Source organism: Equus przewalskii, chromosome 6, assembly GCF_037783145.1.
Source record: "Equus przewalskii isolate Varuska chromosome 6, EquPr2, whole genome shotgun sequence".
In the NCBI taxonomy this organism is placed as follows: Eukaryota; Metazoa; Chordata; class Mammalia; order Perissodactyla; family Equidae; genus Equus; species Equus przewalskii.
The window spans coordinates 27,244,486-27,356,940 of NC_091836.1; the positions used below are offsets into that span (position 1 = coordinate 27,244,486).

Here is a 112,455-nt window from a genome sequence, read left to right on the forward strand (position 1 = left end):
AGGCGGAATGAAAGATGTATGTCTGCATTACAGTCAGCATTGATAACTTTAAAGGCATGCCTGTTTTAATTAGACCAGTAATCTTAAACTAGCTTTTATTTACTAAAGTTAATTCCAGATCACATAAACTTGAAAAGCATTTGGGTTAGTTTCCATTATATTTTAATTCATATAAGCACTTCTTTATTTTTAATACAATTAAATAGAGTTCTTTTACAAGTTAATTTTAGCGATACAATCTGGAGGTAGAAAAATATAACCTCTTTATAACATACACCCATAGACATGTATAATATACAGAAAGACACAGACAAGGGTCTCACAGTTTCATTTAAAAAATGTTAGCCATGTGTCAGGTACAAAACTCAAAAGAATATTTGGATCCAAATTGTATTTATGGCAGATAGGGATAACTTGTTCAGATGGCCAAAGTTTTTTACTAAAGATTTTTATTTGTAGGGCCAGCTCCATGGCTGAGTGGTTAAGTTCACACGCTCCACTTTGGCAGCCTGGGGTTTGCCAGTTTGGATCCTGGGCACGGACCTATGCTCTAATCATCAAGCTGTGCTGAGGTGGCATCCCACATAGAAGAATCAGAATGACATACAACTAAGATATACAACTATGTACTGGGGCTTTGGGGAGAAAAAAAAACAGAGAGAGGAAGATTGGCAACATATGTTAGCTCAGGGCCAACCTTCCTCACCAAAAAAAAGCATTAAAAAAAAAGATTTTTATTTGCATGTTGTAAGGATCCTTTTAGAGCTGTTTTTGGAGTCATTTTGTCTTTTAGAAACTTCTGCATACCAATCAAAGAAAGCATTCCTATTGTTTCCCAAGAGGTTTGGAATTCTCTCTTTTAAGGGTGCCTCTTAAAGTGGACTTATTTAAAACAAAGTTTCCTCAGAATGGCCATTACAATTCCAAATTATCCAAAATTCACCCATTTCCAGAAAGACACAAGATCCTGGCCCATAAGCAAGGTGGAACCTATCTTGCCTATAGCGTCTAAAAATCTCTTAACTATGAGGGACCCTGTTTTCCAATAGTTGTTCCAAAACACTGGGAATCATGTATTTTTCCCCCTTTTGAACAGAATGGGTGACCTAACAAAAAGCTTCAATAGAGAGAAACAGAAAGCATTTTCTCCTAGGAGTTTTGGAATATATTTGTCTATTATCAAATGTCTAGGGTAGGGGCCGGCCCGTAGCCAAGTGGTTAAGTTCACATGCTCTGCTTCCATGGCCGGTTCAGATCCTGGACACGGACATGGAACCACTCATCAGGTCATGCTGAGGTGGCGTCCCACATAGCACAACCAGAAGGACCCACAACTAGAATCTACAACTATGTACTGGAGGGTTTTATGGAGAAGAAGAACAAAAAAACAAGATTGGCAACAGATGTTAGCTCAGATGCCAATCTTTAAAAAAATAAGTCTAGGGTAATTGCTATTTAAATTTTTCTTTCTAGCTGTTTATTTGCTCCAGTCAACTCAGAAGTAGTAATTAGGGGGTTAGCATTTGGGTCAAAGGGGTAGGTTTTAATATATTCTGGGAAGGAGAAAGTGGGGAGAAGTTTGAAGAGAAGAAAAATTTCTTGAGAGATTTAGAATGGGGAAACAGGGACAGAGGAGGCAGAGACTGTGCAGAGGGGCAGGAGGAAGATGGTATGGAAGGTGGCCTGAGCACAAGATGGCTGCCTTGCCTCTAGAGACAAAGAAGACAGGGGAGGGAGAGAGGCCTCAGAAGCCATTTTGTCTTTCTTCAATTGTTTGTTTGCCTCATTAACTTAAAAATTGTATTTTGCATAGAGGCAATTTGAGACTTCCGGTAACATTTAGAAGCCTCAAAATACCAATCAAAATAGGCGTCCCGTTTAGTTTTGACAATCTGAGTGCCATGGCCGTCCGACTCGGTTTTAAGTTAGTTTGGGGCATCCCACAGTGGTCGTCAGTGTTCTAAATTACTTTTGGTTAAGTGGGTCCACTTTAGAAACGCACGTGAGAGAGAACGGTGGGTTTTGAACATAGACCAGAATCTTTGAAGGGAGGATGCCCTCGCAGCATTTAGATGACTGGGATTCCATTTCTCAGGGTTTTTGTGTGTGTTTTTTTCATTTTCAGAGCAAAGGAAAAAAATCCTTACAGCACAGTTCCAACAGGAACAGCCCAGTTCCAAAGGAATCAGACCAATTCTCAACTCCATTTTACATGAGATTTCTGTTTATTAATTTTCACAGTAGAAAACCCTGAGGATGCCATCAAAAAACTCTTAGAACGGATAAAGGAATTCAGTAACATGGCAGGATACAAAATCAACGACTCAAAAAACAGTTGTGCTTCTATAAACTAGCAAAAACTATTGGAAAAAGGGTTTTTTTCCCCTGCAGAAAGTTTTATTGTTTCTATTTGGTCCATGGCTTGGGAGAGCGCTCTAAGGTGTGTAAAAAGCTGTCTAGTGGCCGCAAGGAGAGGCTCAGGCAGAAGCCGTATACCAGGAAGAGGCAGAGGGACGCCTCCAAGGCCGCTGGGCTCCAGAGGCTTCTGGTCATGCTTGCTGGCGAGCCTTTGGAAGAGATGCACTCGCCCAGCCCAGCCTGGGAGCTGGCCAGCCTGTGGAAGTTAGTCACCTCCATCTTCCTGTTGACGTTCACCTCCTCCTCTAGGAAGTGGCTCTCCAGCAAGTCACAGAGATGGGGTCTGTGCCGGCAGAACCCAGGGCACGCAAATCCAGAAGGGCCGCCTCAGGTTCTTCTCCAGGGCAATGGCGGCTTCCAGAGAGTTCAGGGTATTACCCCCACTCATCTTTGGGTGGCCTCTGCATGTCCTGGAAGAGGGTGCGACTGCCACGCTGGTTTTGCATCTTCAAGAGATGCTCGGCGCCCTCACACGTCTCTTAGCAGTGACCCTCAGCCTCCAGAGCCACATCACTGTGGTCCAAATAGAAGGTCAGAGGGAGGTAGGAGTAGGAGGCCCACAGATGCAGGCTGACCAGGTGGGCGATGGTGGGCTCCAGGTGGGTGGAGTAACTGGCGAATCTGGGAGCTCACGGTTGGTCAGCAATAAGGGGCTAACCACACAAAATGGTATTGGTTGGTCCAAGAGGCAGGGGATGGCCCAGAAGAGGGTCCTGGAAGTTGCAACTGGAGAGGAGGTTGGAGGCTGATCTGAGGCTGGAACTTGGGGAGTCCTCGGCTCTCTTCTGTCCAAATACTGTTGAGGCAAGAGACACATCTGCAGGACTGTGGAGCACCCTCTGAAAAAGAAATTAACAAAAAAGAACCCTTTACAGGAGAATCAAAAAGAACACAATACTTAGGAATAAATTTAACTAATGAGGTGAAAGATCTGTACACTGAAAACTATGAAACACTGATGAAAGACATTGAAGAAGACCTAAATAAATGAAAAAATATCCTGTGTGTATGGATTGAAAGTATTAATATTGTTATAATGCCCTTACTACCCAAAGCTATCTACAGATTCAATGCAATCTCTATCAAAATTCCAGTGGCATTTTTAACCGAAATAGAAAAATCCTAAAATTCTTATGGAAACGCAAAATACCCCAAACAGCAAAGCAATCTTGAGCAGAAAGAACAAAGCTGGAGGCATCACACTTCCTGATTTCAAACTATATTACAAAATTATAATAATTAAAACTGTATGGTATTGGCATAAAAACAGACACATAGATCAGTGAAACAGAATAGAGAGCCCAGAAATAAAACTATGCCTATAGAATTAACTACTAATTTTTGACAAAGGTGTCAAGAATACACAATGGGGAAAGTCTGTTTAATAAATAGTGTTGGGAGAATTGGATATCCACATGCAAAAGAATAAAATTGGACTCCTATCTTACAGCATAAACAAAATCAACTCAAAATGGAATGAAGACCTAAATGTAAGACCTGAAACCATAAAACTCCTAGAAGAAAACATAGGGGAAAGCTCCTGGCCAAAGACCTTTTGGATTTGATACCAAAAGCACAGGCAACAAAAACAAAAACAAACAAGTAAGACTACATCAAACTGAAAAGTTTCTGCACAGCAAAGGAAACTATCAACAAAATGAAAAAGCAACAGACAGAATGGGAGAAAACATTTGCAAATCATATATCTGATAGGGGGTTAATCTCCAAAATATATAAGGAATTCTTACAACTGAATAGCAAAACAAAAAATAACCCAATTTTAAAATGGGCAAAGGACCTGAATGGACGTTTTTCCAAAGAAGACATACAGATGGCCAGCAGGTATATAAAAAGATGCTCGACATCGTTAATCATCAGGGAAATGCAGATGAAAATCACAGTGAGCTATCACCTCACACATGTTAGGATGTCCATTATCAAGAAGAAATAACAAATGTTGGTGAGGGTGTGGGAAAAGGGAACCCTTGTACACTGTTGGTGGGAATGTAAATTGGTACAGCCATTATGGAAAACAGTGTGGAGATTCCTCAAAAAATGTAAAATAGAACTACCATAGGATCCAGCAATCCCACTTCTAGGGTATATACCCAACAGAAACAGAATTACTACCTTTAAGAGGTATATGTACTCCCACGTTCATTGCAGCATTAGTCACAATAGTCAAGGTATAGAAACAAGCTGTGTCTGCTGACAGATGAATGGATAAAGAATATGTGAGATATCTGTTTACAATAGCCAAGACGTGGAAGCAACCTAAGTGCCCAGGAACAGACGAATGGATAAAGAAGATGTGGTACATATATACAATGGAATACTACTCAGCTGCAAAACAGAACAAAATAATTCCATTTGCAATAACATGGATGGACCTTGAGAGAATTATGTTAAGTGAAATAAGCCAGCAAGAGAAAGATAATCTGTGTATGACTCCACTCATATGAGGAATTTAAAACTATGGACCAAGAACAGTTTAGTGGATACCAGGGGAAAGGTGGGGTGGGGGGTGGGCACAAAGGGTGAAGTGGTGCACCTACAACATGCCTGACAAACATTAATGTACAATTGAAATTTCACAAGATTGTAACCTATCAATAACTCAATAAAAAAAAAAGAATATGTGAGATATACATATAAAATGGAATATTGTTCAGCCATAAAAAAGAAGGAAAGCCTACCATTTGTGACAATGTAGATGAACCTGGAGGGCACTATGCTAAGTGAAATAAGTAAAACAGAGAGAGACAAATACTGTATGGTACCATGTATATGTGGAATATAAAAAAAAAAGTTGAAGTCATAGAAAGAGTAGAAGGGTGTTTGTCAGGGGCTAGGGGGTAGGGGAAATGGGGAGAGGTTGGTCAAAGAGCACAAACTTTCAGTTATAAGATGAATATAAGTTCTGAGGATCTAATCATGTACAGGATGGTGACTATAGTTAATAATATCGTATTCCATTCTTAAAATTTGCTAAGGGAGTAGATCTCAAGTGTTTGCACACAAAAAAAAAGGTAACTTTGAGGTGATAGTGTGTTAATTAACTTGATTGTGGGAATCATTTTACAATGTGTATATATATATATATCAAATCATCACTGTGTACACTTTACATATTTACAATTTTATTTGTTGTACACCTCAATAAAGCTGGAGGAAAACATTTTTTTAAAAAAGATAATCTTCCCCTACCTACCCTAACTGCCTACCATGAGCAAAAGAAATTTTTCTCTGAAAGAAGATGTCATCCAAAGCCACAAATTATCTCTGCAATTCTTTATACACAATATTTGGCACGGACAAACACACAGGCATTGAAAAAGGCAAGAATTAAGTGACCACCAGGAAAAAAGTACCAAATAGAATTATACCCACAGAGGATCCAAGTAATGGAGTTATCAAACACAGATTTGAAAATAACTGTGATTAATATGTCCAAGAAATCAAATGACTGGCAGAGAATTACACACTTGATTATGAAAGAGACTCACGTGGTTACTCTTAAACTGAAAAATATAATAACTGAAAATAAGAGCTTAACGGGGCAGACACAGATGAGGAAAAGTCAGAAAATAATCAAGTTCACTTTTGTCTAAAAAAAGAAAGAGCCAAAATAAACAAAAAAACGATATTTGTAATTGTGATAGTTCGTTTTATGTGTCAGCTTGGGGAGTGCTTTTGGGTGAGATTAACATTTAAATTGGTGAACTTTAGGTAAAGCAGATTGCCCTCCATAATGTTGGTGGGCCTCATCAAATTAGGTGAAGGCCTAAATGGAACAAAAAGACTCAAGCAAGAGGGAATTCTCTAGCGGACAGCTTTCAGACATCATTAGCACCGCTAATGATATCTGCTTGCCTTTGGACTGGAACTGCACCATTGGCTCTCCTGGGCCTCCAGTCTGCCAGCTCACACTGTAGATTTTGGACTCACCAGCATCCACATTTGTGCGAGCCAATTGTTAAAATAAATATTTATATTATATATATTTATATTTAGGAATTTAACAGAGAAAAAACAAACATAAGTATCAGTCTTAATAATGAAGGCACAACCACCAGAATAATCAAAATAGAATATGCAGCTTTGAAATAGAAAAATTTTTTAAAAATCAGTCTTGGAGCCAGCCCAGTGGTGTAGTGAGTGGTTAAGTTTGCGCACTCCGCTTTGGTGGCCCAGGTCTCACAGGTTCAGATCTTGGGCGCCGACCTAGGACTGCTCCTCAAGCCATGCTGTGGTGGCATCCCCTATAAAATAGAGGAAGATTGGCACAGATGTTAGCTCAGCAACAATCTCCCTCAAGCAAAAAAAGAGGACAATTGGCAAGAGATGTTAGCTCAGGGCCAATCTTCCTCACAGCAAAAAAATAAAATAAAAAAAAAAATCAGTCTACCCAATAGAAAGTAGGATATAGTAAAAAAAACAAAAACAAAAAAAACGACGGGCAAAACAAGTCTAACAGTCTGTAACTGTAATTATAATACAGGTAAATGTGTTAAATTCACCTATCAAAAACAGAGATCCTCAGAATGGTTAACAAAAATAACACAATTTTCTGACACTAAGCAAGACATTGCTAATACTATTAATCCAAAAAAGAGAACTGGATAGCTGGGAGTTGGAGGAGGAGGTGCAGAAGAGAGATTTTGCTCTGCACATTCTTATGTACCTTTTGAATTTTGAATGCATTACCCATTCAAAAGAAATAAAATAAAATCACACTCTTAAATAACGTGTGCATCAAAGAAGAAATCATAATGTAAATCAGATAGTATTTAGAACTGAAAAATAATAAAACACCATGTATTAAAACCTGTGGGCTACCATAACAGGATATTTGGAGGAAATTATAGACTTACATACTTATATTTGAAAACTGGCTGAAAATTAGTAGGCTAAGGTTTAACTTAAGAATTTTTTTAAAAGAGGATAAATCAAAAGAAAGTAGAAGGAATCAGAGATAAGAGCAAAAGTTAGTGAAATAGGAAACAAACTGCAATACGGTGTATCAAAGTCAGACTCTTTGAAAAACTAAAAATTGAAAATACTGGTCAAGAAAAAGTGGAAATAAATCACTACTCTGCCCTATAAAATTATATATATTGATGCCCCCTTCATAATATAACTGTAACTAAACGCAGAGCAAATTTTAAAAATGACTATGTACACATTTTGAAAATTGAGATATAATTCACACAGCATAAAATTTATAACTCAGTGGTTTTAGTATGTTCACAAGGTTGTGCAACCATCACCACTATCTAATTTCAGAACATCTTCATGGTGTCCCCCAAAAATCTGGTACCCATGGGTAGTCACTCCCTACTCCCCCGGCTCCTCTAATCTACTTTCTGTCTCTATGGATCTGCATATTCTGGGCACTTCGTATGAATGGAATCATACAATATGTGTCCCTTTTTTACTGCAGTAACACTGGATTATAACATTATATAACTTTCAGATGTACATTGTAATATATTTCAAATTCTGTGTACATTACATCATGTTCACCACCCAGAGACTAATTACAATCCATCACCACACACATGTGCCTAATCACCCCTTTTGCCCTCCCCGTCCCTCCTTCCCCTCTGGTAACCACCAATCCAATCTCCGTTTCTATGTGTGTGTTTGTCGTTGTTTTTATCTTCCACTTATGAGTGAGATCATATGGTATTTGACTTTCTCCCTCTGACTTATTTCACTTAGCATAATACCCTCAAGGTCTATCCATGTTGTCACAAATGACCGGATTTCACCATTTTTTATGGCTGAGTAGTATTCCATTGTGTATATATACCACATCTTCTTTATCCATTTGTCCATTGATGGGCACCTAGGTTGCTTCCAAGTCTTGGCTATTGTGAATAAGTCTGCAGTGAACATAGGGGTTCACCTATCTTTATGCATTTGTTTTCAAGTTCTTTGGATAAATACCCAGCAGTGGAATAGCTGGATCATATGGTAGATCTATTCTTAATTTTCTGAGGAATCTCCATACTTTTTTCCATAGTGGCTGCACCAGTTTGCACTCCCACCAGCAGTGTACAAGGGTTCCCTTCTCTCCATGTCCTCTCCAACACTTATTGTTTCCTGTCTTGTTAATTACAGCCATTCTGACTGGAGTGAAGTGATATCTCATTGTAGTTTTGATTTGCATTTCCCTGATAGTAATGTTGAACATCTTTTCATGTGCCTGTTGACCATCTGTATATCTTCTTGGGAGAAACCACTGTTCAGATTTTTTGCCCATTTTTTAATTGAGTTGTTGGGTTGTTTTTTTTTTTTTTTTTTTTTGAGGAAGATTAGCCCTGAGCTAACATCTGCTGCCAATCCTCCTCTTTTTTTCTGAAGAAGGCTGGCCCTGAGTTAACACCAATGCCCATCTTCCTCTACTTTATATACGGATGCCTACCACAGCGTGGCTTGCCAAGCGGTGCCATCTCAGCACCGGCGATCCGAACCGGCAAACCCCGGGCCGCCAAAGCGGAATGTGTCCACTTAACGGCTGCGCCACCTGGCCAGCCCCTGGGTTTTTTGTGGTAATATCTGTCCTTTTGTGCGTGGCTTCTTTCTTTCTTTTTTCTTTTTAAAGGTTTTATTTTTTATTTTTTTCTTTTTCTCCCCAAAGCTCCCCAGGTACATAGTTGTATACTTAGTTGTGGGTCCTTCTAATTGTGGCATGTGGGACGCCGCCTCAGCATGGCCTGACGAGCGGTGTCATGTCCGCGCCCGGGATCCCAGTCAATGAAACCCTGGGCCGCCGCAGCGGAGCGGGCGAACTTAACCACTGGGCCACGGGGCAGACGCTTGGCTTCTTTCAATTAGCATAATGTTTTCAAAGTTCATCTATGTTGTAGCATGTAACAGAACTTTGTTCCTTTTTATGACTAAATATTATTCCCTTGTATGGATAAACCACATTTTGTTTATCCCTTCATCTGTTGATGGATACTTGGATTTTCCATCTTTTGGCTATTGTGAATATTGCTGTTATGAACATTTGTGGATGAGTATCTGTTTGAGTTCCTGTTTTCAATTCTTTTGGATATATACCTAGGAGTGGAATTTCTGGGTCATATGGTAATTCTATGTTTAACTTTTTGAGGAACAGACTTTTCCACAGTGGCTGCTCATTTTACATTCCCACCACCAATATGTGAGGGTTCTAATTTCTCCACAGCCTCATCAACACTAGTTATTTTTCTTTAAAAAAATTATTATTATAGCCATCTTAGTAGGTGTGGTTGGTATCTCATTGTGGTTTTGATTTGTATTTCCCTGACAGGTGATGAAGTTGAGCGTGTTTTCACGTGCATATCGGCTATTTGTATATCTTTGGAGAAATGTCTATTCCACAGCTTTGCTCATTTTTTAATTGGGTTGTTTGTCATTTTGTTGTTGAGTTGTAGGTATTCTTTGTGTATTCTGGATACTAAACTCTTATCAGACATACGATTTTCAAATATTTTCTCTCATTCTGTGAGCTGCCTTTTCACTCTCTTGTGTCCTTTAATGCACAAAAGTTTTTAATTTTGATGAAGTCCAATTTATCTGTTTTCTTTTATTGCTTGTGCTTTTGGTATCATGTTTATGAAACTATTGCCAAATCCAAGTTCCACGGTGTCTTCCTCTAAGTGTTTCATAGTTTCAGCTTCTTAAATTTAGGTCTTTGATCCATTTTGGGTTAATTTTTATGTATGGCATAAGGTAAGGTTCCAATTTCACTCTCTTTCGTGTGGATATCCAGTTTCCCAGCACCATTTGCTGAAGAGACTGGTCTTGACACCCTTGTCAAAACTCAATTGATTACATACGTGAAGATTTATTTCTGGGCTCCCGATTCTATTGCATTAGTCTATATGTATATCCATGTACCAATACTGTACCCATTTTGACTACTGTAGCTTTGTAGCAAATTTTGAAATTGGGAACTGTGGGTCTTCCAACTTTGTTCTTCTTTTTCAAGAGTGCCTTGGGTATTTGGAGTTCCTTGAATTTCCATATAAATTTTAGGATCATATTATTAATTTATGCAAAGAAACCTGCTGGAATCTTGATAAGTATTGCATTGACTCTCTGGATCAATTTGGGAGTACTGTCATTTTGGCAATATAAAGTCTTCCAATCCATGAACATGGATATCTTTTCACTTATTCAGGTCTTTAATTTCCTTCAGCAATGCTTTGTAGTTTTAAGTGCATAAGGCTTGTGTTTCCTGGTTAAATTTTTTCCTAAGTATTTTGTTCTTTTTGATGCTATTGTAAATGGAATTGTTTTCTCAGTTTCCTTTTTCTGTTTGTTTATTGTCAGTGTATAGAAATACAACTGACTTTTGAATGTTGATTTTATATCCTGCAACTTTGTTAAATTTGTTTATTAATCTGAGAGATTTTCTATGGATTATTTAGAGTTTCTACATATAAAATCAAGTCATCTGCAAACAGAGTTAGTTTTACTTCTTCCTTTCAAATTTGGATGCCTTTTATTTCTTTTTCTTGCCTCATTGCTCTGGCTAGAACTTATACAACTTATGTTAAATAGACATGGTCAAAGCAAACATCCTTATCTTACTCTCAATCTTAGAGGAAAAGCCTTCAGTCTTTCATCATTGAGTATGATGTTCATTGTGAGTTTTTCATATATGGCATCATGTTGAAAAAGTTCCCTTTTATTCCTGGCTTTTTAGTGTTTTTATCATGAAAGGATGATGGAATTTGTCAAGTGCTTTTTCTGCATCGTGTGTGTTTTTCCTTCATCCTACTAATATGATGTATTACCTTGGTTGATTTTTATATATTAAGCCACCCTTGCATGTCTGAGATAAGTCTTATTTGATCCCAGTATATAATCCTTTTAATTATGCTGCTAAATTTAGTTCACTAGGTTTTTTGTTTTGAGGATTTTTTTTGCCTCTTTATTCATAAGGGATATTGATTTATAGTTTTCTTTTCTTGTAATGTCTTGTTCTGGCTCCAGTGTCAGGCTAATGCTCGCCTCACAGAGTTAGGTGGTGTTCCCTCCTGTTCAATTTTTGGGAAGAATTTGAGAAGGATTGGTGTTAATTCTTCTTTAAATGTTTGGTAGAATTCACCAGTGAAGCCATCTGGTCCTGGAGTTTTCTTTAGTGGAGGTTTTTGATTACTGATTCAATTTTCATACTCCTTATGGTCCATTCAGATTTTCTATTTCTTCTTGAGTCAGTTTTGATAGTTTGTGTGTTTCTGGGAATTTGTTCATTTCATCTAGATTATCCACTTTGTTGGCCTACAGTTATTCCTAGTATTCTCATACAACTCTTTTTGTTTTTTTTAAGTTGACAGTAATGTTGCCTCTTTCACTTTGAATTTTAGTAATTTGAGTCTTCTCTTGCTCTCCTTTCTATTTTAGTCAATTGAGCTAAAGATTTGTCGATTTTATTGATCCTTTTAAAGAACTAGCTTTTGATTTCATTGATTCTATTTTTTTTCCTGTTCTCTATTTTGTTTATCTCTGCTCTAATCTTTATTATTTCTTTCCATCTGTTACATTTCGGTTTTGTTTGCTTTTCTTTTTCTAGTTCCTTATGGTTTGGAGTTAGATTGTTGATTTGAGATATTATTCTTTTCATATGTAGGCATTTACAGCTATAAATTTCCCTCTGTGCACTGCTTTCACTGAATCCCACAATGGTTGTTATGTTGTGTGTGTGTGTGTGCATGTGTCTGTGTTTTTCATAGACTTTATTACAGCAAAATTGAACAGATAGTACAGAGAGTGCCTATATATTCCCTGGTCCCACATATGCACAGCCTCCCCCATTATCAACATCTCACACCAGAGTGGTGTAGTTGTTACAATTGAACCTACATTGACACATCATTATCACACAAAGCCTGCAGTTTACATTAGGGTTCACTCTTAGTGGTTCACATTTTGTGGGTTTTGACAAATGTGTAATGACATGTACCCACCATTAGAGTATCATACAGAATAGTTTCAACGCCCTGAAAATCCTGTTGTCCTCCTGTGCATCCTTCCCTCCCCACTGTCCCCTGGAAACCACTGATCTTCTTTTTTCGGTTTTTTTTTTTTTAAAGATTTTATTCTTTTCCTTTTTCTCTCCTAAGCCCCCCAGTACATAGTTGTATATTCTTCGTTGTGGGTCCTTCTAGTTGTGGCATGTGGGATGCTGCCTCAGCGTGGTTCAATGAGCAGTGCCATGTCCGCGCCCAGGATTCGAACTGAGGAAACACTGGGCCACCTGCAGCGGAGCGCATGAACTTAACCACTCGGCCATGGGGCCAGCCCCATCTGGAAACCACTGATCTTTTTACTGTCTCCATTTTTATTTTCATTTGTCTCCAGGTATTTTATTTCTCTTGTGATTTCTTCTTTGACCCATTGGTTATTTAAGAGTATATTGTTTAGGGCCAGCCCCGGTGGCCTAGTGGTTAAGTTTGGTGTGCTCTGCTTCAGCGGTCCAGGTTCAATTCCTGGGCGCAGACCTACACCGCTCGTCTGTCAGTGGCCATGCTGTGGCAGTAGCTCACATATGAAAACGAAAACAAAAAAAGGAAGATTGGCAGCAGATGTTAGCTCAGGGCAAATCTTCCTCAGCAAAAAAAAAGAGAGTGTATTGTTTAATTTCCACATATTTGTGAATTTTCCAGTTTTCCTTCTGTTATTGACTTCTAGGTTCATTCCATTGTGTTAGTAAAAATATTTTGTATTATTTCAGTCTTTTAAAATTTATCAAGACTTGTTCTGTGGCCCAAAAAACAGTCCATCCTGCATTATGTTTCAAGTACACTAGAGAAGAATGTGTATTCTGCTGTTGTTGGGTGGAGCATTCTATTTTTGGGTGGAGTCTGTTACATTGAATTTATAGTGATGTTTAAGTTCTCTATTTCCTTATTGATCATTCATCTAGATGTTCTATCCATTATTGAAAGTAGAGTATTGATGTCTCAACTGTTATTGTGGAACTATTTCTCTCCTCAATTCTGGCATTGTATGTGTCATATATTGTTTGGTGCTTATGTTTATAATTGTTACATCTTTATTTATTTATTCATTTATTGGTGAGGAAGTTTGGCCCTGAGCTAACATCTGTGCCAATCTTCCTCTATTTTGTGTGTGGGACACCTCCACAGCATAGCTTGATGAGTGGCGTGTAGGTCTGTGCCTGGCATCTGAAACTGTGATCCTCGGGCTGCTGAAGTGGAGTGCATGAACTTAACCACTATGCCACCAGGCTGGCCCATGTATCTTGTTGATTAAGTCTTTTATTAATATGTAATGTCTTTGTCTCTTGTAACAGCTTATGACTTAAATACTATTTTGTCTGAAATTAGTATAGCCACCCCATCTCTCTCGGTTACTGTTTGTGTGGAATACCATTGTCCATATTTTCACTTTTAACCTGTGTCTTTGATCAAAATGAGTCTCTTATAGGCAGTATATCCCTAATTATTAAGACCCATACTTATGTTTATTTTTCTCTATCAATTCCTTAAGCTTTTCAAGATTGATATCATCCCCTCAACAAAATTAATTCCTTGGTCTTAAATCCTCTACTTACCATTCCTATGTTACTATCATCTGTAATTTGTTTCAGGATTCTTAAACCCCTTAATAACAGTAGCAAACAATTATATAGTGCTTATTATGTGCCTGGCACTATCCTAAGAGCTTTTCCTACTATCTCAGTTAATTCTCACAACAATCCTAAGAGGTAAGTACAATTTTTACGAGAAACCTGAGCCACAGAGGTTAAGGGACTTGTCACGTCATAGGGCTGATAAACAGCGGTCAGGATGTAAGTCCAGGCAGTCCTGCTACCTCTCAGATATTCTAAAGTTCGTAGGAAAAACTAAGCAAGAACACTCAAGAAATCTTTTAAAAGTGTAATGAGGTTATTAAAAATTAGAAAAACCACAATAATCAAACCTGTGTGTTACTGGCAATAAGAAACATATCATTCAAACAGAATTAAAAATTCCAATATATGCTCAAATACATCTGAGAACTTGTTATATGATAAATGTGACTTTCCATATCAGTCTAGAAAAAATGGATTTCAATACATGGTATTGGAACACCTGGCTAATTAAATCACTACTTCATACCTTATACTAAAACAAAGTCTAGGTGGCTTAAAGATCTAAATACAAAAAAGTAGAACCATAAGTTTTAGACGAAAACATGGAAAAATTCTTATAATCGTGAAGTGGGGAAGGCCTAAGTACAACACACACTTAAAAGCCATACAAAAAACACTGATAAATTCTACCGAAAATAAATTTCTTTATGATGAAGATCATATACAAAGTCAAAACATATACTGGGTAAGATATATTTACAACTCATGGACTAAGGACTGATTTCCTTAATATATAAAGAATTCTTAAAAATCACTAAGATGACCAACCTAGTAGAAAAATGGACAAACGATAGGGAAAAATAGGTCACAGAGAGGGGAAATATAAGTGGCTCTTTATTTTTTTTTTTGCTGGGGAAGATTCGCCCTGAGCTGACATCTGATGCCAATCTCCATTTTGTATGTGAGCTGCTGCCACAGCATAGCCACTGACACACCAATGGTGTAGGTCCGTGCCCAAACCCCAGGCCCAAAGTGGAGCATGCTGAACTTAACCCTAGGCCACTGGGGCTAGTGGACAAGTGGCTCTTAAATAAGATGCTCAACCTCAATAATAAAAGTAATGCCACTTTTTTTTTTTTTTTGAGGAAGATTAGCCCTGAGCTAACTGCTGCCAATCCTCCTCTTTTTGCTGAGGAAAACTGGCCCTGAGCTAACATCCATGCCCATCTTCCTCTGCTGTTTATGTGGGACGCCTACTACAGCGTGGCGTGCCAAGCGGCGCCATGTCCTCACCTGGGATCCGAACTGGCAAACCCAGGGCCGCCGAAGCGGAACGTGCACACTTAACTGCTGTGCCACCGGGCCAGCCCTGTAATGCCACTTTTTATCTATCAGGTTGGTAAAATTAAAGTATTAATACTGTGTTGATTTTAAAAATCATGCAAGGTTGGGTCTCATCTTCCTTTAAAAAGATAGGAAAAATCAAAGTCTAGTGATTTGTCTCAGAACACAAGCAGGAGCAGGTTACTGCCTAGTTCCTAATTTGTTGGACTCTAACACCCGTAAACAGTACTGCTTCCCACACACATTAGCAAAGAATTAAAAAAAGACGAGACTTGAAAACCTAAATCAGAATTTCTAAATATCAGCACTATTGACATTTTTGTCTGGGTAATTCTTTGTGACGAGGGGATGTCTCGTGCATTGTAGGATATTTAGCAGCATCCTTGACATCTATCTACTAGATACCAGTAACTTCTCCTCCAGTTGTGACAGCCAAAAATGTCTCCAGACATTGCTGTATGTCCTCTGGCAAAATTGCCCCTGGTTGAGAACCACGGCCTTAAATATTCACATCTTCGAATCTAACCTAAGAGATCATGAAAACCACCTTCTGCCCAAGGGTATGCTGTAATAGAGGAAAGATCAAGTAAACCACGGAGCATCTATTCAGTGGATCGCCAAGCTGTTAACAATGCCCACCTGGTGATGGAAACTAGAGGAAGCAAAATCGATCCTTTGAAACAATGGCTATTAAAAAACTCAGTACTTTTATATTCAAGAATTGCTAATGACATGCTTATGATGTTAACTTAAAAATGTACCTAAAATTACATATCCCCATGAGTCAAAAACTTAAAGCCTGAATATGGATGTTTATAGTAGCTTTTTCCTAATTGCCAAATCTTGGAAAAGCAACCAAGATGTGCTTCAGTAGGTAAATGGATAAACCGGGGTACATCCAGACAATGGAATATTGTTCAGCGCTAAAAAGCAATGAGCTATCAAGCCAGGAAAAGACATGGAGGAATCTTAAATCTTAAATGCACATTGCTAAGTGAAAGAAGCCAACCTGAAAAAGCTGTGGACTGTATAATCCCACCGATATGACACTCCAGTAAAGGCAAACTATGGAGAAAGTAAAAAGACCTGTGGTCGCCAGGGGTTAGAGGCGACGGAGTGACGGATGAATAGGCAAGAGCACAGAGGAATGTCTGGCAGTGAAACTACCCTGTGTGACATATAGCGGTAGACACATGTCATTAGACATTTGTCCAAACCCAAAGAATGTACACCGCCAAGAGCGAAGCCTAACGTAAACTGCGGACTCTGGGTGATGACATGCAGGTTCATCGATCTTACCAAATGTCCCACTCTGGTGTGGGCTGCTGATAGCGGGGGAGGCTGTGTGTGTACAAGGCCAGGGGCTATATGGGAACTCTCTGTACTTTCCACTCAATTTTGCTGTGAACCTAAAACAGCTCTAAAAAACAAAGTCTATCAAAAAAGAAAAAAAAAAAAGTCTTTCATGTTCAAAACTTGTCTGACCTGTTCAACCTTTAAAGAAAAATATAACTCTCATGGTCATTATTTATTCAACTGCTTAGACATATAAATAATTAATGACTAGAGGATTAGAGTGATCTTCCTCTGGTAAAATATGGCTCCAACACAACTGAAGAACCCAAATCAATTGGGCTACGAATGATGAGTCTCTAGCAACACGCTCTCAGGGCAGAATAGAGAGCAAGGATCTAACCTTGCTGAGGCACTTAACACCTCTGGACCAATCAGTAAACCTCTATGAACTGTCAATGGGGTGGTTATTTGTAAAATGGGGTTGTTACCTTAAAAACAGATGTTACCTAAAAATTATTTGGACGTGGCCAAAGACCATCAGGAGCAAAATAAAACCAGTCTTGTTTTCATGAAGAAAAAATAATTGCGTATATGAATCTCGACTAAGCCCAAAACGTTAATAAGGTTTTGGTGGTAGGATTATGGGTAATTTTAAATTATTATTCAAACTTTTTTCTTCCAAATTTTCTATAATAAACATGTATTACTTATATTCAAGAAATAAACATTTTTAAAAATCACAGCACAAAAACTGTAGAAAAGAATATTTTATTGAAACAGTTTCTCAATTAACAATGGAGCAAAGTACAATTTGACTCAAACCTGTCCAACCAGCCTCAACTGCTAGCAAAAGAACTCAAACATACAGGAGTGGGTGGGACCCTTAGGCCTCATTTCTGCCAATGTGGCAAAAAAAAAAAAAATAAAAATAAAAGGAAAAAAAAGACAAAAGACAGACACAACCAGGCCCGCCCTTGCCCAGGGGGCTGGGTGGCAGCCCTGGCTCCTGCTACAGACAGAATACTGGAGGACAGGCTCCCCGACATCAGCATGGTGGGCAAAAGGCCCCATCCTAGCAGAGCAATGCATGAAAGGAAGGCCAGCACGTCCCCTCTTCCTTCACCACTAGGCCTGCCTCGAAGAGAGCGAGGTGGCATTTTTACATTCACACCATGGTCTCTCCTTCCCCCAGGGTCTTGGGATAGGGGCTCACAGTAGAAAGCACATTTTGGTCAGCCCAGGGGGCCAGGGAAAGGCTCTGTCTGGGAGGGCAGGACAGCAGGAGAGAGAAGGGGGCAGTCAAAGGGATACGGGGTACCAAGCTACTGGGAAGATGCAGATTTTGACAGTGCTTGCAGGACGCTGGCATCCCATGCCAGCCACTCTACACAGCCTTCCTGGGCCCAAGACTCCACAGACGGGAGCTACAGGGTTTTCACACGTCTCACTCCCTGGAGAGGTGGCTGGATTCCCTTCTTCACTTTCTCCTTGCCTACTCTGGCCACCAGGGGTTGTACGTGAGGGTGGGAATCAATCTAGCTTTACTTCAGCTGGTCCAGATGGAAGGGCTTTGCACAAGAGGCAGAGAACTGCCCAACTTGCAACAGGAATCTAAGGAAACCCATGAGAAGGAGTCAGACGGGGACAGGGGTTTTAGGGAAAGAGATCTGGGAGGAGGAAAGAGCAGAGATAGACACTCAGAAACCAAACCTGGTAACCAAGGCTCTGTAGACACTGGCCCCTGTGTGACACTGATTTCTTGGTGGAAGAGGAAAGGAGAGAAGGAAGGATGACCAGAGAAGACTGGAGAGTAACACCCCAGGACATCCTTCCCACCATCAGGTCTGTCAACCACTGACGGCCATTCTTTCACCTACCCACAGGCAACGAATTAAGACATAATAGTGATTTTTCCCAAGTTAGGGCCTGGATGAGTAGGGAACCAGGGGTGGGATTAGGGAACAGAACAATTTCAGTTTTAACCACAGAACTACTCCAGAAGGAACTGGTGAGCTGTCCCGTCCTTCCCCTTTCTCCACACCTCCAACCACAGGTGAGAGAAAAGGAACTTAAGCCTCTGAGGGCAGGACCAACCCCTCCCCGCAACCCTCGATGTTTAATAAATAGAGGTGGTAGGAGAAGGGGGTGGGGATGAATGGGGAACCGGGAGGTGGGGGTTATAGTTCATCATTCTTCAAAGTTGGCTTCTGTCCTGTCGGCTGCTCCTTCCGTTCAGATTCTACTGGGAGTTGGAGAGAGAAAGGAATGGCAGCAGGTGAAATGGCGGTAACTGGCCCCAGTTCTGTGCAGATATCCCCCCCAGACCCTACCAGGCTTCCCGGCACGTCCCCAGCTCCACCCTCACCTGATCCAGGACCTCCTAACTCCAGAGGTTCAGCGTCTGCTGGTTCAGATTCTGCTTTGGGGAAGAAATAGGTTAGAGTCTGCAGAAAGGAGGCAGGGACTAGTAGTGGGGTTGGCAGACTTTTTCTGTAAAGAGTCAGATAGTAAACATTTTAGGAGTTGTGGGCCACACTTGGTCTCTTTGCATTTTTTTTTTTTAAATAAGCTTCTAAAAAAGTAAAGGCCATTCATAGCTCCTGGGCCATCCAGAAACAGGCCGTGCCTGCCAGTTTGCCAAGCCCACGGCTAAGCGATGTCCACATTCCCAATCAGTTTCCCCCACTCACGAGTCTCTTTCTCAGGTTCTGAAACGGGCTTTGCATCTTCAGTCTCGCCTGGAGGGAAACCAGGAGTAAAATGTCGTCCCAGGAGGGAAAGGAGGTCTTCTTCCCGCCCAGGAGCACCCGGACCCAGGCCCCCGGCCCTCACCTGGTGGAGGGATGACCTTCTCTTCCTGGTCACTGGCACTGGCATTGAGGGGAGGCTCTGCCCGGGTCCCATTCTTGTCCTTGGGCCGGGGCCGGGGCTTGGAAAACTTGGCCTTATTGAGCAGATACTGCACCTCGCGGTCCAGGGCCATCATCTTGGCCTCAATGTCTTTTGAGAGCAACACGGGCTTCTCTGTGGCGGGAAGCTTGGCCTGCTCAGCCACAGTTGCATTCTTCCAGGCCTGTGGGCGAGGCCAGCACAGGCTCAGAGCCAGCCAGAGAGAGAGAGAGACTTCTCTGTCCCAGATGAAACATACACCCAACCTGCCTCAGGCTCTGCCCTCAGACCTCAGTCACTTGCCACCCCAGGCTGTCAGCTGCACAGGGGTAAGCAGACACTTCAGAATGGCATTCAAGACTCTCCACAAGGGAGTACCAAACTACACGTTCCTGCCTTACATCCTATTATTCTGGCCTAACTACAGCTGAACTTCTCAATTATTCCCCTCCTGTCTCTTTACTTGTGAGTTCTGGTTCCAAAACAGTCCCCACACATCCAAAACAGTTTCTGCTTCACCTGACAAGTCACTCTCGCCTGTCCAAACCCTGGCCACTTTCTGAGTCCAGCTCAAGTCCGAGCTCCTCAAAGCAGCCTTCTCTAACCTCAGGGAGGTGGGCTCTGTTGTGCCTCCAGTCTGATGACTCATGGCTATGACCCTCATTTGGGACTTTTCAGACATGGCTTCAAATGCAGACATCTTCTGCCTTCCCCATTAGCTGCTAAGCCAGGAGGCAGAGGCTGCCGAGTCTCCATTTCTCTGCATCCCTCATGCTGCCTAGCATGGCCCACCTCGCCACGTAAGTATCCAGTTAAATATCTACAGAGGGATTACCCAGGTCTCATTGATGACTTTCTCTAAGGTTGTCATTTCCACCTCAGTGAAGATCTGGTCCATCTCGGGGATGAGCCGGGCCCCCCTGGAAGCCAGAGAAGAGACAATCAGCCCAGGAGGAAGAGGGGCCCGGGTATGGGGGTGGGGAATGGGAAGCTGATGCGCACGAGAGTCATGGGGCTCGGCAGGACTGAACAAGGAAGAAAGGGCAATGGGACTCTCACTTGAGGAATATGCTGGAATGGTTGAGGAGATTATCGAGGGCAGACAGCCGTTCAGGCCACTTCTTGCGCTCTTCTACCCGAAAAAACAACCCTTGGCACAGCTTCCTCAGCTCAGTCAGCTTCTCCTTCAACATCTGATGGAGGTGAGGGTGGGAGTGAGCAGAGGGGTTGGAGGGATGACAGGACAGCCCTGGAGCCAGCCCCTCAGCCTTCTTTATGGCCTCACACCCCCTCTCTTCTCACTTTCTCTGACCCTGGGAGAGGAAGGCGAGAGATCCCAGCCCACCCGTCATGTTCCGGGAGGTCCCTCACCACTGTGGTGGCCCCAAAGCCCTCGTCCTCCAGCCAGGTGGAAGCAGCACTGAGTCTCCCAGAGATGTCCTCACGCTGTTCCTCGGTGGACACTTCCTGGTACTCAGGTTGGTACAGCTTGTCCTAGGGAGGTGCACATAAGCACAAGCATGCAGCGAGCCCCTGAGGGCGAGGCTCGCAGAGCCAGACCCTCCCCAGACATAGGTTCCAGGGCACACGGGCCTCCCAGCCCACCAACCTGGGTCTCAAAGATGAAAGCTTCCAAGCTGTTGGCAGCTTTCTCCCGCTCCTGCTTCTCTAAGTCTCGGAGTGTCAAGTCCTGAAGCCTGGAGGACAAAGGAGAGACAGGCATGAGGGAGACAGTGTGCTGAACTCAGTCAGCTCTCCCTCCCAGGGGCGCCATTCCACACCTGCCCAGCCTCCACATGCACACGCAGTCTTTACTCACTTCTGCGCCGAGCGAGCCAGCTCGTCCTCGGGCAAATCGGGCAGGTCCAGAACAACCAGCTCCACCCCAATCTCCTCCACCATCCTCTGCTTCCGCGCAGGCTTCTGTTTCTTTTCTTCCTCTGCGGCTGGAGGGACACCCTCAGACCCTACCTCTCCCTTCTCACTTGGCTTCTGAGGGGTAAGAGATGAGGATGTCAGGAAAAGCTGGGGCCTTCTATTCTCCGTGGGCAGGGCTCTTGGGGTTAAGAAACAAGGCGGGCATCTGCTCCCTCAGCCCCTAGGTCCAGCCTGGCCTTACTCTGCTTGCAGCTCACCTGGGCCTCAGACTTCTCCCCATTTTCTTTTTCTGTGGGCTTTTCTCCCTCAGGGGCTGCACCCCCCTTAGGCTCAGCGGGTGGGGGCTGAGAGGTATCCTCCGTTGGGGCCTCAGCTTCCTCCTTGAGCTCCGCTTGCTCTCCGGGCTCATCTTTGCTGCCCTCAGCAGGACTCTCCTCTTCCTCCTAGGAATCAATCACAGACACACATGCAGATAACAGTCACCAGCAGAGCCTCCGGGTCAGGACCGGCCCAGCAACGCCACTGCCCCCAGGCCCTGCTTTGAAGGGGCTCACTGCTCACAACACAGCTTGGGGGTAGACATATGACAACTGTATGGAAATGCGCAGGGGGCTGTTTGGACCACAGCAGTCTAGGTGGACAAAGGAGAAGAGTTTGGAGATGAGGAGAATGGTCCTTGGAGCTTGAGCCCAGGGACAGCTCAGAGTCCAGAGGAGGGGATGGTCGTTCCGAAAGGAAGGGGAGGTCTAGTAAATCCTAGGGAGCTGGGACGCCCACCCAACTCCCTGCCTCTGCTACCACTACCTGGCCCCACACGCCATCTCCATGCTCCCCCAGCTCCATCCTGGCCTTACCTGGACAGTGTCAGTACCATTCTCTTTAGTATCTGGTGTGGTACCACCTCCAAACAGGCTGGAGATTGTGTTGCCAAGTTCTAGAAGGAAGAAAGCCCAAAGACTCAAAAGGGACCACAGCAGTGAGTTCACCTCCTAACCCAAAGGGCGAGGCCTGCCTGCCTCCCCCAGATACACCCAAGTATATTCTCTTCCTCACACACATGCAGGCGCACAGATGTGCACACTCAGCTTACTGGTCAGAGTAGATTCCTCTTCAGGGCTGTCCTCCACCAGGGTCTCAAACACAGACTCCACCTGAAAATGGAGATTCAAGATGAAGAAACACACAAGCCAACGCACCATTTCTCCACGAACATCCTGCCATAGTGGGGGTCTGCTTATGCACATCCATGTGACTTCCAGCTGTGCTGGCCTATTCTCTCACCTGCCTTCTTCCAAGGGCTCTTGGATCAAGTCACCTCTACCCCTTTTGATTATGAGTTCTCTGAGGACAGGATCATAGCTCCTTTCTTCCCCCAGAGCCCCGCACTTCTCCACTCAACAACAGAGTGGGGCATAATTCCCCATAGTAGGTCATAATAGATATTATTACTCCCCAGAAATGTTCTTCAAAAATGGATTCCTTAGCCTTTCTATAGATCCTGAAATTTACAATGTCCATAAGCATTAACAGGCTCTGAGAAGGCTGACATCAGATCCCTGGGCAGCTTTAGAGCCAAGATTTACCCAACTCCAAACCCCCTTTCATTTATCATGTTCTAATGCCACGTGGAACCACTCTGGAAAAGTCTGGGGGACTGGGCCCCCGCCCTGTACACAGGGTCTCTGTCTGCTCTCACCCTGTCTAGGCTGAGCACACCGCTCTCATCCAGGTTGAAGTGAGCCTTGATGCCCTTGGACTCGTGGTCAGGATACTTCTTGAAGCTCTCGCCCACACCTTTTAGCTTCACTGTGGTTAGATTCTGGGAGCCAAATACCCTGGTTGGGGAGGAGAGAGCAGTTCAGGGGAACCCACCCAGCCTGCCTCCAGCTCTTGACGACACAGCCTCCTGGCACAGGATGTTGGGGCCCTCCCTGAGCACACACTCAGGAGGACAGGCATCGTCCAGAAAAGATGCTCACCCCAACCCCAACCCCACAGCCTGCTTCCCTGTGTCAGCCCTTCAGGCCCCACATCCTCCCTCCCTGGAGCTCCCATCCTGCCCCACCCCCTCACCGAAGATCCTCAGGCCCCAGGAAGCCCAGGTCACCATAGTTGATGTGGAAGTTGAAATCATGGCTGTAGCGGTTAAAGGTGATGACTTTGCGTTGAGGGTAGGGCCCCATCCGGGAGAAGAGAACACGCTTATTGTGCTTCAGGCTGCGAACCCCAGGCTCCTCTTCCACCTCTCTTGTGAACTCCACCTACACAGCAGGCAGAGAGGAGGCACACTGCAGAACCAGAACAGGTTCTGGGGTGAGGGTGGGTGGAGAACGTCAATGGCAGAAAGACAAAGGGACAGGCTAGAGCAGACAGGAGGGGAGATCACACTCGGAGAGGTAAAGGGAGCTTGGCACCTGATCAGACAGCCTTACTCACCAGGATGGGGTAGACCACCGCATCTCGGACTACAAACGGCTTCACCTTGAAGGCTTTGCTGAGTGCGGCTGCCTGGTACACAGCCCCCATAGCGGCTGCTTCGTCTGCATTGATGTTCTTTCCCAGCTCCTCCCTGTCAAAGTCCCAAGCTTCAGTACCATCTACCCTGGAGCACTCAGCCTGGCCTCCCTCCCCTCTGCCCTCCAGCGTCCCAGCCCTGGAGCCCTGGCCCCGATGCCCCAGCCCCCACACTCACTTGCCCACAGCCTTCATCAGCACCTCCTGAACTTTGGGGACCCGAGTGGCCCCGCCCACCAGGATCACCTGCTCAATCTCATCCTGTGGGGGAGAAAGAATGTGAGGCTGGACAGCAGGTAGTCAACCCTCCTCCTCAAAACTGACTCCTCCCTTAAGGTTCCTGTTCCCACCTCTGCCCCATCTAATCAGTTCGTATCCCACTTGTCTCCCACCCCATGCCCACCTCCGACTCCCCCCTCACCAAATTCATTTGAGCACTCTGCAGGGCCTGCTGCACAGGCCCAGGCACTCGCTCAAATAAATCTGCACACAACTCTTCAAACTCCACTCGAGTCACTTTTGCCTTGAAGTCCACATCGTCCATCAGGCCCTCGATCTAGGGAAGGATGGGGAGTGTCAGAGTTCTCATTCAGGTCCTGTCTCTGGGTAGATGGGACTTTGGGAGGATGGCAGAAGCCATGGGAACAAAGGAGGGGCCACACCAGGCAAAGGAGCATAGCTAAGGAGGGTGGGGTCCTCCATGCTCTTGGTAGGGAATATTTGCCCTCAACTGGCCATGTGTGGGCACCTGTGCCATGTGGTCAGCATTGGCACTCAGCACGGTTTTGAGTCGATTAGCCTCCCGTAGCAGCTTGGCCATGGCCCGGGGGTTCTCCCGCACATCCTTTGCCTTCTGGCCCTTGCGCTGCTCACTGAAAAGCCTGGCCAGGTGTTCACGCAGCCGGAGCTCCATCTCCAGACCCCCCAGGGTGCGGTCAAACCTGTGCAGCAAACGGCACAGGGAGAAGTGTGAGGAACACAGGGGGTCTGTTCATCTACACAGGAACCTGACTCTCATCCCACATAGCTGACACTTCACAGCGACAGGTCATCTACCCACATTCAACTGTATTCACTGGGCATCAACCATGTATTTGTTTCTGGGGATACAATTGAGAGAGGAAAAAAAAAGACAGGATCCATGCTGTCAAGGGGTTTACAATCTGGTAATCGAATGATAATATAGATGTGAAATTATAACCACAGCATGTGTTATAAAGGAGAGGCACACAAGGCTACTAGAACACATACATGGGAAATTTCAGCTATTTAGTGATGTCAGGTAAAGTTCTGTGAAGAAGGGATGCTTGAGCTGAAACCTGAAGGATGATCTGGAATTAACTAGGCAAAGAGGAAAGAACGTTCTAGAGAGCGAACAGTAGATGTAAAGACCCTGAGGGAGAGAGCATGGTGAGTAAGTTCCAAAGAAAGGCAAGGACGGCTGCAGCTCAAAGAGCAAGAGGCTCAGGGTTCGAGACAAGCAGGAGGAGTCAGGGCTCACACAGACACAGCCTCATAGGCCAAGACAAAGGTTGAGAGCCACTGAGGGTTTTTAAAGACACGGGTTACAGCCAGGTTGGCAAAAGAACCCTGGGGCAGCAATATGGAGAAAGAACTGGAGGGAGGCCACACTGGAAGCAGATCTTGGCTGGAGTTCTGTAGGTCAGAGGCAATGATAGCTTGAACTAGGGTAGAAGTGGTAGAGATAAACGGAAAATGACAGGTTCGGGAAATAAGACCATGTCAGGGACAAGTTACTTAAGTAAACTGGAAATGATAAGAGAGCAAAAAAAAAGATTGAATCTGACATCCTACTGATGGCCTACAGGCTCGTGAATTTCCTTAGGAGCAGCTCAGGGAGTTCCCTGACTTTCCTTCTTCCCAAACTGTACTCCCTCCTCTCCACCTTCCCTGTGCTTTGGGAGGTACCCTACAATGACTGAGGCTTTCACCAGGAGAGCACCCCTGCAGGGAGCAGCAAAGGGAGGCAGACGCCCCTCCAAGAAGAAACCCCCGACCCCAGAGTGGATCTGCAGCAGCCCTCCTCCCAGCACCCACTTACCCCACTCCCCGGATCTGCAGCTGTGGCTGCATCCCCGCCTCCTTCGTCTTCACTGTCTGGTAGGTCACGATGGTGCACACAGTGCTGCCCGAGCCCATGTCATAGAACATGATATTCTGCAGAGACATCAACGCAACTGTCACAGGAACCTTATCCAACTCCAGAGCACCTGCCTGCCTCCAAGGGGCTGCACCAACTCTCCATTCAAAGCTGAACAGCTCCAACAGGGGCTGGGAAGCTGCTGCTGCATTTTGCCCAGGGCCAGCCATGCAAACAACATGCAAAACGAGCCAAGTGGCCTCCATCCTCAGAACATGTCACTCTGCAAGTCTGCTCAGAAGTTCCTCCCCGGCTCACCTGGGCAGTGGTGTTGATATCTTTCCGGCGGAAGACCCCATAGCTGAGGGCAGTGGCAGTGTTGTCATTGATGAGCTGTAGCACTTTGAGGCCGGCCATGCGGGCAGCCTGCAACACGGCCCGGCGCTCAGCCTGATTGAAGAAGGCTGGCACGGTGATCACTGCATCCTTGATGGGCTGCTCTACAGAAGACAACAGAACAGGGTTCCCACCAGCTCCACACCTTACATGAGGGCTTCCCAGTATTAGTACTACTGACATCCTGGGCCAGATAATTCTAAAACAGAATTAAATGGGGGGTGCCCTGTGCATTGCAGGATGCTGGGAAGCATCCCTGGCCTCTACTCATTACATGGCAGTAGCGGCACCCCAGTTATGACAACCAAAAATGTCTTCACACATTGCCAAATGTTCCCTGGGAGACAAAACTGTTTCCATTTGAGATCCTAGGGAACTTGGCCACTCACCTGCAAAATCTTCAGCCAGGGAACGAGAGTAATTGAGAACCATGCCCAGTACCTCCTCGGGTGAGAACTGCAGCTGCCTGGGGGAAGGGGAGCAGTTAGAGGCAAGGAAAGGCAGGCATTCAGGCAAAGACAATCACAAGCACATGCCAGTCAGGAGCCCAGCAGGCCTGCTGAGCCCGCCTTCCCAGCAGAGCACTCACGGGCTGATTTTGAAGTGCACAGTCTGCCTTTGTGGGTCGAAGCCTAGCTCATGCTCTGGGAAACGGGCTCTGTAAAGGGCCACATGGGGGTTATCTTCCTGCTTCCCCAGGAGGTGCTGAAAGTAACGCAGCGTAGCTTTTGGATTCTTGATAGCCTGAGAGGAGGTACAGAAGGATCACAATATTAGTCTTCCCAAGCTCCATCACCTACCTCTTCCATCAGAGACTGATAAGGGGACAGACTCTGGGGTCTGTCATCTCCTCTTCTCTGCCCACTGCTTCTGGGAAGGGGTGGGTTGCTAGCTCACCATGCTTGCTGCACTGTCTCCAAAGAATCTTTCATTTTCTTTCAGGGTCACAGTCACTGGGGTTTTCCTCCGGGATTCCCTGAGGAAAAGAGACATTGGGCCCAAGTGCCTACAGCAGCAGGCTGTGGACCCAGGAGCCTCAACATCCTACATATAATCAGTCACCCAGACACCAAAGTCTATTGTGGCTACTAGGAAGAACACACACCAGTTTGGAGCCCAGACTCCCTCTTTCCCCACCCCTGACTCCGGGGCCGCCCTCACTTGTTTAAGACAATTTCCATGGGCACTCCAGGTTTGACGATGGCCACCTTCATGGATTCGCTGCCCAGGTCCACAGACATCACTGCCAACGTGTCTGGGGGTGAAACAGGTTTGTCAGTTAGTCCCACTTCCACTACCTTCCTGAGGCCCCTCTAATCAAAGCACACCACTTTCCACAGAAAAGGCAAGATAGCAAAAAAACAAAGAAAGAGGCCTGGGTCCAGCAACTCAAGAGTCTAGAGGCTTCCAACCAAAAGCCTCATTCCCCTTCCCACCACGTATCATTCATCAATCATTCATTTATTCTTTTGATCCCTATGCTGGGGTACATACCACTCAGTGCCAACAGGTCTGCCAAGAGCACAGCCATCAAGGCCCAACAGGCTAGCCTCCTTGGCCTCGACCTCTGCCTCCTGACCGTGGCTGCCATTGTGTCCCTGGGGGAGGAGTAAAACAACACTTGTAACTGGATGCCCTGAGTGAATGAGACAGAACCTCATCCAGAACAGAGAAGCTTTAAGATTCACACCTATTCCATTCTCACCCAGAGCAGAGCAGTCTACATCCCCTCCCCTCTCTCCTGATGAGGACCAACCACTGTAATTATCCCCAGAAGCGCCCACACAAAGCCCCAGGTGAAAAAGCCTGAGTCCTGGGCTCCATCCTCCACATCCCTCAACAGGGAAGGTTACAGGAAGGAGGTGGAGGACCAGCGCCTTCCACCCACTGCAGAGCTAGTAACTAGGGCATCCTAGCACTGTCCTTGCTGTCAGACACCTGGGGTGCGGCCAGGGATCCCTGCCCCGGGCTGGACTACTTCCCCACACCTGGAGCTCCCCCGCTGGTGGGGAAAGCCAAGCCAGGCCTGGTCAGGAACTGAGAGACGATGACGTTGGGGGAAGCTGGGATGGAAGGAGGGCCCTTCTCCTCCTCTGCATCCCTTTGGGTTGTCCCGCCCGCTTCCCTTCCCCACCCTACCCCCCGGCCCCAGTGCCTACGTAGATGCGCTGCACCTGGAACGGTAAGGTCCCTCGCCGGGCGGGTACCGAGTACCCCAAGTTTACCTAAGGCTCACCTGACGAAGGCGGTGGCTCCCACTCCCAGAAACGGGCACCGGCCCACCTCTAAGGCTTGGGGGCTCCCCGGGGGCCGAGCTGCGGGGCCGAGAGCACCGACCTCCGTGGGGCCCTCGTCCCACTACCGACCGGCCCCCAGAGCCAGCACGTTGCCTCCTCTAGGAGAGGTGGCCAGCCCCCATCGCCATCCCCACCCCCACTACCTCTTGCCTCCGCTCCTGTGCCCCCAGCTCTGGGACAAACGCGGCAGCAGACGTCCCCACGAGGCCGGCAGCGCGACCCCCAGCCCGCGCCCTTCGCAACTCCCCTCCGTTTCCAAACTGTTACATTAGCCACCAACCTCTCGGCGGCGTCTCGCGCATCAGCCGGCCCCGGACGCGGCGTGCGCTCATTGGAGCCTGCGCTGCCCGGCCCTGCGCCGCGCGCCCGGCCCCGCCCCCGCCGCCCCGGCGCGCGCGCCCATTGGGCCACGTCCTAGGCCCGCCCCTCGTCGCTCTCCTGCTGCTGCCGGTGAGGCGGCGGAGAGGCCGGGCCACCAGTCAGAGGAGAGCCGCTGACCCCGGCCGGGCATTGGGCCACGTCATGGGGTCCGGCGCCCGCCCGGGTGCGCTCGCGGGACCCTTCCGGCCTCGGCGCTGGATGTCTGACTGGCGGGGTCGGGAGTGACTGATGTCTGGAGCAAGTCGGTGCAGGGACAGTCCGCGCTCGCCTCTCTTCCAGTCACCTGGGGAGCCCTGGCCGAGGAGTGGGCATGACCCGCATCCCCTCCGCAGCCACGCGGAAGAGGCGCTCGCTTGCTGGTTGGAATTGACCTGCTCTAGGCTTTCGATAGAAATCAGAATGGCTGCGCTTTGACTTAGTCCACCTCCACCCCACTTTGTTTCACCGAGGAAACCGAAGCCACCGAAAGAGAAGTTCGCTGATGGGTCGAAGATAACATTTCAATTAGTGGCAGGATTTGGCCTGGACTTCTGACTCTAAGCCCCATTTTTATGAGAAAAACTATTCCAAACTGCAAAACGCTACACAAAAGACGGTTTCATTTGTGAGGCTGTCTTTTCTTGAGCATATATGCACCGCCTCATGTTTCTGTCCATTAAAGCTTGCACATCTTCCCTTCTCCTTTCCTGCTTCTGTCAGAATTGAAGCACCCTGGGCAGATATTTGGCGCTCCTCACTCCCTTCTCTGTACTTTACAGCCCCCTAGAAATGTGCACGGTCCTTGGAAAGCGCACGTTTCTTCCTTTTTCCTGGTTTTATTGAGATGAGCGCTTTTCTTAAATATGGAAATCAGCCTCCTCTTTCCTCGGTCTCCCGAAATCGCCACCCGGCCTCCCTTCACAGAAGGCTCTCTTGAAGGCCCTGGCTGTAACGGCCAGGGCTTGGTTAAGGAACTCTTATCTGTTCCTTTCCCTACGTTTTTCATGATGCTTAGGGAGAGAGAGTAGTCAGGTGTCTGTGCTTAGAAGATAAACCTACTGGCAGCATCAGGGAGAGGTCTATTTTTTTCCCTTTAAGAACAGTTGACAACAACAAACAAACCCATAGATAAAGAGATTAGATTGGTGGTTACTGGAGGGGAAGGGAGAGGTGAGGGCGCGAGGCATAAAAGGCCACTTGGGTATGGTGATGGATGGTAATTAGTCTTTGGGTGATGAACATGATATGATGTAGTCTACACAGAAACTGAAGTATAATGATGGACACCTGAAAAAAAGAGCAGTTCAGTCTTCAGGTAGTAGAGAAGTTGGTAGAAATAAAGAGGAATTCTCTTAAAATTTTAGCATAGTTTACACAAATAATACACAAATATAATCTTGAAAAAAATTGAAACATTCTAGATAAAGCTAAATGTCTTTGGTACCATCTGCAACCTCCCTCTCCGCTCTAGGTGTCTGCTGTATCTGCTGTCAGCAGTGTGGTGTGTAACCTTCTAGGCCTTTTCATCTGTATTTACATACATAGGTGTCTCTTGAAACATGTGGCTTTTGTCTTTTTTAAATGATAAAATGTTATACAATTAGATTGTTTGCAACTTGCTCTTTTTATTTTGGTAACTAATAATAAATCATGGAGCGTTTTCTGCATCAGTGTGCAAAGATTCACCTCGTTGTTGTTTACTCTTGTAGGACGTTCCACAGCATGGAGTTGTTTAGACATAATGATGAACATAGAAGTTCTCATTTCAGTTCCACAGAGAAAGGTTTCGTTTCTCAATAGCTGACTCTACTTTTGGCCAGCTGTCTGGTAGGGTCGATTTTTTCCATCCATTTCAGAGTATGCATTTTAACATTTGTTGGGTCTCTGTCATAGGCAAGCACTGTGCTAGGTGCTGGGCTTCCAGAGATGGGGATGACCTTGTCCTTGCCTTCGGGGAAGTCACAGTCTGTTGGGAAACAAATAATGTTCATGGTTTCATGCACTTATTAAACACCTATTGAATGACTGCAAATTGGGAGACAAGCCAGTCTCCCCTGCTCCTAAGTGAGCTCCCACCTCGAGAACACCCTTGATGGGAGCAGTTTTGCTGCAGCTACGGTTCTCAACTTGGGCATCTGTCCCCCTGGGAGGTGGAGCAGGTGCACGTGCTCTGGAGAGTCACTGTTTTGTTCTTTGAGCAGAGAGAAGAGTGTTTCACAAACAAGTTGTAAGACAATGGGAAAACTTAATGTAAAACACCTGATTTAGATTGACCAAGGCAGCTGAATCCATTCGTTCTTGTCCAGAATAACTTGTTAATGACATTTGAGGACAACGTCCCTTCCCCCACACTGTGCAGAAACCCAAGGGAAGAAAGTTGCTGTCTCGGAGGACGTGTGCCAACTGACAGATGGTTAAAATGAATACTTTAGCAAGGACATATGCATACATTATAAACCACGCAAATTATGTCATGGGCTGAGGGCAGTCTTGATCAGGGCGAACATCCTGGTCCAGGAGAATTTAAAAAATTAGTTCTCACCCAGCAACCCCATTCTTAGGTTTCTGTCTAACAAATGTATACATATGTTCACCAAGAGACAGTAACAGTTTTATTCACAATGTCCCCAAATTGAATACTACCCAAATGCCATCAATAGTTGGATGGATAGATAAATTACGGTAGATTCACACCATGGAATTCTATACAGCAGTGAAAATGAATGGTCTACTGTTACATTCAACAACTTAAATGAATCCCACAAACAATAGTGACTGAAAGCAGCCAGAAGTCAAAGAGTACATACTTTATGACTTCACTTATATAAAGTTTAAACTAAGCTCTAGGGATAGAAGTTGGGGTAGTGCTTACCCTTGCTGGGAGGTAGCATTTAGAAGAGGGCATAGGGCAGGCTTCTGAGGTGGGGCAGTGCTGTGTTTGCTATGCTGGTTAAAATGGCGTTGTAAAAAGTTAATGGGCTGTAGTATGTATACTTTTCTGTATGCATGTTATACATCAATAAAAGTTCTAAAAATTTTGTCTGTCACACAAAAGACTTGCAGGTTTGATTTTACTGTAACCTTACGCAGAGAGAAAGCTCATTTTTACCAGGAGAAGCTACAGCAGGATAAGTTTTTTTCTGCTTCTGTAACAGTCTTTTGTTTCGTTTTGTTTTTTTAAAGATTTAATTTTTTCCTTTTTCTCCCCAAAGCCCCCGGTACATAGTTGTATATATTTTTTTAGTTGTGGGTCCTTCTAGTTGTGGCATGTGGGATGCCACCTCAGCATGGCTTGATGAGTGGTGCCATGTCCTCACCCAGGATCCAAACCAGCAAAACCCTGGGACGCCAAAGCGGAGCACACCAACCCAACCACTCAGCCACAGGGCCAGCCCCTATAACAATGTTTTTAGAATTACAAAATATGTGGTTATTGAAGAAAACAAGAAGAACACAGAAAAAACAAAGAATAAAATAAAAACCACCCACATTCCGTTTTCTAGATTATATCACTTTTAGCATTATGATGTACATCAATCTAAATGCACACTTTAAACTTTAATGGAGATAATATTTTGTGAACATTTGTCATTTAATTTATTAGGAACATTTTCCTATGGCATATTTTTCCTCTACAGAATTTCCGGTGGCTATATTTATGGAATTGTAGCGTAGAGAAGTACAATAAGTAATTTACCAAAATTACAATTTGACAATTAGGTTGTTTCTTTTCTTTTTGCTATTATAAAATTGCAATAGACATCTTTATTGATAAATCTCTATGAAACCTATCCCTTACAATCTATTTAAGATAAATTCCTAGAAGTGGAAATGTGGGCTTAAACTTCTGTTTTTAGGCACTTGATAAATATTGCCAAATTGCCCTCCAGGGAGGTTTACCAATACGCACTCCGCAGCAGCAGTGAATGACAGCTCCTGCATCCTTTTTTATTTATTTTTTATTTTTAAATTTTTTATTGTGATAACATTGGTTTATAACATTATATACATTTTAGGTGTATGTCATTATGTATTTTGATTTCTGTGTAGATTACATCATGTTCACCACCCAAAGACTAATTACAATCCATCACCACACACATGTGCCTAATCACCCCTTTCCCCCCCATACCCCTAATAACACTAGAATATTAATACATTTTTAAGGTCTTGGTATTGCGAATTTTAATAGGATTGGAGGAGGTGGGGATGAAGAGACAAAGGATTGGGGACATTTCCCAGCTTGCATTGAGATGGGGATTATTATGTGTCCAGAAGAGAAAGCAAGACTTTTAGGGTTCTTGAGTTCTGTGACTTCATGATCACATAGAAAATCACTCAGACTTAACAAATTTATGGACTTGACTGTTCTAAAAATAATAATAAATTGAGGACCCAGAATACAGGGCTTTGGAGTTTGACAGACCTGGATTTGCCTGGGAACTCCACCACTTCCTACCTGTGTGATTCTAGGCAAGTTGTTGAGCTTTCCAGAAGCCTCAGTTTCCACATCATTAAAAGGCATGCTGGCACGTGCCTCACGGGATTGGTGTAAAAATGAAAGAAGCAGATAAAGTGCTTAGCACAGTGCTTGGGACATCCTGAGCACTAGCACGTTATATGCTAGTTAACTTTTTACTGGTTTTGTTATTAGTCTAGAGAAATAAAACTAAAAGATGGGTGCTATTGCAAAGTTAAATGCTTGGTTAAGAGCTTTGCCACATTCATGGGGAATAGCCTTTCCCTGTTGTAGGCCAGATTTTCATAATCAATAATCAGCTAATTGCTTCTTTCTCCTGTTTCACGTAGCTTTGGAGCCCTGGGCGCTCTTATACTGTAACAGTTCTGAGTTTATTTTAGGTTGACCTTGCTCCTAAAGTGGAAACTGCTGCTAGCTTTTTTAGGGGCTAAGAGAAAAACCACCAGACTTTTCAGAAGCCTAGAAAATGGTTTCTACCCAGAGAGCCAGATGAGGGGGGTGGAAAACTGATAGAAAATAAAATTTGCAGCTGGAACAAGAAGCGTTCCTGCTTGGCTTCGGTGGGTATGACTGTTGTACATCATGGGCAGCAGTTTGCTGAAGGGGAAAAGAGAGGGCATTGCTAGGCAACTCTTGATTCTGAGTTGTGATCTCTTTAATTTCAAGCTAAAGACTCAAATTGCTCCTTTATCGTTAGTCCCTTCAGAACACAAGTTCTCAGTAGGCAGACCGGTAAGTGAATCTGAACACATAATCATTTTCTGTGTGGTTCACCTGCTTATCTTCCTCACTGTACTGAAGTTCGTAGATTCAGACAAGTATAACTAAAAGACAAAGCCTGGTGTACGTTCTGACAAGTGTAGCCCAGCTTCACACCCTAGCAAATCCTCTAATTAAAGGTTAGGGAACTGAAGAACTCCTGTTTTATTTCCAAAGAACTTTGATGTTTTTGCCCAGAGAGAGTCACTTGAACCTCATTGAGACTCCATTTCTCATCAGAGATGATACTTCTGCAGATGGTTGCTGTAAAGAGTGCATGGAAAGTGAAAGCACTTTGTTAGGTATAATTCACTACACGAAATTAAGGGCTGGTTACTGTCAGTTCTTTCTATGTCTGTCTCCTGTGGTGGTGGTTTAGCTCCCCAAAGGGCAAGGACCCTATCATGTTCATATTCATATTCTGGGCTTTTAGTACAATTCCAGGAATAGTGAGTACTCGAGACATATTTGTCAAAAGGGGGAAAGGAAGGTGGTAAGTTGGAAGATGTTCCACAGGTTGCTCTGGCGTGCCATTCCCTGCCTGTGGACTCTCATCAGTAAGACCCTAAGGGCACAGGCCTTACCAGGTTCAGACATCAGAGGAAGACTCTGGGCCTCTGCCATTGGACAGTAAGGGGAGCACTCAAGTCAACGACAAAGATCCCACTTGCTCTGCTGTTCACATCTCTCTTTGCTTTCACATTGCTTCTTTCAACGTACATTATTCATAGTCTTAACATGCTATCTAAAAATTCTAATGAGTAGTACAGAGTATGCTCAGCAGGTGAAAGTGGGTCCAATCTACTCCCCATTTGTGGTTCTGCCCATGTGTTGAGATCTTGAACAGTTCCAATACCTCTGTGACAAAGATGAAATAAATCTGAGCTGAAAGTCAGGAAATCTGGGTGCCTGGTGGTGGCTAGGCAGTTTCTTCCCCTCATTTATCTCTTTAGACAAACAGAACTACCTTTCCTGTCAACCAGATTGAGGAGAGGACGGGATAAGAGGAGGGGATCAGAATCCTCACTCATTCCTTCAACCAAACATGGAGCATCTACCAGGCTCTGTTAGACCTAGTTCATGGTAAACAAGACACAGCTCCTGCTCTCTGGGAACTCAGGCTGGGGGAGTAAAGAGAAAAACATCCTGAAAATAGAAAGCTATGTGTGTGGGAGGGGTGTAAAAATAAGCTTTACAAATACTAACCACATAGCCACTTATTTTCATATGTCCATACCATCTCAAAATGACTCTATGTCACTTCTGTACATACCTCCTTGCAGCACACAAAGAGTACACCTACAGTTTTCCACGTGGACAGTTGGTTTAGCCAGACTTGGGAATGGTGGGTGGCCATGGAATATCTCAGACACTTGTTACTTCTTAAATCACTCAGCTCTCAGAGCTGCCACTCCCAGGCTTTTCGCTGTTCTGCTATGTCCCATTCCCTGCCAGTATGGAAAACGGGAGAAAGCCCAGGTTCTTGGGAGTTCCTGCCCCATCAGTATTTCCCAGCTTCCATAAGAAACATGTTTTTGGTGTCTATTACATGCCACACACTTTGACAGAGGGACACAAAAACGAGTATAAGACTGTGGTTCACGATCTGTATCTGATGGCAGATAACAAACTTCTAATTTTATTTCTCCTCTCCTACAGCTGAAAAACCAGTTTCATATACACTGTTCATTTATGCCTGAAAACAGTCGTGTGAGATCAGAACAAAATTCACTTAGTCACAGCGGGTTACAAGTCACAAAGCACGTGAGCGTGACATTCCTCATCTCGATCTCTTAATACCGTGCGTTTAATGACGGAGGAAACTGATGCTCGAAAAGGTGAAGGGTCCAGCTCTTAGGAATCATTCTAGCCAGTGCAGTCACAGAGCAGGCAAATTCGCCGAGCGAGTGACGGGCCGGGAATGCTACCTCACGTGGTCCCATCCACTCTCCCGGCAGAAGCTGTCACCAGGCTCCAGGAAGCTGCGGGGCACGTGACGCCGGCTTCTCTCACGTGACCACTCCCCCGGGGGCGGGGGCCTTCGGCCAAGATGGCGGCCTACCTGCAGTGGCGGCGCTTCGTTTTCTTCGACAAGGAGCTGGTGAAGGAGCCGCAGGGCAGTGATGGGGCTGCTCCCGGGGCCGCGCCTGCCTCTGGACCCGCTGCTTCCAAGTTCCTTTGCCTCCCTCCTGGCATCACTGTTTGCGACTCAGGCCGAGGGAGCCTAGTCTTTGGAGATATCCTTCCTCTGGAGCTGTCTCTTTCCTCCCTGGATCCCTGAGGAGATCCAGCTGGGATGGAATTTGTCCGTCAGAGGGGTTCGTGTGACGTGCCACTTTCCTTTAGATGGGCGCCCAGCGCTCCTTCTGTGGTCCGAGGGAAGAAAGAAGGAAGTCCATTCTCTAGCTTGTTGCCGACTGAGCAATCCTGGGAAGTCATTTAACCTCGATCAGCTTCAACTTCCTTATCTGTGAAAGGCGTGTAAAATACCAATTTGGCAAGGTTATTTTAGAGATCAATCAAAAGAACGGATGCAAGTTGGCTTCAAAAGATGAATATGTAAGGTGTCATCTCCCCTGCCCAATATTGTAGGCAAATGACACCAAGAGTTGGCTGCTTTGTTCTTCATATTGTTGCCACTGAACTCTGGCCTTCTTTTTCACTCTTTTTAAGAAGGGGAGTTCCAGGAGGTAATATGTGGAAAAATCCTTGAAAATTTTAAAGAGCCGTGTATATGTTAGTTGTTATCTGGGTTCTGGTCTAAATATAAGTCTCTCTCCTTGGAAAGGAGGCTCCTTGACTGCCTGCACATATGGAAGGCCAGATCTGGTTCTTGTCCCGCTCCCTACAGCTTACAGGCTTCCAGGCCTACAAACTACGGGTGACACACCTGTATCAGCTGAAGCAGCACAATATTCTGGCATCTGTTGGTGAGGATGAAGAGGGCATCAACCCGCTGGTGAGTCCTAGAGATGCAACCCATTCCCAGAAGCCTGGGAATGGCTGTTTGTTGGAGGGTGACTAGCATTCACACATCTGAGGTCTGTCCCCAGGTGAAGATCTGGAATCTGGAGAAGAGAGATGGTGGTAATCCGCTCTGCACTCGCATCTTCCCTGCCATCCCAGGAACGGAGCCGACTGTTGTGTCTTGTTTGACTGTTCATGAAAATCTCAACTTCATGGCCATTGGTAAGCAGAAAGAAGGCAAAGCTAATAATCCACGATTCTTTATAGATTTTCTTCAGAGTTGCTTCTGCAGCTCATCTTCACTGTTTTCATGAAACCACTTTGTACTGAACTGAGGCCTTGGAGATATTAAAGATTGGAATGGGAAAGCATATAGTTTGTTCTTTGAAAATGAATCAGTGAGTACCAATCTTCATGTCAACCATTGGAGAAGTTGGGTAGGAGGAGAAAGCTCGTCACTTCTAACAAGTGCCTCAGATGGTCTTTTTCCACCTCTGTCCTTCCTGAGCTTTTCAGCCTCAGCAAAGTGCTGTTTCCTGCTCTCCTACAGGTTTCACAGATGGCAGTGTTACATTGAACAAAGGAGACATCACCCGGGACCGGCATAGCAAGACCCAGATTTTGCACAAGGGCAACTATCCTGTTACCGGACTGGCCTTTCGCCAAGCGGGAAAGACCACTCACTTGTTTGTTGTGACAACTGAGAATGTTCAGGTATGACCAGGGCCTCTGCTGTCAGGGGCAGGCAGGAAAGGCTTCTCCATTGTCCAGGGGGCTAGGGTAAGGACCTGATAAGAGAGAGAGGATTCTTAAATTTTTCATCATATAGGCTTGAATCATTTGCCCAGCTTCATATTCTGTTTCTTCATTTAGGAGACTGGGAAGAGTTAGAGTTAGGAAAAGACCTCTGGGCCTGTAGGAAAAGACCTGAAGTTTTTCCCTAACCTGTTAAGTGACAGTGGACAAGTTGCTTTACTTCTCTGGTTCCTAGTGTTCCTAATTTTTAACAGCCTACTCTCAGGAATAGTCTTTTGATAAAACAGTGAAAGATTATTGCGTTTCTCTTACTTGTAGACTTCCTGTAGTAGGCAGCGATGGTATATACAGAGTAAGAAAATTTGGTCTCTGCTTGTATATTTAATAGGTGGGTGATGCTTAGTGGAGAAGGCAAGCAGCCCGGGGAAGACAGGGTGCAAAGAGTTAAAAAGAGAGAGCCAGTATGGAGATGGGAATCCCTTTGGGAAGGCTTAGATGCCACCTCCTCAAAGGGAGCCTGTTAACCCCTTTCATATCTCTCACAGTCCTATATAGTTTCTGGGAAGGACTACCCTCGTGTGGAGTTGGACACCCATGGTTGTGGCCTGCGCTGCTCAGCCCTGAGCGACCCTTCTCAGGACCTGCAGTTCATAGTGGCCGGGGATGAGTGTGTCTACTTGTACCAGCCGGATGAACGTGGGCCCTGCTTTGCCTTTGAAGGCCACAAACTCATTGCTCACTGGTTTAGAGGCTACCTTGTCATTGTCTCCCGTGACCGGAAGGTTTCTCCCAAGTAAGGACTCCAGGGAGAAGGGAAAGGGAAAGGGCTGGAATTGTTCCCCAGAATTAACCTGATTTTAAAATCCTAGTGCCTGGATCCTGTCAATCTGCCACTTTGGTTTTAAGTAGATTGCACTTAGGCCTAGACTCAGTTATAACATTTTTACTGAAAAATGTGTTTTTGCTGCAGACATTTGCTGAGCGGCCCTGGTGCCCTAGAGCTGTGTCTTACACAGCCCTAAGCACAGTGTCTTACATACAGCAGGCACTAATTATGTGTTAAATGAATGGATGTTTGAATGAACTTAATTTTTTAATCTGTTGCCTGTGTTAGTTATAGGATCCTGAAGGGTAAGGTCAGGTCTATATGTTCTCTTCCTACAACTGCCAGCACAATGCTGCATGGTAAGGGATGAGCTGCTGGAAGGGCCAAAGAGGTGATTTGTTCTGGGTGGGATGGGCAGCAGCAAAGTCGTCCTGGGAAAGAAAATAAAGGGGAGCTGAGACAGAGGTAGTACAAATATTCAGTGCTTTTTCTTCCCGACACAGGTCAGAGTTTACCAGCAGAGACTCACAGAGCTCCGACAAGCAGATTCTCAACGTCTATGACCTGTGCAACAAGTTCATAGCCTATAGCGCCGTCTTTGAGGATGTAGTGGATGTGCTTGCTGAGTGGGGCTCCCTGTACGTGCTGACGCGGGATGGGCGGGTCCACGCACTGCAGGAGAAGGACACACAGACCAAACTGGAGGCAAGGCCACCAGGTTCCCAGAGCTGGCCACAGGCACCCAGATGCAGCTATAGGAACAGGCTCCCCAAGTCACCTTGGCCCGATCCTTCCCTTGGGTCACAGCCTTACTCAGCTCCCTTAGAGTAGAATGACAAGTTAAATGGCCTGGGATGAGGCCTTAGAGGGAAGTAATGCCTGGGAGCCTGAGCCCACTCTCAGGGTCCACTGTGTCTACAGAGAACCTTGTGAGGTGAGCCGTTATTGGTCTTGCGGGTATCTGAGAGGTCTTGCCCTGTCTAGGATCTAGGAAGATTAGAACTTCAGGATTGTCTGGCTTTTGTGTTGCGGGTAAATTCTGGGAAGGTGTCTTCTCAGGGCTGTTGCTACCGATTTTCTAATCTCTCTCCCATTCCAGATGCTGTTTAAGAAGAACCTTTTTGAGATGGCAATTAACCTGGCCAAGAGCCAGCACCTGGACAGTGATGGATTGGCCCAGATCTTCATGCAGTATGGGGACCATCTCTACAGCAAGGGCAACCATGATGGAGCTGTCCAGCAGTATATCCGGTCAGTCTGGAGGCACTTTAGGCTATAGCTCTGAAGGCAGGGACAGGCGGCCAGAATGGCTAAAACCTGTGCTTGGGGGAGGGGCGCGGACTCCACCAGGAACAGTCCTTTTTTCTGCAGAAACTGTGATGCCTTGAGTGAGAAGACAGTATACCTTATTGGAAAGGGGATGTTTAGGGTCAGATATTACATGACCAGTATGCACTTGAGCTGATGAGTATCTGTGATTTGAAACTTCAGCTTGGCCTCTGTTAATATTCATTTGCCCTGATTCTTTAAAGGGAAAAAAAGTATTCATCTCTTGCTTCCACGCTTTCTTCCCTTGGTGCTAACTCTTGGAATTTTCAGCCCTAATAAGGGGTTTTAGGAATTTGTCTAGCCTCTTTCCCAACCTCTCTGGAATTCCTTTTTCAGCCAAGTGTAAGAACCAGTGCTCTGGAACTTTGCCACTCAGTGGTCCACAGTCTAGTAGCATCGATATCACCTGGAGCTCTGTTAGAAATGCAGCCTCTCAGGCCTCACCCCAGACCTGCTGAAACAGAACTGGCATTTTAAGAAGATCTGCAAGTGATTCGTAGGCACATGAAAGTTTGAGAAGTACACTCAAACATCCAGATGCTATTTGATGCGTGTGTCTCCCTAGAACCATTGGAAAGTTGGAGCCGTCCTATGTGATCCGCAAGTTTCTGGATGCCCAGCGCATCCACAACCTGACCGCCTACCTGCAGACCCTGCACCGGCAGTCCCTGGCCAATGCCGACCACACCACGCTGCTGCTCAACTGCTATACCAAGCTCAAGGACAGCTCGAAGCTAGAGGAGTTCATCAAGGTGCAGGGTGGTGGCGGTGCAGGATTCCTTGAGGGCCCCACTGAGCATGAGTTGGCTCCACCAGGGCTTGTCCTTCAGTAGGATGCAGGGAGAGGAAAGAGCTGACCTTATTTGGGGACCGGGACACTCTGGTCTATAAACTGGCAGGAGGAATAGCCTTCCCTGCTAGTTCTCTCCCGTCTCCCCTCTTGTTTTATGATGCCGGAACTTCCCGTGTATCTAAGGCGCAGGGTGTAGCACTGGGGGAGCCCTCTGTCCCCACAGGAGTCCCTCTGATAGTAGGGGCAGAGGAAGACTTTGGCTCTTAGAAACTTTCTGAGGGGCAGGGTAACATACTGTTTTAAAGGCATGGACTTTATTATCTTAAGACTCTTGTCTTAGAATCAGTGCATGTCTCCTCTCCTTTCCCCAGACACAACCTCCCTGTGAATGACTTTGGCTAATGTCTCCCTGGCAGACAAAGAGCGAGAGTGAAGTCCACTTTGATGTGGAGACAGCCATCAAGGTCCTCCGGCAGGCCGGCTACTACTCCCACGCCCTCTACTTGGCTGAGAACCATGCACATCATGAGTGGTACTTGAAGATCCAGCTCGAGGACATCAAGGTAGGTGAGACTTGACTTGGGTAGAGCTCTGTTCTTTTTCTAGGACATCCTGGAATGATGGAAGTGCTTCCTGGTGGGTGAGGCAGGACTGTGCGCTTACTCTGCCCTTTATCTCTCCACAGAATTATCAGGAAGCCCTTCAGTATATCGGCAAGCTGCCTTTTGAGCAGGCAGAGAGCAACATGAAACGCTATGGCAAGATCCTCATGCACCATATACCAGAGCAGACGACTCAGTTACTAAAGGGACTTTGTACTGACTATCGGCCCAGCCTTGAAGGCCGAGGCGATAAGGAGGCTCCAGGCTGCAGGGTGAGGCCTCAGGGAGAATGGCTTTTGGACAGCAGGGGTCACCCTAGGGGCCTCCTGGGTACCAAACCCACTCACTCAGCCTCTTCTCTCCTCCCTTGCCATCCCAGGCCAACTCAGAGGAGTTCATCCCCATCTTTGCCAACAACCCGCGAGAGTTGAAAGCTTTCCTGGAGCACATGAGTGAAGTGCAGCCTGACTCACCGCAGGGCATCTATGACACGCTCCTGGAGCTCCGACTGCAGAACTGGGCCCATGAGAAGGATCCACAGGTGAGGCTTGGCAAAAGCTGCAGGAGGAGCTGGAGAAAAGACAGTTCTTCCATCTTTTGAGGTTGCCTTTTGCTGCATTCTTAGACCAATAACACCTCACCCCTGGGGGCTGCATCGTCCTAAGTGAAGAGGAAATTGAACTGAAGGGAGGAGAGAGTTGACTTGCCTTGTCCCAAGAGACCTTGTGATTTTTCCCTTATGTCCAGCACTTCTCCCCTCCGCCTTCCCTAGGTCAAGGAAAAGCTTCATGCAGAGGCCATCTCCCTGCTGAAGAGTGGCCGCTTCTGCAACGTCTTTGACAAGGCCCTGGTCCTCTGCCAGATGCACGACTTCCAGGATGGGGTCCTTTACCTCTATGAGCAGGGAAAGCTGTAAGCGTTTGGGGAATTTCAGGGAAGGGGGAAGGATCCAAGTAATTTTCCAGGGATAACCTCTGAGGTGTGCCTTGCCCTGGCCCCAGGTTTCAGCAGATTATGCACTACCACATGCAGCACGAGCAGTACCGGCAGGTGATCGCCGTGTGCGAGCGCCACGGGGAGCAAGAGCCCTCCCTGTGGGAACAGGCGCTCAGCTACTTTGCCCGCAAGGAGGAGGACTGCAAGGAGTACATGGCAGCTGTGCTCAAGCATATTGAGAACAAGAACCTCATGCCACCCCTTTTAGGTACTTAGGAGGACAGGGTGGGTAGGTGCAGGCTGCTTACCATCAGGGGCTCTGGCATGGGCGCTGCAACTCTATCCAGAGGGTGCTGCTTGGTTTATTGTCTTATTTCCTCCTGGGCCCCTATCTTAGTGGTGCAGACCCTGGCCCACAACTCCACAGCCACCCTGTCTGTCATCCGGGACTACCTGGTCCAGAAACTGCAGAAACAGAGCCAGCAGATTGCACAGGATGAGCTCCGGGTGCGGCGGTACCGAGAGGAGACCACCCGCATCCGCCAGGAGATCCAGGAGCTCAAGGCCAGGTACTTGGCATCTGGATATGTGGCGGGGTCCAGGGATAACCTCGTTCTTCACAGGGTGCCACTAAAGTTTCATAGAAGAGTATGAGAAGTGTGATTGACATCTGATTCTTGAAGATCTGTTTTCATGGAGGAATTCCATAGGATGGTTTAGTACATAGATCATTGTTTATTGGGCTTTGGAGGATATTCTCCTGTAGCAGCTACTTTTCTTTCTGTATATGCCTATCTTTTACCCTTTCTAAACACGCATCTAGGTTGTGGTTGGAAGCCATTCAGAAGTAAAAACTGCTTTAGAAAATAGAGAAAGTGGATAATTTAGAAATACTTATAGTAGACGTTAATGCCTACTCTGAGGTCTTATCTGCCCTTAACACTGTAAAATATTTATTAGAAAACAACAGTTCTTCCATTCCACAAATATTTCCTGAGCCTGTTATGTCCCAAACACGGTTCTCAACAGCATGGACAGAAAGCCCTGCCTTCATGGAGCTTACATTGTAGAGGAGGAGACAGATGGTAAACCCGTTAGATAAGCAAAATATTATAATATGTTAGATGGTGATAAATTCTAAGGAGAAAATTGAGAAGAGGCATAGGGTAAAGAGTGTGTGTTATAATTTATAAGGTAGCCAGGACAGGCCTTCCTGAAAGGGTCACATCTGAGTAAAGACCTGAAACACAATTTAGCGGCAATTGTGAAAATTGAAAGAGAGAGAAAAATCTCCCCCGGGTTAGCTGGCCTTGCGGGGAGCATGCTGAGACTCTCTGCGGGCCCAGCGCCGTCGTCGTCCTCGTTTGACCCCGTAGGTGGTAAGAAGAGCAGGTCCCTGTAGTCCCTTAACAGGGGCCGCTCTCTCATCGACTGGGCTGCATTCTCTCCCCACTGGCTCTGGGCCCTGCCTCACTGTTGGCTGCTCCTTTCTGATCTCCCTTGCCTGTAGTCCGAAGATTTTCCAGAAGACCAAGTGCAGCATCTGTAACAGTGCCTTGGAGTTGCCCTCAGTCCACTTTCTCTGTGGCCACTCCTTCCACCAACACTGCTTTGAGAGTTACTCGGAAAGTGATGCCGACTGCCCCACTTGCCTCCCTGAAAACCGGAAGGTCATGGATATGATCCGGGCCCAGGAACAGAAGCGAGATCTCCATGATCAGTTCCAGCACCAGGTGGGGATGAGGGGTAGATGACGTCCCCTCACAGAGAGCCCCGGGGCACTGCAGGGCTTGTTTTCTTTTCTCCTCATTTAAGAAATGAGCACTTCAGTTCTGATTCTTACTTCTCTCCTTCCTTGCAGCTCAAGTGCTCCAACGACAGCTTCTCTGTGATTGCTGACTATTTTGGCCGAGGCGTTTTCAACAAATTGACTCTGCTGACCGACCCTCCCACGGCCAGGCTGACTGCAGGCCTGGAGGCGGGCCTCCAGCGGGACTTGCTCATGCACTCCAGGAGGGGCACTTAAGTAGCCTGTGGGGAGGGGTGTGATAGTGGGGCACAGCAGTAGGGACACGGGGACAGAGGCAGGGCTGTTGCACAGGAGTCAGGCAGACAGGCCCAGGACTCCACTCTGATCTGATGCCGTAGTCCTCAGGACTAAAGAGGACTTTCTTTTCCTGCCTCCTTCATTGGCCAGCCCGTCATTCTTCCTGTTGACTTTTTGAGCAGCGTAGATCATTCCAGACCAGCGGGGGAGGGCACCTCAGCAACCTCTGAATATGGACAATAGCTGCTTTATTCTCTATCCAAGAGCACCAGGCTGTGCTTGGGTCCTTGCTCCCAGAGTCTATAAATAAAAAGATATAATGATTTGGGAGTTGAAGGATTTATTCTGGCGTCTTCTTGGTGATTCTTAACTGTGCAAAATGTACTTCTTTCTCTCTGCTCTCCTAGAGCTCCACTTCCCTTTCTACAGAGTTCCTTAAAGATTATGTTGAAGGGACTTCATTGCAGTAATGGGTGGGGCCTGTGGCATCTAATAGTATTCAGTTTACTGAAGAACCTCTGCAAAAGACTTAATGCCTGAGGCCAGCCTGGTGGCACAGTGGTTAAGTTTGTGGGCTCCACTTCCGTGGCCTGCGGTTTGCATCTTGGGTGTGGATCTATGCACCGCTCATCAAGCCATGCTGTGGTGGCATCCCACATAGAAGAATTAGAATGACCTACAACTAGGATATACAACTATGTACTGGGGCTTTGGAGAGGAAAAAAAAGGAAGATTGGCAACAGATGTGAGCTCAGGGTCAATCTTCCTCACCAAAAAAACCCCAAAAAATCTTAATGCCTGAGCTCCAAGAGCAGCCTGGACTGAGGTCCCCACAGCACCTCCTGCTCTTTAGTCTGGCTGGTCTCTATGGCTCTTGTTTGAACAAAGTATTCAAGCAGGAGGCAGCTTGTGGTGGGGAGCCTTTAGCTTCAGTTTGCCGTTCGTAATGGGTAGGTGGTTGTGTTGCTGTATTCAGTACCAGATGATAAGCAGGATGAAAGGGCCTTTATTGAAACGTTTTTTTCGCTCTCTGAAGTTAGCCAAAGTTTGCATTGCTAGGTGTCTGTGTGTAATTTGGCCTGCACTGCCTGTTAGAAAATTGCTCTTACAGGGTTGTTAAATTGAAGGAAGTAACTTGGACGTTGTGGCTTAGGTAGGTAGAAGAGGCAGAGGACACTACATTTGTAGTGGCTAAGAATACAGATTTTGGATCAGCTGCCCCAAGTTTGAATCTTAGTTTGCCTTAGGGCAACTGTTACCTTCTCTGAAACTCAGGTTCTTCTTCTTCCGTGGGTTAGGAATTGTGACACCTCTGTTGTATGGCTATGAGGAAGGCCTAAGGTGTGAATGGGTGGCCAGTTCTCTGCAGAGGGCTTAGCACGTGGGTGCTCACTACATCGTTATTAGTAGGGTTAGTGGGTAAAGCACTTTTCCTAACAAGCCCGTTTTCCACTAAAGTAATATGTTGGCACTCCTACTTCACAGTTGTCTTAGGTATGACCTTCGATCTCTGAACCAGTTTCCTCATTTTGCAAATAGAAATGTTGCCTTCTTCAGGATTGTAGCAGAGCTACGAGTGAACAGAGCAAACAAAGCACCTCATAAGCTGTATTAACTGCTTGTGCCACAGCCAAGGAGAGAAAGCTGTAGAATTCCAGGCGAGTAGCTTTCTGGAGCACTCATCTAGATATTTGTGGGTGTTGGATCCAGCCTGGAAGGCATGCTAAGTTGCTTAAGGAACCTTTACTTCCAACGCAGCATTTTAGGGTTAATATCCTTTTACTCCTGGGCATGGCTAACTCCCGCGTAATTGACTATCCCTTTGGGTGGTAGTAGGCCGGGCCTGCAAAGGGTCTACTTTGTGGGTAAATCTGGGCCACGGACCATCAGTAGTGCTGGCTCAGAAGGAAGTGTCAGTGAAAGCAGAAATGAATAGCTGGTACGCCTGTGTCTTAAACCAGGAGGACTCGGGCACGCGGGAACCCCCGCACCCCGCGTCAACCTGGCAGAGTAAGGCGGTAAGAAAAAGGTAAGGTCTCTGTCGCAATCCTCATTCCCGCTCGAGGGAGGTGCCTCCCCTGGAGGGCGGGCGCCGGAAGTGACGCAGGGCCCTTTGCAGAGCCGGGAGTCAGACTGCAGGAGGAGCTCAGGCCCCGCGTGCTCCCGGTGCCAGCCGACCGGGGCCTCCGGCTGCCCCAGATCCCGAGGGAGCAGGACGGTGGCCCCGGCCTTCTACCCTAGAGCACAGCCATGTCTGGGAACGGCAACGCGGCCGCAACGGCGGTGAGTCCTGAGCCGGTGACCCTCGTAACTCCGGTCTTCCGGCTCAGCGGTGCAGCGATTGGCCCGGGGTGCCACCCTCCGTCGTCTATTGGTGGGGACGGCTACCCGTCTTTTTTTTGGGTCCAAATAGCTTTTAAAGGGCCGGTAGCGGGGTGCCCCGAGGAAGTATGGGGGAAGTCAGTGAGCGGCGAGGCTGGGGTTAAGAGTGGAGCGGTTGTCTCGAACGGGACCCCCAGCCCTGCGGGGGTCTGGGTGGGATTCCGCCTGGCTCTAGATTTAGTAACCCAGCCCAGGAAAGTTCATCTACACAAGACGGGGTACTATTCCCGGGTCCTATTTCACACGAGTCGGGGCCAAGGCGGGATTCGGCCGCCTTGGGAGTATGTTCCGCTTCGGATCCAGAGAGAACACTCCCAAGTCTCCAAACTGCACACAGACATCTCGGAAGTGCTCTTTCTCCCCTCTGCCATTTTAGCGGTCACTCAGCCCCAGGCTGCTCTCAAAGCCCCCAGCTGAGACACACCGTTGGGTTACTTACCACCTTGGGTGGGAGCCACCCTTGGACCTTCCTAATGCTAGTTTGTCCCCGGGCTCTGGGCTTGTGTAGAGGCAAACTACAGAGCCAGAGGCCAGAAAGAGATAAGAAAGAGATGGGGCCGCGGCTTATCTCCTGCTGTCCAGCCTGCTGATGAGGGAGGAATTCTTTGCCGTTGCACACATTCCTGAGCACTGGACTAGATGTAGGAAGATCTGAACCCTAGCTCCAGCTCTCTGCTCATTATTAGCTGTGACCCTTGGGCAAGTCACTCACTCCTCAGAGCCAGGCTTTTCTTCTGTAACCTGGTTCCAGAGATCCCTGCCCTGTCTGCCTGATAGATTGTTATGAAGATTAAAAGCAATAGCTTTGGCATGTATGTGCTCAATAAATTTTTTTTTAAGATTTTATTTTTTTTCCTTTTTCTCCCCAAAGCCCCCGGGTACATAGTTGTATATTCTTCGTTGTGGGTCCTTCTAGTTGTGGCACGTGGCACGCCACCTCAGCGTGGCTCGATGAGCGGTGCCATGTCCGTGCCCAGGATTCGAACTGATGAAACACTGGGCTGCCTGCAGCGGAGCGCATGAACTTAACCACTGGGCCACGGGGCCAGCCCCTCAATAAATTTTTTAATGGAACAATTTGACTTGAACATCCTGTGCAGAATCAATGAAATTAAGGGATTGCTTGAACCTAGCAGTTTCTGGGACCTTAGCTTTCTTTCCATGGGCTCCCCGTGGCCCAGAATTTTAGTGGCCATGTTTAGCATTTCAAGCCTGGCCTGATTTTCTCAGGATCCCCCAGGGTTTATTTCTTGGAGAAGTGATCTCAATGGAATAGACTAGAATGCACGAGGAGCCAGCTGTCATCTGATCCGGCAACAGAGGCCCTGGATTCCTGGCTAGAGAAGAACTCCATAGGATGAAGATTCCAGAATGGGGAAAGTTGGTGGTATCTACATTGGCTATTGTCTGATCTAGAAAGAAATAGGACCTGAGAGTGAAGAACCCAGTTCTACCTGCTTAGCACTGAACACCTTTGTCCAAGGTACCCTGGTAGGAGGAAAAGGCATGTCCCTTGAGTTCTTGGCTTGGTCTCTGATGTCCCAATGTTTCCTTGTTGGTGAAACCAGAGGCAGCACTCCAGGTGAATGGACATTAGGCAGCTCAACCTCTTGGTTTTATGGAACATCAAAGGCAGAAGACACTTGAGTCCAAACCTCTTCATTTTATAGATAAACAAATAGGTGCTGATGGGATGATGTGCTCAAGGCTACCCAGCCAAGAGGCTGAGCAGGACTCTACATCAGCTCCATTGACCCCAGTCTTTTATGGGTCATAATGGATTCTAACCAGATTAGGGGATCCATAGTGTGGCAGCTGTGGGGTAGCTCTTGGCATCTGGGTGGCACTGAAGCTTTCTCGAATGCCTTCTCTTTTGTGGATGCTGAAGTTGTCCTCAGTGACTCAGCGCAAGTTCCCCTTGTACGGCCCCAGCTGCCCTGCCCCTGCCTGCTGCAGGCCCCACCCTCCCTGTGGCCAAGCTGATGGCCTTATCTCTTCTCCCACCTGGCTATGTGCAGCACTCCCACTGCCTTGGCCAGGATGCACTTTAGGGCTCAGTGTCCTGGTTTGCAGCAATAGCAGCAGCAACAGCGGATCCTATTGCTTCCCTCTGGTCTCTGCTTCTCTGGATCTGTGGGGAGGGCAGAAGGTACTGAGGAGGGTAAAGGGACCGATCTTGGAGTTTTCTCCACACCGAAGCTCAGCTGGCCACAGGCAGGGGCTGAAGTCTCTTTCTTCCAAGCCAGTGATTCTGGTTCTTAGACAAGGTGTTGAGGAACAGAGGGAACTGTGAACTGGGGACTTTTTCTGCAGGAAGAAAACAGCCCAAAGATGAAAGTGATTCGCGTTGGTACCCGCAAGAGCCAGGTGAGTGCAGGTTTGTCGGAAATGTTCTGTGCTCATGGTATTACAAGGGAGGAGTCCCAGAGGGTTAGTTCCCAGCAGCTTGGGGATGGAGGAAATGGGGTGGCTGGGTGTTTAATTCAATGAAGAATGGCAGATTGCATTCTGTGGGGGATCGTCCCTTGGCTGGGGAAGTTGTTGAGGTGCAGAGGACTCTTGGGCCAGACCCCTTTCCTTCCCAGGTGGGCATTCAACCCCCTTCTGAATTGCAGTCCTTTCAGGATCTCCCTGACTCTGTGAGGATCTAAGCTTGGGGCAGTGGCCAGGGAAGGACAGGACTAATCTGAATTTCTGTCCCCAGCTGGCTCGCATACAGACGGACAGCGTGGTGGCAATGCTGAAAGCCTTATACCCAGGCCTGCAGTTTGAAATCAGTGAGTTTTCTGGACAGGAGTGGAAGCCGAGGCGGAGCCCTTACCCCCTGGAGAGGAGAATGCAGTGTTTCTGGCTTTACCTAGGACCAAAGCCTGGTCCTATTGCCTCTGAGAATTCTTCTTGGCTGTCCCCGGCTTGGAGGGCCCTTTCCTCCTCTGAACACCCCGAGCTCTGACTACCTGGGCTAGCCTGGCATTTAGTGTCTTCCACTTTGGGTTTTTTATGTGTGTCTGGTCTTCCTGCTAGATCATACATTCCCAGAGGATGGAGACTGGGGCTTATGTGCCTCTGTATCCACCATGAATCTTAGCACCGTGCTGGGCTCAGCAGGAGCTCAGTAAATGCTGCTCAATAGGTACCTGATTGATTGACTCTCTCCTCAGTTGCTATGTCCACCACAGGGGACAAGATTCTTGATACTGCACTCTCTAAGGTAACAACATTTCTCCCCCCAATCCCATCCCCCGTCCTCTTTCCTTCCTGCAAGAGATTCACTCTGAGGCTCTGTCTTACTTGGCAGATTGGAGAGAAGAGCCTGTTTACCAAGGAGCTGGAACATGCACTGGAAAAGAATGAGTAAGTGAAAGACGGGAGAGTGTGGCTCCTGCCCAGTCTCTTGCTAGGACCCCAGTGCACGTCAGACCTGGATGTCAGCTAGACTGTTGGGCTTAAACCCTTGGATAGGCTAGAGGGGGCTCATCTGTGGGTTTTTCAGGCCTCAGAAAAGGAGAGTGTACTGCTTCTGAACCATCTAGCTGCCTGGAGTGCAGGATTGGGTTGGGAAGGGGGTTAGGAGGGAAAGGAAGAGGGGAGCAGGGTCCCGAGGTCTTGGAAAGTCCTGCTTCCTGAACTGCTCTAGGCTCTGCTACTGAAGTAGAGGCAGGAATAGATGGAGAAGGGGGCGTCTGCTGCTTGGACCCCTTCTCCTTACCTCCGTCTCCTGTCTTTCTAGAGTGGACCTGGTTGTTCATTCCCTGAAGGACCTTCCCACTGTGCTTCCTCCAGGCTTCACCATTGGTGCCATCTGCAAGTAAGAGTCCTGCCAGTCAGGGGGCCTGGGCAGGCATCGTGCTGACTTTGGCTCTTCCCTTCGGGATTTGGCCCTCCACCTCTAGGCCTGTCTCCCCTGCCCTGAGGAGTGTCAAGCATGACAGAAAACTCGGGAAATGCCAAGTAGTTGGCTATTGAGAGAGCCTGGAAGTGACCTCATTCTGTGACCTTCTCTCCACACCCAGGCGGGAGAATCCCTATGATGCCGTTGTCTTTCACCCAAAATTTGTTGGGAAGACCCTAGAAACCTTGCCAGAGAAGAGGTGAGTGGGGCCTGGAGAGGTGTCTTGGTGGGATGTGCACAGAAGATGGAGGGTTGGCAGAAGGAGGAAAGGAACAGTACCTGCTTAGGATTAAATCTCATTTAAATCCTCTCTGAGCAGCGTAGTGGGAACTAGCTCCCTGCGGAGAGCGGCCCAGCTACAGAGGAAGTTCCCGCATCTGGAGTTCAAGAGTATTGTATCCTTTTAGAGGAGGGTGCGGGCAGCAGCCAAGGAGGAAGATGAGGTCCAGAGGACCCTGGGGGTCCTGAGAGTAGAAGGGGCTTCTATAGGAAGTGGACCATGGGGGCAGTGGGCTGTCTGTCCTCCCATCATCCATGCATCCATCCATCGATTCTTAATCCTTTCATGTTTTCCCAGCCCCAGGCAAGTGCCTGGCATTGGGGATAATAGTGAGCAAGATCAACATTGTCTCTGCTTATATAGAGTTTACATTTTTTTTTTTCTTAAAGATTGGCACCTGAGCTAACAACTGTTGCCAACTTTTTTTTTTTTTCCCTTCTTCTTCTTCTTCCCAAAGCCCCCCAGTACGTGGTTGTATATTCTAGTTGTGAGTGCCTCTGGTTGTGCTATTGGGACACTGCCTCGGCATGGCTCAATGAGTGGGTGCCATGTCCACCCCAGGATCCAAACTGGCAAAACCCTGGGCTGCTGAAGTGGAGCCTGCGAACTTAACCACTCAGCCATGGGGCCGGCCCGAGTTTCCATTTTGGTTTGGAGACAAACAGGCATTGATAATACAGAGTGATATTGAACAGTGATTACTTCTGGGTAGGGGATGGAGGTGCTTCCATTTTTATTTTATATTCTATATTGTTTTGATTTTTACAATGAGTATATAATATGTTTTGTCAAATTAAAACTGTATGTGCTAAGTGCTCCAGTGCTCAAAGTAGGGACTTCCTGGAAGCTTCTAACTGGAACATCTAAACAGACTTGGGGGTCAGAAAGGCTTCTTAGAGGTCTTATAACCTTGGGCAGGTTCTTTAACCTCTCTGTATCATTTTCTTTACCTGACATGGAGATAATAATAATGGGGAAAATAATAATAATAATACCTACCTCATGGGGTTGCTGTGAAAATTAAATGAGTTGACACACGTAAAACACTTTAGGACAGTATCTGGCATGTAGTAAGTATGAGGTAAGTGTCAGGTGTTACCATTAAGCTGAGAATTGAAAGATGAAAAGTTAGCCAGATAGAAAGGGAATGTTTCAGGCAGAGGGAACAATGCTCATGGTCCTTAGCATCTCTCCATAGCGGGGAAACCTCAACACACGGCTTCGGAAGCTGGATGAGCTGCAAGAGTTCAGTGCCATCATCCTGGCCGCAGCTGGCCTGCAGCGCATGGGCTGGCAGAACCGGATGGGGCAGGTAGGGGCTGCCCCTGTCGCCTCTCCAGTTAATCTTCGTCCCCCTCTTGCCTGTATTCTCTTCTTGAACACCTCCCCTCTAACACTAAAATCTGGAAATGAGTTCCAGGCTGGGAAGATTGGGGATCACAGGCCAGAGTCTCACTTTTGCCTATGCAGGCTTTGTATATGATAGGGAAGCCCCATCTCACTGCTGTTTGCTTTCAGGCACCCCCATCTCCACCCTTCTGACTGCCTCTTCTGCCTCCACAGATCCTGCACCCTGAGGAATGCATGTATGCTGTGGGTCAGGTATGCTTGAACAGGGAGCCATGTCTTGATGTGCCCCTTCCCTTTGTTTTCAGCTCAGAAGCTGGGCACACAGCCTTCTGCGTCTGCTCCCCCCAGCATAAACACTCCCAGGGAGGGGCAGGCTTTGGGAGACTGCTGTACCAAAAGCCCTTGGGGAACAGCTGGAGATGGGCTGGTTCTCACCCTTGGCACCATTGGTTGGGGAAAGATCGGGCCTGATGTTCTAGGCTGTTTTTCCATCAGGGGGCCCTGGGCGTGGAAGTCCGAGCCAAGGACCAGGACATCTTGGATCTGGTGGGTGTGTTGCATGATCCTGAGACTCTGCTTTGCTGCCTCGCTGAACGGGCCTTCCTAAGGCACCTGGTAGGGCCTGTGCTCCACCTGTGGTGGGGGGGGACTTGGGACGTTGGGAAGGGTATTGGGGAGATTTCTTAAATTAACACTGTTATTTAGTGGTAACTCATTGTTGAATGTTGTCTATAAAGAGTGCCCAAATCTGGGCCCCTAGCCTTCTTTTCAGTTTTATCCTCAGAGGTCTGTCTCTGAGGGCTCTGGTCACAGGGTAGTGTTAAGGGTCCTTGCAGCTCACAGGGAGAACGTCTCGTTGCAGGAAGGAGGCTGCAGCGTGCCAGTAGCAGTGCATACAGCTATGAAGGATGGGCAAGTAAGCAGGGGAAGATGGATGGAGGGCAAGGAAGGACTGTGGCATTTCTCTGTGCATCCCGAGTTGCCAGTGAGAAGAGCCCAGGTTTCTAAGCAGTTCTCTTTCAGAATATGCTGAGGCAACCACTTTCTTTCCCAGCTGTACCTGACTGGAGGAGTCTGGAGTCTGGATGGCTCAGATAGCATGCAGGAGACCATGCAGGCCACCATCCACGTCCCTGCCCAGGTGCCAAGGCTGCAGGCTGAGGGAGAGGGTAAGAAAGAAGTCTGCATGTTACTTTCCCTTTTTTTGCTCACCAAATCCACCCTCCTTCCCTCATCCAGCATGAAGATGGCCCTGAGGATAATCCACAGCTGGTGGGCATCACTGCGCGGAACATCCCACGAGAAGCCCAACTGGCTGCTGAGAACCTGGGCATCAGCTTGGCCAACTTGCTGCTCAGCAAAGGAGCCAAGAACATCTTGGACGTTGCACGGCAGCTTAATGACGCCCACTAACTGGTCTGTGGGGCACAGGTGCCTAGGTTGCTGCTGCTCTCCAGTGCCTACAACCCAGCCCTCAGTGCCCCATTCTCACTGCTAAGTGGGGAGTGATTACCCCAGTTAGGGGGCTCGACTGCAGGGTCAGAGACTTCCAGGGACTTGCCTCACCTTGGGGCCTTGGTGACTGCCTTGCCTCCTCAGTAGGTAGAGGCTCATCTCTTTAGACAAAGTCCAAGCCACAGCCTTTGAATGTTACCACCTCTACTAATAATAAACCAGCTCTGAAGGTGTTTGTTTTTGGTTTTGGTGGGGTTGCAGGAAAGATAAGGACAAACACAAAACTCTTTACTCCTTACTTTGGAGACTGAGACCTATGTCCAAAGTTCCGTAACACAATTTCTGTCTCAACAGTTCTCATTTCGAACAGAATAAACTGTCTTCCAGGGAGCGCGAACAAAGAGCCACAATCTTAAAACGATGGCTTGCTCCTCTCGAGTAAACCATAGAGCCTTATATCCATAGCCCCCCACCCCCACTACCTCACGAGAATAGTCTACAAAGTCATCAATCTTACAACTTTCACAAAATGAAAACGGAGACTCCTTCTTAAAAAACAACCCTTTAATAAACAAAATTAGTCCATCTCAAACTCCCCAATACCTAAGGTACTAGTCTTGGATGGGTTAGCTGCAAAATTCCAGTTCAAAAGCCGGAGGCTCAGTCCAGACGGGACTAACGGACTTGTGCTGGTATCTAGGAGCTTGGCTTGCCGAGCGGAGCTGCTGGAAGGGAAGCGGGGCGGAGTGGGCAGGCCCGAAGGCCTCGCTGCCGGGCGGCCGCAGCAGCGCGCACAACTCCCGCTGTCCACACGGCCGGCCGGGGACCCGGACCGGAGACCTCGCCCCTCCCCCCAGCTCCTCCTGGGAGGCAGTCGTCTCCGGAGGAGAGATGTCCCCGTTACAGTGCTCCGTCCTGGCCACACCGCACAGGCCCGCGGATGAGAATGGAGGAGGCTGATGCGAAAGCCCGGATGGGGCAGCAAAAGGGGCACCAGGACACACGAAGCGATCCATTTCTCCCCACCGGAGCCTGGAAATCCGCAGTCCTGTCTGACAGGTCCCGACCAAGCACCAAGCTGGAGAAGTCCCGGACGACCAGGCTGCAGGGGTCTGCTGGCGGCCGCCGGCCCGCCGCGCGCCTCAGCTCAGCCCTGCGTCAGAGCGGCCAGCCAAGTCTTCCAGAAGGCGCCGCGGCTCCCCGCGGCCCATCGGCGGCTCCGAGGACAGGCCGGCCGAGTCACGAGCTCCGGGGTGCCAGCCGAGCAGAGCCGGGGCCGGGCGGCCGCCCCTCTCCGGAGAACGGGAGCCGGGGCCCGCGAGGGGGAGGGGCGGGCGGCGGCGGCGGGGATGAGGAGGGGAGGCCGAGCGCCGCGGCCGCTCGTCCCGGAGCCCGGCGTGGCCCAGCTCTTTCCGTGAGGGCTGTAGTGGCCCTTAAAAGGGCCTTTGTGGTGGCATTGGGGGGCCGGGCGGCCTGGGGCGACGCGGGCGCCCCTCAGTACTCCTGGGAGGCCTGGGTGGCCTTCTTGCCGCCCGCGGGTGCCTTCGGCCCCACGGTGGCGCTGGTCTTCTTGGGCAGCAGCACGGCCTGGATGTTGGGCAGAACGCCTCCCTGAGCGATCGTCACGCCGCCCAGCAGCTTGTTGAGCTCTTCGTCGTTGCGGATGGCCAGCTGCAGGTGGCGGGGAATGATCCGCGTCTTCTTGTTGTCGCGGGCCGCGTTGCCCGCCAGCTCCAAAATCTCCGCGGTGAGATACTCGAGCACCGCCGCCAGGTACACCGGCGCGCCGGCGCCGACCCGCTCGGCGTAGTGACCCTTCCGCAACAGCCGGTGTACGCGGCCCACCGGGAACTGGAGGCCGGCCCGCGACGAGCGCGACTTGGCCTTGGCGCGGGCCTTGCCGCCGGTCTTGCCGCGGCCCGACATGGTGCGCGAGGTAGAAAAACGGAGAAGAGGTCCGCCTCGAGAACGCCAACGAGGAGCCGCCCGCCGCAGTCCAACTGCCGCCGCGCGCGCCCACAGGCCGCCCTTATAAGCCCCCAGGGCACACCTCCGCGCCCTCCTGATTGGCTCTTTTCTCTAATACCCGCCTCCGGTTGGTTGCGATTAACCCTTCAGTGACGTGCCTCGGCTGAGGGAGCGCGCCCGCCGATTGGTCAAATTTGAAAACCCTTTGCCCGGGTAAAAAGGCGAGGAGGAGTGGCGGCACGCGGACAGCCAACCACTCCCAGATGTAGCCAATCCATGTGAAGCGCGCGAGATTTAAACGCTACAGCCGGAGACCAGAACCGGAAGACAAAGGGGGTGGAGTCTGAAGTCGCCTCAAGAGCCTCTGGGAAATCTGGGCCGGCCTGGATTTTTAAAGGAAAGCGGTCAATACTACACTTATCTCTGCCTCCCCCTCAGGTCTCTCACTCCCTCCCCACTCCTCTCCCCTCCTATGCGGCAAAGGGATAGTGAAAAAGGAAAGAAATGAGACTCCGTGAAAATTCGATCCCAAAACAGAGAACAGATAACTCCAATCCTATGGCCCTCCATGCCACCTGAAGTATCAGGATTTCAATATTTATTCAACGTGTTCTGCCTGGTCTCAGCTCTTTCTGTTCACTTCTTCATAGAAGGGGCCTGGTGTACTGAAAAGAAAAAGGTTGGGGCGGAGAGAGGCATCCTCTTGGAGGAGCTGCCTCCACCAACCCTCCCAATCTACCCTAAAAAGCCCATATAGGAAATACACCTACAGGAACGACAAAAAGAAAAAACCACTTTATTGTCACCACAAGGAGCACTTGGCCCCCAGGTCAGCTCTTACTAATTAGAATACTTAATTTATAGGCAAATGTCAAGTCATCTTTCCAGCCTGTGTCCCTATCCGCAGCCAGGGTTCTAGCCCCAGGCCCAACAAATTCCTTGAGAGTCAGAGTTGTAGATAACTGCATAAAAGCTTCAGTATCCCACCTTAGGAGGCTGCAAAGATGGGATGGAGAGGGAGAGTGGCAAGTTGAAGAAAGCCATAGGCAAAGTCCAATCAATAATCACCAGAGGGCAAGAAAAGCCCAGGATGTCCATAATCACAGGGCAAAGGAAATGCTGAGGACAAAATCTGTAGGAAAATGAAGGGTGGGAGAGGCCTGGGCCAGAAGGCAGTCCTGGTCCAGAAAGAGGTTGGCCTGAGTCAGGAACCCCCGAGACTGTGAAGTAAAGGGCAATGATCACGGGACTCAGACATCATAGAAGAGTCGGACAAGCTGGTACCGAATGGAGAAGGTGACAGCACTGCCCAGGATCTGCAAGGAGAAATGGACTAGAGTAAGAACCATGGAGAAAGGGAGACAAAGAGGCGTGAACCCCATCCTCAACCGTACCTGTAGCAGCAGCAGGAACAGGGTAAGATTTCTCTCATGCATGGGCCCAAAGACTTTAAGTAGCAAGTTAATGAGGGTCATGTTGTTACACTCGGTGAAGGCACCATCCTCATTCTCACTCTGGCGCACTGTCACAAGCTGGAGGCTCTCTGCTACCTGGAGGGGCCAGGGGTGGAGAGAACTTCAGCTAATACCTATGCTTCAGGAATGCGATCTGCCTAATGCTTCCAAACTCCCCTTGGATCTGACGCAGGCCTAGGTTCCCCATTCAGGGTAGCGGCCCTACCTCCTTGTTATCCTGTTACCTTTAGAATAAAGGTGCCCAAGAAAGAGAGGCTCTTGGTCTTGAACTTGGAATAGCTCATCTCCAGTTTGCCTGTCTTGGTATTGAGTCTGCAGGGGGAAGAGAGCTTTATGTGACTGGGCAACTAGTCAAAGAACTCTCCTCATGGCGGTTAATTACTAGGAAGAGCACCGAATGTGGAGTCAAACAACCTGACATCTATTTCTGGCTCTGCTGCTTACTACTGTGTGATCAGAGCTGCTGTGAACATTAAATAAGATTATGTAAGTAAACGTGCTCTGTAATTTATAAAGGGCCAACTACATGGAAAGAGTTAGCTCTTCTTTGGGCCCACTCCCTTTGCACAGCAAATTTATAAGGCTGACTTTATGCATCCCAAGTGAAAAAGCTATGATGTCCCTTTCAAGCCCTAAGTGGCTACCTGGGTATACGGTGGCGAGGGCACGGGATGATATGCAGGAGTTGAGGCAGTGAGTAGAGGAAGTTGAACACCTGGGGCATGAAGAAGAGTAGCATGGTCTTGCTGAAGTGTCCCAAGATGCCCACCACGGCAAAGGTCATGCCAGCAAAGTAACAGAAGGTATCTCCCACAAACACCCGTGATGGGTACCTGTGCAGGGGAGAGAACCTGAGCCAGTGGCAAGAGGCATGACCAATCCTCTCACATCCCACACCTTGGTACGAGGCTAGTCTTGACCCCAGTTCTGGCTCGAAGGAGACTCTAACTCTCCCAGCAACTCTCCAGGACCCAAGGCCCTGAATTCATCTCTTCCTGGGGGTTCTACAGCACTTGTGCCCAACTACTGCTGCGTAGAGAGCAATTTAAGAATATTACCAACTGAAGACGCAGAAAACACTCAACACAGCTATGCGCAGGTATAGCTTCTCCACCAGCAGATGGTCATGATCAGGACCATACTTGCCTCATGTTCAAATAGTTGTCCCCTTATCAATAGTCCTACTTACCAGTTATGATAGAGCAATCCCAAGGTGGTGAAAAAAAAGGGTATCATGAAGTAGAGGGAAAACACATGATCATCTCGATAATCACCTTTGGAAGCAGGGGGAAAGAAAGAAGGAAAAGTTGATAGCCACTTCCCCTGCATTGCTTGGTCCTATTTTTGTCTGTGTCTAAGTTCTGTCCCAAGCTGTACTGTCCACCTCTCCCAAGTGACATTCAAGAAGTTACTACCCCTTTTATGTCATGCAGGCAATTGCCAATATTCCACCTCTTTCATGAACTCTTCCTAAACTAGTTACTGTCTTAAATTTGGTTTAGACTGTTCAGCCCTAGCTTTGAATGCCAGCTTTACTTCCTAACTGTGCAACCTTGATCACGACACATTTAACTTTTCTAAAGCTCAGTTTCCTCATCTGTAAAATACAGTTGACGACAACAGCTGCCACAAAGAGCTTGGTTACAAAGTTTAAAGGAGATCATGTTTTAAAAGTGCTCTTAGCTTTAATAAGCACTTACTGATGTCTATCAGCCAAAGACCACCAGAAACACATCTGTAGTCAAAGCTGGGTTTACTGACTTGTTGTAACAAGGGAGACTGGAAACCACACGCCACGAGGAATCACAGGATGCCTGAGTAAGGGGGAGTTAGGCAGACTTGTTATAGGATTTAAGTAATTCTGGGGAGGATGCAAGGAGGCACTGTTTTGCCCTGGACTGGGTGCTGTCAGCAGGAGTAATTCTTAATAATTTTTATTAATTATTATTTTTTTTTTCAAAGATTTTAATTTTTTCCTTTTTCTCCCCAAAGCTCCCCAGTACATAGTTGTATATTCTTTGTTGTGGGTCCTTCTAGTTGTGGCATGTGGGACGCTGCCTCAGCGTGGTTTGATGAACAGTGTCATGTCTGCGCCCAGGATTCAAACCAACGAAACACTGGGCCGCCTGCAGCAGAGTGTGCGAACTTAACCACTCGGCCACGGGGCCAGCCCCTAATTTTTATTAATTATTAATTCATCTTAATTTTTATCTAGGACGTGGGAGGAACTCTTCAGTGGTTATCTGAAGGAAGCAGCAATCACTCATATTAGCCAGAACAGGGGCAGCTTGGTCATTTTTGTGGGATGCACAGTGTTCTTGTAGTTTTATCTATGCTCACACATGGTTATGGAGGGGTCTGGTTTTTGTCTTACTTGATCATGGTCACAGAGTGACCCTGTCTGATTTTCAAGTTCTATGAAATTGTTTATGTTCAATAAGAGAAGACCACAGCCTACCAATTAGTGCCAATCCGGCTATAAATGACAGGGCTGCTATCTTCCTTTCTCACATTTAATGAATCTTAGTTATTTGCAAAGTAAATAGGTTCCCTTAGCTTCTATAATTACTGACATATTGCTTTCTTTCTGAATTCCCCAAAGCCAGATATCAGGAAAACGTAACACTCAGACTTTTCTTTACCTCCAATCCCACCTACCTTCCAGCTCCACCAGGTTGAAGACAATGATGGAAGCAGAAATGACTAACGACTGGCCAGCCTCTAGGCCGTTAATTCCTGCTAGGATATTGATGGCATTGGTACAGAATACTGCCAGCAGCCCCATGTAGACATAGTACAGGATCCCTAGAGGGGGAGAAGACAGAAAGAAAAGAAGGAGTATCACCTATAGAATGATGATTGAAGAATAGCCTTCTGAGACAAGTGGTGAGGACAGAGGATAGGATGAAGGGCCAACAGGAAGGATCTGAGAAGACACAGGGACACTTGGAGGAGAATGTGGAACACCAGGAAGGATGCTTTGCTGGATGTCTCACGGAGTAAGGGTGCCCTGAAGTAGGGGCCATAGGGGCAGTGGTGGCAGGGCTACTCACCCAAGTCCAGATGCAGGCCAAGAATTGGACGGAAAGGCTTGGGTACCACAATGGTCGTGTTGCCAAAGTTGGTAAAATAGACCATGAGAAGAGGTAGTGAGGCAGCTGTGGGCAGCAGCAGCTTATGGCGCCAGCGCAGATTCAGTACATCATCCGCGAAGCCCAGAAAAATCATGCAGCAGATGGCAAGGAGCGCACCTATCAGGGCCACAAACTGGGGGAGGCTCGCGCAGGTCACAGCTGGAGCCTACTCCCACTTCACCTTTCCTTTCAAAAACGCCTGTCTTTTCGTTCCTTCCTCAGCCCCTCCCCTAAGCCCAAACACCCCCAACTCTCTCAGGTAGCTCCCAGCCCCCAACCCCAGGCAACCGCCCCCACTAACCCACTTACTTCGTGGTGGGGGAAGGCTTTACACTGCTCCTCCACAAAGCAGTTCAGGAAAGGGAAAGGGATGAAGCAGAAGAGGATGATAAGGAAAACAGCACCGCTGATCACTCCCTGGGACTCTGGGCTGTGTCCCAGCAGAAAAGGGGTGGAGGGGGAACAGGAAAGGGGGTGTGGTTACTCACTAGTGCAGGCATTACAGTAACCTAATGCAGGGGAGGGCACCCCTGCCGCAGTCCCTGATACACCCGAGGATCACCCCCATCCTCTCCCCAGTGCTAAACAGTTCTGCCCTTCACCTCCCAGAGTCCCGGGCTGTGTGCTGGGTGAGCGCTCCGTCTTCGCGCGCAGTCCAGCACCCAGGTCCCCGCTCCTGCCCTGCCCACCCCTGTCCCCAGCCCGGGACCCGTGTGCCGCCGCTCACATCTGCTGCCGGTCGGATTTGTTGAGGTCCTGGCCACAGAGGCGCGCGGCGATGAAGTGGCCACGGAAGGCGGGGATGAGGGTGAGTGTGGCCACAAATCCCAGCAGCGAGCCGATCAAATTCACCAGCAGCGGCATCGGCAACTCCGGGAAGGCCCACATGGTGACCGGCCGGGAAGTCCGCTCCGCCAGCTCCTCAGATAACGGGCAAGTCGGGCAGAAGCCCTGAGCCCCCAGCAGTTAAGAAGTGGCCGCTCCCCACAGGCTGGGTTTTCCTACACCAGCCTGACCAAACCCCAACAACTCTGACTAGAGCCGTCCTGGGGACTCCCGCGAGCCTCTATAAGTCATCCTGCGCTCCGCCCCACCGTACTTGCGTACCCTCTGTTTCCGCCCGGATCTTGTTCGCAGAGCAACTATCACCGCGGAAGGCGGAGGCGGCCATTTTTAATATGGGCATAAGCGTAGGGACAGAAGTGTTACTTTAGACTACATCCTTTATTCCAAAGTTGAGTCATCATAGTGTTTTGAAAAAACAATTAAAGAAAAACAAATACCAGAGAAAAGGGAACCTTCGTGCACTGTTGGTAGGAATGTAAATTAGTGAACTACCATACGATCCAGCAATACCACTTCTGGGTGTTTGAAGAAAAAGAAAACACTAATTCGAAAAGATATACGCAACCCTATGTTCATTGCAGCATTATTTACAATAGCCAACATGCGAAACGTGCGAAAGCAGCCTAAGTGTCCACGGGTAGATGAATGGATAAAGAAGATGTTTTATATATATATATATAAACACACACACATATATAAATAAATTTGTTTATTTTAAAAATGGAGTATTAGCCATAAAAAAGAATGAATTCCACGTATTAGGAACAATACAGATGGATCTAAAGGATATCGTGCTGAGTGAAATAAACCAGACAGAGAAGGAAGAATACTATATGATTTCACTCATATGTGGAATCTAAAAAACAAAACAAATGAACACAAAACAAAACAGAAACAGACTCAGATACACAGAACAAATTAGTGGTTGCCAGAGGAGAGGCGGTTCGGGGGAAGAGAGAAATAGGTGAAGCGGATAACAGATACAAACTTCCAGCCATAAAATAAATGTAATGGGGATGTAATATACAGCACAGGGAATATAGTCAACAATACTGTAATAACTTTGTATAATGACAGATAGTTAACTAGTCTTATCAGGGTAATTATTTTGTAACGTGATTAACTGTTCAATCACTATGTTGTCAACCCGAAACTAACACAATATTGTATGTCAACTATACTTCAATAAAGAACAAAGGAAGGGAAAAAAGACAAAAGCGGATACTTTAACATCATATTAAAAACGTACAGCCAAAAGCGGAAAAACTCGTTGCCCGATTCCAAGATGAACGACTCCTTGTACCACGTGTCTGACGCCGCTCACACTCGATTCCACGTCAGTTTTAGCTCCGTCCGCCTCCGCAGGTCACGTTTAAAGGGGCAGTACCCCGAGTTTACCCTGGGATACCTCTGGAGCGAGAAGATGGCTATTGGAAGCAAGGAGGAGGGCAGGAGGGATGAGGATGTGGAGCAGCGCCTGCTCCTTGTAGAATACCTGTTGCCCGCGTAGTCGAAAGCCAAGGTAAACTCAACTCAGTTCCAGGAAACGCAGCTACAATTTGGAAGATGATGTAAATTCTAAAGCGTAGACGCTTGAAAAGCTCCTCCCACTCCGTGTTTTTCTTGTGCTTTTCCTTCATCGTCCCACCCACCTGCGCCCCCGCAGTAGCAGTTCGTTGCCAGGCAACCTAGCGGGTCACATCGCCATTGGAGGGGCTGGGAGTGTCCCCTTGGAGTTAACCGGTTCTTAACTTTCCTTGGTCCTGGATCGCTGCATTGTCCAAGCTCCCAATCCGAGGAGGCGAGGCTGAGGTGTTGGAAAGAGCTGAAGAAGCAGGAGAACCAGACTTAGACGTGGCTTCCTGTGAGCCTGAGAAACTCCCAGTCAGGTTTCTTCCTCCAGGTTACCGTGCTTGGCACCTGTTTCCTTGCAAATAAGAGTTCACCAGCATCTTCATTCTCTTTCATGCACACAGAGGCTCTTTGGCAACTGATTTCCATTCCTCAGGGAGGAAATCACTACCAGGGAGTTCCGGAGAGGACTCAAGTATCCTGGCACTTTGTGCGCTCTTTCAATTATAGCGTGCTCCAGGAGTCGGGTCGGGTTGACTCTTTTTAGGCCAAAGATAGTTCCTCCTGTCTCTCAAAATCAGATGTGAAATGTCTCTTCTACTTGAAGATGGCTTTAATTAACAATAAAAAGCCATATACATATAAAATATACTTTATACATATAAAGTAAACCCAGTAATTTATTGATTTTCCACCAAATTTTCAGTACCTATTATCTCACTGGTATTGTTTTTGGATGTGTGTATGGGCGTGTGTGTGCATCTGTGCCTCTTAGCCTGGGAACTCCCTAGAGGCAAGTGTTTTCTGTTCCACAGGGTGTCCCCATGGGGCTAAGGACATACAGATATCTGTATATAAGGCATCATCAAACATAATGGATCTGATCTGAAAGAGGTACAGAAGGCACTAGGAGCGCATGCAGGGAGCAATTAGTTGTGACTAGGGGAAGTGAGAGGACCTTGAGAAGGAGTAGTATCTCCAAAGATTTTAGTAGGTGGCAAGGGTGGGAGGACCTTCCAAATGGAGAAAATAAGGCGCCAGGAGCAGGTGGAAAGGAGGAGCTTGTGGGAGCCTCAGAGGAGGCAGCCTTCAGTTATCTTGTTGATCAGGAGCAGGCTGAGACTCCCTGGAGATCTGAGGGACTGTCTGTATGTGTTTCCTTTTTTATTAGGAGGCCAATCCTAATAAATCTTCCTTCCCAGCCTTTGTCTCTTTCTTCTCTAGAGATCATTAGCATCCCCACCCTCCTGCCACTGCCACTAGAAGAGGGTGGGGGCTCGTTCAAACATAAGACACTAGGGATTAATCATCCACGTATACATGTTACCATCAGAACCTGGTTACTTGGATACTTGTCATATCATCTGAATATTTTTTTTCCTGTGATGGTAAATACCCAGTTGATTATTAGACTGATTAGAAGGAGAAACAAACAAACAAACACATGACTTGGCCTCACTTGAAATTTTGTGCCTTTCCTGGTAAAAGTTCAAAACATTTGCCTGAATGCTGAAGCTGGTCCTAGGACCCACAGATCAGGCGAGCTGTCAATGGCTTTCGCTGGTTTCTTGGGCGGAGCAGACACTGTCTGCGATGCTCATCTCCTACTCGGGAGACCTTAGTGCCTCCCCGTGAGCAAGGCCAATCCACTGTTCAGTCTGATTGCTTGACAAAGCCTGTGGCAAAAATGTTTCACAGTGCCTAAAATACCACAAGACATCTTTGGATAGTCTGGGGCTATGACACTTGCAGGACTATATCTGTGGTTCTTTCCAAGCAGCTTTTCCTTTTCTTCCTGCCTCTCACCTATCAGTTTATCAGAAGTTGTGAGCCAAAAGCAAGCCCCAAGATTGCCCTTCCTATTGGGATGACATGAATGATTTTCAAAAGATGGAAACAGTATAGAAATTCTTATGGTTTACGTCTATACTGAAATATTTTCTGTTAGACTTCTTAAAGTTACAAAGAACTTGCTAATCCCTACTATGTACATAGGGGACTCAATACTGTGGGGACACCAAGTGATATAAACGCACTTGTTTCCCCCAAGGAGGCTACTTCAGCTTATTAAAGCACTTTGGTTGAATATGAGAGAAGAGAAATGAGTAAGAAGGGTCCCTACCCTTCAGCAGCTTCCTGACGAGTGGGAAAAGCAGACATATAAACAACCAGCTAGACTATAAGGCAGAATGAAATAAATGCTAGAGGTCTGAGTAACAAGTGGAAGGGAGATTGGGAGGACCGGCTAGGGAGACTCATGTAAGGCCGAATTGTGAAGCAGCATCTGGCAGCAGAGGACAAAGTGCTCAGTGGAGGGCCTGAGGAAGGAGATCCAAGAACTCAGAGAACTGAGATCCTTGGGAGGTTGGAGGGTTCCTGAAGAAGGGTTCTTGGGGGAAGAGGGTCTTCAAAGTGAAACTTTGCGCCTGGACAACTTCCTGCGCAGCCTGCTCCCCTAGCCCTAGCTGCTCTGCCCGCTGACAGCTTCCTCCTGCGTCTCTGGGTTCTGGCCCCATGTCTCTGAGTTCTCTCTTCCCTTCATTTCATTTCTTCTCCTCCCCTCAAGATTCGAAACCCACACTCTAGGAATCTTCCATGGTTTCTGGAGTCCAGTGATGATGCATGGGCAGGGCCACAGCAAGGTTACCCCATCACCTCCCCCCTCCCCATCATTTCTTACAGTGAAATCCAGGGATGCCCCAGGCTTCCTCACCACCTCTTCTGGTTCAGGCACCCTGTTGCTGACCTGCCAGGCTCTGCCTAGCTCTGCGATCCCACACTTTAGAAGGCATTGTTTACTCTCAGGTACTCATTCCTCAGACTACTGACTGGATTTGGAAGGGAGCTGTTTAACACGTTCCCTGTCTACCTCTCTAAGGAAGGCGCTGTGTGCCAAAGACCTTGCCATCTGTATGTGGAGAAGAAGGCCTCGTGGGGAATAGGGATTCCTTTAAATCCCTTTGTATGATTTTCCTCCTCCTGTCTCCGGAAAGCAATGACAAGCCCCTGTTCTATAGGAATGGAATCCACTCCCTTAAATCTAGGAAAAGGGATGGATCCTGAGGTTAGACTGTAATTATAACATTATTTTGGGGGTGCCTGTTGGGATATCGCATATTTGGATGGCAGGGTCATCTGGCTGAATCTATTGATAGTCCAGGGCTACATTGCCAGCTCCCTCCTCATTACCACCCCCTCTACACGTGCTCCACAGGCAGCAGTTGTTACTATGGAAATATATTATTTTTAAAAACAGAAGCAGCCCCAGGCTTGGGAAACATCTCCAGAACAAACCACATGAGCAAGGAGGTTAATAGGGTGTTGCTGGGTCCTAGCTCCAAGGAGAAGGAGAGTGGGGGGATGGAGGAGGTTTAATATTCCATGTTCTATTCTCAACCTCTACCAGGGTCAGGTTCTGCCCTCTCTCTGGCAGGAATCATCTGGACCTCTGTCAGGCACTTCTAGCTAAGAGGGCTGCTCTGCACCTACTTACCCAGGGCCTAGCTTTGGCCAGGAAATGGGAGCCAAGGTGCTGCTGAGCCTGGGGGTGTTTGGAGAAGGGGTCTATGCTATCCACAGAGGTCTAAACTATAGAAATCTAAGGAGCGTGGGGGAAAGCAGAGGCGGCATCTCAGGTAAGTGAAGTTATCTTTGCCTACTCTTGCCGAGAGCTCGAGCTCAGGGGAGGAGGAGTACCCCGATTCCAGGATGGGGCGGGGCGGTCAAAGATCCCTCCTGTTTTCAACCCCGGAACCTCCTCCCGTCCTGGCTAGTCCTCCCGCCCTCCTCCAGCGCCTGAGCGCCGGGCTCACCAAGCCCCGCCCGGCGCGGGTGCGGCTCCTTTAAGGGCGGGTGGGGGCGGGGCGCCGGCCGTGTTGTCAGTGTCAGCTCTGCGCACGCAACCCTCCCGGAGCCGGTGCCGGCCCGGAGCCCCCGCGTCTCTGCAGACGAGTCCCCGCCCGGGTCCGGCGGGGCCCGCGCCGTGGGAGGAGTCGGGCGCTGGCCGACGACTAGCCCAGGTCGGACTGCCGGACCTACAGAGGAGGGACCGGGACCACAGAGAGAGGGACCCCAGCGTCAAGACCCCCCAGGACCTCCTCTCATCGATCTGTGGCACCCACTAGTCCCGGGCACCCAGCCCCGGAGAGCCCCCGAGCCCGCGCGCCCAGCCCCGGGGGAGCCCGCCCCCGCCCCGCGGCCCGCCCGGGCCATGCTCCCCCGGGGCAGCGGCTGAGCCTGAGCCGGGACCGGGACCGGAGCCCGCACGGAGCATGGATCCGGGCTGGGGGCAGCGGGACGTGGGCTGGGCGGCCCTGCTGATCCTCTTCGCCGCCTCGCTGCTCACGGTGTTCGGCTGGCTGCTGCAGTATGCCCGGGGCTTGTGGCTGGCGCGGGCCCGCCGGGGCCGGGGCCGGGGACCCGCCTTAGCTGCCGAGCCCGCGGGCTCCCTGCGGGAGCTGGGCGTATGGCGCTCGTTGCTGCGGCTGCGGGCGACTCGGGCCGGCGCCGCTGAGGAGCCAGGTATCCGGGGCCTCCTGGCGTCGCTCTTCGCCTTCAAGTCTTTCCGGGAGAACTGGCAGCGGGCTTGGGTGCGAGCGCTGAACGAGCAGGCCTGCAGGGACGGGGTGAGTTGGACAGGAGCACCTACGTGGTCCGCTCACTCAGCCTTTGCTTTCAGGGGAGGGACTGCTCATGCCAGGAAGCCGGATGGGGGTGGGGATCAACTGGGGAACCCCCATGGCTTCTCTTCCCCTACGGGATCAGAGAAAAGGGTGCAGGTGAGGCTAGAGGTTGCAGAAATCCCGCTATGTCCCAAATCCTCTATTCTTGTGGTCAGGGTACTCTTTGGCTCCAAACCCATGCACAAGTTGCTGTTCTCATAGCAACGCTAATCCCTGTGCCTGAGGGCACTTCCGTCTAGCCTGGGTGCTGGTTGTGTTGGTGGGTGGGGGGGTTAGAAGAGAGACAGGTGCACCTGCAGAAGGAAATTGCCTGGTCCTCATGCCACCACACCCAGCTAGCCTTTCATGCCCCAAATCCTTGGTGTGATCAGGCAGATCCCCAAGGAGCCTGAATTACCCCCCACCTCCCACCCCTCTGTAATTTCACTGCTACAACTAAGACATCCTTCTGCATGCTGACCTACAGTGTATGTGTTGAGGAAGGGTGTTCAGGTGGAAAACAGATTGACAATCTAAGCCCTTCCCAGTAGATGAGCCTGGAGCTGCCCCTTGAGGGTCAGTCACAAACCAGCCCAGCCTACTTCCTCCCGTTGCACCATGGGCATCTGGCCTCCCAGGAAGTGGGGCAGGAAGCGTGGTCATAAGATTGAGGTGGGGTGGGAGGTAGAGGCTTCCCTCTCGCGGAGCCCTCCTCATCTTGGCCCAGTGATCTCTCCTTGCCTTCCCAGTCCATCAGCCCCTTGCTTAGAGAGTTCTTCATTTCCAGCCACCACTAGTCTGGGGGCTTTACTTTACTAGCTCTCCAGATGCCTGGAAACAGAAGTGGCCACACAAGAAGTTGCTCTGTCTCCTCTGCCCAGCAGAAAGCCAGATGGCATATGTCAGTCTATACCTTCAACTCACCCCTCCACCCAGCTCTTCCTGTACCTTGTCCCTGGGTCAGGAGCAACTCCCCAGGACAGCTGACTCAGCCGGACATTGGCCTCCCTTGCAGGGGGTGGGGAGACTGGGGTTCCAAGCATCCATCTCCCCATCTCCCTGGGCCTGGCCTTGGAATGAGACAGCTATAGGAACAGAAAATTTGGCTTCTCCTGGTTTGCCAGGCAAATGAACATTGCGGATTTGTTTCCTCCCATCCCAAGACCCAAGGAAGAGCTGCCAGCTCAGTCTGTGCCTCTTCTTCAATTCTTCTTCCCATCCTGATCTCCAGATGGGGCTGCAGTAGGTTGCTTCCACTGCTGTGGAAGAATTAGGAAGCTCTTTCAAGACCTAAGCTAAGCGGCTTTCTGCTCCCTAATACCACCCTGCTGTCTGCCCTGAGGAATTAGCCGGGCCCCTCTGAGCCCTCTGAGCTTGCTTTTCTTCCCAGTCCCTCTGGTAAAGTTCCCCAAGGCCTTGCTGAGCTAGTTTTCATCTCCAAGAATATGGATAGAGTCATATTCTTGCGCCTCCACATCCTATTTATCTGGAAGAAGGCTTAGCCTCGTTTCTCCAGCTCTTGTCTTGAATAAGTGGCCCTATTGCTTTCACCCTTAGCTCAGCCATGTCTCTTTCTGCCCAGCTATTATATATGGGTGGCAACCAACACCTTTATTATTGTTTTCTATGCACACGTTTCTTTGGGGGTAGAATGGGGGATGAAGAGGAAGGTGGAGGGAGAAGAGGGAGGCTCCAGGTATTCCAGGAGGAATCTAGGGTCTTCAGCTCAAGGTGATCTGGTCTCTGAGGTGGTCTAGCTCCCCAGTTCTCCCTAGCAGCTGCAGGCCCCTGGAGAGGCAGGGTTGGAGGGGTGCACTTCCTGTCATAAAGCCCTGAGCTAAGGAGGGACCAGAAGCCAGCCTGCAGCTGAGGCCTCCACACTGCCAGGGCCCAGCTAGCAACTGAGCAGGCCAGATCTGTGGGGGGTGGCTCCAGAGACCTGATCCTATGCCCACATTACTCCCTCAGAGCTCCATCCAAATCGCATTTGAAGAGGTGCCCCAACTCCCACCGGGAGCCAGCATTAGTCACGTGACCTGCGTAGACCAATCAGAGCGCACCATGGTAAGGGTCTGCTGGGCACTGCCTTCTTTAGGGCCTAAGGAGGGCTGGTCCCAAGAGTTCCCTTTAGTCCAAGGGTTCTTAACCTGAAGTCCGTGCATGCCTTAGGGATCCAAGGATTAGCTTTAGGAGGTCTGAGAATCCCACTGAAGTTACATGCAAAATGTGGTACATGTGTGTAGATCTATATTTTCTGGAGAGAGGAGTCTTTGGCTTGCATCTGATTCTTTTATGGGTTTGTGACCTCAAAAAGGTGATCCCAAGGACAACTGAAGTGGGGAGGGGTCTGCTGACCCATTTAGGGCAGGGCAAAGCAGGGTTGAGCTCCCTTCCTCCGTGCCTGACCCTCCTTCCCTCGCCTGTCTCAGGTGCTGCATTGCCAGCTCTCTGCTGAAGAGGTGATGTTCCCAGTCTCTGTGACCCAGCAGTCCCCCGCTGCCGTCTCCATGGAGACCTACCACGTCACTCTGACACTGCCACCAACACAGGTGGAGGGGGATGTGGGAAACTGAGTTGGGCAGGGGGTGGTTCGATTACCTCAGCCTTTTCAGTTTGGTTCCTGTCTAGGATGGAATTTGGGAAGGAAGGGTCCTGGGGAGTTGGGAGTAGTTGGAGGAGTGGGGCAAGTCAAGCCAATCCCTTTGTCCCTTGTCCCTAGTTGGAAGTCAACCTGGAGGAAATCCCTGGTGGGGGACTGCTTGTATCCTGGGCCTTCACTGATCGCCCAGATCTCAGCCTGACGGTGCTTCCCAAGCTGCAGGCCAGGGAGGTAAGGGGGTAGGGCTGGCGGGGAAGAAGCACAGCAAGGAGAGGGAGGCAGAGCTGGAGGCCCCACCTCTTTGTTCTCCTCTTCTCCTCCCTGCAGAGAGGTGAGGAGGAAGTAGAGCTCTCCACTATTGAAGAACTGATCGAGGATGCCATAGTCAGCACCCAGCCAGCCATGATGGTCAACCTCAGGGCTTGCTCTGCCCCTGGAGGCCTGGTGAGTAGGCACTCAAAGCAAATAGTTTGCATGCATACTGTCCCCAGGGTACTATGTTGGGATTCTTGCTCTTTTTACCTCCTTCTGCTCTTAGGTACCGAGTGAGAAGCCACCCATGTTGCCCCAGGCCCAGCCAGCCATCCCCAGACCTACCAGGTTATTCCTACGGCAGCTTCGAGCATCTCACCTGGGGAGTGAGTTGGAAGGTGAGAGCTAGAAGTGGCTAGGGGATGGCCTCTCTATTCCTTAGTGGCTTCCCATCTTTGATCTGAGCATCCTCTAATTTCTGGTCTTACAGGCAGTGGGGAACTGTGTTGTGTAGCTGAACTCAACAACCCCATGCAACAGAAGTGGACCAAGCCCATGAGGGCTGGCCCAGAGGTGGAGTGGACCGAGGACCTGGCACTGTAAGGAGTGACTCCCCCACCCCCACCCCTGCTCCCATGGACACACTGAGGCTCAAACCCTTCCAGCATAGCCCTGGCATGAATCAGCTCTGTTTTCAGTAAACCTTGGTGTGAGCCCCTATTGTATGCCAGGCCCAGCCTAGGTCCTGGGGATACAGACCTGGCCAAGATACACCCCCACATCCTACTGCTGAGTTGATTGCAGGCTTGAGGCAGAGACAGATGTACATAAAGAAGATGGTATAAGTGTTCCAGTCGAGGTTTACACGAAGCGCTTATGTGATCCCACATAAGGATCAGAGTAGGCTTCATGGAGGAGGTGGCATTTAAACTACATCTTAGAGCAAGAGCAGGATTTCAACAGAGTGTGAGAGAAAAGTATTCTTGGCAGAAGGAGCAGCTTGAGCAAAAGAAAGAGGGTGTTTGGACATGGAGAGACTAGGAAGGCAGGATGGGGCAGGACCAGGGAGGCCTTGAAGGCCCAGCTGAGGAGTACGGTCTCCACTCGAGCCTTGTCCCATTCTCTTGAGAAGAGAGTATTTGGAGGCAGGAATTAATCTGATTGGGGCACTTGTCCCATCTTATTTATGTGCAGCTCCCTCTGCCTCTGGTCTGTGATCAACTCAAACGTGGATTCAGTTTGCTAATCTTCCCCCTCCCTGCCCCATCTCCTCTTGGCCACAGGGATCTGGGTCCCCAGAGCCGGGAACTGACCCTCAAAGTGCTGAGGAGCAGCAGCTGTGGAGACAGTGAGTATGGGGCAGGGAGGGGTCCCTCTGGGTGGGTGCTGAGTGGGGCCTGGTCATGGGCCCAGCTCACTGTGCCACCCCCTTCCCCAGCTGAACTCTTGGGCCAGGCCACACTGTCTGTGGGCTCCCCTTCCAGACCACTATCCAGAAGACAGGTGTGCCCACTCATTCCTGGGCCAGGGAAAGCCCTGGGACCGGCAGCCACCATGGCAGTGGAGGTGAGAAGCTGACCCTTGGGAGAAGGTGGGGGCACACAGGGGAAGGGCAGTCTTTGAGGCCCTGCCTCTTTGCTCTTCCACCCCTCGGCAGCTTCAGTATGAGGAGGGCTCCCCCCGGAACCTGGGCACTTCCACCCCCTCCACTCCACGCCCCAGCATCACGCCCACCAAGAAGATTGAGCTGGACCGGACCATCATGCCCGATGGCACCATTGTCACCACGGTTACCACTGTCCAGTCCCGGCCCCGTGTAGACGGCAAATTAGGTAAAGAGGAGGAGCCCAGCTCTAGCCAGGGGCCCCGGACTGCAGATCCGTGGCAGGACAGGGAAAGGGCAGGGGAAGCCCTGCTTCCAGCTCCCCCTATTCTCCGACCACATCTTCCTCATTATCCTTGTTTCCGTCAAACTTTCCCTTACATCCCTCCATTTCCCAGCTGTCCTCTCCCCCTTCAATCCTGGATCTGCCAGCCCCTCATACAGGACTCCTGCTCTTCCAGCTCCCCAAGATCCCCCTTGTCTTTTCACAGATCTCTTCCCTTCCCCCTCTAGCCCCAACTGCCTAATTGTCCCTTCCTCTACCCTCAACATTCCAGCCCCCTGGGGGATCCTCTAACAAACCCAAAGGCCTCTGTGTATTTCTCCCACTCCCAGGGGCCCTCCATGACATTTCTCCCATCTCTAGGGGTCCTTTGGAAGTCCCCCTACCTCCAATGGACCCCTGTGCATCTCCGTATACTCACGATATTTTCATGGCATCTCTCCACACCCTCAGTGGGCCTCGTGGCATTTTGGTTCCTGTGGTGTCCTTTTGTCCCTATGGCATCTTCTTAATTACCCCTGTGATTAATCATCCCTTAGTCACCCCTGCCCTCTGAGTCAACCAAAGTCTCAACAAAGACAGTAGGGGGTGGGGGCCACTCTAAAGCACCTCGCAGCTCACTGACCCTCCCCCACCCACCAGACTCCCCCTCCCGCTCCCCGTCCAAGGTGGAGGTGACTGAGAAGACAACAACTGTGCTGAGTGAGAGTGGTGGCCCCAGCAGTACCTCCCACAGCAGCAGCCGTGAGTGGGGAATTGGGAAGTGTGAGTGTTGGTTGGCACCGGGGCCCCAGGGTCAAAAACCGCTTTGGATGGGGCACAGTTCAAGTCCAGGAAGGAGCCAGGGAAGAGACAGGTTATCTGTCCTCTGTACCTCCAGCAGGGGAGAGCCACCTTTCCAACGGCTTGGACCCTGTGGCAGAGACAGCAATTCGCCAGCTCACTGAGCCCAGCGGGCGGGCAGCCAAGAAGACACCCACCAAGCGTAGCACTCTCATCATCTCTGGTGTTTCCAAGGTAACGGGGCTCTGGGGAGAAGAGCTGGGATAGGGAGAAAGCCCTAATGGGTCACTCCTGCCCATTAAAACTTGTCCCTCTTGCCAGGTGCCCATTGCTCAGGACGAGTTGGCACTGTCCCTGGGCTATGCGGCATCCCTGGAAGCCTCAATGCAGGATGATGCAGGGACCAGCGGAGGTCCCTCTTCGCCTCCCTCAGACCCACCAGCCATGTCCCCAGGGCCCCTAGATGCCCTCTCCAGTCCCACGAGTGTCCAGGAAGCGGATGAGACAACACGTTCGGACATTTCTGAGAGGCCATCGGTGGATGATGTTGAGTCAGAAACAGGGTCCACTGGTGCCCTGGAGACCCGCAGCCTCAAGGATCATAAAGGTGAGGAGATACTGGCAGCCCCCCCTCTTCTTTTATACCCAGTATCATGACCTGGGTCCAACCGGATACTGAGGGACATGGGAGCCTCCAGCCAGTTTGCCTTCTCCTTCCTCCCCTAGGGATCACTAGAGTTCCCAGCCTGGTTCAGCCAAACTAGAGTAGAAGGGGAACTTGATGCCTTGGGGCCTGGCCTGGATCTGACAGGCTTGAGTGATAGGAAGGGATGCCAAAGTATTTCCCCTTTCATCCATTTTTCTTTCTTCCTGAGTCTAAGCACATATCTTCCTTCCCTCATTCTTTTTTTTTTTTTTTCTTCCCTTTCATTCTATACTCTCTCCCCAGTGAGTATAAGAAATTCTACCCTGGGCCAACCCTAGGAGTGTCCCTCTGGCAGTGACACAATCCGTGGATAGCTGTGGTGCTTCTAACTTCTAAGGATGTGGGGCTTGCTCCCAGACATCTTCATCCCTCTGCCAATGAGTCTGTCAACCACGAATGTATTTAACTATTTATGATTTAAGCTTGCATCACTTCTTGAGATAATGAGACTCCTAAGTCCCAAGCCTGCTGTGTAAGCACCTTCCTCAGTATGATGGTCCTGAATTCACCTCTTTGAAGTTTTCCAGACACACAGCTTCCTGCTCACATCCTGGAATTTGGTAAACAAGTCAGTGTCAACCCACCTTGTTCCTTCACGATTTCATAAGCTTCTAGGAAAAGCCTTTGCTCAGCCTTTATGTTTCCATAGTAAAGAGGCCCAGTCGTTAAGTCTGTCCTCACAGAGCAGCCGGCCCCATGACGTTCCTCCTCAGGGCCAGTAGGCAGGGGTGCACACAGTCCCATGAGCCCTACCATCTTATTCTCAGGAAGGATAAAGGGCGTGTTTTGTCTCTACTTTTTTTCCTAAGGAAGGCTGATTTCTAGGCCAAGGGACTGGTTCTGTTCTACATCTTCGACCCCTCCATGCTTGGTCCTTTCTCTGCACCCCACCTCACCCCACCCCCATTGTGCCCCTCTCTCTGTCTCAGCCTCCCCTCTTCCCCCACAGTGAGTTTCCTGCGCAGCGGCACCAAGCTCATCTTCCGCCGGAGGCCTCGACAGAAGGAAGCTGGTCTGAGCCAATCACACGATGACCTCTCCAACGCGACAGCCACACCTAGTGTCCGAAAGAAGGCTGGCAGTTTTTCTCGCCGCCTCATCAAGCGCTTTTCCTTCAAATCCAAACCCAAGGCCAATGGCAACCCCAGCCCCCAGCTCTGAGGGCCCTCCTCACCTCCTGAGCTAGGAGAGGGCAGGAGTACTCTCAGCCCCTTCCCCACATCCCCTTCCATTCCCCTTCCTGGATTCCCAGCAGCCTGGGCCGGGGAAGCCCTCTGGGTTCCAGGAAGCCCTGTCCACTCTGGGCTGTGGGGCCAGTTGGAAGGGTTCTTGCAAAGGGAAGCTTGTGAGAGCTGAGGACATAGAAGAGGGAGTGGGTGGCTGGGAGTAAGAGGAGGGCTCTGTCCTGGCATGTGTGGGCATTCCTCAGAACTGTTTGCCTGCTGTTGACTCTGGCCCCTCAGTGGAGTCCCAGGGTGCTCAGCTCCTCAGCTGATCCTTCCTTCCTTATTTATTCTCTTTTCTATTTATATGTGTGGTTCAGGATCCTCAGTGAACAGATGATAGAGGGCATCTCTCCCAGGTGACCCTTCTTTCCTGTCCCAGAAGGGTAGGCAATGCCCTTTGGGATGGGGCTCCCACACCTCCCTCAGGTCCCCACTCCGACCAGCACCAATGTCTGCCTCTGAGAACACTGGCAGCTTATAGAAAGCCGGGCCGGTGCCCGGGATGGGGGGCAGGTACTCCCCACCACCCTGCCTCCCCTTCTGCTCCTCATCCCTCCCTCCCCCTTTATTACCGTTTTTGTACTTGATGCCTTCTCTGTGAGCAGTGGCTCTGTTGGAAGGAGGGAGCCAGGAGCCTGGTGGGAAGCCTTCCCCAGAAAAAAATGGCTTTAGGGGCTTTATTTAAAGACTGTGTGATGATGGAGCAAGAGCAGGGCTGCACCTCTGTATGTGGGAGATGATGATGTCCATTGCTGTGTGATGGCTTGGAATTTAATTTATTAAATTAAAGTCAAATTGGAGTTTATAAACTGGACAACTGGTTATCCTTTGAAAGGCAAATGGGTAGTGAGGCTATGTGTTGATGGAGCAGGAGGATCAGAGACAGCGGCCCAGAGAGTGAGGTGGGGTAGGTGACACACATATTGGGTCTGCTAAGAAGTTCCTGCAGGGAGGAAGGCACATGTAGAGAGACGACTAGAAGAACAAGAGTCTTTGAAGGGTGAAGTTGTAGCAAAAACGTCAATCAGAAAAAAATGTCAATTGGCTAGTACAGGCATCTTCATTCCCCTTTCTTGAACAGGCTGCTGCTTCCAGGATATAATAGAGCCCAGAGCATGGCCTCTCGATCTAGACTGCCCGGATTTGAGTCCCAGCTCCACTAATTACCAGTGTGACCTTGGGCAAATTATGTAGCCTTAGAGTGCCTCGGTTTTCTCATCTGTAAAATGGGGACTGCGCTAATGGTAGCTATCACTCGGTTGTGGGTGAGGTGTAAATGAGTAAAGTGCTTAGAACTCTGCTGACAAATAGTCAGTGCTGAAGAAGTGGTAACTGTTGCCTCAGAAGAGACAGATTGGGAGGGGGAAGTCTTATAAGGGTTTCATCATGCTAAAAAGCCTTTCATTCCCAAATGTGGGCAAGTTTCAAGGAGTTATGGATACTAGCAAACTCTACATCCCACATTCCTGTTCTCTGGGACCTTACACAGGGCTTGAACCAGGTTAGCTGCTGCAGGATGTCAGACAGAGCACTGGACCAGGGACGGAAAACCTGAGTGTGCCACAGACACACCAAGTGACCTTGAGCAGACCAGTTCTCCTTTCTTAACTTCAACTTCCTCATCTCTAAAATGAAGAGTGGCCTTGATAATCATTCAGGTCTGAGTTATCCAGCCTTGCTATTCTGACTTACCTACATCACAGGGGGTTCCAGACACAGGCGGCGCCTTTGGGTAGGCAGCATGGAATTGTTAATATTCCCCATGCTCCTGTTCATACTAGCCACAGAATGGGATAGTTAGAAAGAGTAGCAGAGTTTGGATACTTGGTTAATTTGTATATAGTGACATGCTCAACTCTAGGTCATGAAAACTCCAAGAGATTTATCAAGCTGCTTCCCCTGATCTAAGAAATGCAACTCTTAGTGGTTCACAGAGGAGCAGTTTGTTTGTTTACCAACATGACAAGACAGCCTAACACACTGAACTTGAAATTTCACAGGAAACTTTTGTGGGTGGGAGAGCACGTCCTCTGATTCCCCCTGGACCTGTGGCCTGAGTGGACGGGACCTGGAAGTTGTACTCAGCTTCCAGTGCTAAGCTGCCCAGAGCTCAACGGAATCACATATATTTTGTAGTGAAGAAGAGCCTGGTCATCTTCCAAAAATAGGGATTTTAAAAATGAATGCAAATTACATATATATGGTAACATAAAAACTAGACTATTGGTGGTGAACATAATGCAGTCTACACAGAAATTGAAATACAATAAGGTACACCTGAAATTGACACAATGTTATAAGCCAATATGACCTCAATTAAAAAACAAAGAAAAGAAAAAATTTCAGAGCAAATATCAAATCCAGGGCTGTACTTTGGTTCCATTGTTTAGATCTCAGGAGGATGTAAGATGATGCTTCATAGAACCTTTTAAATAGACAATAACAACAAAAAACATGAACACAAAAGAAACACAAAACACTTTAATCAACCGTTTCCATTTTACACTTTCGGAAGAGATCCATAGCTTTTGATGAGCATGAATTATGCTTTTAAGTTTTTGTGGCAGTTTTTAAAGAACAAATCTGAGTTATCCAGCCAAAATTGTGGCTTGTTTTCAAAAGAAGCAGATTGAGATGGAAGTAAACTATGCTAGACAGCAAGACACTGCCTCAAATTTTGGAAACATATGTGTGGATCTCAGAGCTATCGTGAAATTTTTGCTCTGTAAAAATTGTTTGAGTCTACACAGCTCTGTGAATGAACTTTTTCTTCATGAAGTTGCTAAATTAAAGCTAAGAGCCATCTTGTCTTATAAATGTCAATTAAAATAAGGTTGGCATTTCATGAAGTATTACTATAACTATGTGCTTTTGAATGAATAAAGTTGATAAAATATAATTGTTACTTTTGAATTATATTTTAAAATTCCTATTTTAAAATAAGGACAAAACTGCAATTCAGTGCTGTTAGTAACTAACTTCATGCACAAATTTCTGATTTTATTATGACTTTGTTATTTTTAATGATGTCTTTAAGTTCTTTTTTTTATATTGGGCATTTAATATGTTTTCTGATTATACAAACTATGTAGGATTATTTTTAGGTTAGAAAATATAGAAAAATATAACAGTAAAATAGGTATCAATCCCAATGAGCTTTACTAAGGTACATGACTTATTTAACAAATATGTTTTGAACCCTTACTGAGTTTCAGCCACTAAGCTAAGTGAAGGGGTTATAAAGGTGAAGAACGCATACAATCCCTGCCCTCCCTCACTGAACTGAGTCTGAGGAATGCAGACAAGTAAACAGGCAAATACTATACAACGTGATAGAGCCCTTATGGGGAAATACAGGAAACGGATGTCAAGGAAGACTTCTTGGAAAAAGAAGCATCTTCACTGAGACCTGAAGAATGAGTAGGAATCAGTCAAATTTACGTGGGAGAGGGAGACAGGGAAGTGTTCCACGCAGAGGAAACAGCAAGTTGTACAAGGAAGGAGAGGTAAAAGGCGGCTAGGTGTGGTGGAGAAACTGAAAGAAATTTGGGGCTGAAGAGCAGGAAGTCAGGTGGAGAAGGACTCAAGACACAGTTGGAGAAGTATGCAGGGCCCAGATGCTGAAAAGTGTAGAAAGCCTCAGCACGGTTTTGGGGTTTTGGCCTAAGGGCAACGGAATGCCTTAGAGTGTTTAAGAGGGGGATGGTGGTTTGATCTGATCTGCTCTTTGAGTGCTCTTTGGAGAATGGTTTGGTGGGAACCAAGAGTGTACACAGTGGAACCAGTTGTTAGTGTAGACATCAGGGCGGGACGTCGTTAATGGACTAGGGCGGGAACGGTGAAGATTAAGAACGCAGGATGAGTTTGAGAGATCCTGTGTTTAAAGAGGTAGAATTTGCAGGACTTGGCAATGGACTGGATGTAACGGGTGACGGAGGAATCAGGGATGACTACCGGCTTTCCGACTCGGAGCGGATGGATGACATGGTCTTTCACTGAGCCTAGCCACACAGAAGGCAGAGGTGTGCGGGAAAGACAGCATGGCACAGGAAAAGCAATATTTGAGAGATAAGAAGATTAAGAGGGTGAAGGATAGAGGTAAGACCCTCAGTTTGGGTCGAGCAGGGCTGGCACGCTGAGCAGCCAACCTCCCACACCTCCTCCTCGCTGCCCACGTGGCCGGCTAACGCAGCAAGCCCGGCAAAGAGGAGAACCCCGCTCGGCGACCAACGCGAGCCTTGCGCATGCCCACTGGGTGCCGTGCGCCGAGCCTGCGCAGTTGGGGGAATTCGGGCTCTTGGGTTCCCTGCCTGCGTCCCGCCGGGAGCCCCGCGACGCCGGCAGCGCAGCCTTTCCCAGCAGCCCGCCGCCCCTCGCTCCCGCCCCTTCCGTGTTTTGGTCGCGCACGGGTTCCGTCAGTCGCAGCGACCATTGGCTGTTGGAGAAATCCAAGAGCGGCGATTGGCTGTCGCTGTCCGTCGCTCAAGCAGGAGATGGTCCGAGGTGAGAGCAGAGCTGGAAAGACCCGGGAGCTGAGGAACGGTAAAGTGGGGCTGTGCACTTGGTCTGGGTTGCAGAGTGGGTGGGCTTTGAGGCCAGGCTCTTCCCGAGTCGCCTCGTCGAGGCTTCCTCTTGCAGTTCGGCCACTCTGGTATGCCTGGCTCCTGCAGCGCCCCGGGTCCCTGACCCCGGCTCGAACCACCCCGCCTGCTCGTCAGGGGTTTCGCTGCCGCTGAGCCACGGTCACCGCCACGCCTTAGGGGGAAGGACCCCGGGAAGCCTGCGGGGCTGCGAGATCGAGCTGGTACCCGCCGGGATGGTCTCCTTTCTTCCCTCTGAATTCTACCCGTCCTTCCAGGGGCCGGGTCCCCCTCGCTTAGGGCAAGCCTTCCCTGCCTCGCCTGCCCTCTGGGGTTTTTCTGTCCTGATCTCCCTCATCTGGCGCTTTGTTTTGGTCGTTGTCTTCACACGTCAATCTTATCTCTTCTGCCAGACTGTGAGTTCTTGGGAGAGTCAGGACCTGGGCTCCTCTTTCTCTTGAATGCCATTCAGGGTTCATTGGGTGCCTTGCGTTGCAATATATACTCTGAAGTATTTGCAGATTGCTTCTTACGATGACTCCTAATGAAAAGAAGTGTTAGGAATCCCTCAGGTTGTCCTCTAGGTGAACTTTTTTGTAGAATTTGTGCTTAGATCATCTCATTCTCAGAAGCAAGGGTACAAATAACTAACACTTGTTGAGTTCTAGCGGTATGTTATGCTAAGCATTTTAATATCCATTATCCAGTTTAATCCATAAAGCAATTCAGTGAGACAGGCATAGTTATTCTCATGCTACAGGGGAAACTGAAGCTTAAGTCACTTGCTTAAGGTCGCATAGCTGGTAAATGTTGGAGCTTCTAACCAGATTTCTTGAATTCCATCACCCATTGCTCTGATAGTAATATCTCATTTTATATTTAAGGAAACAGGTTCAGAGAAGCTAGGTGATTTGTCCAAAAATAAAGTGAGAAGTTATAGATTTACTTAAACATTAAAAGAGCTCATAGTAGGTATGTGCTGGCCCTCTAGTTAGAACTGAACAGGGCACAGGCCAGGCTTTCTAGGAGCTCACAGCTAATGAGGAAATTGACAAAATAACTACTTAAAACATATTTTGAGTATTGTGTATACAGATATGATGTCTCTGGGGAGGAGGGAATCAGACAAGGAGAGGCAAGACAGGCAGATGTTGGAGGAAAATGGAACTGAACTCTCTGGCGTTGAATTCTGACTCCATCACTTCCTGGCTTTGTGACCTTGGGTAAATTATTTAACCTATCTGAGCCCATTTCCCCATCTCCAAAGTGGGATGATGATGGTACCTACTTCAACAGGGTTGTTGTATTAATGAGTTTTTATATGTATAAGACACTTAGAACAGTGCTTGTCCTACAGTAGGTGTTGTTATATTAGTGTAGGCAGAGCAAAATCGTTGAGACAGAAAACTGGAAGCCAGATCTTCTGACAGCTGATCCATTGCCCTCTCAAGTATACAAGTTGCCTCATTTGCATTCCTTGCCTGCAGAAAGAGGAGTAGTGACCAGATAGTCACTCAGTTCCACAGTTCTCCGGGGTAGAAACAAGCAGAGCACAGGGAGAGAAAGTAAAGAAGCCTGGGAGAGGGCTGGCCCGGTGGCGCAGCGGTGGTTGAGTACTCACGTTCTGCTTTGGTGGCCTGGGGTCCGCCACTTTGGATCCCGGGTGTGGACATGGCACTGATCATCAAGCCATGCTGTGGCAGGCGTCCCACATATAAAGTAGAGGAAGGTGGGCATGGATGTTAGCTCAGGGCTAGTCTTCCTCAGCAAAAAGAGGAGGATTGGCAGATGTTAGCTCAGGGCTGATTTTCCTCAAAAAAAAAAAAAAAAGAAGCCTGGGAGACAGTAAAAGAGGGATTTAGGGAGCTTTGCCTAAGTTTCAGGTCATCTTAGATATCTAGACAGCCTGCCTCTTGAGCCTTACCCACCAGCCTGGCAACAGGTATACGACAGGTATGTGTTCAGAATATTTGTGCTTGGCACTATGCTGGACACAGTATAGGGACACAGATGGGTGTGGTATGGTTTCTTCTCAGAAGCAGCTAATAGTGTCCAGTTGGGTAAATGAGACTAGAACAAATAAAACAATCGTGAGTGACCATGGCAGCATAAAGATAGGATTAAGATTTTCTGAGGTTAGTTATGTTAACCATAGAACCAAGAGGCAAGAGTAATCTGAGGGGAGGAGTAGTTTAGGAAGGCTTCCTGGGATGTGATCAGATCCTGACATTGAGTGAGTGTCTGGAGAGTACAAAGCTCTGTGCTAATGCTGGCAACGAGAAGTGAAGGATCCCTGCCCCGAGAGCTCCTGGTCTAGGGGAGACAGATGTTCCATTCCCTTGTAACAAGTGCGTAATGAAGTGTGTACAGAGTACTGTGGGGACAGGAGGCGGGATATTTTAGCTGTACCTGGCTGGGTTAGGAAAAGACTCGCCGAGGAGGGGACATTTGGCCTTGAAGGGTGAATAGATGGTGCTTAGGCAGAGAGTTTTAGGAGCATGTAGTGTCTTTAGGGACAAAGATGATTGCCTCAGAGAGGACGAGGGGATGAATGGACAGAAGAAGAAGCCAGCGGAGCAGCATGATGTGGGGGGGTGAACCTGATCTTTGGATTTAATCAGGGCGCTCTTAACATCGAATGAAATGAAGTCTGAAGAGTGCTCACCTTAGGGCTGCCACACGGTAGGCCCTTAATGTGTGTTAGTTTCCTTTCCCGGCTCCTAGAGAGGTAAGTTGAGGACAGTGTGAGAAAAGCGTTGCATGCCATTCAGTGGACTTGATCCTGTAGCTGGTAGAGAGTTAGAGGTTTGGGCTGTGATAGCTGACTGAGGAAGGCTTTCCCTACTTTTCCTGCCCCGACATTATAAAAGTAGTCCACATTTTCTCCTAATTGGGCTTCACTGTTAGTCTACAGCAGCCCAGCAACCCCTTGTACACCCCAGTGTCAAAGGGAACTGGCTGTTTCTTGGAAGAGGGGCAAAGGCTGTGGATTAAAAAGGGCTTTCTCTGGTAAGCGGTTTGGTATAGTAGGTTTGTACTTGTAGGCATGAAGGAATTTATGTACAGGCACGCGTTGCTTAACAATGGTGATATGTTGTGTCAAATGTGTCGTTAGCTGATTTTGTCGTGCACATGTCATAGAGTATACTAAAGGGGAACAAAATTTGCCACCCCAAAATATGTCTCTTTAACATGAGGATTATTTTAGGCTGATTTTTTTTTGAGGAAGATGAGCCCTGAGCTAACTACTGCCAGTCCTCTTCTTTTTGCTGAGGAAGACTGGCCCTGAGCTAACATCCCTACCCATCTTCCTCTACTTTATATGGGGGATGCCTCCCACAGCATGGTGTGCCAAGCGGTGCCATGTCCACACCTGGGATCTGAACTGGCGAACCCCTGGCTGCCGAGAAGCAGAACGTGTGAATTTAACTGCTGTGCCACCAGGCCGGCCCCTAGGCTGATTATTTTTAAGAAAAAGGGGACTCAGAAAGTTTTTCTTATCTTCCCCTTAACAGCCAAAAAAAATCCAGATAAAAAAGCCTGTCTCAGGAATTGAGCTATCACCTTGGCATAACATGAACTAGGTGGTAGACAGGGAGGAACCTAGAAGAGCCTTTCGTTGGGCTCCCCTGTGTGTTCTTCTGTTTCTCTGTGGTCAAGCAAACACTTGTTTTCCAAACGTTGCTCCTTTTCACCTACCTGTGATTTGCCGTCCTTCCTGATGAAGGAAGGATGACTCCCCACCCCCAACATCTTCTTTTGTCTTTAGCTGAGGATGGTATTTAAGGTGAAGGCTTCAGCCATTTTGGCAAGTTACTCAGTTTTCCTGGATTTCTCACATGTTTACATGTTATTAATTTTGTTTGTTTTTCTCCTGTTAATCTGTCTCATGTCAATTTAATTCTGAGACCAGTCAGAAGAACCTAGAAGGGTAGAGGAAAATTTCCTCTTCCCCTGTAGTACTTACACAAACCTAGATGGCATAGCCTACTACACACCTAGGCTATATGATACTAATCTTACCGGAGCGCCGTTGTATGTGCGATCCATTGTTGACTTGAAACGTTTTGCAGCACATGACTGTATTTTGTATTTTCTGTGTTTTTCCTCTCTGTATGTAGTAAAGGCATTTTTCAGAGGTCCCACCTGTCTGAGTTAGGCTGAGGGAGCAATGCCCCACTCCCTTTCAGAGTCCACCACTCTGGGGGCAGCAAGAATCAGTGAGAATCCTCAAGGAGGAGGGGGGACAGAGTCAAGGCCTCTTAGTGTCCCTTCTCCCCCCAGACTTTTGCTTGCAGTGTCATCCTCTATCATTCTTTAATGAGGGAAGCTGTTCTTTTATTGTTCCTCAGACTTTGCTCCTGGAACTGCCAGCATCAGAACTGGGGTGCCAAGGTCAAAGGGCAGATTTCTAGGCTTAACCCCAGCCTTCCTCTAGAAACCTCTAGGGAAGAGGCTGGAAAACTCTGCATTTGTATGCGTATTAAAGATTGAGAACCTTTAGTTTTTTATTCAGCTTTCTTCAACAACTATGTATTACATGGCTAAGCATGCCTAGCACTGTATACACCTGAGATACATATCACTAGACAGATTTGGCCTGTTATGTTCAGATGGAATCTACATCTTAGTTCAGAGGATGTTAGGGGAGTGGTGGAGTAAATTACTGGATAGGGTAGGCAATTACACGGCGCTTTAAAAGTCGGTGGGGGACTTACCACATGATGCAGTGAGAATTAAGGAGCTTCTGGGCTCCTCTGCAGGCTCTGTAGATTAGAAAGAAAATGGACTTTGGAGACAACCCAGCCTGAGCCTACCACACCACCAGTCTGTGGGCTTGAGCAAATCGGTTAACCTCTCTGAGTCCTTGTCTCAGAGAAGGCCCCAAATCCTTATCTATAACTGAAGTTAAAAATAGCACTTACCTCAAAGGGTGGTGTTGGTAATTAAATGACACAATGTAAATAAAGTGCTGAGTATGGTGCTTGGCATATAGTAAGTGTGAAATTAAAAGCAAAAGGTTTTATTATCCTCATTTCCGTGATGAGATGTTCAGGAGTAGAAGGGTTAAGTTACTTGGCCAAGGTCACACAGCTAGTAGGTGGTAGAAAGAAGAGTCTGGATTTGAACTTTCTCCTTCTCCAAAGCCATCTCTTTGAACTTGAGCATTGTTCTGCCTCCCATAGAAATAATTCCTTCTTGTGAGTTGCTCTGAAGCGTTGTGAGGAAATTTCTGTTGAAGTTCTTAGCTTAGTGCCTGGCATGTGCTCAGTAATGTTGGTTTGTGTTCTTCCTTCCTGAGCCAGCTTCCAGGGGTTTGAGGAACTGCTGCTCCATGCTCATTGAAAAGCACAGGTTTCTTACAGGATGCCTGCCCAGCTGTTGACCCCCAGCGGCACTTGGGTGGAATCCTTGCAACTGTGGATTTCTTCCTCCTCCTCTAGGGTGAAGGCCATGCCGCCCCCTGGGAAAGTTCCCCGAAAGGAGAACCTGGGGCTCCAGTGTGAGTGGGCGTCCTGCTCCTTTGTGTGCTCTGCCATGGAGGAGTTCTGCGAGCACGTCACTCAGCACCTGCAGCAGCATCTGCATGGCTCCGGGGAGGAGGAGGAGGAGGACCCGCTGGGTAAGGGAGCAGGACGGAGGACGGGGAAAGAGCTCTGGGGAAGGTGGAAAATCTGATTTGCCTTTCCTCAGGGAGAGAAGGCAGCCTGGGAGAATAGTGGTTTACATTCTTACTTGTGCTTTTTATGTTTAGAAAAACATTGTAGACTGATTATAGAAAACTCATTCAACAAGAATGTATGGAACGAATCTGCCATCCTGCCATCAAAAACCAGTTACTGACAGCATTGTAGTGAACATTCTTTTTGACTTCTCTGTGCATGTGTATACATAAATTAGATAAATCTGATCTTATTTTTTTAAAAAGGATCATGTTGTACAAGCTGTTGGCAGCCTGCTTTTTTCACTCTCTGGTAGTGTTTCTCAGTGTGTTTTATTGCAACCGCCAGTTAGGAATACATTTTACATCACAACCGCATACGCAAAAGTTAAAAAAAACTTGAAATAATACTTGTCTTTATTAAATCCTCTCTGAAATGTTCTTCTTCCCTTTTATTTAAAAAGAAAAGTGGTCTGCAATCCCCTAAATTGATTTCACCGCCTCCTCTCTGCTCCTCTTAGTGAATCACTATAAGTGCCCTCTGTGTGACATGACCTGTCCGCTGCCATCCTCCCTCCGAAACCACATGCGCTTTCGCCATAGTGAGGACCGGCCCTTTAAATGTGACTGTTGTGACTATAGGTAAGGGAAACCAGGGGCCAGGAATCAGGGAACTCATGTTCCAGGGTGATTTCACCACCCACCTTTTAAGGGGTCACAACAGAGTTTGGAAAACTCTGTGCCACAGAAGGTACGGAGGCAGCTCTGCTTCCCCCACCTCAAATTCTGTCTTAAGTCTAGTGAGTATGAATGGTAACTGATAGTTTCAAAAGTCAAATAATATTTATGTAAAAGAGACATTAGGGGATTATTATATCTTTTAAAGTATCTACTTTTTAAGACAAGTAAATCCCTGTAAAGCATTGAAAATATGGTGCTTAGAGAGAAATGCTAGAGAGATGGAAAATGGTTTGGATTAGTTGATGTGCCTTCCTGGAGAAGGGAGATCTTGGGCAGAATATGAGGGAAAGGACTTCTGGTTTGACAGGAAGGAGCAGGAGGTGTCCCAGCTTGGAAGGCAGCCTCTTCCTCAGGGAACAGCAGAAACTTAGAGCCAGTTTCTGTACATGCAGCCGTACCCGTTTCTCTGAGTTTCTGCCACTGGGATTGCACACACGTTCCCTCTGCCTAGTTTACAGATCCTCGCCCTTCAGAGCTCAACACAGGCCCACTTTCAAGACATCACTGTCTATGTCAAATTACCTCTGCTTAATTATTTTCTAGTGCCGTGGACCCCCTCCTCCCGTCAGAGTCCTTATGGCAGCTGCAGTCCTATGTTTATGCATGTGATTATTTGATTAATGTTTTTTCTTCCTGACTGAAATCTCTGTGCAGGCGAGGACTGGGACTCTTTTTACTCGTTGTTGTATCCCCGGCACCTGGCACACAATTGCTGGTTGTTAAATACTGGTATTTGGTGAATGAACTCCTGGTAATTTGGTCAGAGTCCAGCCTTGTCACTTGATACGAAGTACCACAGGTGGAAGGAGACCTGAGCTTTGGACAGTATCAGACTCTTCCTTCTAACCCCCCTTCTGCAGAGGAAGAATTCTCCTGCTTGTGGCAGGAGTGTGGCTTTTGTTCCCTGGACAGTTCTGCTGACCTCATCCGCCATGTCTACTTCCACTGCTACCACACCAAGCTGAAACAGTGGGGGCTGCAGGCCCTGCAGAGCCAGGCTGACCTCAGCCCCTGCATCCTGGACTTCCAGAGCCGCAATGTCATCCCTGACATCCCTGACCACTTCCTGTGTCTGTGGGAGCACTGTGAGGTCAGCAGGCAGTGCCGGTAATAGGGTGGAAGGAAGTTGGGGATCTTAACTCAAGATGCCTTGACCCTTTCAGGCATCCCCTATATTCCCAAGGTCCCTACTAGTATCTCTGCTTCATTTCTGGGTAGCTCCCTTGCTCAACTTTCCCATCCCCACCAAGTTAATTTGGGAGAGACCGAGAAGCCCCCTTTGGACACATAGGGGTAAGAGTCCATCTACCCACCCTCATTCCTTACCCCTTTCCTGGCACAGAGCTCCTTTGACAATCCTGAGTGGTTCTATCGGCACGTGGAAGCACACAGCCTGTGCTGTGAATACCAAGCAGTCGGCAAGGACAACCATGTGGTGCTATGTGGCTGGAAAGGTAGGGCCACTCCTTAACGTCTGGCCTCTAAAGAAGCCTAGGGTTTGCCGAGGGGCTGGAGCAGCTAGGGATGGGACCAGTCCTGCAGGGCAAGGTTGGCTGCTGGCTGGAGAGATGTGGGGATACCAGAGCCCACTCTGGGGGTTTGTGGCTGGAGCCTGACCAGGGCTTCCTTCCCAGGCTGCACCTGCACCTTCAAGGACCGCTGTAAGCTTCGAGAGCACCTCCGCAGCCATACCCAGGAGAAGGTAGTGGCCTGCCCCACCTGCGGGGGCATGTTTGCCAACAACACCAAGTTCTTAGATCACATCCGGCGCCAGACCTCATTGGATCGTAAGCAATCAGAGAAGAAGGGGAGTGCGCAGGCTGTCCTGCTTGGGGTGGGTGTTGGGGGCACGTTCCCAGGAGAGGGGGCCGCTGAAGGTATCTTGGCTACATCTACCTTTAGGGCTCAGTCAGCTGCCACGGTCCCTGCTGATTCAGTCATTAGACCTTGTTATTCAGTGCTTACTGTGTGCCAGCTCTCTTAGCTCAGTGAATCCTCACAACAGCCCCATGAGGTAGGCTTCTTATCCCCCTTTTTGCAGATGAGGAAACTGAGGCTCAGAGAGGTTAAATCACTTACCTGAGATCACACAGCTAGTAAGTGGTCAAGCCGGGATTCTAATTCAGGTTTTTGACTCCAAGTCCCATGCTCTTTCCACGATACTATGTCCATCCATAGTTCCCTAAGCTCCCCTTTTCTGCTCGGGTGGTTCCCTTCTGCCTGGGATGGTTCTCCTCTCCTCCCTGTGCCCCTCTGACATCCCTCACAGCCCTCGCTTTCTTCTGCCTGTCGCCACCAGAGCAACGCTTCCAGTGCTCTCACTGTTCCAAGAGATTTGCCACGGAGCGGCTATTGCGGGACCATATGCGTAACCACGGTGAGTAGCTGGCCACCCCCAACCTCCTTGCCCACCCTCTAAGTTTCCACTGGCCCTCAGTTCACCGCCTCCTCTCTGCTCCTCTTAGTGAATCACTATAAGTGCCCTCTGTGTGACATGACCTGTCCGCTGCCATCCTCCCTCCGAAACCACATGCGCTTTCGCCATAGTGAGGACCGGCCCTTTAAATGTGACTGTTGTGACTATAGGTAAGGGAAACCAGGGGCCAGGAATCAGGGAACTCATGTTCCAGGGTCCCCCATGTCCTCCAATCCCTCATGACCTCTCCTGGCAGCTGCAAGAATCTGATCGACCTCCGGAAGCATCTGGACACCCATAGCAAGGAGCCAGCCTACAGGTGTGACTTTGAGAACTGCAGCTTCAGTGCCCGATCCCTCTGCTCTGTCAAGTCCCATTACCGAAAAGTGCATGAAGTGAGTGGGGCTGGTGGTGGGAGAGGGCTAGCAGGAGTGTGGGGGAGCCCAGGGTGAAGAGCTGGCCTCACTCTCCCTCCCCTGCCCATCAGGGAGACTCAGAGCCAAGGTACAAATGTCACGTGTGTGACAAATGCTTCACAAGGGGCAACAACCTCACCGTGCACCTTCGCAAGAAGCACCAGTTCAAGTGGCCCTCAGGGCACCCCCGTTTTCGGTATGTCTCAACCTTCCCCCCTAGCTTCACACACTTTTTTTCATACCTTTTCAACAAGTTAAAAACTTCGAGTTGGATGGTGCTTGGATGTCCACCATCTCCATTTAGGCTCACGAAACCCTGAGAATAGTAGTGGGGCAGAGGTGGTTTTTCTGATATTTGAATCTAAGGCATGCTGAGAAACCCAATAAATGGTGCAAAAGTCCTGTAGCCAGAACCTGAGGGTCCTGATCTGTAGCTCCATGGCCTTCTCATCAATCCTTGACACCCCCCACCCTCCAACACACATAATTGGTCTCCTTCTCTCTCTCTCTTGCTTGGGTTTCTACGTAAAATTTTCCATTTTGAGTAATAACCCTTCCCTCTTGTCTTTTCTTCTACATATTCCAATAAAGACCTTTTTGTCCTCACATCCCGTCCCAGGGCTTCTTCCATCCCTCACAGTTGCCCTTTACTTTGCCAGTCCCAGGCCTTTTTTGCATCCCCTGCCTGTGTTTGCTGCCCTGTGTGCTCCTGCTTCACCAGGTACAAGGAGCACGAAGACGGCTACATGCGGCTGCAGCTGGTTCGCTATGAGAGTGTAGAGCTGACACAGCAACTGCTGCGGCAACTGCAGGAGGGCTCGGACCTGGGCGCATCCCTGAGTGAGAGCAGCCTGCAGGGCACCATTTTAGAAACAGTACCAGGGGAGCCAGGACCCCAGGAAGAGGCGGAAGAGGAAGAGGAGGGCAGGGGCCATGAGGCGACAGCCCTCTCAGCCTCTCAGGACACTCCCAGCCCCGTCATCCACGTGGTGAATCAGACCAACGCCCAAGGCGAGCGAGAGATTGTCTACTATGTGCTGTCTGAGGCCCCGGGAGAGGCCCCCCAGCCACTGAGTCCCCCTCAGGGGGCATCATGGAAAAGCTTTGGGGAATAGCTAAGGAGCAAGAAGTCCAGATGGTGTGAAGGCTGCAGAGCCTGCCCCCAGGCCCTGGGGTTTGAGCTGAGCTGGTGGCACTGCCCGTAGTGGGCAGCCCTTGCCAATGGATGCCTTTAGGAATGGTGCTGAGAACAGTACGGTCTGCTCTGGACCCAGCTTGCATCGTTCGGCAGACTCTAACGACTTCCCTTTTCTGCCAGATCACATTTTGTGGGGATCCTGAGGAGTCTAGATTCTGTGAGGGAGACACCCTGGTTGTGTGTGTTCTTATACAGGTGGCTAGTATCAGGCTTAACCATAACCCTCTAGACATGCTGGAACAGTGATTAAAATCCATAGTCAACGCGCATCTATTCCCATCTTTAGGGTCCTTAGGCCCAGGGACGACCTGTCACTGGTGCCTGCAAGGGCCCTTCCTCACAACCAGCCGAAGCATTGTGAACCAGGCGGCCGTTTCCCTGTAAAGGGTTACTCCTCCAACCCCAAGGAGTTTCATGGTTATCCTCAGGGACAGGATCGGAGGCACTGAGTGTGTGTGTAACAGTTGTTTTTGGTAATAAAAAAAAAACCACTTGGGCTGTTAACTCATTTCTTCTTCCTTATGTTTGGTAGCAGTTAACTAGGTAATGAGGAGTTACGGCTTGTTCCCCTTTTAGTGACTGGGGTTTGTTTTTGTTTTTAACTGTCTTGTTCCCTGCCTCCCCAACCCCTTTGGTGAAACTTCTCCGTTTCTCCTCAGACCATCTATCATCTCCATGGAGGTGCCAGGCATCGGCCCTGAGTGGGCAGTAGCAGCACTCTAGAATGGACGGGTGGGGCTCACCAGGGAAGACAGAGCGCCCGAGAATGGCTGCACCCTCTGAGTCCTGATTAGAACCCAGTGTCCCTCGGGGAGGAGTCTTTACCTGTGGGGCTGGGGGTGGAGGGGGGATTTGGAGGCCCTAGGGAATGGCAGGTACTTGGGGTCCAGGAACCAAGTTAGAAAATTGTGTGTCTGAATGTGCGTTTTATTGGAGAAAGGGTCTGTTTTTCATTAAATTCTCAAAGAGCTTGAACCCTCCAAACTAACCATTTCTTTAGGCCTATCCAACCACTTCCCAGCACTCTGTCCATTCTTAGGGTCTCTGCCACTCTGGAGAGCTCAAGGAAATACTCTCAGGGGTCTCAGATGGCAGGAAGCTGCCCAAAAAGAATTTCTGGGCCTTTTTTAAAGGACCAAATTTAATTCTCATTACAAAAACAGTGTGTGCCTATTGTGGAAAGACAAATCTCTTCATTAATTCCATGAGCCATTCACTGAGTTCCTCCTATATTCCAGGCACTGTGACAGGTGCTAAAGATACAAAGATGAGTAAAACCCAGGACCTGCCCTGGAGGGACTTGCACTACAGAGGCAAGCAAAGATCTAAATGAGTGGAGTGATGGAAGCCTACCGGGGTTCATTTAAGAGTCTCAGAATATAAGTGGACAGTGTTACCTGGGCAGGGATCAGGAAAGGCTTCATCAAGGAAGTGATTAGAGCTACTATCTACAAAGGAGTGGGCAGGTTTTCCATGCAGAGGAAACTAGGTCTATAAACAAGCCTAAAGAATACTTTATGGTCTGTAGCACAGAGGGCAGTAGGCTGTGGAGAGAGACAAGACTGGGAAGGAAGGCAAGGCCGCCCAAAAGGACTATGTAAAGTTGTAGAATGGTGATTGTGCTCATAATGGGGGCTATATTTAGGGAGAGAGAGACTAAGCAGAAACGAGTTAGGGGGCTGCTGCAGGAATTCAGGCAGGAAACAATGAGGACTTTAAGGTTACGTCAGTGTGGAGGTTCACTGTGTGTCTATGAGAGCCCTGTCAAGAAATGGCAATGTGAAAGAGAGGAACGTGAATTAAAAACTTCCACAAGCAAAGCCACTGTACTTCCAAGCTCACTTCTTGAGGATCCTGTGCTAATTTTGCCACCTGTGCCCTGTCCCTCCACTAAACAAATGTAATCCTGCTTCCCCCATCAGGCCTTCAGATAGTTGAAGACAACTGAGGCTTACTTACTTTACTGACTAACTTAGTTTATTTATTTATTTATTCATGCACTCATGCATGCATTCATTTGTTCATGCATTCTTTTATTCAGCCATCCATTCCTTCTTTCATCCATTAATTCCTTTTATCCATTCATTCATTCCTTCATTTATTCACTCATTTATTTATTTATTTATTGTGAAGCCGCTGCCCTCTAGAACCCCTGAGAATTTATGTGTTTTGCTATTGTCCACACCATGCTCCTTAACTTTGGATGTATGCAGTTATTACCTTGGCCCTAATAGCAGGCCCTCATGTTGATCCTTATTAAATTTTGTCTTGTTAGAGTTGATTGACAACTTTTCTCCAAGTGGTAGGTTAAAAGGTTGAATAGAACAGGCCAAAGACAGACCCCAAAGCCAAGTCATTAGAGAGCTTCCTTCTAACCAAGACCAGATGAAGACTTTACAAGCTCTAAATGCTGAAAAGACTGTGGTGCCCCATTCTTCATATGTAATTAAAAGTGAAACTGTTAAACCACAAAGCATATATAAGGAAGTCCAACATGATTACTTTATACTTTCAAAAAAATATATCTTAACTATCTAATACTGCTGTCATATTTTGCCTTTCATTTTTTGATGCCCTTGTTTTGCTGGTGTTCTAAGCAGTGGCTTGGGCTACCCCTTGAGTGATCCAGCATTGCTGACATCATCCTCTCCTCTGCTGAGTGGTGCCTTCAGGATCAGGCCAGCACCCTGTGAAAAGGGCCTTCCTTCCCTACCAGTCTCATCAGTTATGCTCAATCGAAATCCCATTGCTCTGTCTGGACCATGGGGACAGCGGAAGAGATTCTGCCTGCTACTGTGGGATCCCAGTTCTCTGAGAGGAGGGCATCCTAGGCTCAGCATGCATGGGTTAGAAAGCACCGGACCAGGAGTGAAGAGTTATTGAGTCTAAGCAGCCAGAGGCCTGTGGAAGGATATTAGCAGCTGGGGGTGGTTGAGAGACCCCTGGAGGGAGGGTGACAATACTAATTTGATTGTTTTAGAGTTCCATCTAATCAGCCCATGAGTCAAACATCATGGTGTCTGCAGATTAAGGAGACACGCTGTCTCCTTAAAGACACCCTCAAAGGGTTTGGGGTAGGGAGAGAAGGCAGGTGGCCCAGGAGTGTGGAAGCTGTTGCTTCTCTTGTCTGGGGCAAGTCCACAACCTCTGAGAAGATCACAGAAGAGCTGAGCGGGTATAAAAGAGAAATTATTCTCCAAGATGAGAAAAAGAAGGAATGGCCATGGGGAATAAAGTCATTTCTGTAATGTTGTGACTTAGTGAATATAGGCAGTCGATGAATGATAGGTGAATGAATGAATTTTGCTCAGGATCAGGAATCCCATGGTGCTTTTGGGAATGAGGAGCATACCCATTTCATGTAGCAGAGGAAGTGAAGGTTGGGGGAGCTTGCAAAAACTTTTTCTTACCATGCTAAATAGCTTGAGTTTCTTGACTAGGCAAGGAATATGGAGGACAAGTAGGTAAGATGAAACTTGGAAGTGAGCGGAGACGCCCCTTTGAGTAGAGGGAAAGAGGGATGGATGGAGTGGAAGTGAATTTAGTTTGTAGGAGGTGTGAAGGGGATTTCGTGCCTGCCAGTCCCTATTTCCTTGATAAAGTAGGAATTAAGCTTATTGAGCAGTAATCTATTGTATAGGGAGATTTATAAGAATTGTCAAGTTTTACAAATGCCATTAATAGATATGGGAGTAGATTGGTCACCTGATGACCCAGCTGAGGTTGGAGACCAAGATCAGGCAGTGGCAACTTCAACACAACCAGACAGCAGATACCAGCACCCTTGCAGCAAAAGCAGAAGACAGACCACTGGGTTGCCCCACAACCGTGGCCTGACAGTCAGTACATGGGTTGCCTGGGGCCAAGGAGCAGAGTAATTAAAGCAGCTGGAGAAGGATCAGGAGGTCCAGGCTGGACCAAGAGGCCCTGGGAGACTGGGAGGTAGTAGTTAGAATCAAAGCCCTGGAGGTTCCAGTGAGGAACTGAAGTTTAGAGGACAGGAGGGAACGGTTGTGGTCAGAAAGGGGACATTTTTAAATGGAGCTATCCAGAGTCCAGAGTATGTCCACAGGGAGGTAGGCTATGAGTGGAGACAGAGGCCTTTGGAATAGAAGAGACCAAGGGAAATAAGGCATTTTGAATGCCTACCAGCAGTGACCTTTCTGTCCCACCCTCCAGTGGCGAGGGCCCTGTGTTAGGAGGAGGGCAACAGGCCTCAGAGAAAAACTGGGCGGACGCCGGGTCTGAGGCTGGTTCCATGCAAAGGATGCAGGCGAGGGGTGTGGTGGGAGTTCAAATTCTAGAAGGAACACTGCCAGCTGAGACTGGGAGGAGGGAAGCGTTTAAGTTCTCGAGAAAAAAGAGACAGATTCTTGGGCAGACAACCTGGGCATTCTGCAGCTTTGGAGAACCCCTCGTTTTTTTGTTCTTGCAACGAAATGGCACTACACAGCAGGAGAGAGATGGAGAGAGTAATATTATGCTTCAAAAAATACACTTTGATATTGCTTGATTTTGCTGTATATCTTATATTCTTATAATTTTAAAACAGTAAAGATTTTATTTTAAGGAAACAGCAGTGACTCTGCCTAGTAGGTACCCCTCCACCACCCTGACTCGGTTGCCTCTGCCCGTCTTCACTGCCTGCCTCAGGGAAGGGCTGTGTCGGCCTCCCTCTTGTTTCACCCTTCTTTCCCAGTCCTGGGCTGCATTTCCCCAAGTGGCCAGCAGAGGGTCCTTCCATTGACAAATAGACTTTATAATCGTTCTGTTCAAAGATGAGACTGTCACAGCCGGCAAGGGAGGCACTGTGGACGAGGGGCCTGGAGTGGTAGAAGCAGAACTGGGTCTCAGTTCCAAAGTCCCCAGTCCAGTTCCTTCCCAGGACCCTGCTACCGTTCTTTTCCCATAGGTCCATAAAGCTCCTTACCAACTGCTTCTCCCACAAATCCCTGCCCAGAGCAGCCTGTGTGCTAGATTAGCTCCTGGCGCTAAGCTGAGATGGGAATTTTGTACTGCTGCCTTGCTCCTCTTAAGCCAATTATCATCAACCCTTACCTGTCTGGGCCTAGGGAACCTGCCCTGGGTGGAGGCTCTGCCTTGGTGGTGGTGGGGGAGGGGTTCTGGGGTGGCAATTGGAGAGGATTCCGGGGAAAGGAAAGGATCCATCTCAGGGAGTGGAGGAGGTCTGTGTGGGGAAAAGGGAAGAGTCTATCTGGGCGGTGAGGGAAAGTCCATGGGAGGAGATAGGGGGTTTGTTCTGCGGATGATGAGGTCTAGACTGAGGGAGGAAGGTTCTCTTGAGCGATGGTTCTCAAAGTGTGGTTCCCAGACTAGCAGCATCTGCATCACCTGGGCGCTTATTAGGGATGCAAATTCTCTGGCTCTACCCCAGATACTGAATCAGAAACTGGGAGTAGAGCAGGCAATCTGTGTTTTAACAAGCCCATCGGATGATTCTGCTGTGCGCTAAAGTGTGGGAACAACTGCTCTCAAGTTAGGAGAACGCTTCTAGGAGTTAGAGGTGTGTTCTAGGGAATCAAAGGCCTGTCCTGGGGGATGTGTGGTGGAAGGGGGAGTATCTCTCAGAATGGGGAGGGTCTGTCCTAGTGGACTTCTAGAAGATTGGAAAGGTTTTTTTTTTTTAAAGATTTTATTTTTCCTTTTATCTCCCAAAGCCCCCTGGTACATAGTTGTGTATTTTTAGTTGTGGGTCCTTCTAGTTGTGGCAAGTAGGATGCTGGCTCAGCGTGGCTTGACAAGCGGTGCCATGTCCACACCCAGGATCCGAACTGGCGAAACCCTGGGCCGCCGCTGTGGAGTGCACGAACCTAACCACTCGGCCATGGGGCCGGCTCCAAAGTTGGAAAGGTTTTATATCTAGAATGAGAAGAGGTTTGTTCAAGGGAGTGGAGACAGATCTGCTTTATAAAATGGGAAGGTGACAATGTTTGACATCACAGATAACGTCATGGTTTAGAATTACTAAGTCTTGGATTTGGATCCCTGGATCCATCACACCAGCTGTGTGACCTCATTCTTGTACCTATCATCTCTGAACTTCAGTTTCCTTATCTGAAACACAAAACGATAATACTGACCTCATAGAGTTGTCATGAGGACTGGTTAGACTATTCAGTCAACAGATATCTATTGAGTGTGTTTTCTGTGTACAAGTTCTGGGAATTCAGGGGAGAAACAGACAGACCTAGCTGTTTCCTCAGAGATCATGTCTCGATGCTGGGTGCTTAGCACATAGTAGGCATTCAATAAATGTGGTTTTCCCTCCTTTACCAAGAAGTGGGAGATTCTTCGGTGGGGGGGGGGGGGCGGAGCAGGGAATGAAATGCCCCTGAACCATGGTAAGTCTGACCTGGAGAGTAAGAATGTGTGATCTATTCTTGAGAATTAAAAATCCTCATCTATTACTAAGCCCTTGGACACTTGAACCTCATAAGAGTAAGATAGACAGGATTTTTATCATCCCCATTACATGGATGAGGCTCAGAGAGGTGGAGAAATTTGCTTAAGAGTACAGAACTAGGGGCTGCCCTGGGGCCAAATGGTTAAGTTCGCGGGCTCTGCTTCGGCGGCCCAGGGTTTCGGGGGTTCAGATCCTGGATGTGGACCTAGCATCGCTCATCAAGCCAGGCTGAGGCCGCGTCCCCCACAGCACAACCAGAAGGACCTACAACTAGAATATGCGCTATGTACTGGGGGGCTCTGGGGAGAAGAAGAAGAAGAAGAAGAAGGAAAAGAAGATTGGCAATAGATGTTAGCTCGGGTGCCAATCTTAAAAAAATCTTACAAAAAACTTTTAAAAAGAAAATACAGAACTAGTAAGAGATAGTGCCAAGGTTAGAATGCAAATCTCTGACTCCGAGTTCAGCACATGGAAGATGCTGTGTTCACAAAATGGAGAGATGGTGTCCTAGAGAATGGGGAGGCCTGTTCCAGGGGAGAGGCCTTTAGTGGGTGCACAGCAGGCGTGCTAACCTAGGGAATGGAAGGTTCATCTAGGGCAGCAGCTCAACATTGCCTAGGCAGTGAGACCAGCTGGCGAGCTTTTAAGAATACTAATACTGGGTCCCACCTTAGAGGTCAGAATTAACTGGTTTGGCACATTACCTAGACATCTTTTGAAAGTCCCCCAAGTGGTGGTAACTTTCAGCCAAGGCTGAGGACCTCTGCTCTGGGACATGGGGTGTGGATCCCACAGTGTGGAAAGCTGATAAAAGACTTGGAAATGTTGGCCTCTGAAGATGGGGAAACCTGACCTGAGGAATGGGGGACAGGGTGTTCCTAAGAAAGGGGGGAATTTTTCTGAGAATTGGAAAGTTGTATGCCAGGGAATGGAGGGGGGTGTCATTAAGATATGGAGCTTATCTTGGGAGAATGAAGAGCCTGTCTAGAAAATGGAGGGAGACAGTCCATTGGGAATAGGGTTCTGAGAGTCCCCCTAGCAGAATAGATAAAAGCAAGGACTTTAGGGTTCAAGCCCTCCTCTGCTGTCTCTACCACATACCAAGAGGAATGTGTCCTCTTGGGCACATTGCTTGACTTCCATATGCCTCAGTTTCTTTATCTCTAAGAAGATTTGTAATGCCTGCCTCATAGGGATATTGTGAGGATTGAATGAGATAACGCCTGGTCCATAGTAGTTGCTCAATAAATGCAGCTGTTGGGGATGGGGAGTCTATAGTAGAGCATTGGAGGTTAACTTGGGGAATGTAGCGTCCATCTGGAGAAGGGGAACATTGATCCTGAGGAATGGTGGTGATGTGGCACCATTCATGCACCAGTGACATGGGAGGGGAGAAAGAAGGGAAGGCTGGATCCAAAACCCACATACACCTGACAGTGACAAGATGGGGCCAGGAGATATCCTGCAGGGGCCGCCAGCCTCCAGGCTGTGAGAGGCTGGAGGAGGGAGGGATGAGCGGGGGAGAGGTTTGACTGCTAGTAACCTCTCAGCTGCTGCAGTAAGGAGAAGTCTCAGCAGCAGCAGCCTCCCCTCCCATCCATCTCAGCTGTGTGACAGGTGGGAACTTAAAAGCTCAGGTCACGTGTCTCAACTGGTTAACCTACTTACCCCTTGAAGACTGGGGCTGGGACAGGCAAGAGGAATTGCCTGAGAAAGGGGCAGAGCAGGGGAAAGCCCAAGAGTGCTCTGGGGACCTATGCTGGAAGGCTTGTGGGGTGAGGAAGAGAATCCACATGTGTATGAGAAGATGCCAAAGACAGTGTCTGAGCCCTGTGCAGGCCCAGGCATACATGTGCCTCCAGCATTAGGCTTGTGCCTGTCTTAAAGAGAGGAATTTGCCTGGCAGAATAAAGATTTCTACAGTTGGAGCAGGCTGGGCTCTGGGTACCCCTTTAACCTTGGAGCTGTCTGCAAGCTCCCCCAAAGCAGTCACCCTCTGTCCCTTCTTAACTAGTCTCCTCCCCCTTAGAGACGGGCAGTGTGGGGAGCCTGCACGAGAGGGGGAGGAGGATGTCCCAGACTCTTGCTTTCAAAGCTTTTTTATCTAGTTTGGGGATTCCCTGGGGGAAGCCTGAACTCAAGGGCCAGAACGGAGGGAAACTGAAGGGGGGTGGGCGGTGCAGACAGGCTAACACCTTCACAATCCCTCAGAGTGGTGGAATCTGCACCCCAATCCCCTCCCCCTACACACACTCACGCCATTGTTTAGTCTGTAATCCAGGGACCTGTCCCCGCTGAGTGACTTCAGTTCTCCTTTCCTCACCACCTCCAAGTCGGCCCTTCGCCGCCAACCCCCCACTCCTTGGTCCACAGCTGCACCCGCTCCGACCCCCGCGTCGCCGGCGATGCTATCCTCTTTGCCACCCTTGTCCCCTGCGGGCTGCGGGGCGGCGCGAGCCCTTTAAGAACAGCGGGACCAGCGAGCAGTAGCTGGGAGGAGAGCGCAATCGCCCGGCGGGCTTGGGAGGACAGGGCTCTGAGGACCAGGCTCAGGGAACCGCGTGTGCGCAGCCGAGCCGAGTCGGGGCGCGCCCCAATCGCTTGTCCGCAACCTTGTCATCTCCTCTGAACTGAGGCCGGGGGCCCTCCCCTGCTGCCCGCTCCGCCCCGGTCCCGCCCCGGCCCGGGCAGCCGGGACCGGGAGCTGGGACGCGGGTGCTGCAGCCGGAGGCAGGTAAGGAGGGCCCGGAGTCTCCATCCCCGGCTCCTGGCAGCGCTGAGTCTCGGCCCCGCACCGGCCCGGGGGCGCGTCAAGGTGACCAGGCATGCGGGAGATGGGGCGGGGTGAACCCACCATGGGGGGCTTAGTTGGCGGTGGGCGTTTTGAGTCCGGGCGGTGCACCTGTCTTTGGGGAGAGCCTAGGGCGCGCGGGCCCAGGGGCGCCGGCGGGAGGGGCTGGCCAGCGTATCGCGCCCAGGGACGGAGAGGGGGACGCAGCCGGAGGCCCAGAGCATCCTCTTCCTTCGCCCTCCCCTGGTCCAACCTGCGCTCACCCTGCTACCCTTCGCCGGCCGCCCCTTCCTTTCTCCCCGTCCCTCCGGATCATCCAGTCCCCAGGGGCTTCTGGCCTGCTGGAGTAAGGAGATTAGAGCCGCCACGGGGAGGAGGCTGCGGCTGAGGGCTTCGAGGGGCCGGCTGGGGCCAGGCTGGGGCTGGGGCTGCCTGGGACCGAGGAGAGGTCCGGACTGAGCGTCGCTGCGCCGGGATTGGGGGACGGGGGAGGGCAGATGCTCGGGCGGTGGGAAGTAGGGTGCTCCCAGCAGGCGATCTGCCCTGCGAAGGAGGCAGGGAGGAGGGGCAGGGCAGCATTAGAAAGCAGGGGAGCTTCGAGCCGGGGCTTGGGTCTGCCCCGAACTGAGCAGGCCATCTCCCTGCAGGCCGGCGGCGTGATGGCGGAGAAGGCGCTGGAGGCCGTGGGCTGTGGACTAGGACCCGGGGCTGTGGCCATGGCCGTGGCGCTGGAGGACGGGGCGGAGCCCCCGATGCTGACCGCTCACCTGAAGAAAGTGGAGAACCACATCACGGAAGCCCAGCGCTTCTCCCACCTCCCCAAGCGCTCAGCCGTGGACATTGAGTTCGTGGAGCTGTCCTATTCCGTGCGGGAGGGGCCCTGCTGGCGCAAACGGGGTAGGGAGCAGCCTGGTGGGGAGGTGGGCCCGAGGAGTTGCCTCTTCGGGAATATGAGGCCTGGGTGTCCCTCGTTCTGCAAGTCCTGCATCAGTGGGCCCTGTGGGGACACTAAAATCTCAGGCCCTCACTCATCGTGCACACAGTGAGGTGCCAGGGTCTGTGCTCCCCTGCTCCTGAGAGCACTGTGGGACACTAGGTTTGGTTAGTTATTGCAGCTTCCCTCTTCTAAGTTGACACTATGACCTCTGGTCCTTGAGTTTTTCTTTATTTTTAGGTAGAATTCCTGCGTTTGAGGACTGGTTTGAGAAAGTGGGGGGCTGTGTGGCAGGGGTTCTTCCTCAGTGGTTAGCAATATCCTCGAACCTATAGAACGCTGCTAATTTTAAAAGATGTTCTCATGCCTGTCATCCTACTTCATTCTTGCCCAATTCTTCCTAAGCAGGGAGGGTGAAAGTTTGGCAGGATAGATAACATCCCATGTTACTAATCAGGAAACTGAGGCCCAGGGAAGTTGAGTAACTTGACCAATGTCACAGAGCTAATATGTGGCAGAGCTGGGACCAGGAGCCAGGGATTTCCAGCTCTCCAGGCGTTTTTCTTTTTTCTCTCTTAACTTCCTGGTACAGCATTCCTGTCTTCTCCTGTCTTCCCCCATCAGGGCAGGTCTGGAGCTCTGGGTTCCTTTGAACCCTGACCATACCCTGCATCTCCTGCTGTGGGCAGCTTGAGCTGGGAACAGAGAAACTGGGTTTTTTTTTTCCCAGAGCTTGGGTGTGGGTCAGGGGTGGAGCTGGGACATTGTTCTCTGAGGTTCAAGACAGAAGTCTGGGGTGCTTCAGAGCAGGGCTGAGCATGAGCTGTCTCTGCACTCCCCACCCTCACTGCCATGAGTGACCAAAAGGTCACAGGGCCTGAGCCAATGGAAACTGAGGCATCTTGGCTCCCTGCCCGGCACCGTATCCTAAGCAGCCTCTGGGCCCTGAGACCAGCTCTGGGTGAAGTGAGGAGATAGCTGTTATTTCCTTAGCCCTCATTTCTTCACAGTTTTAAGGAGAAATGAAGATAAAAAGAAATGTGGCTAGATGGGCCAGCTCTTCGCTTCAACCCACCAGCCACAAATTGGCATCCACCGGGTCCTTCCCGCCTTTGACCTTGCCAGCCCCATTCTGCTCTGCTGTCCATTTTGCTGCCTCCTCCGTCCCTGGCCCCTTTCTCTGTCCTCTGTCCTCCTCTGGCTTCTCTTTTCACTTGAATCCCTCTCCCCTTCTCTGGAGGACAGAAAGCAAGTAGAGGTAGTCAGGGAGGATAAAGAGCCCTGGGTGTGGAGCGGAGTGAGGGAGATCTCTGCCCTTCCCAGGGATGGAGTTGTCACCAGTCTCTCCTAATTATATATGACCTTTCTTGTTTTTTCAAAACCCGTTCCTATTAAATATTATCAGTCTCACTTAATATTTACAATAACCCTACTATGTCCTTGAGAGGAGATATTACTAACCTTATTTTATAAACGAGGAAACAGAAGCCCTGAAGATTAAGTGACTTGACAAAATTGAAAGAGAGTCACTGACTGAGGCAGAACTAGAACTCTGGTGTGTGTCTCCATCCCGAAGCCGGGCAGGCCCCTTCCACGCCAAGCAGCTGTGGGACAGCAGGGGCCCCGGCTGTAGGCTGTGGCTGTAGCCCTCGCCCTAGGACATGGATTCCTAGCCACTTGTAAGCTATGTGGTTTTGGCAGACTGCTTACCCTCTCTCGGCCTCACTTTGCTCATCTGTAAACGGGGCTGATAAGAAGATCCGTGGCACAGGCTTGCTGTGAAGCTCAGCTGAGATGTTATCGGGGAAAATGCATTACAAAAGGCCAGTGTAAGATGATATTTGTATCAGGCGTCAGTGTTTGATCTCGTGCTTGGCTGTGATTAAGTGAGGGGAAGGTTCCTCATTACCGATTTCTTCCCCTGCAAAAGAAATCGGTCCTCTTGAGTGTCTCTGAAAGGCCTCTGCGGGAGCGTCCAGCCACACGTCTTTCTGACTGACAGTGATGATGGCTGAGGCAGAGGGCTGGAACCCATGACTTCCCCCCACCCAGTAAAGAACTTGCTGTGTGACTTTGGGTGAGTCACTTGGTCTCCCTGGGCCCTAGTTGCCGCATTCATGTTGCTGTAGCAGCAACTGAGGTCATGAGCTTTGTAAACTGTAGAGCACCGTCCAGGCCATTGTTGGGATCAGGACCCCACAGTGGGCAGCAGCTGATCCCCCTCCTGACCGGATGTGTCCAGAGGGACCAGTGGGTGCTGTGGAGAGAGAGCAGAAGATCATATTCCTTCACTGTATCTGCTAAGGAGGGAGAGTGGAGAGGGAACTGGGCTCTGTGGGGGTCGGAGGAGGGTAGTAGTGAGCAATGTACCTGGTGGGGATTGGTGTTGCTGCCTCACTGAGGCAGGTCTGCAAGCGTAGCAGGAAGACTGGCCTCGCTGGCTTCATCCTCCCTCTCCTGCCCCATCTCACCAGACGACTCCTGGAGTCACTGCCCTCTGCTCCCTGGATTGTGTTACGTATACGCTCTTATAGAGCAGAGCTTTTCCTCTCAAAGCCTGCAGAGCCTCTGCCTTCCCTGTCCATTTTGGAATGCTGCTCATCCTTCAAGTTATAGCTCAAATGCCACCTCTTCCATGAAGCCATTCCTGATTTTTCCCCTGCTCCTCCGCCCTCATCCATTCTGTTTTCTGCATTCTCATGGCACATTACTTGTATTTGTGTTATAATCCTTATTTTATCTTCAGATCATAGATGTTTTCCATTTTTTTTACCTAGACTGTGACCTTCTTGCGTGCAGGAACTGTGTCTTCCTCATTTTTTTGTCCACTGTCTGGTACAGAGCTTGGAATGTGGTAGATATCATTAAGCATTTGTCAAATGAATTAATAATAAAATGTCACTTTTGAAAATGCACTCTATGTGCCAAGCATTGTGTCATATGCTTTACATATATTATCTCATTGAATCTTTACAACAACCCTATGAGATAGGTACTGTCGTCCTCATTTTACAGATGAGGGACCTGGAGCTCAGAGAGGTTAAGCAACTTGCCCGAGGTCACACAGCTGGTAAGTGTGGAGCCAGAATTTGAACCTAGATCCACCTGACTCCAAACTCGTGCTCTTAATGCCTATGCCACCTCCCAGTGAGTGAATGAAAGGTGAGATTTGACTGGGCCATGTTAGGGTCTGCAGAGACAAGCCTGATGGGCAGCGAGAGCACGAAAAAAAGGCTTTTTCAGAATGAAGCAAAAGCTCTGAGAACACACACTCAGGACAAACACTAATTGAGCATCTAGCACATGCCAGACAGTCTGCTGAGGTTACAAAGATGAGTAAGACACAGACCCTGCCCCCAAGGAGCTCACTGACTAAGAGGCTCGGGGAGGCGGATGGTTGACAGGCACATCAAGTAACAAACATGCTGGCGTATGACAAGTGCTATGGGAACACAGAGGACAGTCGGCCAGCTCAGGCTGATCACTGGGAAAGTCTTCCTGGAGGTGCGGAGAGAGCGACCACTGTGTTTATAGGTGAGGATCAGGGTCTTCTATAACCTTGACCCTCTCTCCATGCCCATCCATGAGATGTAGGGCTTTTCCCAGGGCCTTCAGAAGAGCGTTGTCGCCTCTGGTACTTTGACATTAGTAGTGATCATTTCTAGGGGGACCTTAGGAGCCACGGCTGCTCCTAAGAGTCTGGGGCGCCTCTGTTCACTGTGGCCTGATCGAAAGTTCCTCCCTCCTTCACTGCAGGTTATAAGACCCTCCTCAAGTGCCTATCGGGTAAATTCTGCCGCCGGGAGCTGATTGGCATCATGGGCCCCTCAGGGGCTGGCAAGTCCACATTCATGAACATCTTGGCAGGATACAGGTGAGGACGAGGCTGGGGTAGAATGGGGCAGGACGCGGGAAGAAGGACCCCATGGGGAGCATAGAGGGGGTTCTGAAGCGGCCTTGACCCCCATCCCCAACCCATATTCCTGCAGGGAGTCTGGAATGAAGGGGCAGATCCTGGTCAACGGGAGGCCACGGGAACTGAGGACCTTCCGCAAGATGTCCTGTTATATTATGCAGGATGACATGCTGCTGCCACACCTCACGGTGCTGGAAGCCATGATGGTGAGGGCTGGATGGCCATCTCCTCCTCCCAGCCCCCGCTTCTGTCTGCTGTCCTCATCTTTCTCATTGGCTAAGGGGTCAAGGCAGTGCCCCTCGCCCACGCATATCTGACCCACCTACTCTCTGGACCTCAGGTCTCTGCTAACCTGAAGCTGAGTGAGAAGCAAGAGGTGAAGAAGGAGCTGGTGAGTGGGGAAGGGGAAGGAGAGGGAGCAAGACAGCTTCCCTTTCTGGTGCTACTGAGTTCTGGGGCCCTGAGCTGGGGAGTGGGAGCGTGGCGGCCAAGGATGGGACAATGGACTTAAGGGAGATGTTTATTTAAATTGGAGTGGTGCCTGGGGGAAAGCAGAGACTCTGGAGCTGACCTGGGGTGGGTGGGGGGTCTGGGCCAGGTGACAGAGATCCTGACGGCACTGGGCCTGATGTCCTGCTCCCACACGAGGACAGCCCTGCTTTCCGGGGGGCAGAGGAAGCGCCTGGCCATCGCCCTGGAGCTGGTTAACAACCCGCCTGTCATGTTCTTTGATGAGCCCACCAGGTAGTTCTTCCCCTTGTCTCCCACCGGGATGCCCTATCCCCTCAGCCTGAGCCTGGGCTGGAGGCTGCAGCTGCTCCACTGCTGGAGGCCAGAGCCTGTGTCTGCAGCCTCCTGGGGCCAAGATAAGGGCTCATTCCTCATCTCCATCCCTGCCAATCCTGCTACTGTAGCAGCCTCATCCTTCATCCAGGCAGAAAGCCCCGTGTCCTCCGTGATTGATGCCTCCCTCACCTTCTCCCCCACAGCGAATCAGTCACCAAGTCCTGCTGATTCCACCTCCTTTTTTGATCTCTGATTGGCCCCACCCTGATCCCTAGTGCCAGTGCTTAAGTTCAGGACATCATCAACCCTTGCCTGCATTTCTGCAACAGACTCCTATCTCCTTGTTTCCAGTCTCTCCTGGTCAATCCTTCCTCCAAAAGACAAATCTGGCAATACTCACTCCGCTGCTTAAAAACATGCAATGAGGCCCATTTGCCCTCAGAATAAAGTCAGAGGACTTACAAGGTCCTGGTCTGAACCTACTTCTCCAGGCTCACGTCTGGCTTCATGCTGTCTTGTATTTTATGCTCTAATAATATTGAATTGCTCATAATTCCTTAGTCGAACCATGTGTTCCATGCCTCTAAGCTTTACACATGCTGTGTCTTCTGCCTGGAATGCCCTTCACCACCACGCCTGCCGTTCCACCTTCACCTGGCTTAGCTCTTTCTTCTTCCAGACACTTAGGAAGCTTCTCTGACTACCCTCCAACACCCTTGTAGAGCAGAGCTGAATCCTCCCCCTCTTTTTCACCCCATGTTTCTACAGCATGTTCCACATTCTCTCAGATGATCTGTGTGCTTATCTCTCTCCCTCCAGACCAGAGTCTATGTCTCACTTATTCATCATTGTAATCCCAGTGCCTGGCATTCAACAGGTGCTCAATATATGCTTGTTAGACTGAACGGTGCTCTAGGCTTCTTAGTACCTCCAGATTCCTGAATCACACAGTGTGTACAGGATACAGGGGTGGCCAGAGTGAACCCCTTCTTGCCTGCTCCATCCACTTCATAGCAGCTGTTCCACCTACCTCACTCCACCTCCATGGTGGCCTCTCTCTGGACAGTGGTCTGGACAGTGCCTCCTGTTTCCAAGTGGTGTCCCTCATGAAGTCCCTGGCCCAGGGGGGCCGTACCATCATCTGCACCATCCACCAGCCCAGTGCCAAGCTCTTCGAGATGTTTGACAAGGTAAGTGCCTCTGGGCCTCCAAGATCACTGGCCTGTGATGGGGACAGGGAAGGAGGTCAGTAGAGGTGCTGGTGGGGCCTTCCTGGTTCACTGGTCATGCTTTCCTCCCCCTTCTCTTTCCACCTCAGCTCTATATCCTGAGCCAGGGCCAATGTATCTTCAAGGGTGTGGTCACCAACCTGATCCCCTATCTGAAGGGGCTTGGCTTGCACTGCCCCACCTACCACAACCCGGCTGATTTCAGTGAGTGGGGGGCCTGTTGGGAGAGGCTGGGATATGGTGGTGGGCCAAACGTGGGGGCTTGGGTCATGCACTCCGGCCTCCTGGGGGCAGAAATATCACTGTCACCTGCCTTCCCCACACACTCAAGAAGGGGCTGGCTTGCCTTGGAAACGAAGGATAGACCTTAGCTGAGCCCTCCCCTCTGTGTCTCCCAGTCATTGAGGTGGCCTCTGGAGAATATGGAGACCTGAACCCCATGCTGTTCAGGGCTGTGCAGAATGGGCTCTGTGCCATGGCTGAGAAGAAGAGCAGCCCTGAGAAGAATGAGGTCCTCACCCCCTGCCCCCCTTGCCCTCCGGTGAGTAGGGGTGGAGAGGGCAGAGAGTGCAAAGTGAGGGAGGGGAGACAGGACCATGGACAATGGCCCTGCCAAAGAGACTGTCCCCTAGAGGCATCACAACCATTGGGTACTAGGAAGAACCCAGGACTTGGACTAGACCTTCTAGTAACAGCTGTGTGGCCTTGGGCATGTTATGTAACCTCTTTGAGCTTCGGCTTCCTTGTTCATTTATTGGTTCAGGAAATTCTTACTGAGCATCTGTAGTGTATTGTCCTCAGTGCCGGCACACTGCCATGGGGTAAGCAAGACCAATGCTCTTGAGGCCATCGTGGCTTACTGTCATCTCTACCCTGGAGGTGATGATACTTACCTCACAGGGTTATTGGGAGGACTAATTAGATCATAATGTAAGGCTCTACATACTGTAGCTGGTGCAGCTGGTGCTTGCTCAGTGCCAGGTCTCCTCCTTAAAGGAGATACTATAACCCTCAAAAACTGGAAGAGTTAGTTATTGTTGTTGTTGTCATCATTATAATCACTGTTAAATAATATCGTTGTGAAACTGGTGGCATAAAGGTGTTCCACCCTTAGGATAAATGTTTTTCTATGGCTTAGAGAGAAGAAAGGTGACTGATCTACTAGCAGCCCTCACAGTTGTCCTTGACTCCCTTTCTACCTCCTCCCTCCAAAGTTTTTACCCCTCCTTATGTCTCTCTCTGAATCTTGCTCTGATTCACGCCCCTAAGCCCAGCTTCTAGGTACACAACTGAGTGGTGGGGAATTCTCCTTCAGGAGACCTGGAGGACCCCTGCCCTGGGGAAGGCCTCAGAGGTTTTCCCATTCACTGAGCTGGGTGCACAGTGGGTGGGTGGGGTAGGCTCACCTGATCCAATTTCCACTCCCTAGGAAGTGGATCCCATCGAAAGCCACACCTTTGCCACCAGCACCCTCACACAGTTCTGCATCCTCTTCAAGAGGACCTTCTTGTCCATCCTCAGGGACACGGTGAGGCATCATTTGGGGGAGAGGAGGCTGGCATAGGCCTGGCTTTTGGGGACATAGGATCCCAGCAGCTGGGATGGGAATGGGGTCCCTCCCCCAGTAGCCACACCAATGCACCTGTGGGTTTATGAGCCTATGAGGGCAGCTCCGAGCTCCTACCCCAGTGTGGCCTGCCCATCCCTAGCCTGTGACCCCCTCCCTTCTCCTCGTGATGACCCCCTCGCACAGGTCCTGACCCACCTACGGTTCATGTCCCATGTGTTGATCGGCGTGCTCATTGGTCTCCTCTACCTGCACATCGGCAACGATGCCAGCAAGGTCTTCAACAACACCGGCTGCCTCTTCTTCTCCATGTTGTTCCTCATGTTCGCTGCCCTTATGCCAACCGTGCTCACCTGTGAGCTTCGCTGCCCTCAGCGTGGGGTGTGGGGCATGGGTTCTGGGGCCTGGGGTAGGGGCCAGGGTGTCAACCAGCTGTGCCAAATTTGCCTGTGTCCTCAGTCTCCTTAGAGATGGCAGTCTTCATGAGGGAGCATCTCAATTACTGGTACAGTCTCAAAGCATATTACCTGGCCAAGACCATGGCTGATGTGCCCTTTCAGGTGAGCCTCCTCCTCCCGCCTGCCCACTGCCTCCCTCCTGTCTTCTCCTTCCATCCTTGCTTGCTTGCCTCCCTCAACCTGGTCCCCTGCCATCCTTCCCATTACTTCCACTCACTTAGCAAAGAGGTAGTGAGTACCTGCCATGCACCAGGCTCTGAGCCAGGTACTAGGAATACAGCAAGGAGAAAGGCAGATATCATCTTGACTTTGTGGAACTTATGTTCTAGCAAACTGGTTTGATGTCTAGGAACTGACAAACCAAACAGAAATGATGAAAATAATAACCCTACAAATGACTCTATAAATCTTATTCGAGGCAATAGAGAATGGTGTGGTTCTGGAGCCTTACCGTGCCTGTTAGCTGCAAGATGTTGGACAAGTCACTTAATCTCTCTTTGCTTCAGTGTCCCCATCTATAAAGTGGAATGACGATAGTATCTACCTTGGGGTTGTTTGGGAGAATTAAACGAGTTAGTACGTGTAAAGTACTTGGCACATAGATAAATGTTATCTGTTTTTTGTTGTTGTTGCCCCCACCTCCCTGTTCCAAGCACCAGGGCCACCAATAATCCACAGGGCACCTTTGTGCCAATTAGAAAAAGGTGCCCCTTCCTCAGGGTGGATGTGGCACTGTACCAGGGGGCATGGCTTAGTGAGAAGAGTACAGCCGGGCCTTGGCCTCTGGTTGCCTCTTGGTTGGGCACCCTTGTGCGGGGAACAACTTGCACGACCGCACACAGTGGGCTCAGTCCCTGCCCTCCAGAAGTTGATAGCTCATAGGGTGACAAAATGCTCTCATATGTAGAAGGAGTTAATTGACAGTATAAGGAATAAGCTGGTCCAGATGGGAAGGATTTAGGAGCTCAGAGGACAGAGAAGTCACCCTGCCTGAACCAGCCAGAGTGGGCCTAATGGAAGAGGTGAGACTGGAAGATGAATGAGGTTCACATAGCTAGGGAGGAAGAGGACATGTGTCAGCCTGAGGAGACAGCATGGAGGCGGGACCAGGCATGGACACTCTAGGAGTAGTCATTCTAGAGGTCCTGCCTGGGCAGAGTGGAGGGTCTTGGCCACCGTGCCCCTGGCTCGCAGTCTGCTGCCCAGCCCTGTGCCCCCTCACCAGGTGGTGTGCCCAGTGGTGTACTGCAGCATCGTGTACTGGATGACAAGCCAGCCAGCGGAGACCAGCCGCTTCCTGCTCTTCTCAGCCCTGGCTACTGCCACAGCCTTGGTGGCCCAGTCTTTGGGGCTGCTGATCGGAGCTGCCTCCAACTCCCTCCAGGTGGGAGGGCTGGCTGGTGGGGACCCCTGAGAGGGGACAGGGTCTGGTGGGAAGAAGCGGGGGCTGGCATAAAGAGTGGGATGGGCCTGTGGAAAACCTTCGGCTCCCCAGTCCTATGTCTGTCAGGTCACCCTTGTGACAGCTCGGTCCCCTTCCCTCCCCTCCAGGTGGCCACCTTTGTGGGCCCGGTTACCGCCATCCCTGTCCTCCTGTTCTCTGGTTTCTTTGTCAGCTTCAAGACCATCCCCACTTACCTACAGTGGAGCTCCTACGTCTCCTACGTCAGGTCAGTGCCCTTTCCCTCACGATCCGCTCCTGTTCCTCCCTGCAGGAGGCCATGCCCCCAGGGATGAGAGAGTTGCAGCTGGGCTCTGGCATTTGCCCAGGGAGCAATGAGCCTATGCTCTGTATCCTGCCCTGATGCCCCTGCTTGCCTAGGTATGGCTTTGAGGGTGCCATCCTGACCATCTATGGCATGGAGCGAGGAGACCTCACCTGCTTGGAGGAACACTGTCCATTCCAGAAGCCACAGAGTATCCTGCGAGCACTGGATGTGGAGGATGCCAAGCTCTACATGGACTTCTTGGTCTTGGGCATCTTCTTCCTGGCCCTGCGGCTGCTGGCATACCTTGTACTCCGTTACCGGGTCAAGTCGGAGAGATAGAGCCTTGCCCGGGCCTGCACCCCATCCCCTGCAGCAGGAAGCCCCTAGGCCCAGCCCTTTGGGACTGTTTTAACCTTGTAGACTCGGGCACTGGTTGCTGGTGCAGCCACCCTCCCCTCTCTTGGCTCCTTCACAGGCTGGCTGTGAACTTCAGACTGCGCTCCCAGCCTTGGCCCTGGGATCAGGGGCTCCAGCCCTCCCTGCCATGCCCAGGGGTCTTCCCAAGTCGATGCAGTTTGTAGCTTCCTCCCCACTCTCTCCAACATCTGCATGCAAAGACCACTAGGAGGCTGCCACCCTCCTTCCTGCCCTCAGCACCCTCCTCTGTTGTCTGCCTGGGAGCCCCAGGCTCTCCAGACCCCCACTTACAACTGACCAAAGTGGCCCCTCTTGGGGTCCCCACTACACAAGTGTTTGTAAACTGGGCTGTTCTAAGGTTGGGGTTCCAGGGCTGGGCCCTGGTGAGGTCCCCTGGAAATCCCATTTGGACGTTGGAATAGAGCAGGGAAGGACTCTGGAAGTCTCTTCCTCCTCCTCACCTTCTCCCCACCTCAGGCCCTTGTTGGTTTAGACAATCTGCTGGGACAGAAGCTGGGTTTTCTGTCTGGGTCATCCCTCCCAGTCCTGGGGATGGGAGAGGCCTAGGGCCATGGGATGCCCCGTCCCCCATCCCATCACCTTTGGTGGGGGCAGGGCCTGGTGGCACCTCTGCAATAATGTCTGTGTTTCTCTCCCACCTGCCACTGGAACTGGAGAAGGCACTTTATTCTGGGGGGTGAGTGGGAGAAGACTCAAGTCTCCTTTCTCTGCTCCTGCCGCACGGTCCTGGAATGCTCCGTCCCCTTTCCCGAGTTACAGGCACATAGATGCGAACAGGCGATCTCAGCCCTACACATACTCACTGTCCCCTATGCCTCAGAGGAAGAGTGATGGTGGCATGGTGGTGGGTGCTGTTGGGAGGGCAGTGCCAACCTCCTCCTGGGGATCCCACTTTGACTCTAAGGATGAGGCTGGTGCTGCCCAGTGTCTCCAGGATCTGCAGGTGTCTATCCCCTAGTCTTTCCTCCCTCCCAAGCCACGGGTGGCACAGGGCACTAGATCCCTGGAGTTCAGGACCCAACACAAGCACAAGCACGGGCATAAATTGGCCTTGGCCACTGCCACCCAATGGCCCTTCTTTTGTGCGTCCAGCTGGCATTCTCACTCCCCACCCCTCCCCTAGCTGCTTGTTGCTCATTCAAACTCCTGTCCATGTATCTCCTCCCTCTTCCCATCAGCCAAGGTGGCCCCTGGGCATCAGAGCAGCATGCCCTGGGCACCAGGGTGACAGACAAACCTAGAGCATGTCTGGCTTTCCTGGTGGGTCCAGGCTCATTCTATTTCTGAGTTCCCTTCCCTTGGGGCTCTTTCCCCCTTGTTCCTGTGCACATATCTCCCTACCTTCCCTCACCCTACCTTGGACTCCCCCATCACACAGAGATGACAGTTGTATTTGTGGGATTTCACCCATTATTAATAAAACCTATATTTATACAGTAGGCAGCGTGTAAATGTATGTGGGTCTGGCGCTGGGTACCATGGGCTGTGAGGTGGTCTTCAAAGCACTTGGCAAGAAGCCTGTGAGCTTTAGGGAGCCTGTGGCAGGGGGTAGTAAGTCCTAGGTATATGTCAAGCCAGTGAATATATATCTTATGAAATAGTATCACGCTTTACATCTTACAAATATTTCATATTCTCAAGGGACTCTTATGCCAACCCTGCATTATCCCTCATGACAACCCATTTTGCAGATGAGAGAACTGAGACTTGGGTTAAATAACTTGCCCAAGGACCTTTAGCTAATGGAGGTGAAACCAGGCCTGGGAACCAGGTCTTCTGCCTCCAGACTCCTCATTCTTAGTGTTGGCCAGTGATGTTCATGGCGAATATGCAAGCTGCATGTGGGTGCCCTGTGTCTGTTGCAAGCGTGTGTTCTTGCCTGAGTGGTGCACGACTCTCTCTTCAGAACTCACTGAGCCATGGCTGTGCCTATGTGTGTGTGTGTTGGGAGCAGGGGGTGGGTTCTGGTCATGAAGGGCTGTGAGAAGCAGGAAAGAGCCTGGAGCTAAAGCCCTAGGATGAGAGTGGCAGGGACCTCACTGGGCTCACCACTGCTTTCCCCTTTTCTTCCTCTCTTCTATCCCACTGGGCCACACTTACCAGGGCCCAGCTATCAGCCACCAGAACTGCAGATGG

The 112,455-nt window shown here is 49.2% G+C and overlaps 8 protein-coding genes and 1 long non-coding RNA gene across 34 annotated transcripts; 6 read left to right on the forward strand and 3 right to left on the reverse strand.

The window, feature by feature from the left end:
- Positions 1 to 17,409: 17,409 nt before the first annotated feature.
- On the reverse strand, positions 17,410 to 29,109 carry HYOU1 (hypoxia up-regulated 1). 11 transcript variants are annotated; one of them, XM_070623255.1, is made up of 26 exons: positions 29,013 to 29,109; positions 27,930 to 28,033; positions 27,597 to 27,690; positions 27,333 to 27,411; positions 27,025 to 27,179; positions 26,825 to 26,901; positions 26,358 to 26,539; positions 26,001 to 26,116; positions 24,687 to 24,879; positions 24,360 to 24,494; positions 24,117 to 24,199; positions 23,861 to 23,993; positions 23,498 to 23,685; positions 23,121 to 23,259; positions 22,515 to 22,575; positions 22,279 to 22,358; positions 21,682 to 21,867; positions 21,366 to 21,538; positions 21,156 to 21,243; positions 20,918 to 21,040; positions 20,606 to 20,739; positions 20,382 to 20,466; positions 19,490 to 19,730; positions 19,348 to 19,395; positions 19,023 to 19,073; positions 17,410 to 18,896 (listed from the first exon to the last, which is right to left on the reverse strand). In XM_070623255.1, exons 2-26 carry the CDS (start codon positions 28,024 to 28,026, stop codon positions 18,835 to 18,837), a joined length of 3,003 nt encoding a protein of 1,000 aa, XP_070479356.1. In that variant the 5' UTR covers positions 28,027 to 28,033; positions 29,013 to 29,109; the 3' UTR covers positions 17,410 to 18,834. The 11 variants fall into 11 exon arrangements, with proteins under 11 accessions (XP_070479356.1, XP_070479358.1, XP_008511631.1 ...); XM_070623257.1 differs by having other exon boundaries at positions 21,366 to 21,535; positions 29,013 to 29,106; XM_008513409.2 differs by having other exon boundaries at positions 17,410 to 18,899; positions 29,013 to 29,106.
- Positions 29,110 to 36,153: 7,044 nt separating this feature from the next.
- On the forward strand, positions 36,154 to 44,910 carry VPS11 (VPS11 core subunit of CORVET and HOPS complexes). 4 transcript variants are annotated; one of them, XM_008513407.2, is made up of 16 exons: positions 36,154 to 37,021; positions 37,120 to 37,290; positions 37,385 to 37,520; positions 37,849 to 38,012; positions 38,600 to 38,847; positions 39,384 to 39,585; positions 39,980 to 40,131; positions 40,775 to 40,961; positions 41,419 to 41,565; positions 41,688 to 41,876; positions 41,984 to 42,145; positions 42,377 to 42,516; positions 42,606 to 42,808; positions 42,938 to 43,109; positions 44,051 to 44,273; positions 44,402 to 44,910. In XM_008513407.2, exons 2-16 carry the CDS (start codon positions 37,144 to 37,146, stop codon positions 44,564 to 44,566), a joined length of 2,637 nt encoding a protein of 878 aa, XP_008511629.1. In that variant the 5' UTR covers positions 36,154 to 37,021; positions 37,120 to 37,143; the 3' UTR covers positions 44,567 to 44,910. The 4 variants fall into 4 exon arrangements, with proteins under 4 accessions (XP_008511629.1, XP_008511628.1, XP_070479365.1 ...); XM_008513406.2 differs by having other exon boundaries at positions 36,328 to 36,568; positions 37,142 to 37,290; XM_070623264.1 differs by having other exon boundaries at positions 36,342 to 36,568; positions 37,142 to 37,290; positions 37,373 to 37,520.
- Positions 44,911 to 46,548: 1,638 nt separating this feature from the next.
- On the forward strand, positions 46,549 to 54,179 carry HMBS (hydroxymethylbilane synthase). 3 transcript variants are annotated; one of them, XM_008513405.2, is made up of 14 exons: positions 46,549 to 46,870; positions 49,283 to 49,336; positions 49,674 to 49,746; positions 50,131 to 50,180; positions 50,268 to 50,323; positions 50,700 to 50,777; positions 50,983 to 51,060; positions 51,181 to 51,256; positions 52,340 to 52,453; positions 52,705 to 52,743; positions 52,987 to 53,106; positions 53,354 to 53,407; positions 53,546 to 53,632; positions 53,731 to 54,179. In XM_008513405.2, exons 1-14 carry the CDS (start codon positions 46,838 to 46,840, stop codon positions 53,902 to 53,904), a joined length of 1,086 nt encoding a protein of 361 aa, XP_008511627.1. In that variant the 5' UTR covers positions 46,549 to 46,837; the 3' UTR covers positions 53,905 to 54,179. The 3 variants fall into 3 exon arrangements, 2 of the variants coding, with proteins under 2 accessions (XP_008511627.1, XP_070479370.1); XM_070623269.1 differs by lacking the exon at positions 46,549 to 46,870 and adding an exon at positions 48,712 to 49,118; XR_011540888.1 differs by lacking the exons at positions 46,549 to 46,870; positions 51,181 to 51,256 and adding an exon at positions 48,707 to 49,118.
- Positions 54,180 to 54,492: 313 nt separating this feature from the next.
- Positions 54,493 to 55,872, reverse strand: H2AX (H2A.X variant histone). Its single transcript, XM_070623270.1, has one exon. It carries the CDS (start codon positions 55,870 to 55,872, stop codon positions 55,441 to 55,443), a length of 432 nt encoding a protein of 143 aa, XP_070479371.1. The 3' UTR covers positions 54,493 to 55,440.
- An 822-nt stretch (positions 55,873 to 56,694) lies between these two features.
- DPAGT1 (dolichyl-phosphate N-acetylglucosaminephosphotransferase 1) lies at positions 56,695 to 62,930 on the reverse strand. The gene is made up of 9 exons (XM_008513404.2): positions 61,251 to 62,930; positions 60,833 to 60,953; positions 60,443 to 60,656; positions 60,048 to 60,194; positions 58,579 to 58,663; positions 58,034 to 58,222; positions 57,614 to 57,701; positions 57,309 to 57,464; positions 56,695 to 57,230 (listed from the first exon to the last, which is right to left on the reverse strand). Exons 1-9 carry the CDS (start codon positions 61,409 to 61,411, stop codon positions 57,165 to 57,167), a joined length of 1,227 nt encoding a protein of 408 aa, XP_008511626.2. The 5' UTR covers positions 61,412 to 62,930; the 3' UTR covers positions 56,695 to 57,164.
- On the forward strand, positions 62,758 to 66,507 carry LOC139083864 (uncharacterized). The gene is made up of 3 exons (XR_011540889.1): positions 62,758 to 62,891; positions 65,624 to 65,746; positions 66,375 to 66,507. It is a non-coding gene; the product is annotated as an uncharacterized lncRNA (long non-coding RNA).
- A 349-nt stretch (positions 66,508 to 66,856) lies between these two features.
- Positions 66,857 to 75,863, forward strand: C2CD2L (C2CD2 like). 3 transcript variants are annotated; one of them, XM_008513403.2, is made up of 14 exons: positions 66,857 to 67,566; positions 69,571 to 69,666; positions 70,032 to 70,151; positions 70,322 to 70,432; positions 70,529 to 70,645; positions 70,740 to 70,851; positions 70,944 to 71,052; positions 71,737 to 71,801; positions 71,892 to 72,019; positions 72,111 to 72,285; positions 72,982 to 73,083; positions 73,223 to 73,356; positions 73,444 to 73,729; positions 74,778 to 75,863. In XM_008513403.2, exons 1-14 carry the CDS (start codon positions 67,213 to 67,215, stop codon positions 74,987 to 74,989), a joined length of 2,121 nt encoding a protein of 706 aa, XP_008511625.2. In that variant the 5' UTR covers positions 66,857 to 67,212; the 3' UTR covers positions 74,990 to 75,863. The 3 variants fall into 3 exon arrangements, with proteins under 3 accessions (XP_008511625.2, XP_070479367.1, XP_070479369.1); XM_070623266.1 differs by having other exon boundaries at positions 67,065 to 67,566; positions 73,220 to 73,356; XM_070623268.1 differs by lacking the exon at positions 72,982 to 73,083 and having other exon boundaries at positions 67,065 to 67,566; positions 73,220 to 73,356.
- Positions 75,864 to 79,357: 3,494 nt separating this feature from the next.
- HINFP (histone H4 transcription factor) lies at positions 79,358 to 90,571 on the forward strand. Of its 4 annotated transcripts, none has more exons than XM_008513402.2 (10): positions 79,358 to 79,596; positions 85,079 to 85,257; positions 86,898 to 87,127; positions 87,380 to 87,491; positions 87,672 to 87,824; positions 88,337 to 88,414; positions 88,503 to 88,623; positions 88,710 to 88,848; positions 88,941 to 89,065; positions 89,591 to 90,571. In XM_008513402.2, the coding sequence occupies exons 2-10, from the start codon at positions 85,089 to 85,091 to the stop codon at positions 89,982 to 89,984; spliced, it is 1,521 nt and encodes a 506-aa protein (XP_008511624.2). In that variant the 5' UTR covers positions 79,358 to 79,596; positions 85,079 to 85,088; the 3' UTR covers positions 89,985 to 90,571. The 4 variants fall into 4 exon arrangements, with proteins under 4 accessions (XP_008511624.2, XP_070479373.1, XP_070479374.1 ...); XM_070623272.1 differs by having other exon boundaries at positions 79,502 to 79,596; positions 89,529 to 90,571; XM_070623273.1 differs by lacking the exons at positions 79,358 to 79,596; positions 85,079 to 85,257; positions 86,898 to 87,127; positions 87,380 to 87,491 and adding an exon at positions 88,079 to 88,133 and having other exon boundaries at positions 87,740 to 87,824.
- A 7,957-nt stretch (positions 90,572 to 98,528) lies between these two features.
- Positions 98,529 to 111,758, forward strand: ABCG4 (ATP binding cassette subfamily G member 4). Of its 6 annotated transcripts, none has more exons than XM_070623275.1 (16): positions 98,752 to 99,306; positions 99,930 to 100,179; positions 103,232 to 103,286; positions 103,973 to 104,090; positions 104,206 to 104,338; positions 104,473 to 104,523; positions 104,731 to 104,876; positions 105,985 to 106,108; positions 106,237 to 106,351; positions 106,546 to 106,688; positions 107,577 to 107,675; positions 107,901 to 108,069; positions 108,174 to 108,274; positions 109,398 to 109,556; positions 109,724 to 109,842; positions 109,995 to 111,758. In XM_070623275.1, the coding sequence occupies exons 3-16, from the start codon at positions 103,232 to 103,234 to the stop codon at positions 110,218 to 110,220; spliced, it is 1,758 nt and encodes a 585-aa protein (XP_070479376.1). In that variant the 5' UTR covers positions 98,752 to 99,306; positions 99,930 to 100,179; the 3' UTR covers positions 110,221 to 111,758. The 6 variants fall into 6 exon arrangements, with proteins under 6 accessions (XP_008511617.1, XP_070479376.1, XP_008511618.1 ...); XM_070623276.1 differs by having other exon boundaries at positions 98,984 to 99,225; XM_008513395.2 differs by lacking the exon at positions 103,232 to 103,286 and having other exon boundaries at positions 98,529 to 99,306.
- The last annotated feature ends 697 nt before the right edge of the window (positions 111,759 to 112,455 follow it).

Excerpts from the sequence above, each read along its gene's own strand:
- HYOU1 (XM_008513409.2), bottom strand. The coding sequence starts at position 28,026 with ATGGCAGCCACGGTCAGGAGGCAGAGGTCGAGGCCAAGGAGGCTAGCC. Across the intron at positions 27,180-27,332 it reads GAGACAGTGCAGCAAGCATG|GCTATCAAGAATCCAAAAGC; the intron begins GTGAGCTAGCAA and ends ACCTCCTCTCAG. Across the intron at positions 21,539-21,681 it reads GGGAGAAGTCTGAGGCCCAG|AAGCCAAGTGAGAAGGGAGA; the intron begins GTGAGCTGCAAG and ends CTTACCCCTCAG.
- VPS11 (XM_070623264.1), top strand. The coding sequence starts at position 36,382 with ATGGCGGCCTACCTGCAGTGGCGGCGCTTCGTTTTCTTCGACAAGGAG. Across the intron at positions 38,013-38,599 it reads TGACAACTGAGAATGTTCAG|TCCTATATAGTTTCTGGGAA; the intron begins GTATGACCAGGG and ends TATCTCTCACAG. Across the intron at positions 41,566-41,687 it reads TCCAGCTCGAGGACATCAAG|AATTATCAGGAAGCCCTTCA; the intron begins GTAGGTGAGACT and ends ATCTCTCCACAG.
- HMBS (XM_070623269.1), top strand. The coding sequence starts at position 48,831 with ATGCCTTCTCTTTTGTGGATGCTGAAGTTGTCCTCAGTGACTCAGCGC. Across the intron at positions 50,181-50,267 it reads TTGATACTGCACTCTCTAAG|ATTGGAGAGAAGAGCCTGTT; the intron begins GTAACAACATTT and ends CTTACTTGGCAG. Across the intron at positions 52,454-52,704 it reads GGCAGAACCGGATGGGGCAG|ATCCTGCACCCTGAGGAATG; the intron begins GTAGGGGCTGCC and ends CTGCCTCCACAG.
- H2AX (XM_070623270.1), bottom strand. The coding sequence starts at position 55,872 with ATGTCGGGCCGCGGCAAGACCGGCGGCAAGGCCCGCGCCAAGGCCAAG.
- DPAGT1 (XM_008513404.2), bottom strand. The coding sequence starts at position 61,411 with ATGTGGGCCTTCCCGGAGTTGCCGATGCCGCTGCTGGTGAATTTGATC. Across the intron at positions 60,954-61,250 it reads AAATCCGACCGGCAGCAGAT|CCCAGAGTCCCAGGGAGTGA; the intron begins GTGAGCGGCGGC and ends GCTGGGACACAG. Across the intron at positions 58,223-58,578 it reads GGATTGCTCTATCATAACTG|GTACCCATCACGGGTGTTTG; the intron begins GTAAGTAGGACT and ends TCCCCTGCACAG.
- C2CD2L (XM_070623266.1), top strand. The coding sequence starts at position 67,213 with ATGGATCCGGGCTGGGGGCAGCGGGACGTGGGCTGGGCGGCCCTGCTG. Across the intron at positions 71,802-71,891 it reads GAGCAGCAGCTGTGGAGACA|CTGAACTCTTGGGCCAGGCC; the intron begins GTGAGTATGGGG and ends CCCCTTCCCCAG. Across the intron at positions 72,286-72,981 it reads CCGTGTAGACGGCAAATTAG|ACTCCCCCTCCCGCTCCCCG; the intron begins GTAAAGAGGAGG and ends CCCACCCACCAG.
- HINFP (XM_008513402.2), top strand. The coding sequence starts at position 85,089 with ATGCCGCCCCCTGGGAAAGTTCCCCGAAAGGAGAACCTGGGGCTCCAG. Across the intron at positions 88,624-88,709 it reads TGTGACTGTTGTGACTATAG|CTGCAAGAATCTGATCGACC; the intron begins GTAAGGGAAACC and ends CTCTCCTGGCAG. Across the intron at positions 89,066-89,590 it reads TCAGGGCACCCCCGTTTTCG|GTACAAGGAGCACGAAGACG; the intron begins GTATGTCTCAAC and ends CTGCTTCACCAG.
- ABCG4 (XM_008513395.2), top strand. The coding sequence starts at position 99,942 with ATGGCGGAGAAGGCGCTGGAGGCCGTGGGCTGTGGACTAGGACCCGGG. Across the intron at positions 104,524-104,730 it reads AAGAGGTGAAGAAGGAGCTG|GTGACAGAGATCCTGACGGC; the intron begins GTGAGTGGGGAA and ends GGTCTGGGCCAG. Across the intron at positions 109,843-109,994 it reads TCCTACGTCTCCTACGTCAG|GTATGGCTTTGAGGGTGCCA; the intron begins GTCAGTGCCCTT and ends CTGCTTGCCTAG.